The sequence below is a fragment of the Varroa jacobsoni genome, unplaced genomic scaffold (assembly GCF_002532875.2).
Source record: "Varroa jacobsoni isolate VJ856 unplaced genomic scaffold, vjacob_1.0 scaffold_357, whole genome shotgun sequence".
NCBI classification, from domain to species: domain Eukaryota; kingdom Metazoa; phylum Arthropoda; class Arachnida; order Mesostigmata; family Varroidae; genus Varroa; species Varroa jacobsoni.
Genome location: NW_019213259.1, coordinates 59860 through 166124, shown reverse-complemented (window position 1 = coordinate 166124; position 106265 = coordinate 59860). Strand labels below are relative to the sequence as shown.

Genomic DNA, 106265 nt, shown 5'->3' with positions numbered 1-106265 from the left:
CTATATGTATACTATAGCCTGAGATTTAGTCAGTTCTAAGTCGTTCGGAATCCGGGAGATTTTTAAAAAGCAGAGCATGGACGAAATTAAGTAATCGTGCTTTCCAACTGTTTGTTTTCTCTTGTACGGTCCTACGGTCACTAAAGTAGAACAGGACAGCATTTCCCCGGAATCTAAAATGCTGAAGGAAATGCATTGGAGTGACAGGGACAATAGTCGTGCCTTGACACTGATTTCGATATCAAAATTTCAACCAGTGAATCTTTGAACTGGTTTGAACCCTGATCGATATAAATGCAATTAAATAGGAGAAAAATTATTTGGTCTATTGAATTCAATAATTCTACTAGGTACTATCCCTATAAAAATAGCTTGCGCGTGTTTAGGGAAGACTGTAAGCCGATTTAAAATACAAATTAAGTATTATGATTCTTGTGTAACATTCTAGTCTCTTTTGTGGCTTTATACCACACTAGACGCTTTGTCAAATTTAAAGCGGTAACGAAGCCATTTACATGGACTCAAAATATTCCTTGTTATCAAGCCTTCATTAGTTCTACGTCCTGTGTGTGTGTTTCATCTTCGAAACATCCTCCAGTAGACGGTTTTTAGCAATACTGCATAGTTGTACTCGAAATGTATATATAAGTGGCAATGGCTATGTAGAACCGCTCCACTCATGGCGGCTTTCGACTTACCAGCAACTAACTCCGTATTGGCTTGTAGTAAGTTCTCTTCCACAAAATCGTTTTCTTCAAAGGGTTTTTCAAATTGGTAGTTTAGCCCCCGGGTCAAAGTTAGTGTGATATTATGCCCATTCTGCCAAATATTCATATATTTGAGCCTCTTGCTTCGAAAAGTACCTATCGAGAAATTCTGATGCAACGGAATGGCTGATACTCATAAAACCTGCCTGGTGGCTAAAGCCCTTTGGAGCATCTTTCTAATAGTTTTTGTCATTGTGATCATTATGTTTTAATACGTAACCTGGATGCCACAAAGACCAGTGCGTTTTAAAAATCTCAAGTCTGCTATATGGTTACAACGGTCCTACGTGAAGCTATTTGAGCTCATTTGCCTATAGTTCAGCCTATATGGGCTTCAGTCCAAGCATTAATTTTTGAAATAAATATAGTGAATATTTCGTCAACCGTGTTTGCCTATGGATGTCATGATTTTGTCAGACCTTTTGATCAAATCTGTATTTTTTGACGAATGAATAGAGTGTCATCTCTACTTATCTACTAAACAATAGATTATTCAATTTCTTTGATCTTCAGGAAATATATACAATCCATGGTATATTGCACAGATGTAAGTGAGGCTCTGCATAACGGTTTTCAAATGGTTTTATAAAGGTAAATTCTCTATTTTTATGTAACCCTAAATAATAACACTCTCATCGGTCCATCACTTTGAGACACACCATCCTAGACTCTTAATCAAAAAATTGACTAGAGGTCTTACTGTTCTTCATGAATTGCCTTGTTTCGATAAACATTAGAGTGGTAATGACTGCAAAACTCCGGATCAATTTGCAGCTACCTCAGCTCTACCATTACTGAATTCATACTTGTGCCATTCAACCGCGTGCTCCTACTCAGCTAGTCGATTAACAACAAGCATAAGTTTTGCTAAGTCAAGTTAACAAAGCAGAAAACAGTCAACAAAAAGGGCCCTGTGCAAGGAGAACGTGAAGATCACGTCAGAACAGTTAGCTATTAGCGAATCGCTTTGCCTGAAAGAGTTCTCGTCGCAATTCCAGCACAGCTACTGCTAAGTCTGTTGAATTAACTCTAACAGCATTAAAGTAAGAAGAATAGAAGAATTATTTTCAAAGTTAATTTTTGTAACCCCGTAGCGTCCTGCTTCTTCGCCAGCCACTATAAATTCTGACCTTCCGAAAAAGGAACGCAAGCACTTTTTTAGGACTGTTCTTAAATAATTTTGCCTTTTCATTGTGTAACATAATGCAATACGCTGTGCATACAGGGAAACACAATATAAGTCACGTTCTGATTGTGAATCAATTTTTTCTTACTTTTGAGTTGTAGTCAACAACATCTATGATCTACGCCACAGCAACTGATTTATTGACTATTTACAAACCTTGGTAATATCTGCTTTTATATATACGCCATAGAAGCAAGTTTTGTTCTACCAATGTTTGCCGTCTCGATCACTGACAACGACATAGAGATGCAGAGGACCACTTATAGCTAGCTACAAAGCTACAAATTGCTAGATGCGTCGAACAGCAGACATAAAGGTAAAGCTTAGGGTTAATATTAATGTCATATTTAAATTGATACGCTGGCTTGAAGCGAAACAGACATGCCGAACATTTGAATAGTGTTAAAATTACAATTGTGTATTTCTATTCGCGTGCCATTCGTACACATTGGGTATGAATTTGGCTTTTTCGTCTGCTAGTCAGAAAACTGCCGTGAACCGAAGCTTTCGCGTGATAACCGAAATGTCGCCGTACTCATACAGATAGCCATACTAATAATAACAATATTAAAAAAATTCACAAAGAGAGCTACGGGCAAAAATTGGGAACTACAAACCAATTAAAAAAGAGTGTTTAGTTCATTGCGCATTGTCTTAAATGTTGTTTGAAACTGTATTTATTGTCCTCTACTAAACTGAACCGCCTGGCTTTAAATTTTCCTCCTCACTATAGAAGTACAGTTATTTGAGTAAGCAGAGCAACTTTACGAGAAGTTTAGTTTATTCAGCCAAAAAGCTTCAAATAAACTTTATTTAAACATACAAGTTCAAATGATGCAGCAATTTGGAGAGACTGAGGTGCCAAGCATCATATGATAGTTTCATGTGACATTTCTAACGTAGGAACAACAACAAAACTGCACCAACTCACCTACTGAACACAGTAGTTAAATATGGACAAAATATTTCGCAATGGATTAAGAGTGGTAAGGAGTTCAAGGTCCCGCCAACGAACATACTATACAAACGGAAGGAGGTTGTCATTGATTGAACGCTTGTCAATTATCGTACTTGCCGCTAATCATACAACCAAAATTACGGAACCAATTAAATTCCTAGCAGTTTTTATCAAAACTAAAAAAAAATGTGTCCCTAATGGCGTCAAATGTGTAGACATTTGACTAGAAAAACTAACGTACCCAAATAAGACTATTGATTTTCAATATGGATAGTAATAATCTCATTGTTACTGACAAATGCCTTATTGAAGTAAGAATATAAGGAAATAAATCTAAACATTTTTTTTATATAACAAGCAAAAATAGGTTAATAAATAAAAAAAATTAAAGACTTATCTATTTTGGAAAAATAAATAATATTTTTAATAATATTGATAATTTCTTTATTAATTTCTCTATTAATATTCCTAATCAATACAAAATTCGAGATTTTATTTTTCAAAATAAAAAAAAATAAATGAATTAATTAATCTCATAGATTGCCAATTTCGAGTTGATGCAGAAGTCGTTCTTAAGTCGAAATTTGAAAATTAGATATCATTAATTATACCATTATAATAATATTGGTATAATTAATGATAATATACCATTATAAAATGACAATGACTAGCTAGATACCCTTACTGTTTAATATATTTATGAAGTACTGAGAAATTGAAAAAATGGAGACACAACCCATTATCGAAACGTTTAGAAAATGTTCATGTGCATCAGAGCTACATTTCGCGTAAGCCTATCTATTGACAGTGTTAATAAAACAACAATGTGTGTGCAGGCTATTTCTACAGGACTCAATACGGGAAAGAATATAAAAATTTTAAGCATAAATATAAATAGTTCAGGATAAAGCTTTGTGGAAACACCGTGTTACTTAGTAATCATTCTAGACGAAACTAGCAATGCATACAATAAAAACGCAGTTGGTCAAATAAATGTTCAACCAATCGCAAAGGAAGGAGAAAAATTGCAGTAGGAAGTTATTCTCAAAAAGACATTGTGCGAGCTAGTGTCAAACACTTTTGTGGAATTGGATAAGGGAAATAAAGACGTTTACCTGGCAGATACATACATGGGTTAAATTATTTAAATTGAATGGGTTTAAGAAAACATTGTGGAGCCCCGTGCGTTATTAAATGGTCCTTCGAAATCTAGTTATTGCTACGTATAACTAGGAAGCTATGGTGGTAGAATAGGATTTAAAGCAGTTGTAAACAACAGGAACAGAGTACCAAGGGGAAATAGATGTGTAAAGTAATTTTGCGACATCACTTAGGGCTACTAAATAGGCGTTCTTCATCGCATGAAGAGCTAAAATGACTATATTATACATCCGACAGTGAGTGTTCGAGAATACGATATGCGAGTTAGGGAAAAGTTTTTGTTTAAAAGGCGGGTCTCAGGCTGACGTTTGACACATTCGACTGGGTTGTGCACAGAAACGAGTAATAGCTATAGATCGACAGTTTGTTGAGCTTTACCTCTAAATGAAAAGATAACTTAAGAAACGTCAGAAAACACTGAAAAGGTTAATTAAATAATTATTAGAAGATGGGAAATTATGCAATGTCTGCTGGAAAACTTCAATTGAAAAGCGGTAAGTGAACCAGTAGAATTGGCATGGTAGGCTAGACAACTAGTTCTTGATTTTGCTCGATGATAAAATGCTCAATGTGGTGTACAGCATCAGATCTTTCCTCTGCGAATAAGTCCACTTGCTGCTAAGCTTTTCACAACCCCAACCGCGATGCACCTCTCGCCAAAATATCACGATAATTTTATATCAACCCACGTAACTAAAGCTAATAGACGCGACAATTTTCAACACAATTTTCGCGAGAGATATATGCAAGTCGGTGATGCGAATCACAGTACTCTAATTTTCTTTTTGGAAACAAAACATAAGTTATGCTGATAATCCCATGTCATTCAGAAAATAGAGCCGTTAGGCACTCATGATGCTGGTATTTCAAATTCTCTGAGCTAAAAATCTACGTCATTTGGTTAGGTTATTGAAAAATTCAAAACAATTTGCTTTCTCTTTTGTTTATTGATAATCAACTGCTATATGGGTTCGGACCTCAGAAATGGGCGTGCCCGCAAGGCATAGCATTTCCATGGTTAGAAAGCTTACTAGAAAGGCATTTGTCGCAACCTTTCCCAGACGAGGATCCCGAAAAAGAGAATGATCCTCAAAACAACTGTTCAAAATTTAGCTATTTTTTGTAGCAAGTATGACAAAAAGTTGCCTAAAACAATAGCAATTTTGCTTCGCTCGCGCACTAACCTTGGTAATCTCTTAGAGGTTCTTACACCTGAATTATTGTAGATAGTTATATCAAATGGCCTGGAATTAGTTTCGATGAGTAAATTCTTGAACAAAACAGAATTAAACATTACAGCTAAAAGTGCGTAGAAATTAGAATGATTGACGACAGTGGTGTGATTAATGTGTAACAATTTTTTGCTGTTCCATCAATATCGTTATGTTTTCTGACTGATGTTTTCTGATGACTGATTCCAGGAATGATCAAAGCTTTCAGAGCGTTTTTAAGCCAAAGCGCGCAAGCTGGTCGACCGCTAAGGGGCGTACTTACGACTACAAATATGACACAATTTCGACACAAACTGCTTCTCAGTGAATATGATTGTGCTCAGTGCTCAGCTCTGCTTTTAAATAGGATAAACATTATCACCACGGAAGACAAAGCTGTGAGTGCACCTCACATACGATGCGTTTGCGGATTCCGAGGGGAAATCAATAGAAAATACCAAGCTGTTTAACCCATCTGGCGGCTGACCAACCTGCTTATGAAGTCATACGCCGTTGTGAGGTTCAGTGAAAACATTTATTCTCACTCAGCTGTATGATCAGAGTCCATCTATTGCCGTATTCCATGCACTGTACGATTACCACGAGCCGTATGGCAGAGTACATTCAAGCTGGTGGCACGTACAACCGCACTGCAGCACATAGTCTTGTAGGTGTTATATGTTATATGTGCATAAATAGATTACGTTCAGTATACTACTTAAAGGGCTCACAGAGAACAATCCATTCATTCAGACTTTAGGACAATGTCGGCACGCTCTTTCTGCATACCCCGCTAAGACACAGTAGGATCTTTCTCTATAAAGATGTTTTCTCCTTGTAAAAACAACTATTTTTAAATTTAATTTAGAATTAATTAGAAATGAAAGAAATTTTTTTAATTCATGTCCTCGCCACTACAAGCCAGTTTAATCCAAAGGTAAAGCGAAAAATTGTTTATATAGGCTAATAGAAAAAACCGACTTAGAAGATAAGAAATATGTTTAATACGAATGCCAAATGTGATAGGGTTTTTCAGCAATATTGGCAGTGGCTATGTCTTTTTAAACATGTACTCCATAAACTAGAATGAAAACATTTTTTTCTTATTTCACTACGTAGCCCAATGTGACAATTTGTTATTATTACAATTATTATTCATAATTCCATGAATTCATGCCGATTGTTCGCATTTCTTTAACCAAGGAGAACTTTTCACACATGAGCATTTATCTAATGATGTGTAATTTACTATTTTCTGTCATTTTTACCTATTACACCGCCATTTGCGCGTACTACCGCTTCTACAAAGATAACATCCTTCTCTTTATATATAAGCTCTAGACGTTTTTATGCGACCGATACAATTGAATATTTTTTTGATATTGAGTAGCTCGAACTAGGAATAACACAAACTGCATGACGGGACGATTTTTGTTCGTGTGATTATGCAGTGCAAACTTGTGTGCCTAGTAGAGTTGAATCCACGCGTACACAAGCTCTATTCCGTGTTAGAAGGGGACACACATGTGAAACAATGACTAGGTACCGGGCGTTAACGCCGAAAGATTTGTTTTGAGGCTATATGGTTGAATGGACAGAACAGCTCTGTCTGATTTCAAACATTTTTTGTCGGTAAATATATTCGGAACCGGTAGAACTGATAATTCGGATTTTCTATTGCCGATATTAGAAAATTTATAGTTTACGTAACAAACAACTCTTTTTCTAAGCTAAGTTTGTGTTAACAGTACGCTTCGTGTACACGATCACAACCGTACGCCTTTTAGAAGTTCATCATTCCAAGTGGCGATTGTTGGGTTTATCAGACACCCAAACTCTGATATTTCTACGTATCCCTTCAGCAGATGAGTTTTTTTTTGACTAAAAGATATAATCAGTTTGACCCAGCAAGACACGTTGTTTCCTTATGTAAGCGTAGTTATCAACGTATAAAGGGCCGTAACGGATCGTCTGACCCATACGTGATTTTGGGTCCCCCTTGAAGGACGTGCGCAACCTTTGGAGCACGCGTTTAATAATTGCGGAGGACTCATTCATTTGTTTGTCTTTCCTGATGTAAAAAACGTTACACAAAAATCGACAATGTTCGCTCTTGTTCTTTATCTCATTTCGAAAAAGCGCAACGGATAGTCGCGATTTACTCGTAGATGCTCATAAACGAATAGCTTCTACGTGATGCATAACTTTTCTTTTAGAGGTTTGCCAAATAATACAAATCGTACAGGCTTACAAATTTATTCAATACTACTCATAGCTATTTAGCTCATAAATAAGAAAACTAAATTAAAGGATAAATGAAATACTCTTAAAAAGCTGAATTGAGTTATTTTGAACTTTATTTAAATTATATTGAAAGAAACTTTCAAACCAACATTTATGAACCAACGATAAGTGCTCAACTTGGAATATTTACGTTGAAAACGTACAAGAATAAGCCAGGGCCAGTATAGTACATTTCATATGCTATCAAATATTGTTTTCGCTGAAGTGTTCTACAGTAGTCTCCGTACTCGGTTAAATTCAAACGATCCGCCTGGCCTGCGGCCCCAGGTTCGTTTTTTGTCGCAAAAGAAGTACCATAGAATAAGTAAGTTTTGGACTATAAGATGTTAATAATTTTGTGCCAATATTTACTGCTTCGGCAGGTTGTTCATTACGACCGATTCGATCAAATCTTCAAAGACACTCCATTGCGATAATCTGATTAGGCGATGGATTATGAAGAGACGTCATTGTTTCGGCACACCCTAGTGATGTTCTTCTGCTCGCGCTCGTCCATAGATGAAAATGTGATTTACATGGATCTTAATTTCACCGTAAGTTCGACCTACTTCCACAACAAGGAAAAATAAAGTCTCAGGAAATATTCGTAATTCCTGAAAAAAAAATTGGTGCGACTTGATGTTTCGTTTCCTAAAGCCGCCCACGCATATTATTTCAGACTTTACGGTCCCTTGACAAAATGTTCGGGCTGCAAGATTTATTGCTAAATGAAGGTGGGTAGCATTTATTAAATAGCTTGCTTTGTTTTCAGAAGCCGCACGCCCTAACAGCTGAAGTTATGAATAATTTCACTGCGGATTATTATGATAGGCCGTCCTCTATATTTCGAGTTCTACGTCCGGTACGACCCTTAACTATCTCATCAAACGGCTAACCCCCAGCACGAAAGGAACTGTGTGTACACGCCTGGGCCCGAACCAAGATCACAACATGTACCTAAAATTAGCACGCAACTACATTGTCCACTAAGCTATCACAAGGACGGTAGGCCGTCCTAAAAATACATCAGCCGAGCATCGTCTGACCGAATCTTTAGGGACGAGCTACTTTATATGCAATATGTAGCGCTACGGATTAGTTTACTGTAGTGAAAATGCATGATACCGTAATTTAAATGTTACATTTTATATGTGAACTATAATCAAAACTGTAGAAATAGGACGTATGCGGACATTATATTTACGACGATCAGAAGACTCTAAAATAGTCTAATATAAATGCTCCATTGTTTTTAAAAGTTTTGTGATCAGCACAAACTATACTTTTTCAGAAGAGTGGTTGATTTTTATCTAAAACACTATCGGGATACGACGCGCGGATCTGCTTATACACGTGCAGACCGATGCAACACCTTTAATCTTGCGGTTTATGTTAGCCAGCACACACACTCTCAAACACACATGCACACATAAATAGCAAGTTCTTCTAGCTTGTAGTAATGCGCATATTTTGATTCACATAGCTCATATTTTTCTAGCTCATTTTTTTAAAATTAAAGTATGTCTAAAAGATGGCGTTGGGGTGAGTGAAGACGCCCATGACTAAGCAAATATCATAGTTGCTCGCCCAAGTGTTTTTATGCACCAGAATCATAATCATACTCACACTACGGTTTTTACATTATTTACCATAATTACATTATTCTGTGTTACAAGTGCATCGAACACCAAAAAATACCCGACGTAGCCATCATTTTCTCAGAAACTAGACTTATTCCGGTATTTTCGGCATTACGATCTACGGCTAGGTAACACTGAGCTGACACTTAAGATCTGGCCCCAGCAGTAGTGCTCCCAGTATCTGGGTGAAACTTATCTTTTTCTTACTTTTTCTAGTTGGTTGATATTTTTGCAGAATAACAAGCCTAATAACTAATGCGTTAAGGAGATGACGAGATCTGTCCTTCCGTGGTGCCCATAGAATTTATGAAATTCTATGGGCATCACGGAATATAGTTACTAGTCATCAAGGAGAAATATAGCAACGAGTCGATCTCTTTTTTGTATTTGTTTTTTTTTTTTGTAATTTAGTTACACACTGGATCGAAATATAATCTATCTCATTTCACTCGAACGTTGGGATGAGCTGAGAGACTTTTGAAAAATTTAACATAGTAATTATTTATGTGTATATATTCAAACCATGTGACCTTACATAGTAGCCAAATAACAGAGCTGTCGTACCATACTAAGTTTCAATCAACATGTTTCGTACACTAAATTATATAAGCTTTCAAGTAAAAAATGTCATCTTAGCCTATGTTTCTTTAAGCATATATAAAAAGGCATTGGACCAAAAATTAGCGGCACCCTCTCTCAAATCTTGATATTGAGAAAATAGATCCGAAAGTTTTCGGAGCAGACAAAAATAAAAGCTCTACCTGATTATGATTTATGATTTGCTACGATTTGTGTGTATCAAAGTATCCGGTAAGCACATCCACCATTGGCTACCATTTAAGGATGAATGTTCGCCGGAATATGAAAACATGCAACTGGCTTAGTTACATGGAGAAGGAATTCGACCGTACATTGATTGACTGAAGTCATTGTAGTTCCAGAAGTAGTTATAGGTAACATGATGCGCGTAAAAAGCGAGACATGGTGGTATGACCCATTTGTAGAAATAAATTTTTGAGCTTTTAGCGCCTCATGACTTATACAATATCTAAGTTCAAACTAATTTTTTGATTTTCAAAAAAATCGCTTCTGCATTTTTTAAAGCTTTTTCAAGCTTGGATGGTAACGTGGCCGCTTATTACTGTTAACAGCGTTTAATTGTTAACAGGCCCTCGAAGGTCGGCCAGGAGCGTCGTCTTGCAGTTTCCAGCTTCGGCCACTGCTACGAGGGGTAATCGATCTCGTGGTTTCGCATTTCTATCATCTAAATCAAGCCTCTAATTGCCTGCTGTCTTAGGCCGTGTCCGCGTTTTCCGTTCGTGAATAATTTCACGTCTTTGATTAAACTTCGAGCCTGCTTTCGTATTTTCGGCCCTTTCCTCATTTAAGGAATCCGCAGGTCAACCAATTTGTTACTTGCATGCGACTTTTTACTTTGAATTTTTTCATGATGAATACCTTTGCAAAACGTGTTTCGTGCATGTTTAGACCCGGAGGCACAACTTATGTCAAACTGGTTTACGATACGAGCCTAGCGGCCGGCTCAATTATCACCGGAATAATCGCCTTAAACTTCACTGCTTATTGTTCGGGCTAATTTGAATTTTCTATTATCTGGTATAAATAAAAGCAGAAAATGTGTCGCATTCGATTTCTCACACTCAGGCAGTAACTTAAAGATAAGTTCGGTAGATGTCAAGGAATAGTTTTCCTTGGGTAACCTGAGTTGCGGATATTAAAAAAAGCACTGACATATGCATGCAAGTGCATTTTCGTTGCTTTGAAATAGCGCACTCATCTACGAATCATAAAAAATAAAATACCTATATATATATGTATATATATCTAGCCTCCAGTAAATAATTTTTCATTGTCTCCGAAATATGGCTTCTTCTCTTCCAGAACCATGCGACAAAACATTTCTTTACTCTAACTTTACGCTAACTTAATGCATCGCGTAACACTTGGCTCATATAATAATACTATTGAGAGACGGATCTGTGAATCGAATGTTAACCACATTGCAAGCAGGCAGCAGTGGGACGAAGAAAGTCGTTTTTACAGGGCACGAGACTTTCTACAGATACTACGCAAGTGGTACGCGTGTGCGTATATTTAAGCAAATCAATTTTTAAGTACTGCACTTCTTATTTCATATCGTTAGTTACTTAAATGTTGCTCTGGATAGCCGTAGTTATTTTGTGGCACCAGGGGCAGTTGGAGCAACAGACAACCACTATAGAATCATAATAGTGCTATACTAATTCTCTTTAAATTGTTATGTTATGTGTTTATTGTGACATGATAATCTTCAGGCACCGCGTGAAACCCGTGCCTTCATGTAGACAAATCTACCAAAGTTACGATGAACAACAAACTCAAAATGGAGTTCAACTTATTCAAGTTTACTTCGCATTTTGCTGGCACATATCGTGATGGTATTAGCATTCCATTTGGTGCTAAATCTGTTTCAGTAAAATTACGGCACATTAAAATTGGTTCTACTGCAGTGGCGGGGGCGACTACAGATTTATTTGTCGCATTCGGCTAGTTTCTAGATCATGATCTAGCAAATTCTGCGATTTCATTATTGCGCTTACCAATCCACTCAGTGGTTGCTGCGTTACTCCGTTTGTTCCTCAATATTCAATGGCTCTAAATGTAGCGGAACGAACACCCGTTTTATCAGCGTTACAATGTAACCTGTATCAACTTTATCAGAGAGGCTCGTTGCCCATGCAGTTCAACTTGGGCACGCCAACAAACAAGCACTGCCTAAATTGACCTACGGAAATGACGGACCTGAGGTAAATTCTCTAACTTACGGCGTCTTCCGACTTTTTAGAGAAAAAGTCGGAAAATGCCGTATCAATTTAACGTTGATGGTGATGGCATTTTGCTGCCAACAAAAGTATTAACTACTTTGCATATACTTTGTTTGTTAACCCAACATAACAAACTCAACCCTAAGTAGATGAATAACCGAATATTTGAGGAAGCTAGAAGGATAAATATAGCGCAGTTTCAGGTAGTTGTCACAAGGGAGTTTCTATTATTGCTATTGAGTGGTACTCTTCTCGATTAGAAACTGCTATCTTTTAATCATCTGGTGATTCCTTGGAAGCAGGTACGTTTAACTTTATAGCTAGCTTCTGATTGCATACAATGATACTCGAATGACTTGCAGCTGGTTTGATGTTGAAGTTCTTTGATGTCGACTATTTGTTTCGAAAAGGTTCTGACAACTGCACACGTGTTATAGTATCGTTGATCTCCTCTAGGGATAAGCCAGCAAGATTCCTAGCATCTGATATCGTTGCCCATCATCACGACACTGACGGGGATTTCGATTTAGACCTAGTAGTAATCAATGTACAACGAGCCCGTGACCACGGTCTACGACCTTATGTAAACTACCTCGCACATTTGCAAAATCGAACAACTGAAAAATTTTGTGATCTACATCAAATAATGACCAAGCACTCCTTCGAAATAACGCGGCAACTATATCGAAAGGTTAGCGATGTCGATCTTTATGTACGTGGCTATCTTGAGAAACAGTGCCATGGGGTACTCAGTGAAACGATTGCTGATATTGCCGCAAAGCAATGCGGACTCTTTATCAAGGCGGATCGGTTCTCTGTGAATGGAGGCCACTTTGCTAGCGTACAACTGGCCGATATACTATGCTCAGCTATTGATCTAACGAATGTATCAAAATTTCTACTTAAGGAACCTTTTGACTCGTACATTTGGTACCGCGAGCAGATGTTAGTGCACTAAATTCAAAATACTAGTTGGACGAATCTTAGCATGTATTGAAACAGATATACTATTTATCATTTGATTTAAAATCTTTTTTTTTTTTTTTTTTTTTTATAGTTATTCTTAACCTTCACGAAGATATCGCGTTCGGCATTATTTAGTGCAAAATAATCTTATGCTTTTTACAACCGATACAGATTGCGAATATGGGCTTTGTGAGGGCTAAGGTAAGCCAATTTCGGCCACAGATGCCGGACATTCCCGTTTGTAGATTAAAAATCTTCATGTCATATCGCTTCAAAAGCTATGTCATAGTTAAGGTCTAAATTAATTTGAGTTAAAATTTGAGTGTTTATACTATTAGAGCTAAAAAAGAATTGCAATGCGTTACTACTCTCTCTGACTGTTAACATTTTTCTTTCATCTATTATAATAAAACTTTATTTCTTCTACAGGCTTTACGCACGTATCACTTTGTTCTAAAGAAAAATTCGCCAAGACAGCATAGAATATTTCGTAATATAGTCGATCTATTATGGCTTGAACAAAGCCATAGTGCAGATGATAAATACTTAAACTGTTACCATCTAGAACTTCCAGTCAAATCAGTAAATCTAGCAGTAGCCACCAAAATTAATTTTATTCCTATTGGATATATTATGTGCTGTTTTTGGCAGTACAGTCATAGTCGAACCCGTTTTTTTCAGAGGGCAGTATGATACTGATGTTTGGGAATGAAGAGAGCCGATTTAAGTGTTCCTAGTACTTGTCCTTCATGATATAAAGTTTAGCGTTTTATATACATATATACATGTTTCCCTGACGGAGTTCAGTACTATATACACCAGTCGCTTATCTACATTAACAAGCGGATATTACAAGAAGTTGAAGGTAACAGTATTTTACCTATAAGCGTCTTTTTCTGATTATAACATATAAAACTTCAAGGCTTCAAACTATATGTGCTTAATAATATGTTCAAGAACTGCAAACTAAGTACAATGGAGTTGTCACACAGAACAAAACAAGCTTCCTGTGTGTACAACATAATTATTTATTACATGCGTATATATGTAGCTTGCATCGATAAAGGCAACTTCTTTGCACCTAATTTTGATGAAACAATATAAAAGACACCCTATGTTATAAATATTACTCAAAGCCCATTATCATATGTATAAGACTCTTGTATATACAGCTTTGCTTACTTATGCCACATGGAGTATCTCCACAGACATTTGATTTGTAAATCCGTTGCTGGATATGTACACGAGCTATCGAATACCCCCAGATTTATTAGCACAAAAGGAAACTCATATTATTTTATCCATCTTTTTAGCTATCTTCTTCCCAAATATGAAACGAATTAACTTAGAGATCCGAATCATAGGTCAGTATCGTTAGGTTCTACAGGGTCATATTCTTGATGAGATTCTTTGATATTCGCTAGCGGTTTACCAATATGGCGGCCAAGCATTAGCAGTCCAATAGCGGTCGCGGTCATTATGATCGCAAGCGCAATATTCGAGAACATCAGAGCAATGGGATGGCTCTCGATGAAAGGCGCAAGTATAATTGGTGGCATCATGGCACCAATGCACACGAACATCATAATTGCGGCCATATAATTGTGACCGAGAAATACATACTGAAGTGCCCAAGCGCAAACGTTGCCGAAGAAGGGAGATAACCCAAAAGCGTAAAGTGCAGTCATTGACCAAAGGATCCACTCAGTTCGAGGAAGGACGGTGAGGGTGACTGCTGCGAACATTACTATAATATGGCTGCCACACAACATTGTCATCGGGTTTACTTTGATCGATAACCCCGTGGCAACGATTCGGCTGAATGTGAATGCTGCCCAGAATACCGATACCAAAAACGCGCCTGAGCTTTTCGAGAAGTCTAAACTTCCAATCACGTAAACTGAGATCATCGAGGCGTAGTTCTGTTCGCTAGCAACTCCCAAGAGAACGTAAATGCACAGTCCAAAAATAATGATAAATTCCATGCGTCGTGAGACCTTACGATCCGACAACTTTGTTTGTTTTCTTTCATTTTGACGAATGTCAGCGCTGTCGACCAAATACGAGAGAAACATTAAGACTGCACAAATTGCATAAAAAGCTCCGAATGCTGCAAATGGAATGAAGATACGGGAATCCGATGCGGCGTCCTCAACAAGACTAAAATCTGCCAAATCTAAACGAAAGTCGATAGGCGCAGTGGTTCGGTTGAACGTCGAATCTGTTGCGTTTTCGGTAGACCTGTAGATATCATTTCGAAAAATATGCTGCTTAAAATGTCGTCTAATAGAAACACGCATTAGGGGACAATATATACTACAGTCGTTATGATATTATTGACTATAATGCTACAAAAGAAAAAACTGATAGAAATTCCATACAGTCCATCTGGAATACAATATTAGAGTAGTTATCTTTCGTGTCGTCAAATAGGAGCCGATAGCTCTATAGGTCGATTGCTACATTTTGGTAAAGTTGATTTCTCGGTAACTTTAAAAATTATTAGGTATCTAAACTTACGAAGAAGCAATCGGGGATAATGGGCGTTTCTTGCTGAGAAAAGGCTCGGCGCCGAACGGAGAAAGCATAGCTCCAACGCCAAACATGAAATGATAGAACTGCAACATTGCGGCAGATTTTTCTTTCCAAACGGTGATTAGCCACACATTGCAACCTGTGAAATAAACCTATAGTTAAATATATCGTTTCCTGCAATCGACGACAACAGCAGACCGAATATCGAACTCAGTTCTAGATATTGTCACCGTAATAATCGTTCCCCTTGCATAGCCATTCGCTGTAAATCAGTGCGTGGAATTAGGTAGGTATGGCATTTTCATAGTCTACTTACTTTTCATCTTTATACTAAAACGATTGCGCCGGCAGTTGGACATACCATTAAATTAGTTCGATAGTTAATCACGCTAGAAAACCTACTTTCCCATAGCTGACAGCTTTGGGATATCGTAGTTCAGCAGCACATTGCTTCATGGAGCCCGTATCAGGGTAAAGTAGGGAGGGACTTAGTTTGAGCAGGAAAACGGATTATAACTATATTTATAGTTTCCGGAGTCGCTCATTATAAGTAAAATAAGTAAAACGTTACGACTGCACAATGACGGGCACGTGCCAGAGAACCTGCCCGAGAAGCCTAGATAGAAGCTACCTACCAATAAAAAGGCTGGAAAACCAATTGCAATTGATTTTATATGTAGCGTCTACCATACCAATAGCCTCTGAAAAGCCGAAACTCCAATTCAATAGTTTTAGCTGACGAGTGCTCATAAAAAGAGTTATGTCAATTGGAGGGACCAAATATTCAGGTATACAATATACTGGTGCACGGTTTTTGGTCTCGTCTTCGCATCTATCCGCACCGTGTCCACCTTCATTGTGGGCCCAGTAAATCTCAGCTCAGCAACCTTATACTTCCTGGTGCTTTGAAAATAAGCGAAGTCTAGCGATCACGAAGCCTCGTTGGTTCATTCAACTCTAGGCCAGTTGTTCTTTGAAAACGCACGTCCAGTTACATCTTAGTGGATTCCCGTGTGTCAGTAATATGCAATACGCAAATATCTCATGTAGCTCAACTTAGCTCTTACTGCACCCATTTTTCTTTATTTCAATACTAGCTTCGTTTGCTACATACCATAGTACAATAAAAAGGTGCTTGACAAAATAGCGGCATACAAAAATAACGAGTGTCCTAGTCAATAGTAGCGGACAACTTTCCAATACTTACAGACCTTTCAAGGTCATTTATGCATCGACTGAATAGTGAGTATTAGGATGCTATTACTGTAGCATATGTATATTCTAAATCTCTGTTAACGTTTACTATTTCCGTTACTGCTCGAGTTGTAAACCTGAACATTTCTGAATTGCCGTTATTCTGTAATATATATTTCTGACGCTCAAAACATTCGAGTTCGTTTCTACTCTGATGTCGGATGGATAAATCTTCACCGCAACATGGATTATATTTCTTTTGCAAGTCTCTGTTATATTCTTCAAAGTTAATTTGGTAAGGGTTAACTTCGACTGGTGGGACCTAGTTCTCTCAAATCTCAAAATCTAATTACGAACGATATTGCTAAATAGTTGAGTAGATATAAACCTGCTTCTTTGTCTAATTACAAAGACATTGGTACCAAATATGGACTTAGATCTACTTCAAACCAATACAAGTAACTTGACCATGTCCGATTTACATGAGAATCCTATCTATCTGCCTTCTTCTTACACCTAGGTTTCTAGATGAAAAATGATTTTCGCATCCCTCAATTGAAACTAAGTTAACATTATTCGAAATTTCTGTGGAGACCGAAACAGGTAATCGTCTGATAGTGCAGGAACCAGGGTACAGGGCGGACGCAGGAAAACATGAACGTTTCTGTAAAGTTTCGCGAATCGAAAGACGCTCGGCTGTCGTATCCAAACATCGACCTTCTATTTATAGCCAGATTTCAAGGGACTATTTAGATTCTTGGCGACGCAATGGCTGCTTACATCTTACTTAACTTGTAGACTAATTTCTCGTTACCTTTACATTGACAAGTATCTTTAGATTGACATTTCCAGAACGAAAACAATGGAACCATCTTCGGACCGTTTTCTTCGATACTGCACGCATTTGTGCCTTTATCATATAAAATGCAATAGTGCAACCATTTTTTTTCCCGACATTTCATTCATCATCAAGGCGCTCCATATTAAATCTAAATAAAGGCGAATTCTAGCACATGTACTATTATCGAACCTCAGCTTTTGAGTGACACCAATGTCAGCCCATGTTGCCTATCTTAATTTGATAAACCCAATCCTCAATACATTTAGCTAATCCTTTTATAATTCATTTATAATACCATTATGTAGATGTCTTATTCGAAAAAGCTATTCATCATACTTGCCTTAGCATTTGTGTACGATGCTTGATAACGCACACAGATAAGGAACACTAGTAACAAGCTTCAATACGTTGACATGTACCCCCAGAACGTCTAGGCCCCTTTTTAGGTTTCAACGCTGCCTTTTTGTTAAGAACTGGCTACTATTGTGTGATGCCTATTAGTTCAATTAGTACGTTTCCAATTTGGCTAGTTTTTCTTCTTTAAAACAACATTTTTTCGGTTTGGTCGTGTTTATTTACTTTCTGAATATATATGGTATTGTGTATCATTTAAAGCAGTACGAGGGGTATAGTTGTAGACATATAGGTCGACGTTTGGATTTTGAAAGTCGTCGAAAGATCACAAATATAACACATATCCGTTGCGCGATTAGATCGGATGCTTTTAGTGTAGTTTCGAACTTAAATATTTTAATGCACAAAAAATAGTGCTAGTAATATATTTTTGAAATGTACCGTACCAATCATATAACAGAAGTTATTCGATGAATTTGCAGATCTTTAGTCGTTATGATTTAGAACCCAGACGTAAAAAAATAATGGTGCTCACCAACTTCAAGAAGTCCGATGGTAAAGCCGAGAACGAAGCAGGTGATGTGACAAAGAGCCAGCGATGGGCAGACTGGAACAGCTATTAGGCAGAGCCCACCAATGAAAGTATTGAGCATCACCACGAGTTGAATATTATAGTACCGGAATACGGTGCCAGCTAAAAGCATAGAAGGAAGATAATTTCTATTATACAGTGGCCCCTTGTTGGAAAACTCAATGGTTTCATTAAGATTAAGGGCATATCAGAACATGGACGCAATTGCTCACGATACAATCTTTATGCAGGCCCATATGTATTCAATTGCAAATCAAATAGTGTATACGAGACGCATATGCAAAGCAACTGTTAAATTTACTGTGGTTGCACCATATGATGAATACTGCTGCACAGCAATGAACAAATGGTTGCATGCTCTATATCGTATTATACGTAAGGGGCTTACTTTCAAAATTTAGAGCTGAGCAATGGGGAGAATTTTTAAGGTAGTGGGTAAACAGCTTGCGCACACCAAGAGATTTTTTTGAGTTACTGATACATTGGGTTGCCGAAAAAGTTGTGACCGTCTTTAAAAGTCGAAATTTGACAGTAGTAGATGTGATTCAATTGTTAGAATGCTTTGATTCAGATTTAAGATCTAGTGTTTTAAAGAAGAGAACTTCTTCAAAAGTCTCTCTATTTTCGAACTGGATTATATTAAAGACAAAGGAACCGTCTGTATATGCCTGTTTATAGTCAAGGTGTGTTATCAAAGAAAACAGCCAAATACGGTTGTGCCACTTTCGTTCTAAAAATCCCTTTGTGCAAGATCCTCTTTGGTACACCAATTACGAGAAAAGCCGATGAAAGTATTGCAAAAATGAGAAAACACCAACACGTGGGTAGCCACGGCACCGCCAAGGAACTAAATAAACATCACAGAATAGTTGTAAGCCATTTGAAGAAAACTGGCTACGACTTGAAAAAGCTCGATAGTGAATTGACTCAGTCGTATTTCCATCTGAAAAACTTTACAGAGCTACACTGAAACTGCGGAGTCGTTTGTCACGGGTACTGAAAAACAGACCATGCACAACAATACTACGTAAGTAAAAAAAATTTGCAAAATATACCTCATATTCTGTGGCAAAGCTTAAACTGATGCCAGGGTGCAATGCTATGTGTTTGGTGGGATCTAAAAAGGAACCATGCGTTCGTTATAGGTTGCTGCCGCCTGGCATTACGATTGATTCGGACCCCTACTGCTAACGACTACCAAAAAGAATACAGCAAGCCATTTAAAGAAATCGACCGGAACTAGTGGACAGCAAAGGCGTTGTTTTCGTACATGAAACAATGCCGGACCACGTACGTTTTCAGCTAACTGGAAAAAGTGGAGCTGAACGAACACTATCAATGGGTCAGGATTATGCTTCATAGTATATATCTTATATAACGCATGAGAAGCATATACAGTACTGTCACCGTGAGGACCGATTTGATTGTCAATTGAGATAGTTTTTGTATAAAAGCACATGGTCACACTTATTAAAGGATTGTCTTCCAATGAGCGACTCTATTGAAGCTTGTGCGAAAGCAAGCCTTTGAATTGAATATACTTAGAGATGATTAAGCTAATACTTCTTCAAAGAGGATAACTGAATGGTTTATGGTTCAAGTGCGGCGTCTCGTTGCCTCCTATCCCATTTCCTGATTGAGGAGTGTTTACGTTAAATGGCGCCGTTGTCAATATGCAGCTGTTCTGTTCTTTCGCATTATGATAAAATGTATATTCGGTAAAATTCAGCTAATGATTGACAGACGTTATATTTCTCGCATTAGGCGCAACTATCTAATGGGTTCAGAATTTTAATGATACGCTGTTGTACGTAGCTGAGATATCTCCATGAGTAGTTGAGCATGAGCTAAAAAAATCGAAGTAACCTATATAACCGGAAAAAACCTATGCCAGTGTATGAGTAATGCCTGTCCTGTATTTATTTTGGCTAGTATAAGTTGGTTCTATAAAAAAAATAATAATTTCATTCAAATAACTATTATTTACTCTCGATGATAGTTTACAAAGTGAAACACGCCTTAAGCACTAATTCAACTACGTTGGCTAAAAAAGATTCGATCAATTTATGTGAGGTCTAATGTCTATGACAAGCAATTTCTCTCAGATAAGCTGCTTCGTATAGCTCAACGTAGCGTTAAATGGTAAGTCAGCGTAATACCGATGAAGCAGGATACAATAGATCCAGCCGAGCGAGACGAAAGAATATAAACGATGATGTCCACACGCGTGTCATACATCTCAGCTAGATCAAGTAAGCTTGTTCCGTACAGTCCAATGCAGAGCCCCTACATAACGAAACAAGAACGACACTTTCCAATTATTTTTCATGTCCGAAACGCGTATTCCCGAAACGTGTGAATGATTTTCGTAGTGGTTAGGGTATGCCAAATTGCCCGATCCAGCAAAATAACTACCTCTATTTTTTAAAGCTTTTATAAAACGCCAATACTATACCCTCCATAGACGATTCAATGCAATAAATGAACGTATATATTTTTCAGTTTTAAACGCTTCTTTTTACGAACGGTTCTTGCGAGATAGATATTAACATATGGAAACATTCTTAGTCAAACTAACACTTACTACTGCGAAAACCGACATCGTTAGGTTTACGGTCTGCCATATTCGAATCGTCTTTGGCGTGAAAATCATTTTGATGCCGTGAGTGTTTCACCTGTAAAGAGTGTTAGTTGGGAAAAAGGTACCTACTACTTCTGTTTGTAAGCGGTCCATTAGATATTGTTGGACATGTTAGCACTTGTGTGATGTGTATAGAACATTTATGAATAACGTTCAGATTCATGGGTCTACCCTTCGAAGATGGCTGCGTTCACGAAGCGAAGTCGATCTTAATGAATGACTCTGTACCTTCCAAACAAGACTATTGCCCTACGAGGGCTATCCCAAGTTAATTGTTCGCACACAATACTTCCAACCGATGTTGCTAGATGAACCGATTTCTCTTTAACAAGTATACAATGAAACGCAAATATCAGCTCAGTACTGCCATGGCCTTACCTGAGTTGTGCTGCATTCGACTGTATCGAGCTTCACCCGAAGCCGAATAACTGATTGCAGAGCGCAAAAGTGTCTCGGGCCTCCTCCAAATGTCGCGCCACGATCACTCATTTTGCTTAGAGTTAGTCAAGGATAATAGGAAATGTGCAGGAAAGGTTTCTAAAGATATGCACCTTTCATTTATAGCCTGAAAGTCTATATAATCTATAGACCTTACTATCATCCACTAATATTCGAGTCGCATTTACAGCACTCGCTTAGTGTTTTTCCATAAACGTCCAGCTAAGTAATTATACGTTTCTGAGCAGTCACGATTACGTCATATATACTTGTTGTAGGTATAATTGTACGAGCAGTCCGATATGATTGGCTTTGAACCTGCCCTAGATTTAATGTATTGCTTTATTGCTTTTTCCTAATAGATAATGTAACTCTCATCATTTCTAGCATTTTGGCATACTGTTACGCCATCCAAGTATAGCCTTGGCTTATAGGAGAAATTTACGCGTCTATTTCCGTCAACTGGGCTTCATTAGAATGCCTTCTCATTTTACATTTAGCCAATTGATGTGCTTTCTCGTATCCTGTACGATGCGCGGCGTTTGTATCACCTTAGCATATAGTATATAGCTGACGCTTGTTCTTAACGAACCCAAAACAAAGAAAACGCTGATCCTGAACGTTGAGTTATCTACTATTTCAAAAAACGGCCTGTGAAAATATCGCATAGTTGCATAAATCTCTGGTTACGTCGGTAACGAATACTACTGTAGCACTAGTAAACGTTGCAGATAGATGCATGCGGTGTTTCAAGAGTAGCTGAACCTCTTTGGCTAAAAAACTCAGGTCCTTGGCTCAAGGCCCACCAATGATGTGTACCACATGACAGGTATTTATGAACGAAAAAAAAACATTTCCACATATATTTGTGGTGTTAATGAATTTTAGTTTAGCTATAATAGTTTAGCAAAATATAGTTAATACTATCCATCTTTCAGACTAGGCTAATCGGGATATTTTGCGCTGATAGTTCTTAATATGTGTTATTTACATTCCATTAGAACTATTACAACCCAGTTCAAAATAAATATATTAATAATAAAATCTGGAAATAGGGTACTTGCGAAATGTTTTATCAGGAATCACGTACTGTTATTATCACTACTGTATAGGTTTTTAGACCATCGTCAATAGGATAACTAAAAACATTCTGAAAGGTATAACTTGCAGAAATTCAGGCTTTATTATTTCGATGATTGCTGTTGATTCAATCATTGTCCTATAAGTAAAACATGAATGTAATAAATGTAAAAAAGGTTTATCTACTTCAACCTGAAAGAGAAAAATTTCTTTTGTAAAGCAGCTTCGCATTAGGTTACATCATATTCTCTAACACATCTTGGTCTGTAGAAGGTTCGATTTACATTTTAAGCGTTCCTTGGCAAACCCCCTTCAAATACTCCGAATTCGAACTCCAGCCCATACTCTGCCTTCCGGGAAAAAGCAGAGTATCCGTCGGTGGATGGTTTTAGTCAAGCCCGACTGTCCTTTGCGCCGAGCTAGCACCGCTGATTCGACCGACCGTGAGAGGCCAGGTCGGAATATCTAGCGCCTAGAAAGTGTGGCTCCACACATACGAACTTAGCCACCTTTCCATTGTTCTACGCCAGAGCAAGCCTGCCACCTCACTGAAGCGTGATTACCATTAGAACTCAGCGCGAACTTGCCAGTTGGTGCGTGGTAATTGACGTGAAGTTTGCGCCGCGATTTATAGCCTTATTCCCGGCTGTTGCGATGCGCAAGCACGGTAGCGCATCGACGTTGCCGTTCATCGTGCCACTCCAGTATCGGACTTCGAAATTACTACAACCAGCCCCAAGGCCCACCAAGCCAATGTTGGATAGAAGTCGTTCCCTTGCGCCTTCAGATACGGATAGAACTTTTTTGTCGCCAAGACGATAGTCAAACATTCGACCTGTGATGAACGTCATTTCGCCTTTTGGGACGATACTCGACCACTATGTTCTCCAGCGTGCGGTCATTTCCGCTGTACTTGACAAAAAGCACGCCCTGGTTTGGACACACCGACTGCGGCCTGGCGCCGATTGCAGTCGGTGTGCACCTCAATAGGTAAACCCTTTTGGAAGTGCAACAAAACTCGCCTGCTTATGAAGCCAGAAAGGAATCTTGGTGCGGAACAACTGAATGCTTGGCGGTTTAAGCCTCGCACTAATCGACGGTTGTATGATGTGAATCGTAGGTCGTTTGCATCAACTCAAGCGGATAAACGAGGCCGACTGTCAGTCGGCATAAATGACTTGGCCATCACAAGATTGTATCGTGTCTTCTCGCCTCATCAGTGCTCATCGACCGCCTTGATGGAATGTTCTTATCTGTACACTGTACTCAGGGGGTTTTACAGCTCGAAGCAGGAACCGATAATAGGCGAACGCGAAAGGCTGGGCCAGGAGTTTTCCGTTCTAGAGATGACCCTGGCGCTCCAGATCTTACGCTCAACGAAGACAGTGGGACCGGCAGGATTTGGAATGAGCACCAAAGCCACCACGAAACTGACATGGTACTGGATTATCTTTTCAACGAATGGCTTCTTTCCAGACTGTGTCTGCCGCACTGGCGGGATGCAGCGCTTCTTGTTATCCCGAAATGTAAAGGTTATCCAAGCCAAGTGAGGTCATGACGCGGAATCGCAAGGAAAGCCGTCCGTTATAAATTTCTCTTGTATCTTCTGGCAAGGAGACTTAACATGTTCTTCAAAAGTGTGAGTGTGAAGCCCAGAGAGCAACACTGACTAAGGAAGGATCATTATACCGAAACGACATGCGAAGTACTACTTGCCCATCTCAAACGAAGTTTTTTAAGTAGCCCTCGACAATATACCCCTGTAATATTCATTGCAAAGATATCTGGTACAGAGCTTTTTGCAGGACCAACAAACATTCGTACGATTCTGGGGTTAACTATGCAGTAATGGTGTTTCGAAGGGCTGACTTCTGGCCTAAAGTGGGCTCGTCCAGGTGTGCATTGAAATCTCCTTGCACGATGATGAGAGCGCTGCAAGCAAGATTCACCACGACCTGCAAGCGGCCGATAAACTTCTCCACAAGAGTCAAGACGCACTCCTTATAACTTGCTAGCACATATGCCGCCGTAAGCTGTGTTTTGAGATCCCACAAGGCTATAAGATTGTCTTCCACACGGCGGAGGGTGAGGTCCCGAACTCCATGATTGTTTAAAGACTAAGATGCCACCACTGCGGCACTCGCGACCTCCTGCACATGGCAGTGGACGGAGTGAAATTCCGGTAAGTCAAACAGGTCTTTGTGAACACAAGGATATCAACTGCAGTCCAGGCTGCCGGTGCAAGTAGCCCTAATGTGAAGGTCGCCCGAAGTTCCATTAGTTGATCTTTAACGTTTCCTAGGACTTTGTCTCCGACCTTTGCTTAGAAAGCATGCTTGCGACTAATTACGAAATTTGGAATTATTTTTCGTAGTCTGTGTTTTCAGCGCAATCAGGACGTAGTTCAAAAAGTCTTCGATCGTCGGTGATGGTGGGAACTACGGCGATTCCATGCTGGGTGTCGACACGCCCTTCTATTTATTTGAGGAGTCCTTTTCGTACGTATGGGACGCTGACAGCTTTTTAGTGACCTCCATGCAAAACTTGGATGCTCGAAGCTTTTAATCCAGACCGGCAAGCTGTACCATCGAGGAGGGCCACTGGCGCTATGGATGCACACCGCTCCTTGGAATCCTTTCGATTCTCGCCTCTTAAACATTCGCTTCGCTTTGAGATATTATATACAATACTTTTAACTACGTCTCCCTTATAGTTGTATCGGCCACTCTCAACGAGTTGCCGCTGTGTGATTAAAAGAGGCGCAACAGCAAAAGGCGCGCTCTCCTAAGCAGCCCTTCTGGAAATATTTCATTAGCGGCCTTGCAGTCCAACTCGAAAAGACGAACAAATAGGAAATGCATATCGGACTTTGGGTGTAGACCTTTCAAATTCGTAGCAACCGATTAAACTGCTATTGGCTATGAATTCGTCCGCCTCAAACTCTACGGACTTACGAGCGCCTGTCTATAAGAAGACACCTACCGGGGTACTTATTTCGAGTTGCTTACTCGCTTCGGCTTAACTTGATTTCGTGGCTCCACGTGCCGCAATGTGAGTCTAAACAGACTACCTTGGCACTATACACATCCCATCATACAGCGTGGTGAATACGGATGCGCGAGGACTGTGTTCGGCGCCGTTCGTGAACTTGGAAGATCACCTCATCCAGGTAACCGCCTTCTGTAAATATAACGAGCCTGAAGAGATTCCTGGGTACGGCAACAACGAATAGGATCTTTCCTCAGGCTAGGCGCGGGGCTGACAGCAAAGCAATGCAGCTGTTTTATGAGGCTCTCGTGGATCAATACGGTCATGCAGACCAGACAGACTTATGCATCCCTGTGCGGCACACGATTCGGCCTAGCGATTTACTCCGATCCACTTTCAGTCACGTCTAGTGACGTCCGCGAAGAGGCAGGTCATAGAGAATGAAGTTCCAGCTGTGCTACGCAACAGCTTCATCCAGCCCGTGGTCCTTTTTAGTAGTTTTAGTGAAGACAAAACGCGAAACTCTATGTTTCTGCGTGGAGGACCGCAAGCTGAGTTCCGTCACGATGGGAGACGTGTACCCGCTGCATCGGCAACGTTGTCGTCGCTTACCGGCGCTCTGTTTTAGTGCTTAGACATGATTTCATGTATACTAACGGATTGGCATGCACTTGGACTACAAAAAGAAAACGGCACTCCGCACGCCAGGGACATACCACTTTTATATATTAAGCGCATGCCATCCGGTCTCGCCAACGCGTTCTTAACGTTTCAGAAACTGATAGACAAAATCGTTTGGATCTTGACGTGCCAAATAGCTCTCGCTTACGTCAACGATGTAATAGTCTACTCAGCTGATTTCGACGCCTGCGTAATTCACCTTCGAAAGGTACTCACGGCCATCGACTGGTCCGGCCTGCGGCTGAAAGCAAAGAAATGCACCTGCGAAACTTAGGCAATGGTGTACCTAAGCCACAAGACCACGGTCGCCAAAATTTTCTCTTAATGAAAATTATGCTCAGTTTCAGTATTTAAATAGAATGAGACGGCAAAATCGAAATGTTGGCACCATAGGTTAAATCCTGGTCAGTAGATCCGATCGCAAAAACGATCCTAACAGTACTAGTTAGCTTCAAAGTTTTCCATCGCGATCAAACGTATGCTATGATTGAAGGGTGGTTTTTTGAGCACTTGTCGCCATATCGCCGATGAAATGGATTGCTCGAAATCTGGCAAGATCCTCAATTGTATCGAAATAAAGATATGTTATTAACTTTCACAAGTGAAGATTGTTTCGACATTGTGTCAGCCCCATTGACGTTTTGGTTGTACCAAATGGAAAACTCAGAGTCTGAGTAAAGCCAGACAAATATTTTTAGCTCTTCAACTATAATGGTAAACTATTAAGCGATTTTATAATAATGTGTTACCAATTTTTTTTTTTTTTCATAAACCTCAACTTCTAAGTAAAATAAAACTCAGCGTCGAGAAATTCTTCACACTAATCCAGTATGATACAGGATTATTCAATTACCTGATACGTAGAGCGACAAGATCGATGCAATTGCACGGTTAACGAAACAGTTCTTAAACAGTTGTCTTTATATTCAAACACAACGAATCATTCAAACAAATCATAAAGCTTCAAAAATATAATTATCGAACTGTCTAGAGCAAATACGGTCATATCAACAGTTAAAATGAGCTGGTCGAGGTAGTAGACTTTGCCTAGAGAACACAAGGCATCGCTTTTTATAATGTAAATAGCTTCCCGGCATCTTCCACGCACGAGACATTGGTCACAGCATATGTATATATTCGAGCGAGCTGATAGAGCTGGTAGAACGGACTGCGCAAAAATGAATCGGTCGTACAAATTTATAAGCCATGTAACCCATAGAAAGTCTACAGTTGGACTAACTGCCTACTAATTACGATACACATTCTCAGACAGGTTTTTAAAGATGGATTCAGTCGGTGTTCAAGTCAATATTGACAAGTCCTGCACACATCATCTTGCTTGCCAACGTCGACTTCTAAATTAATGCACAAAAGTAGCCTTTACTAGTAAATGTTTAAAGTAAAATAAAAAAAACTAGTAAAATTGAACATGATTCCATCGAATAATAAAATGCAACACCAAAAAACGCGAACAATACCTTAGGCTGATGCCCCACCCAAGAGAACCTTCAAAACTTCCGTAATATTAATTTGCATACGTACAGGTACGCCAGTAGACAAAGAAAGCCAGTAAAGTAGACCTCTATTGAAAAAAAAAAACATTCGTATTATTATCTTTTCATCACTTTATTTTTGCGGAAAAAAATATTAGCCAAAATCAAACCATACGTTGAACCGAGTCGGGTTCCTTTATTCTGTCTGTATGTACCATTGTATTGCTGGACCTTCGTGTGCAATCCTTTCGAGTCACTGATTTATTAGATCAATCACTATACTTCAATTTGCTTCTCATTAATTTGGCGGTAGGAAAGGGCACCGCCTTCTTGCACCGTTCTTCTCGCTTTTATTGGGCAAACTAATAAAGCATTCGGTACAGATTTCCAAGTAAAGTTTAAAAGAACTTGCTGCTTTTGTATTATAGTGACCCCGTGACTTACACCCGAAACCTTTGACACTCCTTAGCCTCAATATCGTTTAAGAAATTAGCTTTTTTATTGTGTTTATTCACCGAACCACTAATCTGCATGCCCTATAGGTTTGGCATTTATGGTGAGGCTAATTTCGTAGGCGATTCATGAGAGCCTAAAATAAATAAGAAGTCGAATAAATAAAACAAACAGGCAAAAACTCAAAGGTAAGGCACTTCATTTACTCCCAGATCCATTGACCTCCCCAGTCTCTGCTTTATGTGGACGGCCGATCATAACTTACTGTTATAAAACTCTCAGTCAATGCACTATTATTATTATTTACGAGCAAGAGAGGATTCTTGTGATCGAAAAAAGGTATGCCTCTATCTAAAAAGTTTTACCTCACTACTATTGGTTACACTTTGCTTAGCATTAAGAACTGAGCAAATGATAGTTTGGATGGGGTGTTAGTACTTGAAGGGGCAATAACAAAAAATAACGATGCCGTCAACTTGTTGCGTGATAACAGAAATTAGTTTCATTATTGAGCAGTGACTGAGCGCTAAAGGTGATTTAGACAATTGAGGTGCAGGAGGGAGTCAACAGGCTAAAGGACAATTGTACATACAGCCAGAGACCAACCAAATGAAGAAAATATATACAGTGTCTATTAGACATAGAATGTCTTTTTGGTAATAAAATACAGTGAAACATGCATGCTTTCAAACATATAGGCTATATGTTCATGTCTGTATTAATTCTTGTTGCACGATATTTGGATCTGAAGCTTTGAGGTAAGATTCGGTGCCTAAACTTGCTAATTTCTAAAATGATTTAATTAAATCAATGTGACTTATGCGTGCCTGTTTTAGATGCTGAATGATACATCATACGATCCTGATTGACAACATTAAAAACATTGTTTTAAATCATATAACCGTATAAAACGGTTGATTCGAGCTCGAATGGAAAGCCAAACGAGAGACGATTACATGAATTTAGCATGAATAAATACTGAGCTAAAACTAAGGAAGAAATGACGTTGTATTTTATTGTCGAATGTCTAGGTAACAGCGCTTACTAATGCAAACCTCACTAAAATAACGACACTGAAGTTTACTGTTTGTAAGCTGGTTACTTGCCACTACATTATGTAACAGCAACGATGGGCTCAATTTATAGTCGAAAAATATCCAAAGCACTGGAAAATTTGGCAGAATGCTATGTGATTTCCTAATCTAATCTAGTTTCAAAGATTTGTCTTACGCGATCTCTTTACGATATCTAAATTAGATGCTATCAATTTTGATTGTTGATTACCAAAAACGCCGACCTATGCCTACACAGTTTAGGGAATAAAAGTCAAGCCAAGTCAATTATATAGGCGAAGTTTGAATAATCTTTGTTTCTTATGATGTGAACGACTATATACATACTTAATACGCATTTCGTTCATGAGTGTGATTGAAATAAACGGCTAAAAATTCAATGATTGAAATCTCTTATTAACACTTTTGTTGTTAATCTAACATTAAAGTCTATATATATATATATATATATATAATCTTCGTGATGAACTTCTCCTTTTCATATATATTTATGTGCTGGGTATACGTGTTGTATTCAAATTACGTATTGCTATACGATTAATGTGGGGCCCATTTTAATAAAGTTTACCTTTGTGTGTAAAAATTGTTTTCTTTTTAACGGAAGTCCGACTGTTTGCGCGGCGGGTTTTTATGGTTAGGGGGGCATTATTTTGTCTAGTAATAATCACGCAATAAAAAAAACACCTTTAATCTTTAACGATACACAAAAGGCAAGAGGTTTTGGGGCTTAGCATACATCTCTGGAAAGAGCCGACCAGAATGCGACATTCATTGAAGTCTTTTCATTTTTGTTATAAATAAAAGCTGAGTTACCTCCAGTCTCTCTCACGCGCAACGTGTTTTCTCTCGTAGCAATGACCATTAGTTACGTAGCCTGAAGAAACAGCTACTAGTCAATTAGTGCGCGACCACACCAAAAAACGTTTACGATATACGGGCTGGCCCGCTCTAATGACAAATTTATCCCTTTTAGAAGATTTTTCTTAAACTTCATAAGTTTTTTGGCAGACTACGTACCAACCGCCCTAATTTGGTGGTATTAGTGGTGAAAAGTACCGGCTTAAGGAACACGTCTCGGTCTGGTGCTTATTAGAATTTTCGATAGCAGTCTGCAGCCTTAGTATGAATTCAATACCCAAATATGGAAAGTGGGTAGCTATCCGTATAGAAATCTGAGAGCAGGAGGAGGGAGTAAAGGAGAGAATCGTTTGTGTGTAAAAAATTTAGCTTGACAGGGTCAACTGACGAATATACGCTAGGCATATACACGTGTTTTGCTGTTCATATATTTTTAGATGGCAATAGCTGCATGGCAAACGCGGGAAGAGTGTGTTCACTCGCTTTAGAAAAGACTGGTTTCCTTCTAGTACCAAAATAGAGGATGAACGCATGCCCCCAACCTTTAAAGTTTTTCCAAATTTGAATACTCCACTGTTTACATGACGGAAGTTTAATGGTAACTTATCCCAATTTCATTGGCGCACTTTATACGAATAAATATCTATCTAACTAGCAACCAAGACTAACTTGAGACAACTGTTTTCTCATCAGTTCATAGCTAAAATCGTGTTTCTTTTCACCTCTTTCACATGACGTTTTTGCGATATGAGGTCTTTTGAAATAACTAATAATAATATAATATAATAATAATATAAGATTCCTAATATGAATAAGTCCCTAAGTGCACTTACATTCTGAAAAAGTTATTGTTAAAATCACCTCAATTATGGTAATGACGATTGTCGTATTACATAGCCAAGCGTTCATTCCATTAATCTTGTTTCAAAAGGAATCACGCCTATAATAATAATAATAATAATAATAATAATAGAAGAGAGCAAGTTGGAGTTCCATTTGCAGATTGATGCGTCAAAAAGGAAAATAATATGCGTCTGCACTGGGATTACGTTCACCGGCTTAGCTGACGTAAGATTTCCTTAATAGAGTACCATCGTAAAAAGAGTGAGTTAGTGATGCTACTCATAAGTTTACTCTAAACTCTAAGTATAAACTAACTATGCGAAAAAATAAGCCAGTCTACCCTATATCACTATTGGAACATTTAAAATTACCAGAAGTTAGAGAATCGCAAGTAAATACACTAAACGTATGCCTTTTATTTGGACTATATGATCGACAGATCGAGAGAAAAACGAGGAGTCGTCTATTACTAATACATCACTAAGGTATGAAGTACACTTTTCATTTTTATTTTATTCTACATTTGTGCACAAATGAAGCGCGTAAAGTTCACATAATTTATACACCTTCGCTTGAAAATAAAATTAATATAAACATTCATTAAAATCGTAACTAAGAAACAGGCTAGAAATATAATGCATATCACATAGATTCTATTGATTATAAGTTACTTTAATTTGCAAGATAGTTCGCTAAAGTTGATACATTAGTAGTTCATTGATTACATTATCTAGGATGAAACACCATCCTTGTATTCCCTAACTGAATATCATTCCATCCAGAATATACAAATCACAATTGTGTTTACGTATTGAATTGGCATGTCTCGTTCACGCGGGTTCATCTGCCATACAAAGCAGCTTGGGATTGGACCTGATCTAAAGACGCCTCCCCGAATTTATCTTGATTTTCCTCCATTAATTTACAGATGGCTTCCAATTGTTGTCGTTGTACCTGTCAATTCGGAACGTAAATACATCGTTCGTAAGAGCCACAAATCAAGGTTCTTTTCTGGTTGTTTACTTGAACCTCTTGAACAACTGTTACATTTATCCTATTTATCGTAAACGTAGTGTAAGTAATGGCGCACTATCATGTCCTCATCTTTATCGAAATCGTTAAATATCCTCAACTGAGTGAAATAGATTCTGAGGGAATTTATGCTTGTCAGCAGAATCAATATAGTAGTTGTAGTGAAAGAAATTGATTAAATTTAGAATAATTTTAGAAAACAATTTGCTGGAACGTAAGAGCAAAGGTGTTATAATTTTTTTTTACCGACGCCTGTTAAAAGCTATGTAAAGATAACTTTACAGTGGCTAAAATAAATAGAAATATCACAAACACTTCAAATATCAAATTTCACTGAGTCAAATTCAAAATACGCCCGCTGACCGTTGGTTACATAAAGGAATGCTTGATTTGTCCAATTAAGGGATCGTAGCCGAGGGAAAGTTAAGTCGTTTCCCTTGTATCAGGTTGTGTAATGATGAGTTTAGGCGATGATCAGATTTTTCACCTTAGCATGTTTATACTTAGTTGTTCATAGTAAGGGAACGTCATTTACACATTACTGATGATAAATCAGTCATTATACAGCTACAGTGGCTACTAAAGTTTGTATGGGGTATCGTACTAACGAAATCATGGAAACGATAAGAAGTACTTAGTCAGTCATACTGTAAAGTTATGCTTAAGTCGAATATGCTTAAGTCGCAAATACCAGTAAAGCATCCAGCAGTAGTATAAATGACTTGTTGAAAGAATCCTCAATAACAATAGCTTTCGTAAGATTGTCGTCAACAGTAATGTTCTTCAAAGTATCTGACTGTTCATACGATTAGGGTAATCTTGTAAATATTTCTTAATTGTTCATCTTATTATAGCTTTATCGCTATTTTATACTTACTTCTGCTTCAGTTGATCTTTGTCCTCCAGTTAAGCTACGCGCGATCAATTTTTCAGCTCGAATTAGCTCTGCTTTTTTTTCTGCCATAGTGTCTAAGGCAGAGTCTGGCACACTTTCAGAGAAAATAATTGGTCGTGATATAGGCTGCTTGTTGATAACTGATCCACTAGTACCACCTAAGTACGATACAGATATAATTTTAAATAGTCTAATCTTTATATTTAAAGTGAAAGAAATTTATTAAATACAGAATATTTTTCAAAATCGAAAAATAGAACACGAAAATGTTAGCGCTATCTCATGATATTATTATTTTTATTACCGACGCCTGTTAAAAACTACGTAGAGATAACTTCTCAGTGGTTAAAATAAATGGAAGTATCACGAACACTTACGGGAGTCAAATATCTCAAACCTATTCTTGCAATTTTTGTGAGCATCTTCTTGCGCCCGAATTCTTTGGCGAAGGATGAACATGCCCGAGAGGACCAAACAAATTAACGTGCTGAATGTCAATACGATAACCCCATGGTGGCGCTGAACTAGATCACCGAATAGCTAGTAGAAAGGAATTAAAGGAAAAACATGTACGAGCAAAGGTCAAATTTATTCAGTCAACACGATGCTATATATAACAATTACCATTGAAAAATGCAGACACCGAATGAGATCTCTAAAATTAAATATGTGGTGCATTTAATGTGAAACGGTTTATGACACCATCTGGTACGTTGAAGACAAAAAACAATGAGGATAATGAACACAAAGGTTGATCACAAGGAAGAACAAAATTATAAGACGATATGAAATACATTACAGTACTCGACCTGTAAAAAAATGTAAAATTATTAAGGAATATAGTAAAGGTTTGAGGCAGTACATTATAAAACCATTCATAGCACATACACGCTATACAAATATTAAATACAATAACTACATTGACTGTACTATTAGAGGAGATCTGCAACAGACGTTATTTGACCGTAAATTTCAGCGGTTTGATGCAAATAAGAATCAGCCGAATTTAGATCGCACATTGAGACTAGTTAAAATATTACAAGCGTTCGTAGAGAATATATCTAGTTAGAAACAATAAAGAAGCATTGTAGAGCTGCGCTATTGGAATCTCCATTTTACCTAGGTAGCCATTGCGAGCATCGGTGCTAAAAAAAAAGAAAACACTTGAGTATGAGTGTTTTTTTTTTAAAGAAAAAGCACGCGGAAGTTGTGATATTATTTTAAATAGATTTATCTCTGTAATACTCCTATTATTATGAAAGTTGACCAAATTTTCACCTTCAGTAAATTATAGCAAGATTACCTTCTTCGTTGTCTCACAGTTACGGAGAGCACTAAGAGATAACTGAATTGCAGGATTTTAAAAAAAAATTAACTAGTAAAAAGAAATTTGGACTGATATATCATTTTACATAATAGACACGAAAACCTTGTGAGTTGACAATATAAATGTTTCGAGTTTTACATCTGGCACCGCCGTTAGGCATTTTATTTTACGGCTGGCTCCCAGTGCAAAACAACGCCCGGATTCGAACTGAGACCACCACATGTCCCTAAGATGAACAGACACACACAGAGGGAGGAACCGACATTTCACCTGTGTGTACGTTATAATACTGCATGTCTCGACCAATAGCTAATTACCGCCACTCAGCCTTGCCGATACTGGCATATCTGAGCGAATGTCCACAACCGTCCATAAAATTGCCCCCTGGGACGTACTAAAAACGAATTTTTCTGTCTTATCAGAATTAGCCCCTAAACAAATAAAGAACCAACACATTGATAACAGGTCACAGATACTAAATGACACTGAAACCTATTATAGTTTTGAATGCCGCCCCCTGGAAACAGATTATTATATGCATTATACTCGGTTAGCAGAAAACACCTCGTCGGACTCGTGTCATTGTTCGACTGTATTTGCTATTATGACAATGTCTTATAGAGATAACTGTTTAAGTCGACGATATGCCAGGGTGCGGCAAGACCGGAGCCCACTTAAATTATCACCGATATTAATGTGACCACACAACTATGCCAAAGATCTCTGTCTCTAAATAAGTCGCCATAATGCCAACGCTTTAAATGGTCAAATAGAGCCTGAAAAATGTCGACTTGCATATATATGCGTTCTTGTTTATTATTGACAATATTCGAAGGGTCGATCACAGCACGATCAAGGAGAAGATCGGAATAGCAATACTAGCGCTAGTTACTATTAGAAATACTCAGAATACCTCGATGGGCAATCTACGATAATTTTATTCGACGATAGCATAAAGTGCCACTTATATTATCCAAATCACCTGAAACAGTTAAGCGTCTGAGATTTAACGATAATAGACAGAGTTGAACGCGCATTTTTAAAATTAGCACATAGTTTTTGTACGGCAATCCGAGACCATCTAGTGCATCTGCAAACCGCTACCTAATTGTTAATTGAACATATCCGTAAAATTTTCGTTTTCCGCTAAACAGTACCGTACCATATCCCTATGAATAGGATAGAGGGGTAAATTAAAGAACACGGAACCGAAGTTTTTTGTCAACAAGGTCTTATAATGGCTGAAGAATTAGTAACAGGAACAGTCGTTTCCAAAAGTAATTAGGTTTGCAATTCAGATTTTATCACCTGGTTCGCAAGACGTAGCAATACCATAAGCCGGACTTCTAAAGTTTGTATAACTAGGTGCTGCCGAAGCCATTCCACATTAAGCAGCCAACCAGATAATTACCCAATCCCTTAAACTGAGCAATAGCCGCAAGGTTTGTGTAACTGAAATAAGGTCTGAGCTTTTCAAAAACTATACCAATTGCATGGCACATAGCTATAGATAATAAACTGGGTATCTATAGCTATGTATACTTTTTATACATTACTCTTAGAAGTGTAACATAACAATAAGCACATGATTTCTGCGTCCACGCCTGTACTCAATTTTTTTAAATACATGATGATATGATTTAATTCCACTCAGTATATAGAACGCAATTCCTTACTTAGCAAATATTAGTTGAAATAAAAAAAAAAGCGTAATTTAGCTAGCACACTTAAGATGTACAAGCAAAAACCGTTAAAATAAACTCACTTCAAGAATTTCCGGTATCTGTGATTCTGAGTATTGTTTTTCCTCTCCCCTGGCCATTGTTGGTTCCACTGACATTACGTTGAAAACCACTGCAACTGTCTTCACGATACAATCTGCTCTCAGTGTTAGTTATTGCGGCCGAGATATACTTCAATTCGAATATTAAATCGCAAAGCTAGGTCCTGTATTATCACAGGGTGAGCTAGTTATATCTGGTATTATCGGTCACGCACAGGTCTCTTTCGTCACTATTCGGCATTAATCTAAAATCAGACTGTGTATATATCGATTAACGCTGGGCCTGCATTTGCAACAACATTACCGGATAATCAGCTGGTGTTCTCTGAAGTCATGTAACAGAATACAAATGGTGTTTTCATTAGCGCAGTGTTACGTTCAGCAGGACATCTGAGAGAAAGAAAGGGTCTGCCAAAAAAGGGAAAGGGCACTCCTGATTGCGCGAAGGCTCACACCCGCCGTATTCAGACCTGGTGGCAGTGACGATAAGATGGCTTTTTTTTTTATCGCATTTCGTGTTCGAGAAAAATTCTTCACCGCACAGAATGGAGACTTCTGTGATCAATTACGTCTCCTTTTGCACTCTCATTATGAAAGGCAGCTTAGTGAAGTTAATGAGATTTAACATAAAACCTCTATATAAATAATGTCTTTTATTTCCGAGATAATTTAAGGACTCGTATTACTACTTAATGACATTAAAGACGTACGATTTATAAATTTGCTACAACTAGTATAAATTAGAAGAAGACAAAGCTAGGTAGGGAGTTCTTCTAGAAACAATTCGCTTCACACCCTATATATCTTTAGAGTCGTCTGCTTATTTATAAATAGAGAGGCTGCACACGTGTTAATTAAGTGCTCCAGTAGGTAGCGCCGATCGACAAAATATTATGGAAAGATTGGGCCCGCAAATGCGCATTGTCCTCTCTGTAGATTTCAACATTGGGTTTGCATAGAAACTCACGTGTTACATTGTTGGCTGCTGAATAGCACAACTGTTTGCGGCTGTGTCAGGTTAGTTGTAAGCATTATTTCCAGCTCTCCATTGAACAATTAGCTTGATATATTCTAGTGTAATAGGAACGGCATAGTTAAATAGTACTAACATGCTTAAAAGTAGATGTTCTATTTGTCGCTTAAGCTTCGTATGTGACTAAACATCTTATTTGTTAATATCATTATTGTTTATGCCGAATTATTCAAATTTCGGAAGCTTTCAAGTAACCTTTTTGAAAAGAATTGGAAATTTTCAAGCTTATGCGCGGTCCGGCTTACAGTGCGTTTTTATTGAATATTATGCATAAATAGACTCAAATTTCAGTATATATTTATATTGCACTGGTAGAGCTTGATAAATGGAAAACAGAACAATTAGTGTCAAATAATGCAACTTAAGCTCTAATATTTAAAAAACCTTTTTTCAAACATATATATAAAAGATGGAATCATAGTATGTACTAGGGTGAGTACCAGTTCTTCATTCACATATAACTTCAGTTCAAACATACACATATAACCAAATACAATTTGAACCTGTTTGATTCGCTATTAATGTGGAGATGACATATATTGCTTAAAAATTGCGGAAATATTTAAATTGAATGCTAATTCACACAAATTCTATATTCTATTAGGTAAGATGTTAAGTTTACGACATAATTGACATAAACAAGACGTTTGCTAGTACAATACATACACTTTTATTGCTGCTTTTATGCTATTCTGTTTTGTCAATTAGTTGTTGGTTGTTGGTAACAAGTTGTTGGTTGTTTTGGGTAAACAAAATATGATTTTCATTTGTGTGCTCATAACTTGCAGGAAGTGGAGTGAGATGTCCGCGTGGATTCAAACAACTAATGATTTCATCTTATTGGGCGTTGAGAACAAACTATGGCTTGTAAAGAATATATCTACATGCATGTCTTCCAAACTTTTAACTGCGGGAGAACACGATATCGATCAAAACGATGGGTTTGTTCTTTGGAAACAGTTGAAAAAAATGTTGACTTATTAGTAATTTATTATAGACATTGATTTAATGTAAAAGATCTGAAGCGAAATTAAACAGTAATTGTGCTATACACGATTTTTAGGTCCTCATGTATCACGGAGCTTGCATTGCCTTTTTCAAAGTCCAGCCCGGCGTCTCAACATATAAGAAACGAGAATAGAACAGAAAATTCAAAAACTGATAATACCGTAGGACAGGGGGAAACGCGTGAAGTGGCCTATCCTCAGACGCCGACGGAAACAATGGGTATCGACGACGGATTAGGCCAGGCGGTAGAGGAGGTACATTTATATTGAATAAGAACGAACTTCATTGTATAGCACAGTCAGAAACACTTGCCATTAGTCCCGGAAGAGTATTGAAAAGTGTCTCTTTTATTGTTTAAGACCAAGCGTTCTCCAAGTGTGCTTATTAGTATAGCAGTTTCGAAAGATCATTTACTAGCGTAAAAGGCTCCTTAAGCCTTTCTCCTAGGTTCGTTTACATTTGTCCTTTAAATGAACGGCCTGCTTCTCCACATCAAATGTTGCGAATGTGAATTACGCCGACACCGTCATCCTCATAAAACAGATTTGCAGCACGTTTCCTACCGCAGATATTTGTGACTTGTAAAATGAAATGGTTGTTGTTAAACATAGCTGTGATTAAAATACTAAGAAACTGAATCAATTTTCGTGGAATATATATATATATATTGCTTAATGATAGGTAGCTTCTTCTGTGTTATTAGACTGTTGTAAACGAATCCGGCGGACTTACAAATTTTTGAACTAGTTGGGCTTGAATGATAATTTATTTTAAGGCTCTTTTCCTTATTATTGATACGTGCCTCAGCACTCTGGCAATTTTTAGACAGCCATATACTTGTCATTCGCGATCCCATATCTAAGTTCTCTATCTATGGCTTCTTGGAGTAAATCGATAGAGGGCTATGTTTGCCCTATTTAGGGAATAAAAAGCTTCATGATCATACGGAATGAGCGAACTAAAGCTAACGCATCCAGGAAGTAAATAAGGCATGACAATAAAGTCTGGGATTTTCGTCAAGTGATCAGACTGTGTGCCTAGGCAACAGTCCTAAGTTTCTTGAAAAACTCGAAATAGCGGGCGGCATTCATTGTTTTATTTTCGGCGAGTGTCTCACGGTAGCAGATTCCGTGATATCCACTGCAAACACTATTATCACCTTACGTCCGAACCTACTCGGCACTACCATTATACTTGCATATTTACCTTACGGGGGATTCCATCCTCTTTTTTGGTCCCTCTCTGGCTGGAAGTCGACATATTGAATCTCTTACCTACGGCGATGGTATACCTCAGACGGATTTTTTGTTGAATTAAGTTCCGTAAATGACACGTAGAATACGCTCCGTATATTTTTAACTGACCTGGAGTGAATTTACGAGGGACTCATTTCTTTTTCAGCGTCCGCATTTATAGCATTTGGAACGAAAACTCTGTCATACGTTACATGTGAAATGCCAGTTTTGGTCGACAAAACCTTAGACTCCAAGGCTTTTTTTTTGAAAAGCCTGTTCGATTGCGGCAGTGCGTTCTTATTTTTCGGGTCCCAACGTCTGACTACCTTTTCGCTAATCTTCAACACTCCAGTCTCCGTTCTACTCACATACTGTATTTTCGCCTAAGGCTTCCTTGGTTAACGTTTCCACCGATTTTCGCTGTGGCTTTCAAGAAACAAAAACATGATTACTGGATGTTAATTTTTTGGGAATAAGAGCTTTTTTTGGAACGAATTTCTTCTGCTCAACCGGTGTTTACCCACTAGTTTCTGGAAGGTTACAGTATTTATCAGCCGAACTTCATCTGCTAGCGGCGCGTTGTTCAATAGTTGTACAATCTTAAAGTCGATCGGATTCGTTTGAAATTATTTAATAGTTAATGAGTTACATAACTAGCTATATGAAAACCTAAAACCTAGTTTGCTTGAAGAGAATTCTCAGCTACGTAAACTACTATTGCTATTTACTTGGTGCATCGATTTCAGAGTGGAAAACAAACTAAGCCAGCCCATTTAACAAGTGTGCACATGCCAGTCTGTCAAAGCTATGTGTTGGCATGTACATCTGATAAGAGACTCCTCGTTTGGGCTCAGAAAGACCGATGTGGCAGTTTCCCGACGAGTATGTTGATTGCAACGTTTCTTTCGAATCGTTTTTTCCTTATCATACGATAATAACTAAATAAAATAAAAAATGCTAAATAAAATGCATATCAACAACATGTTACTGTAGGTTAACAGGGAAAAGCTATTGCTTATATTACTCTTTTATTCCCGCAGGCAATCAGTGGGAACTTCACTCAGAACGAAAAACTCCTCGGAAATGTGTGCAGGTTCGACTAACGGGACAAGTACCACCTATGATTCTCGTTGCCGACAGGTAAGTTTTCTCGTCGCTATACGCAAATAGAAAAATCTTTCTCATATATTTCTCATAGCTATCTTAAATAACGCCACCAAGTACTGTTATCGTAATGTTCATATTGGCTCCTATAGGAAGTCCGTTCCTTCGGACCATATTACGTATAAAAGTCTCTAGCTTCTACAGTATTTGTAGGTTTTCGAAAAGATATTTGGAGCTTAGCCAAACTCTCGGATAAAACACAAAAAAAGAATGTGTCGCTTTTTGAAAGAGGCAAAGCGACAGAGTATCGATATTATAAAAATATTCCTACGTTGAACGTTTGATGTTAGATGAAGTTTCTTGTAGGCGCCCCATGCACAGCCTTGTAACTTGACCTGCACATTACATGTCAACACTGAGCTCAATTATTTCCTTAAGAAGCAGGACACATGCAGTGCGGTGACAGATCAGTGACAACGGCACGATAGAACATTTGGCTCAGAGGAAATAAAGCGTTCTGGAATATTTTAATAAAATAGCGGTATAACTATTACAAATTAAAACATAGCTGTAGGGTATATTAGATGTGACCAATCGTTTAAATAGGGCAACAGAATTACTGTACCAATGTTACGGAATCACTAAAGAAAGGTAATAAATCGACTAAATAGAGAGAAGTACGGAATGGCGGAGTTAGTGCTGTGTTATCTCAGGAAAATCGTAATTAAAATCGTCAAACATTTAGGTCTACAATCGAATTGTGAGTTGTTCAGGTAGCTAAAAATCGAATTATATCAGTAATATGGCTTCTTAAGACGCTGTAATACGTTTATTAGTGGATGATAGCTTAACCATGCGAAACAAGCTTGTCCGCTGCTTCATGGTTTGATCAAAAGAAAGGATTAGTCTACTTGTGAATAAATGCTCAGCATTCGAACCCAAGATGCAATATAGTAAAGCTTCTATGAAAAATTTTACTTTTCATGCAAATCGAACAACCCTTTTGCAGGATACTATCCGGAGTAGCTTTGATTGTTATAATTATCTTAGTGTTGAGTTTGTTGAGGGTTTTAAGTCTACGAAGTTCTACAACAATCAACTGACTACAAACTAAACTTATAATAAATCCTTAATGAGTTTTTAACGTATCAATCAATGTGTTATAGCATATGAGGCGACGGTAACGAGATATAGTACCGACTTGGTATCCACCATTAAAATACCTTGGTACTAAATCCGCCGCATTGTGCCTTATCTGTGTGTCGTAATCCTTGTAATTGACTACATGTTCATACTGTATCATAAAGCATGTATTTTTTTGTTCTGTCTGAACGTATCAACATTTGCTGCACCCTCTCAAAAGCTGCTACCACAGCGCCCGAGGGTGAGAGTTGATCAGATGACAGAGAACCACTTATGCTACCGCTGACTATAAGTCGTGCGACTCGCCATCGGTTATCTACGTGTTACGGCTTTTTGTTTCAAAAATGTCACGCAGCTTAATTATACTGCTAATTTTAGACTAGTGTAAATTTTAATTAATTAGCTTTTTTTTCACTTACAAGTGCACATATTAACGGCACTGGAGGAAATGTAAGGACTGAATTGAACCTTTGCACCGATGGCTGCTAACGCGATGGAAGTTGATTTTGCGTTGAGATTAAATTGGTATTAAGCGGAATATCTTCGAATACTTAAACAGCTGTTCTGGAAGTGTTTAGATTAGTACTGTAATTTCTCTGATAGATACTGTAATGTGAAGGAGACTTGTGCATGATAAACACTTTGAGTATCTAAGAGCAAAGAAAGATCAGAAGAACCTGCGCCTCTCAGAAGAATGCTTGAGCTCTCAGGGATACTGTGGTTGGCTGCCGTGGCAATTCTCTGGGGCTTCTCCACTCCGTTACTTCGCCACGGCTCCAAAGGCCTTGAGGAGATCAGTGGGCGGACAGTCTTTCACAAATGGTTCAACGAAGTGCGTTTTCTAGCTCAAAAGCCAAGATTTGTTATACCTTTCCTTATGAACCAGTCGGGTTCAGCTATTTACGCCTTGTCACTTGGCTCGAACGATCTCAGCCTCGCAGTCCCATTAGCAAATTCGATGACGTTTGTTTGCACTACACTGGCAGGAGCATTGTGTGGAGAGAAGGTGCACGACGGTTTAACTTACGTCGGCATAGCGATGGTCACGCTCGGCGTAATGATTTGTATTACTGATAAAGCTTGGACGTGACTTTATTTTTGCCTAGCTGACCGAGCTTGAGCATGCCAGAGAGTCTGTGCAACAAATCTAAAACGCGCCGAAATATTCGTGGATAATCGCGTATTGGGATCAACGGTTTAGAAAGAATCAACTTATATGGAAAGTTCACCATTTACTATGAGTGCATTACCCTGCAAATACAGGAACTGTCAATGCGGAATAATGTTTTTATGATGATAACTAGCAGTGTAAAAATAAAGGAGCAGTTTGTGGAAGATAAACGCAGTATTTTCCATTTTACTTGACTTGATACTTACACATTTTAAGTTTAAGTAGGCTAACTTATTTCAAAACTTTGTTCATATTTGCGGTACACCATGCCTGCGCCAATCGCATCAAATAAATGTATGTAATACATATCAGTATTATTCTTAAAAACTTTTGTTTAGATAAACAGATTAAGACAAATGTCTCAGACTAGAAATAAATATAACGCGATAATAAACAGAGGAAAATCCAGGAGGAGCATGAAAAAAAATGAAAAAAGTATCTTTTAAATCAATGGAAAACTAAACGAAGGGCAATACTTAAAACGCGGAGAATATGCATCAAACGTCATAACTGAAGGATTTACTCGAATTTAATAAGATATTGAATTAATAAATTCAATCTTATTCAAAAGTATTAACTAAATAAAATGAAAAATTCGGTAACAAAAAGCAAACTTTTTGTAACTTATAGAAATAATCTCAAGCAAATAGCAAAGCTCAAGCAGTTAATTTCAAAATAACCACTTAAAATTCATAATTTAACACGGGAAATACTAAGCGAATCAGTCTAAACTTCATATAGGATATTTGCCTTGCAAATACTACGCGAAACTGGATAAACGAAACGGGTGCGCGGCACCGTACTTAATCGGAACAGAGTTTATCAGGCAGAATCACAATCTAAAACTCTCTTTTAGCGTACCAAAATACAACTTTGCGGACAAGCTTATCTACGATTTTCAATATTTTCTTTGGCAAATATCGAACAACTGGGTTCTATTGCATCTATACTAAATTTTCGAGTTATCTCGATCGGTCCTTAAAAAAAATTCTAAAAACTTCTACTTGTATAACAATGATTATTTAGACATCCCCTGCGACCCTATTAAGACGTTTCCTGCGAAACGACGTATTACAGTACATATATAATACCAGAAATTGACTACCTGAAACAGAGGTACGCAAGCTTCGCTAAGAGTTTACCTGTCCGATCTTAATAATTACCATTACCTAAACACAGTGTACACTTTAGGTGTTTCGTCTTTACTCGATATAATTTTGGCCTAAACTCTGAAACGATAGTAGTGTCTAGTCATTTTGGATAATATTATTTTCGCGCCATAGCTCCTCTGGTTTGCTGATCGCAAAAAGGATAAATATTTTTTTTTGACGCTTTGAGAAGCTTTGCAGAACTTTTTAGTTTTACCTACATAGTTAACTTGAATGATCCAAAAATTTTCACAATCCACATTCACAGGAATATCTGATAATATGAACATGGCTGATGAGAGGCTTGTACATCATTTGTGTCAAGTACGGCTCCCGATTAACGATTGTAGCCGCCTCATACAAAGTCATCATAAAACGTAGGAGCTTAAGTTTCTAACTATTAACAGATTTTCTGAGATAGCCCGGTCGGACAAGCCCACAGCCGTTTATACTTTCCACTACAATTTATATTAAAAGTATTTTTTTCTTTAGTAAAAGTGTTGTGGTTTTTTTTCATTAAGAGCCTTCTATAATGCACTTAGACATCAATATTTCTTTTTGAAATTTCAAGCGTTATCTGAGGCTACGCGTTTAGGAGTACTATATCGCTATGCAGAGTCGATTCATTGTTACGGCAAACAAATCCTCTGTGACCTCTAGATAAACAGTCGTGCAAGTAAAGATTGTTTTTCTTTCCAGAATGCTTTTCTTGAATATTTATCGCAGACCACAAACGGTCCGATATAATTAAGTCCCGTCGTTTTAGCTTTGAATTGTAAGCTGGTAAAGGCGCTCGGGCCACGTTAGTTAATTGTACACTGTCGTTGGCATTTATTGCAAGGCTGTGAATAGCGTACTTCATCACTTGACGCATTTACAGGATACTCCCAGGTCGCTTGTCCCTGTCTCTGTTTACATGTAGAAAACTCTTCGTCGATCAGCAATCGCTTTACCTATTAGCAAAATAATGTGGCGAATATTAAATAATTCGTCTGCGATTCGAATGTGGCCTCCCTTTCCAATTAGACTGTCGTTGTTGGCGAATGATTTGAAGACGTCAATTACTGTACTTATGATAGGGCTACCGCTCATATGCCTATCCCAAAAGGTGAATTTGTGTCTGCTTCAAAAGATGTTGTTACTATGCACTACTTTATTGTTCCTCAAATTTTAGTATTAGTAGGTAGGCCAGCATGCGACAACGCTCTTGCGAGCGTATAAAATGATAAAAAGCATTCTAAATTTATCATCGGGTCATTTTTCGTTGCTAGCATTATTCGTGCTTCCGGTGTAAAATTTGTTCAGATGTTGAGTTGATTTACCATGGTACAATTTGGGGCATAGTAACTGTAGTAATTAAGGGAGTGAAAAAATATAGTAACAAAGCTTAAATGAGGATCCTTAATGACTTAGTATTTGAATGTTCGTCAATGAGTATGCGATTGCGAACGCTCTCAAGAACTAAATGAAGTCCTACAGATGCTGTAAAAATGTCTAGCCAGTAGTTTGGTACCTCCAAAGTATGAGCAAAAACGAGATGTGGTAACCCATAGTACTGCATAACTGATACGTGTGAGAAGAAACTAACGGAGTAAATTTGGAAGCGGCCTGTTGATTTAGCACACAGCATTCATTCGAGCACTTTATGTTGTGTTTTCTTTTTCACATCAAAGTTCATCTCAGTAACTTGCCAAGCCTTGATGATGAGAACTAACTTCCATGACCGTAACGTGAAATCTACGATGATTAATAGGCCTCCGCTCTCATAGCTATTTAGAGAGTTGTGGTTAAAGGCCGATCAAGATCTGTTATATTATTTAAAAATAGATCAGTAATTTTTCTAGAATCTACCAGCAGCGGTAGGTGTTCGGAGTACCAAACCGGCAATGAAAAAACTAGCTACCGTTTTTCAAGCTTTATAAAGCGTTATAAAGCCTATAATTTCGCTTAAGCTATTGTAAGTAAACGTACTGGTGATTTAGTCGTACCAGCTTGATGCCGTCACTTCGGGTTCTTCTAATTTATAAGAAATTCTGTGTATATGTATTACAGAAATTTTACAGCACATATTAACTAGTACCGTCGTCAGAATTCGGACCTTTTGGCTAAGTAGTGCAGAATTAGTTTTCGGCTATGCAGGGAGCGATGCTGAGTACGACTATAGAAGCTTAATGTTATGTTGATATATCTAGGTCACATTATCGAAACATTTAAGTTATCTTCAGCTTTATATGATTTCTAAGGCTGTACTTCTTGGATAAATAGCTATAGAATCAAGTGAAATGATTTGCAGTATGTACACGATGGTCTGCTGAGTATAGTAAATGCGAAGCCGTAATTGTGGCGTTTATACTTAATGAACAATGTAGATTCTATGCTATCCGGAAAGACATTTTCGCTTCAAAAGAACGCGGACATAGGCACACTTCGTTACGTGCTGAAAGCTAGCCGTCTGGTAGAATGCCTATATGGAGACACCGGATGTAGATCCCGAAGCTCATTCTCAATGATGAGGTCTCTTAAAGGTTGATTGGCTGCCCTGATGTCTAATTGTATTATAAACTCCGGTAAGATTTTAGCAGCTATTAGTGTAAGTAACTCGAAAATTGCCACCATAGATACATGGACCTGTAACTAATAACATTCTAGTGGTATCTATTTTAAAGGAAAACATGTTTCGAGCATTTCTGTTGAGACTAGATTAAACGTCGGCAGAAATGCATTTGACACATATATACCCGTTCGCTTTTGATCTTGCCCCTCGGATTACGCGTTTCATCTCAAAAACAGTTGACTGCACAGGTATTTGCGCGGATGGGAATCGTTAAAAAATATATAGAGTACATTTTTATGCAGTACGTCACATCCGGACAGTCTCTTTCTTTCGCGCTAGAAGTGTTTTTGTAGACAATTAGGTTCAGTGTTCCCACATTCAGCGTCTAAGCTACATTTCTCTCGATGTATAAAAGCCACTATTGTGGTACTCATCAGAAGGATCTTTGGCTATATAAAAAAATAGGTCTCTAGAATAATCATAATTGATCATATATATGTCTATTGATTTATGGACAATGTCTGAGCAATCGTCGAAAAGACGCAAATAAGGAAAAAAAAATGTTCCGGGAACATGAACCAAAACTTCTGGTGATTTTAGGCCTTTTCCGCGCTGACGTCTACATAAGTTACTACCGATACTGTTTTTGCCTGAAAATTTCGTCGAATCGTGATGTCTGCCTAAAATAGCTAACCTTGTTGCTAACATCACTTTTTTTTTATTATTGCATGTAAAGAGCTGGAGACGTATATGAGTTTTCCCTCGACGACTCTAAGGCGCCTCCGAATCTGCTCATGGGACGAATGTCAATGTTGCTTGACATGGCTCTCAGTCCATCGGACGATTTCCTTGTCGTGTGCGACCGTGACGAAAAAATTGTGGTTTCCCATTATCCGGAGGCGTATAATATCATAGCATTTTGCCTTGGACATCGTCGGTTTGTAACTTCCATCGAACTGCTACCAAATCATCCGAACCGGCTGGTAAATATGCAATATGCTCTACTAAAGCATGACACTTCTTAATTGATTTTAGTGCTTTTGTGAAAATACATCCCTATAAAAATACTAAGACAATTAAAAAATCTCGGATTTACCCACTTCTAAAGATATTTTGACGCTTTCTGGTTTCAGCCATTAGAACAGGTTATTTCTACTAACATAGGTACAGCCGTTTGATAGGATGTCTGACGGTGGTGTTGGATGTAAAACTCGAAACATTTTATACCATAAATGCAACCGAAACTTATTTTCTATATTATCCTAGAACTACGATTGTTGATGCTACGAAATTTTGCAGATTCCGGAAAAGATCTTTGCCTACAGTGTCAGATTAGCAGTAACGTACTATGTATTATGTCTACAGGTATCAGTTAGTGGGGATGGCCTCCTTATTTTATGGAATCTTGAAGCTGGTGGAGTTCAGTTGGCATCCGCCAATTGTTGGGCTGAGGCTCAGACTGTTGATCAATTGCTACCCTTCGAACAGTTTCACTCACGTAAAGATGACCAAGACGTCCGACCTCCGCTAAAGAAGGCAAGCTTATAAGATAAATGAACATTCCAAATATATTATGCCAACGAGAAACAGTACTTCAATTTTAATTCTGCGCTTGCAGGTTTGCCAATGGACTAGATTACTATTTTATTATCTGCTAATTTCTCGTGATGTACGGCTGCATCATTCCGCATTTATTATACTGTTGTAGTCTATTCACTTGTAATGTTATATTAATAAAACAAGTTATTTCAATGAAATGACAAATAAAACAAAAGTGTTTCTATACTTATTTTTCCTCTCTTAAAAATGGGTGCGTAATATCTTTACTTACGCCTTGGCTTCCTGCGCACTGATATGATGGATATTAGTGTATAATCGGTTTTTATCGCTTGAACAAAACTCACATGGATATGATTATACAATACCACAAAATCGTCAACAATAGTTCCATCGAAATCAACCACCTTCAAACTATAAATTTGCTTTATGAACGTTGCGGATAAAAATTTCTTTCCTTTCTGTTTGTGCACAAAGGTATTGTGCCAGAAAAACCTGGTGGCTGTTTTATACTACCGTGTTCCGTACGTGCACATATTCCGGTGTGACGGTTCATCGCTGGTCAGCTGCGGAGGCGTTGTCACTGAAGCAGCTGTATGGAGTGCTGCCATTGATAATTGCTTGAGGCTTTGGGTACGACAGCATAGACACGAGATTTACACACTACGTGCGTGTATGCAATCCGTATATAATAGAGTGGTAGCGAGTTTAGTGCAAAACCAAAGCTTTATATAGGTATATTTCTTTATTAAATAGAAACATAAATAAGAAGATGCACAAAAAATATTCATAATTGCAAGTTTTTATGTTAATAATTTTAGCTTACACGATAATTTTTTTTCGGTGATAATTTTCCCTATGGAAATGTTTACGAAAAACGCAGCTTCTAGAACTCCTCAAATATTTCTTTTAACCAGTGCCTTTAGGTACCATGTTCGAGTTCTCTTATATGTGCAATAAATAGAAGTGTTTGAAGCTCTCAACTTTTCAGAAATTTTAACTTTTCATCTCGCCGTTGACTCAATTAAGTTACTAACTTTTTTTTTACAGAACTTGCAATGTCAAGGTGTACTTTTAAGGATTCACAAACTATTATCTTCACTATTAACTTCTATTAACTATTAATTTCTCAAATCTATCTAAGCATGCTGACGTTTTTAGCGATGTGTCTAATATAACTAGAAATCTATTTCGTCCATTTCTGACTAGGATTTTTCAGCTTAGGTTAATGATAAAGTTAGATAACGACAGGCGCAAAAATCATAGCGCAAAGTACTCATTAAACATAATAGCTATTCACATTGTAATCTAACTGCAACTGGCCAATATAATTCTCCTCATAATGTACTTTGTAAATTTCCTTGTTCTTTATTGAACAATCCCAGTTATTGAGCCTTGAGCGTTAAACTAATTTTCGGACTTTCTATTTTTTTTAATACTATAGGGTGTTTCATGTTAACATGTCAGTTACCTGTGTAGTTCTCAAAAACTTTTCCACGAGTAAAACCGTTTGGATGGTAATGAAGTGAACAGTTAACAATAGGGTCCAATTTTCTACCGAAAGGTTGGAGAAGAGGTATTATTTACACGTTTGGCTTATAGGTCGTGCAAAAGTTAGTTTAATTATTAACGCGCGATTTTGTTCTTACTATGTGTCGCTGTTGTGTTTATTACGTTCCAGGTGCTGACACCATCACTGTCTGTATTTCAGTTGGATCAATCTGGCAAACACTACTCAGTTAATCTCCCATCAGGGCTTACTTTAAGTATGCGTAAGGCGCTCAGTCCTCTTGAAGGTACGCGGCGCTTACCTTTTTCAAAAGTATTTTATGATAAGATTGGGTTTACAATGGTTCGCCAACTTACACTATGATCTGAAATATATGTTTAGTAAGTTTTGTTTTTTTGGTGGACACCGACAAGAAACTAACGTTTATCTAGTATCAACCAATTAGACGTACAGCTGATTTTAAAACTAAAGACGTACACCGATTCTACCGCGAGGAAATCACAATGAAATTTCCGGTTTTTCAACTAAGTTGTATTGTTCAAATGTCTGATTTTAACAAGGCATTTGCAGAATGCCGTAATGTAAAGTTTATCCAGATTAGACATTTTTTTTTCTTGAAGAAGCTTTTCTACTCATTTCTTTTCGTGTGCTGTATAAATTTTTTGTCCCTTTGCTAATGTAAATGCGTAAGGTGCGTTGGCTTATACCGTCTTTTCCGGCTCGTTGTTAATCTTTGATATGACTTGGGTCGATAGGAAGAGAACATTTTAGCAACGTCATAATTTCTTTCTTCTTTTTTTTTATATTGAGTCTACCTAAATTGGGAAAATCGCTGCAAAAGAGGGGCTTTCTTTTCGCGAGTACCAAGCATAGGTTTATACCTAATTAATAAAGAAGGCTAGCAGTTTTTTTTAATAAATTCTGCACAAATTTGGATTCATTCATTTGCTCATCGAACGGATGTCCACAAGCAGTGTTGCCACTAGCTCTTTTTTCTTAATTGTAGAATATTCTTGAATGCGAACGCGAATTTTGTTGACTAGCATCCCTAAAGTTGGAATTGCATAGTACGGGTAAGATATGTAAGTCCTAAATGCATCGTAGTTAGTTAGTTAGTTATCATGTATTAAAAGAGCCGCAAAAAACAAACAATTGGCCTTTATTATCTCCGGCTGCCATGTCGCGCTCAGCCCGAAAGACAGGAATTATTGTGACCAGTTTGAATAAAGGTAGTAGTAGTAAAAACCTTCATTGGAAATGTTAGGGAATATATATATACTCTATGAAGTTGATGCGCGTTTGAACACCAAGGATCTGGAGGAGCCCATCACTCATACTAGCTTACAGTTTTTCGTAATGCTTTCAGTCCATCTGTCAATCCAAACTGTTCAACTGTAGCTTCCTTAATCAAATTGTCTATGTATATTGTATAGTTAAGTTGTCAGTATTTTTTTTTATTTTTTCAGTAATTTATAATTGCTGCCGTAGTCATAAATTTTCACATTTGTTGCTATTTCTGCCTACTCAATAGTAGTTACTATAAGCTATTGAAGCGGTTATCCTTGTAGGTTTACTCTTCTTTCCCGTCGATTCATTGATGCGTCGTTATTTTGCATGAATATTGGACTTTCTTTTGATCAGTCTATATCGACGCATTTTGGCGCGTTTCGTCTTGTATACATATAGTTTATTTATTTTGAATGAAAAATTTTTAGATTGATACGTCCGGTCAGAGAGACTGCCTAACGATGTTACTGCAAAGTATGACAGCACATGCAATATTGCGTCACATCTTATACAGATATACATAGCCCCTGGCGAATAAAAATCCATTGTCCTACGTATGATGTGATGAAACCCATATGCTGCGAAACGTCGAACTATGTGCCGGTTTGTTCTTTCCGGCGCTTTTTTTCAGGCTGCATTAGTAATAGTTTCCGTATTACGAAAGTCAAAACAGGTTTTTTCATTCCCCTCCACGGAAAAGTTTTGAACGGACAGAGTGTGAATTTGCATTTTAAATCTTCTACAAGTAGCACTAGGTTGCCTAGACGACACACATAATCATTCAACGATGAAAAATGTGTTCTTATGGTATGCTATAAGAACGAAGATTTGATTTGGAAGTTTGTCGAACTGCTTTGATAAGAGACATATGTAGGCACTTTGGATTCTGCAAAAGGCTATCATAAGCACCATTACTTAGAAGAAAACTAGGAAATGATTTGACATTATTATATTAGAAATCCTCGCTCATTGTACTCCGTCCATAATGTGCTGTGCGAAGGTTTGACCGTTCTCTGGCATGATCCCTCTTAGATACTCGACGGTATTCACATATTAGAGGTGATTCTGCCTACGGGCCATGCTGGAAGCAACACAGCGACCTTCACCAGATAGAACTTCACGGCTCTGTTTTGCCCATGTTGATCAGCAGTCCAACGTCATCCACGTAACAGCGAGAGTTTGCTGGCAGTGGATACGTTTTTCTCTGGCATGTTCTTAATTTTAGAGGGAAGCTAGAGGTATATATTTAGAAAAATATAATCTATGCATGCTAGAAAATACAGAAAGTTTAGTAGTAGTAATAGTTCTTTAGAGAGATATCGTTCAAATACGTTAGCCTTTCTCGGGCATCGACAAACTTCGTTTCGTGCTAGAAGCTAGCCATCTGGTCAGATGCTTAACGCCGATACCGTAGGGAGGAGAAGACGTAGAACTCGAAACATAAAGGCCTTCCGGGTCTTCGGAATCGCTTTCAGTATAGTTAAAGCAGTGAATATGGACGGCGGTCGAGTACGATTATATTTATTGAACCGCTGAGTTGGCTGAGCTTCTGTAGATAGCTTCGCATCGTAACATTTTAGACAACTGAACCATCTATAAGCCATGCCCAGTCACACTTGTACTCAGCCACTTGTCAATAGCTTAAATGCATAGGATCTGACATATAGACGAACGTCCGCATATAAGTGTGTTATTCTGCGCCTATGTATGTGAAGTCACGCATTACTCATGCTAATATGTGTTATGATGTTTGAGGGGATCTTGAGAGTGAAAGTTCAATACCTATTTGAGTCTACTGACAAGGTCTCAGTCGCTATCAGCATGTGCCGCTTTTATTACTGCTTTTTTACATTATTGCATGCATCGAATGCAACATATTGAATGCGCATGCTATTATGCGTATGATGTGTGACATCACTTCAGTCCCACATTCATAAAGTTCTTTAACTTGAATGTACGGTAACATCTTAATGTATCTCTCGATGTTTACTGTTTGTACTGTAGCAACCGTTGGAGATTTTTATGAAATAAGGGATTAAAATATACAATGCACTTAGCAATAACAATGATAATGCATGTGGAATTAAGGTTTCGTACTTTTTTTCATTTTAAGTTTCTTCTTTAAGATAGACTTCTATAGATGACATTATTTCAATTGAGTCATCGAAAAGCCTGATGTAAGTCAAAACGGTGAATGCTACTGTCAAGTGAGCCTAGTTAACGCCGAAGAATACGTGGTTTTAATGCCAAACAAGAGATGAAATGAAATTAACTGTATGGTACTGAAGTTATGAGTTAGTTTTAGTATAACTGTTATTGCAACCAGGGGCAGACTCGACATTTTTAGTTAATCCAGCATATAATTTATTTATTGCATTTATTGATGCACAAATAAATTTTTTATATATTTAGCCTCCTCCGAAGAAAGATTATTAAAGATTCTACTGGAAACATCTTTTTTATTCTTATTAAAGGTTTTTATTTCGTGCTATGTACTACAACGTTGCCCTATTTAAACCTTACGAAGTGATGCCGCTACAACTTTTCTGTTTTGTAACAGGTGTTACTGAAGTCGACCCCGATCTGGATGTTCTTTTCAAACAATGGTTTGATAACGTTGAGGAGTACTTCAAACGTAAAAGACGGCGTGAAGAAATTCAAAGAAGAAACAACATAAAAAGTACTACGGAAAAGATCTAGCAACGATATTGAACTTAATAAACCTGTGAATGACAAAGAATCGCAGAAATGATTTAATGAATAACTGCTAAGCGAACGAAGCATACCAAACTTGCTAATTCCAGAAAACCAACTATTTTATTTACAACCAAACTATGTGTTTGCTCTGACATTGTGAATGTTTTTGGCACTAGAATTGAAAGTACACGATAAGAAGAGGCGTTGGAAATGTCGTCCCGTTTATCTTCTTCATAGCATACTTTTCTTATTAAAGCGTATTTTCGATGGTGCTTGAGCAGAGCCCTCTCAGTCTAAAAAGTAGGTATTATTTGTAAATACGGTCGTACCATAAAAATCTGTAATCCATATGAAGGACTGTCATAAATGTGAATCCATAATAAAATAGCATGTTACTGTTGAAGAATGTATAACGGATACTTTCATTTTAAAGAAGCTGTAGTATACTCAGAAGTATTTAGGTACTTTAATTTGCTAATTAGAATGATTTCGTGTAATTAACAACAATTACACGAAATCATTCTATAATTATAGTATTACAATATCCTATCCAATAATATCGAATTATATCGACAGACTAGCGGCAACAGTTGATTTAACAGCCTTCTTGCCGTCGTGTTTGTTCTTTGTGTTCCACCTGTCTGTACTCTGCTACCACTCGGAATTTTTTTTCATTCGTAGCAGGCCAACTATATAGAAGCACAAAAAAGCTCCATATTTGTTGCTCAGCCTTACTTCAAACTGGCCTGTTGATCGCCCTATCCATGCAACGCTCTCTCTAATCTAGTGAGCTCTATGTAAGTTTAACTGACTCCACTTTCGCATGAGTTCTATAATTATCCCACGTGATTCGTGCAGTTACGGAGTTTAAGACAAGCGTAGGTGCACATCGTAGTCATGCCTGCGTGTTCAGTTTTCATACCTGCAATAGAAACGTTGCGATATACGCAAAGCCGAGTCCATATGCGCAATAATGCTTTGAGTTTTATGTCTGATCTTTGAGTCGTTAGGCAGTGCTTTAGATAGCCTGTCTAGAAAACATCTAACCTGCAATGTATGGATCTTACCTCAAGGCCACTATGTTGCAGTTCTACCAACAGGTCTTCATCTTCACCCTAGCATTCGCGGTCAGTCCATGTGTTAAAAATATTAAAAATGCTATGGTTAATAACATTTATTGGCTCGCCACGTTTCCCTTTCTTAATATATAGCTTATAGTACAGTAATTCATGTTCTGAATAAGATCGGACAAACGTTACTGCACGCAGAACCGCCAAAACTCTTATTTTAGGCGAGATGTTGCTAGAGTACTTTTCAACAGCTTTAAAATGCTTTTGGTAGTAAGCTGCTAGAGTAAACTAGAAAACAAGTAAAAAAAAAAAATAGAATGCCCGTGTGTTTAGAAAGAAAATTTGGTTTTAAGTTGTACAGTGTCGTGATATGTTTGGACATTTGTCTTCATTAATACCCTTTATGATCTACTAGTTCAGTCTTGATCTGTTCTCCCATTTTCGTATTCCTTTCCTTTTGTTGATCAATGAGCTGAATTCTTGCTGGTTTTTACTAGAACTTCCGGTAGAACATCCTCCTAGAAGTAAACGCTTGCCTATTTACGCAAAGCTTATGCTTGCTGCTCCTGACTTTTGTCGATTCAGTTATGAGCTTTCGCAACTCATTTGACATCCAAGCGTGGACCACACAACGTTTTAAAATTTTGCGGGTTAATGGAGAGGGCACTTGGGGCTCCCGTTGGGCTCACTGACGACCAGCTTGAGCAAAGCGCAACAATAAACAATACGTCTACCATGTAGTTGGATCGAACGGCGTTAATGATGAAATGTTTTACAATGTTTTTATGCTATTCTTGTCGAATCTATCCAACAATGTTATGTCGCTGTTACTAATGTTAATTCCCTAATTACGTATATTTCAGTATTGGTAAGTAAAAGCGGTAATTCTGAATTTGAGTTGAATCCGTCCCAATTCGTCTCATCGATTTATTAATGTTAGTTTTATGAGCATCCTAGGTCGTTCAGTATAAAATGCCGAGATAATAATCTTGAAATTTCTTCAGAGCTTTTTCATAAGCTTATTTCTTTCACTTTCAATTGAGCTATGAAAAGTCGATTATCTACGCGGGTAATGTCCGCTGAATATGGCAAATAACAGAACTCGTTCAACCGTAGCTATCGGATTTTCACCATCTTGATCTTCAAAGTGTAAGGTCGAGCGTTATCGTGCGATATAAATGGTTTAGCTCTGCTAATTAGCTTTAGTTATTTATTATCTCCCTTGTTAATCATTCCGTCCAGTTGTTGAGGTTACACTTGAGCCGTAGTGTACGAATCAACACTCATGAAGTTCTAGTAAAGAACACCTCTATTAAACCACTAAATAGATACAGTGAACAGGTGTACATTTGCTCTTGGGTGATTTCCCACCAGCTTAGTTGCGTGCCTTTGTCCGTGTGACCATCTGCGGTTATCGTGAAAAATCCATCACGAGTCACAATTTAATAACGTGAGTGCAAAGAGTAACAAGCGTTTCTACGTTTTTGTTTTTGATCCTCGCTTAAATCATTTTACAATTTTTTGTCACACTAGTTTCAACAAGGTGATAAACTGAGTACTGTATTTTTAAGTACGCTAAACCTGAGTGCTAACACTAGAAACTTGAAGATGGGGTGGTTTCCAACAGATCTTTCAACACTTATTACTCGCATTCACATAGCTTTTTCCAGAAGATCTAATTGCGAACTCAAGGTTTCCTAAACCAACCGCTCACTGTGCTTTCAGTAGTAAATCCTTCATGGAATGCAGAGAGGTTGATACGGCGATCCGTTTCTGCCCCTGTAGTTCCAAGACAAAACCCATATGGGTAAACGTAAGTTTTATAATTTCTCATGAGTTTCTACAACAAGTCTGCTAAGAGCTTGACTAATTACCTCCTAGTGAATGGTTTCAGATTCCAGCATGTGTACGTGCATCTCAAAAACGAAAATAAAGGTTGCGCCGTTATAAGCAGAGTTATCTTGAAATACAAGAATGGCGTTTCTTTTTTATACAACTGTAGTTTATTATTTAGGTAGAGAATTGGATTGGTTTCGAAAACAAATTGAATTATTGTCGGCATCCTGAATAGTTGGTAAAAAATAAGGCTCTTAGGTATAATGCACTTATAAAATACTTGATTAGTCCAACGTTTAACATTCTTAGAAACAATATTAACAGACATTTTCAAATATATAGGAATGACATGTGAGTGGAAAGCTGCGGTTTGGTATCTTATTGGTAGTAGAACGAAAAATAAAAAACGATCGACTTTTAAAATTGCTTAATATGATCATAGCTAACACCAACAGGTAGTGGAACTTTACTCCGAAAGTATTCACTATGTTCTTCCCAACCTATAAAAAGGCAGGTTCCTGTGGAGCAGTTAGCCCTGGCTCCTTTTTAAATTCAATTACGTATTTTTCTTTTTAATTAAACCGCTCATAATTAGATTTTGTAATAAAAATCCTTATTTTCTCACAGCTTTCAAGATTGTTTCTTTTTTGGGATTTCTTTTCGAACTGCCTTTAAAAGTTGTTTAAAAGGTGTCTTAATTTAAATATTTTTCTGATCCTTTAATATTTATTTTAATAAAAGCATTATTCTGCTGAAACCTTATTATGACTTTATCATACATTGCAACTCATTATCTTCTTGGAATAACGTCGTTTGACTTTTTGTGAACTTACTGAACCCTCTTTTCCCCATGCTATTCATAGCGTACTTCATTGGCTATTGCAATTATAAAAAGCATTAGGACCAGTACGGACGTAGTGCATTTTACTAAATTAAGCTTATCACATATCAAGTGCTTTCAATACCACGATCCACGGTTCTGAATCAGCGAGAGCATTGGCGCATTTCTTTATGCCCAAACCCTGTAAAAGCTCACGTTTGAAATATATGCTATACACTTATATTTTAATTTCTTTCTAAACTTCAAAACGGCACAGAGAGCATAAAACGAAAGATTGTATGATGTTCCTAAACTGTATAGTAACTTAAAGCTTTCATCTCACGTAAAATTTTTTGACGAACTGTGGGTTCCAAGTACGAGAATGCTGGCGTGAAGTCTACAAAAGCATCAGGCCGTGAATTTCTCAACAAAAAAAAAAAGCATTATTTTGAATAGAAACGTTTTTGCCATGAGTAGCCATCTTATAAAGTTAAGTGAACTTATGAGAAATTCATCTTTACAGATGGAGTGCGCATATTCTGTATCGGAACGGTTTCGGCGAGATTTCTCGCTAACGCCGTATAGTTTATCTGTAGGAGTGGCTGTGTTGGGCCAATGTCATCAACGTTTGCTGCAGATAAAGCCGTTCGATTCAGCGCAGCTTCCATTGAAATTAACTAGAGCGCAGCAGCGTAACGCAATGTTTCTGTTTCTGCGACTTATCAATCAGGCAGACATGGGATACCAGGTACAGTACTCAGGGCCTGTAGCCCTATGATGTTAATATAGGACCCCTGAATAACCATGACGTATTGATCACTTCTGCGTCTATAACTTGTTATATGATGAATGTTCTTCTACGAACTGCTGCAAACCATACGAAATTCCCACATTTAACTATGAAATACTTTTTTTTTGTCACTTCCGTTAAATCATGTCCACGAGAAACATGCTCCTTACCCATTTGTTTAAACCTAGTGGCTCTACACCACATACTAAAGAAATGTTTCCCAATTTTATTTTTCAGGAATTGCTTAACGTGTGCTCGAAGGCATTACATCCTGCAATTTACGCAGGATTAATTCGTGATATGAGTTTACTACGTGCTGAGGGCATGGACGCGATTCTTCTTAAAATCAGAGAGATCGAAAGATTGTTTGCGGATACCAACATAAATTCGGAACTCTGTGTGGTTCATCGAAATTCGGCTGTTGGAAAGTTTCTTCGAAAACTTGCTTTAGCAGTCGGATCATTGGACTTTACTTCACATGTTCAGTTCGCACATCGGGTAGCACGATACGTTGATGAGGAAACAAGTGGACGCTGTCTTGCGGAGGTAGACCAACCTTTAGGTCAAGTTACGCTTGATGATGTCTCAATGGCTATTGATACGGCAGCAGATGACGGCGATGAGGGACCAAGTGTACTTGACGAGTCCGTAATGGCTCTATATGGCAAGGAAAAAGCACGAGCATTTCTTAGACGGCAAGGGCAAAAACTTCGAGACAACCCTGCTGCTGGACTTCCGCCGAAAGAACTGCACCGCGAAATTGTTCAAATACTACGTAGCAGTCCAGACATGGCCGAAGTGTACTATCTGTCATTTATGAACCATCTAACGTTTGGAGAATACGTATCCGCCATAGAGGACTGTCATAAGCATTTTCTATTGAAAAGAAATATTGCGGGGAAAAAGTTCCGCTATGCACTGCTAAACTTAGCTATGGTCCATAGACGGTTTGGACACATGAAACAGGCTGAGCTTGCTTTAAAGGAATGCATTGATCTTTCGCAACAATCTAGTGACAAGGAATGCCTTCAACATGCATTGGCATGGCTTTGTCGTACCAATCAGGATGTAATGAGCTGCTATATCAGGACTTCGATCGTGCAGAGCTGTCAACAACAGCTGTGGTCATTGTATAGTCTCGGATTGCAAACCCTTTCACGCTTGGGTGCTATGAGTGGTTGTCCGCCTAGCACTTGTATTGAAAGCTTAACAGGCAAATGCCCTAAACAACTGGAAGCTCCAGAGGTGCAGGTTAACCTTGCAATAAGCTCTGCCATTCTTTGGGTGGGTTACGGTTTTCATCAGAATGCCAAGCTGCATTGCGAGGCCATCTTGCACTTGAGTCAAACGCGGGTAACACCCTCTCACCGGGATTGGGTAGTAGTTAACGAAAGTACCATCATGGCCTTAGTATTCGTAGCACGTTACGCCGTACTGGACTATGATTATGAGACAGCACAAAAGCTTATAGACGTAGCACGCTCAATGGTTCCAGAGTACGCGGAATTGAAGCACCTTGTCGAGTTGGCAGCTTTATGCAATACATGTGAACGTGCACTTCACAGAGATCAAATAGAGGAGTGTGAGTCTGCTGTTGCCTCTTTAGCTTTACTGTCCACTTCGGATGCCCAGCTTTACCGGGTTAGATTATTGCAACAGATGGGCAATTATGAGCAGGCTGTAAAGCTGGTCAACTCATTGCAAAGTGAGCAGGATTCCTCAGGCGCATACTGTAATCTTGTGTCAAGACTTTTGCAGGCCAGGATTTTGATTGACGCTGGGGGAGACAACGCCATACAGTTGATTTTACGTGGTCTTGCCGTTTGCGACCGATTCCACCTGCGATATCTAGAGGCAATGTTCAAGCTCGAGCTAATTCGCGCTCAGGCAAGAGCTGGGTTTTCTCAAGATCTCTTACGGGGTACCTTAAAATCGGTAACTCCAATGATCTTATCGCACGGATCCAAGGAGGACAAACTGCTTCTTAGAAGCATCGAAGCAGAAGTGGCAGATGGAGAACAATCAATTGAAGAGATGATGGTATGCTTTGAAGAGTGGCAGGCTTTGGGAGACTTCTACAAAGCTAAACGAGCTCTGCAGTTTCTTGCAAAACGTTGCCATGACAGTGAAGATTTTAAGCGTCGAAACGAATTTGCTAAGATGTTTCGTCAGATGGTAACTCGAATATGATGTCAAAGCCCATGGCGCGTTTAATGAAGCATAATGGGACAGGCTTGATTAAATGAGAACTATGTATATTGACGTAAATATAATTTTTATAATGCTGCTTTGTCGTAATTTCGTGTGTTATCTAAGCACTGCTGTTTTTTTTGGAAGCAATGAAACAGTGGTAATGCTGAATAGCCCGGTTATAGGTTAGGCATTATGTAACATTGATAGGTAATTATGGTCAATAGCTTCACTCAACCTTGATACCCAGAAATCATTATTTTAAAAAATGTTCTATTCCTGATAATTATATTTAACTAATAAACATAACTCCAAGCTCTATCTAAGTATAAAAATGGCATCGAGTAATGCTATACTTACTATAAGATTTAAGGCGGCCGATTTGAGCTAGAAACTCGAGCTTTTAAAAGTAAACGTAAAAAGTATGGTTTCTTTAACTTACAGGACGGCTCGAACCCTTCGCCCCTTAATTGAGCTGAAAAACCGGGAAGATTGTCGAAAGTAGGGTCTAAATGTAGGTTACTAAAGAACCAGTTCTTTTGCCGTACAACACCATCGGTCCATTTTCTTCTGCCATTCATGGAAAAAACAAGCAAATCTCTAGAGAAAATAAATATGTCCGTTACGTCATCAAAGCGTCTAACAAAGGAGGTACTAGAGAAAAAAGCGACCTGATGCGGGGCAAATGAGGGATAAAGAAGTAGCAGTACCAACGGAGGCTACAAACCGGGACGAGAGTAAAGGGTAGACGCCGGCAGAAGGTACACTGAATATCTATGAGGACGACTGTACCCGACTTCAGCCACTTCTGTACCACACAAACGTTCTGGAACTAGGTAGTGGTGAGGAAAACGATTCTAACAGTTTCTAAAAAGTATAGAGGGGGTAACTGATCTCGGGGAAGATTTGTGCACTTTTATAAGAAAAATAGGCACCTGAACGTCAAAATCATCGTTGCCTATTGGTTAGTGGTAACGACTACACCTCCGGCGGAAGACCTTAAAGTAAAAGAAAAACGAAGTTTATTCCAGAAAACGATGGCGAGAGAAAAAAAGCAGTAAGACCAGAAAGTTTTATGCACCTTTTGAGCCAGACCAGTGTGGAATTTTTCAAAAGGGGACGGCGACTTAGACGCGAAAAAAGAGATCGTTACGCTGACTGGGAGCTGCGACTCTAAAAACGAGTTTGAAACGCTTATGTACATGGCCTGACCCGAAAGAATGTATAAAAACGCAACTCGATTAGAAGGCAGGATTCCAAAAGAGAGCTCTTCCATAATTGTCGTCGTTAAAGAACATGATCTCTAAAAAGCATGTGAACGTAATATCGCAACGTAACAAGGAAAGCTGCAAACAGAGTAGGCAGATAACCCTTAAGACAATACAGAGTACACGAGAATATGAACAGCTAATCACCGGAATCTTGAACTAATGTTGCAGCTGAAGCGACTCACACCACGACAAGATCGACGCCTCTATAAGGAAAGGATGACAACGGCAAAAAAAGCAGGTAATGGGTCAGATAGCTGTCGGCAGTAGTTCCGAAAAGATAGGCAGCTCTAATAGAAGAGAGCTCGTTGAGAAACTTAGGGCCTAAGATGAAAAGGACAAAGAAAACGTGCCGAGAAATACGCGACAGCTCTTCAGAAAGGCCTATTTCTTGGTAGAAATTTTCAAAGATCTTCACATCCACTCCAACCGCAACATTTTAATTCATGTTCTGATAGACAAGACAGCGTCTCAAAAAAAAAAATTAGATATATATCTGTTACGAGAGACAAGCGTTTTGACATCTCAGATAAACGAGAACTGGATGAAGGCAAACTAGCTAGCTGTTCTGTGTGTTCTAGACCATGACATTAAAAATAGAAGAAGCGGGTCAGGAAAAGAATTTTCCTGGATAACGCTTGAAGATATAAGCAGGTTGTTTTCGTGCTACTGTAGTCCAAAAACGTATAACTGGGAAACTAGGTACGCTGTTTGATGAGCTGATAGCCAACCTTGAATGTCGGAACTTGTTCAACAGGAATCAATAAGAAATCTCAATACTTTGACAATAAGCTTCTCGGGAGATTTTAGCGCACATTGTTAGGCATGGGAATCACGAGGGACCAATAGAAGAAAGCGAGCCCTAATGGAATGGTTAGTCACCCACGACTTAACAAAGTGGAAGTGCCGCTTTTCCTGTCGCGAGGAGACCTAGGCAAATTTCATGACATACAGAACAGATGACTGAATGAAAGGTGCTTGAAGAAGAGAACGCAAGTGACCATATCTGTATTGAGTGTTGCGCCACTGGCAGTAAAACTAAAAGCGTCCTAAATGAACCGCATTTGAAACTTCAAAATAGAAGGGAAACAAAAATAATCATTGGTAGCATCCTTAAAGAAGAAAAATTACCGACAAATGCCTCAGATCTACAGGGGGCCTTGCTAAAGAATTAGGATACACTCCAAACGGTAACTGCTAGTTATACCGAAACATTGGGGGAACCAAAGCATTGTCGATGTAAGAGAAGAGTGCTTGAGACTACAATAGTGCCTTAAAAAACAATAACTCCACAGAAACTGGGGAGATCAAGGTACTCGTTAGTAAATACAGTCGGCGCAGGGCTACACTGAAAAGAGATTCTCAGCAGCAAATAAAATTCCGGACAAGATTTTTTTTCAACGAAATGAATAACAACCCTTGGGGAAGATTTTCAACAGTTTATATGAACGATCAAACGTAAAACTAGAACTGCAATCTCACCTGAGGCAAAAAAAGGAGAGGTTCAAAAACTATTCCCTACACACCTGAAATTTCACAAGACTGAATATAAGTAACAACATGATAACGAAAACAAAGTCCTAAAGATTGAAGTCATTGTTGGGGATGAACTTATAAAGCCAGGAAAAGCTTCCGGAATAAACCATATACCGTCCACTGTAATTCAAGTTCTTCTGAAGATATACTCAAACTCTTAATGATAGGGCAGGTAGGAAAAGGGGCATTCTTCGGGACAAAGTGGTTCCTTTTAGACGATCCACCTTCTCGAAACTTTGGCCAAAGTACTCGAGGTGACCCTTGAGAAACGACTAGGGACTTCGCCGAAAACTATTGACTCCTATCGAATGCGCAGTACGGCTTCAGAAAAAATGGTCCGTCTTGGCAGCGATTCACAGAGTCTTGTCAACGACAAAAATGACTATATCAACAATATCGGAAGCTCGGGAACTGTTCTTGATGATTTTGCGAGACGCGGAAGGTGACTTCGACAGCCTGTCTGGGAATGGGGTCTTAGATAAGCCGAGCTTAGATTAGCAACACTGGTCTCGCCGTGGTAACAGAATGATATCCAGCCCCTATAGCTAGGGGAAGCGATAAGAGTCGTTAAAACATTTCGTTAAAACACTTGACCGTATACCTGAACCATGCCATGCGCGAAACTCCCGCATATAGGCAAGCAACAGAAGCAACTAACATAGCCAAATTTATGCACAACATAACCGATTCTAAAAAGGAAAAAGAATGATTTCTGAACTCCGTAGAAAAGTTCAAACTGTCAGTACGGACATCCCTTGTCCTGTCAATAAGTACCAAGCGTACTTTCTTGCGCAGAACACAACTCATCCTACCGTTTAGAGATTTGTGAGTTGTTTTTTGGTTTTGTTTGTCTCTGTTGCCTATTGGGTTCATTGAAAATCGTCAAAAGGATCTTTAAGTACCCTTTGAAGAATGTTGAGTTTGGTTTTGGAATTGCAAGGTGAATTGAGTGGCAGTATCGAACGGTCCTGATGTATCCAAGGAAGAAACGATCCCGAAATAGTTGCAGAAAATTCGGGTTTTATTATTTTGATATTGGCTCGCTATATATATTTCCTACTTTGAACTAGAACATCAAATTGAACTAAAGGGATTAAGAAATTGATTTCCTTAATTGATTCAGTGAACTTAATGATACTGAAGGAACAGCTTTATATAAAAGTATAGTTGCAGAAAATGCTTCGGTCGCACAGTACTATACTAATTATTCATTGCATGAAAAGTAATAAAGATCATGTTTTTGACGCGCTTATTTAGTTTGGGGCATCCAAGGCGGTGAGGATCATGACAGCAGGCTCAAGCATATAAATTAGGGTGTTCAAAGGTTCATACAGCACTTTTATGGTTACGACGGAATTAGCAAATGGTAGCCATCCCGGCCAGACCACTCCTTGCAGAAAGAAACGGACTGACAAGACTAACGCTTCGCAGTATAATCCAATATGTCAACATGAACCTCTTGCAAGAGATGAGCGATCGCTGTGCGGAAATACCCGCGTCGAGCTTGGCAGGAAGTCCGAAGGGTTACTCCGGCCAATTGACCCGAAAGAGACATGCCATTCGTTCCTACCAATCTATATTACCGCTAAACGAAGGGCAGGGTCGGTTCGGTGTATGCTAGTGAGTGGTAATCTCGGCGGAAATAAATCCAACCGTTAAAAAAACTGAACTTCACACTAGGCCCACGTGTAATAGGTTTGTTTTTCAAACAACCATGCTGGGAAGTTTCAGTTCGATACGATTAGCTGACCTGACGCTAACGCCATCTATCGGCTCCAGCGGAAGATTTTTTCTCAACCTGACATTTATGATATACAAGGCGGTAGGTTAATATGCTCTGTTCGGGTTTTCGATTTCAGGGGAAAATGCAAACAAGTGCTATTAAACAAAACAAACTCTAACTGTGCCTTCAAATAAAAACACGTTATTTGACTGGGTGGGAAGAATTAAGTCACGGCAATATAACTTAGGGAATTGAATCAAACTGTTTCAAACAATCTTTATGTTGAGAGTTTCTTAAGGCCATGTGATTAATAATAGCATAACTTATTGTTTGGTAGTTGTATAAGGCATGCGAATTTATTATTTTCAATAAGTGACTGCAAATCATGACACGTTTGTCGATATTTTAACGTTATATAATTACTATGCAAAACAAGGTGTTACGTCAGTAATAACATCGGATGGATATTTGATAGAAACATTTTATTTTTTCTTCTGTTGTTCTTGCAGCCATTGTTGTTATATTTATTATCGTCATTATGTTTTTCTTCTAGTCTATACATCATTCACCTGCCATGGTGAGGACAAAATACACTGAAAGACCCTAACAAACGCAAACTGGCTTGCTCCAGTGCTAACATCTCTCTGTATATCAGGTTGGCCTATAAAGGAACATAATTTTTTAATTAGAAACCACGTGGTCGCAAATAACTTCACCACAATTTTGTCTAGCATGTGCACGTATGTTGACGCTGAAATGTCGGCACAAAATAGAGATATTATTACAGAATGGGATAAATATTGTTAGCACTAAAGAAACAACCATAATTCAAGAAGGTTGAATAATATCATTATAATAAGTACCATAAAATAAAACACGAAAATGAGAAATAATATAATGTTGTATATAGCAATAATATTATTTAAACATAAGCTAATGGGAGGAGGTGCATGTTGTTTCTGAGTTTGAGTATAGCCGATTTCCCAGGCCGGAATCGAAGTCACTCTGATAATTATAGAGCCTTGCGGCCCACAAACATACTGCTCAAGTTCTGCCTCCCACAGGGGTGCCTCAGGCCGATTTTAAGGCGACCTCGAGGCTATATATCTTATAATAATAATTATTATTATATTATTATTAATATTATTTTTTATATCAGTATGTACAATGGGCAATGAGTATTGAGTGTCGTAGTGCGTTTAACGAGATACCACCGCCGTCCTGGAGGGCAAAGGGGACATAGTCAGGAAAAGGGAACAAACCGTCAAATAAATAAATCTGAGGGATTTCGTTTGCCTTCAAAGGGAAAGACAAACTCACAAGTGCTGGAGTTCCGCTCAGATAGACTTTGAGAGGGCCTACTGTGTGACTTACATTGCATCACTTATTACATATTGTTCTAGTTTCCTCTACTAACACCATTCACTTGAATGATACACCAAAGAATCTTTAGTAGCAATATTAACTATACATTCTAGCATATCTGCCAATGCTATTTACGTTCACCTGATCTCCTGCTCGGCAGATGCTGACGGAATAAGATGTGATCAATGCAAAGCATTCATAAAACGCCGACATGTGATGACGCTTTTCATAATCAGGCTTTCTTGACTGAACGATAATACAGGCTTCATTTCATAATGATAATCAAACTTCGTTCCGGCTGGCTTTGGCTCTCGCATACTGTATTCCTATACAGTCGACCACTAATCAATCACTATAGACATAGTGAGACGTTTGCATCTTCCGGATCATACGATAATGCTAGTAACTATTATGGCGAGGTCCTGCCTCGTCTAAACACCTAACGGGAGAGAGGTCAAAAGTCTTGCTTTATTGGTTCACATTGGACAACTCGGTACAACTTCGTTAGTGAGTACGCTGATGTCGAAGCTCACACAAATCAAGGTCATCGCGTTTTCCCTGTAGTTATGGTTTTGGTGGAGAGTTTTTAACATTCTGTATATAAAATCCAGAAAAATTCTCTGATCACATTGTCCATTTCTTCGAGCAAATTCAGCTACTGGCCACTTCTGTCGAGGTGAATATGTCCCTCTGGATACTGTTACGGTGAGTTCGAGGGGCAGAAAAATTGAGTTTTGTTGCTGCTGCTGCTGCTATCGGTTTTACATTGCTCTGGTCTGTTGTGTTGTATACAATGAGTTCCGGCTAGTCGTGCGATTTCGCCTCGCTCTGCCGGTATTCACTATAGTACATTATATGTTCCGCCTTCTTGCAGTATTAGTTGCTATAATATACCCTAATATTACAACTAGTATTTATATTACTCGCGTCGTCTGTATGTTTCTCCGTCGCCATGTTTATCTCAGCGCTCGAATATATTAATGTCTTTTCTCTGTATTTACTTCTCACACGAATCATATTCTCACTCTCTTTCACATCCAATATGTATATGTATATAGATTTATTTATATATAGCAACACAATTGTTACACATATTTATACAACTAGATAGTTTGAAAGGGCTCTATGTTAGGGGCCGTGGTTGTGATCCATAGTGTTGTGTCTATCTGCTTCGTGCCTTCGTTACCACAGCCTGTGTGTGTGTGTGTTCCTAACAGCCATTTTTGCATTTTGTTTAGGTTGACACAGTTACACTGCTCGTGTTTTCATAATGCAATTGTGTAGAGTTGTTGGCTCAAGGTCAGTTGCGATCCGTCAGATCTGTCAGTCGACAAATCGCACTGCCCTACATTAACTTTATCAAGTCGTCGTCGCCTAGGAAAAAGGTCTGACATAAAGTGGCTCCGATTAGATTGATTGCCGCGTTTTGGAATGCACCGACTCACTTGAATACGCGAGCGTGCATTTTAAACTGGATCAAATAGATGAGCAAAACAGACAAGTGTTTTAGGTGGATGGTACTCAAAGGGTTCGAATGTAGGGATATTAAAATACAGCGTTTACTGGCTTGCACGAAATAACCGATCCCTCATAGGTAAAAACAACTCTTAATGGTTAATGCGTAAATATCATAGATTCATTCCATTAGCTTTCGTCACAGCTCATATATTGCAATTAGCTTGATTTAACATCGGAGAAAGGAGCTGATAGTTCAGCAAAACCTTCACAAAATGGCGATCTTTACTTCAATTCACTAGATAATGAGTAAGGCTTTTCAAAATAGGATGACATATGACAGTTAAAAGTAGGGGTAGAGCAGTCGTTGTGATTTTTCGTCGTTCACTTCTTGTCATCCTCCTTCTTGGGATCGACTTGAGGGGGAACGTTTAGCAGCGGATTAGGTACTCCCGATACCCCGTTAGGAACACCGGTCGGGACCCCTGTCACACCGGTGACACCAGGTGGAACAGATGATACGGGGGTGTAACTTCCACTGAGATGTTTGTCGAGGTACTTGAGCGACTCGTTAATGCAGTTTTGCATGGCGGTACAGGCAGCCACTACGGCCGGCGACCCGAAGCCATGCGTGATGAGCGCAAAATGCGTAAGGTGCCGTTGAATATTTGGCTCAAGAACCACCTGCGGCCGAGTGTTGCACAGAGGTGTCCTGTAATCACAAATAATAACAGCTGAGACAAAACCGTTAACTTCACAGCCCCAGTCAATTAGATAAAAGCACTCATAGTTGTAAGGCGTGAAGTTTAATCAAAATATATGTTATCTATTCTTTTATTCTTCTCTACCACTGATCTGTTTATCGTCTTCGTTAATAACTACTAAAAAGCTTAAGGCGACCTTAAATGTAAATCTAGATATCTAGCTTGGTTCTATTGGTAGCCACGCTGGTTCAATGGATCGAAAGAAAAATATTAACTTTTGTTCAAAAATGAATGAATCATTTATTACAGATTGGTATGTATTTATTGTAGTAAATATCGCCCTAATTCAAGTCATCCTCCTCAAGTCCTCCTGGGTAAATAATCATCGTCCAAATGGAACGCACTTACGTCACCGATTTTCTCGGTACTGAAAACCCTTTATATTTTCGGTCGTTGGGACAGCCGTCATCGATTTGTCTTTTTTTATTATCGAAACGTTCCCCTTTTAGACTTCGTCTTTGTTTTCGGAATAGGAAAAAGTTACAATACGGGATTTCAGGCAACACGCACATCTGAGTTCCTTTGTAAACCACTGCTGTACCAGTTGTGAACGATAAATCTGTGTATTGTCTTAATAGACAATCCTCGTTGTGTCACCGTTTTGGCATCTTACGTATGACAAAGTCGTGTAGCCTTCTTAAAACTTCTTGATGATACTCTTTGACGACCGTGGAGCAGGATAGCATAAACTCAGGATGAACCTTTCCCTGACGATCGAAGAAGACCGTGAGGAGCACCTCAATTTTAAACTTAACTGCGTAACTTTTTTTTGTTGAAATTCATTTTTGAACCGATATTCGGAAGATTGCGTCTTGGTCTCTTCGTCGTGGCCGTCGTTACCCGTAACGATGCATTTAAGCACGTTTGCGTCAAGTGCCAAAAAGTTTTCCCAACACAGTTCTTCACACGCGTTTATTTGCTGGGAGTTCAGTTGCTTCGACCTAAACTTTCTCGTAAGCCTTTTAACGTTTAAACCGTCTGCTAAATTGGCTTGACATCAGCTCATTGACGTCTCGATCTTTTCTCTGGGTTTCTTATAGTAATTCGCCTTTTGCTTAGTACGAATTGTGTACCCTTTGCATGTTTTCGCGCGTGACTATAGCTATAAAATAAAGATCGCCCTCAATGGGCTCCTGTCTGTCTTTGGAACGCTTTAGACAGCTGATTCTTTTGAGCTTTACGTACTGCCTAATTCCCTCAAACATTCTGCAACTCTGTGTCTATGCGGTAGATTCTATTTTCGACAAAAACTCCACTTGAGAAAATTTGCAGAACGCTATAAAACGGACTGCATCAGATTGTTATGAAGTTTCACCTGTGTGTAACAGACGCCCTTCCCTTTGCCAAAACAAACAGATCTCATAAGCGACTACCCAGTGGCGCGAAAATTCTAACGACTAAAATAAATTTTTTGAACGAAGGGTTATAAACAGAAGGTTGCTTACCGATCTTGATTAAGAAGATCCATAAATTCTTGGATCATGCTTTTCGTAGCAAGCAACAACTCTTTGCGTCGATACACGTCCTGTGGGTCGCCGGCTTGTATTGCGTTCCGGCTAAGATATTCGGCAACCTGTCGAGACGGAAATTCGGTCTCGCAGACATAGCCGAAATCCCTGGCTAGGTGAATTGCCTCGCCTGTAATAATAATATATGAAATAATCTAGGATGAGAAGTGTGTACAAGCATTGTCACATTCGTTTTTGTGGGAGAGTTTCTAGGGAACATGGAAGACAAAACATAGCGATATATATTGCTTGCTACCGGCACTTATCATTTTTGTTCAATTAAGAACATTTTTTCCACGCAGAAGCCGCTCCGCACGTGCTTGTCATTTCATCATTTCTACTTTCGTAGTGACACATTGAAAATTATGCGCGTAACTCATCGACTGCGGTACGCACGTTTTCTACAAACGCGACGGAACAGTGGTGTCCAAAGGGAACTGTATGTAAAAAAGAATGACGATGACGATAGAAAATTCAATTTAGCATGAGAATGACTTACTTCAATACGCACAACAATCAAGTACAGTCGCCTCAAATAACTACCCTTTTTGCAATAGTAAAATATGTGAAAGAGTGCGGCGCTGCAAAAATACTGAACTTTTCCATATTCTTACCTTCTACGAGCGACGTGAGTAGTGTGACATTAGCGGCCTTCCTCCTTCCGGCGGGCAGATTGAGGCCGATTTTTTCCAGCTTCTCACGGAGGGACCGTCCTCCATTTTTTGACTTGGCTCTGCCGTGACAGAAAAAAAAACAATACGATAAAATGCAATCAATTTAGTGATGAATGCTTTGCTTAACGTGCTTAAGTGGCACATACAATTCTAAATAAACCAGATCGTTAGCTGTACCTTTACTTTAAATGCACAGTTTATAGTTCAGAGCCTTACAGAGCGAACAAGCTAGCTCAAAACCAGTCAGTGCGCTAAAAATGGGAGCCGCCATATAGTTGCTATACCTATAAATACACGTGTTCTATAGTTGCTTCAATTCGTGATGACTGATATTACTGCTAGGGGCCTACCGTTCTTTGTAACGTACGATCTCTCGTGTACGTCTGCTAGAAATTAAGCATTCATATGTAACTTGGTGGTGGATTGTCACCTTAATAATGGATTTGTAAAACATTACAGCATTTGCTACGGCATCAAAATCATAAATCGGATACCAACTTGCAAAACGATCTAACAGGTAAGGCATAATGCCATACCAAATTTTATATCTTTGACTACAGACAGACATTACCTGAACAACTTCCGTAATAAGTTGTTATGTGTAAAAAAAAATGTTAAAAGAAACTGCAAGGCTGATAAGAACACACAAGTTCAGAGTTCGCTTTGAAGAAAGGGTGATCGTTAAGAACGTCACGTAATAATGTGACAAATACAACAATGCATTGAATACAAAGGTCAGCATGCTATTATCATTACGCCTCTCAGCCACGTCATAAATTAGACTGCATGCACAAAATTTCTCTTTATACAAGTTTATTAATGGAGATTTTATGCTTCTTATTATTTCCGCAGCCATATTTTTGAGGTTTTTACAAAATATTTAGAAAAATGGTAAATCAATTAGATGTAGAGGCAGTTAAGTGTTAAAAACGACATAATCATTTAAACACTTTCAAGTCGGGTACTGCGATCAAGCATTGCTCCAAATGGCTGGCCATTGCTAGCACGAAACGAAGAGTGTGTACGCTTCGTTTCGAACCTACCTTTACGTTACCTTACGGGTCTTTACTTTACGGGCTTAGTAAAGAAATGTCTCACTACTGCGCCTTTGTGGGGACATTTTGGCCTCATTAAAGACCCTGGTGTTATTTAGAGCAATCACATATACAAATATGCCGGTATCTATATAGGTAAAGCATACAACGATGTTATCGCCATAGTTCAATAGAGGTCAGTTGCGATGAATAGACTGAATCAATGACGATGGTCCTAGTGACCTGAAATTAGAGAACCGTTCAACCACCGAATCATGGCATCGTTGCGTAACAGCTCATAGTCGCCATACAATTGTCATTAATTTTGTCTCCAAGCCTTAACTACAAACAGGGACACTCCGTTTCACAAGATCCGCTGATATCACTGGTGGAGCCTTTTTTGCGGCTAGCTTTTGTGAGGTAATCTTTGTGATAATAGTTATAATACCAGCTGTGTATGTCCATAAAGGCGCAAAACGAATATGATATGCTAATTTAGTTCATAGGATAGACAAATTTAAGCTTATTTTTTTTTAGTCAAGCGACATGATCGCTCAGCAAATGCTTTATATGTGCGTGTAATTTCAAACATCCTTTATATGGAAGTAATTATACTTCCATATTAAGGATCACACGTGGGACATCAGTGAAACAGCAGTGTTGTAGCAATGTGTTTACCCGCTTACTTAAGGGCGCAAGATGGTCTAGACTGGAAAGCAGGTCCAATAGATCCGAATTATCAAATATATATATATTTGAGGAACTCCTAATCAAATCACTAGTTAGTGATAGCTTGGTGAATAACGTATGGGCTTGCTAATCTTAAAGATACGTTGTGGTGTAGGTTCAAACCCGGGAATAGACACACGGGCTCTCTTATTCTGGAAGCCTGGCGTCTGATGAAATGCCTAACGGCGATACCGGATGGGTAGAAAATGGAGATAGGGCACCCTTGCAACAATTACACCGGTTCTGGCATTAACTAGCGATGCACGTTGCAGCCCGCCAGAATCAAGGGACAGAAAGGGCTTGGCCACGGGTGCAGAAGAGAGGCGAAGGATCAGACGGATGTCCTACAGACAACAAAAGAAATCTGAGCGAAGTTAATAGATCCAGACCGTAATCACATCAGGCTGTTGAGGAACCAAAATATAATGGTAGTGATAATGCATCAAAATAATCTTCGCTACGTTCATTTTCAAAAAAAATATTGAAATTAGTGATCTTTTGTCATAAAGCTGTCATGAAGGTATTGCAAAGCAAGCACAATGATCATGTTTATAACCAGTAGTTCTTCTTCTGCTCTCAACTTTCGATGGAGTACAGCCAACTTAAGGGATTCTCGATCTCAATATAAGCTAGAAGCTGTTGTTATAATAACTTGGAAGTAATCTACAAACAGTGTGAAAAACCTTCGATAGTAATCAACCTGTTCTTCGCTTGATGGCTTTGGTAAAAGTTCAAGTTCTTATTATACTTCTATCTCATGTGTTCTCTGCACTTTTTCCTTTTTCATATTCGTCTTCCCTTTTGTTGTCTATTCTTGGCTATATTTCCACTCTTTTCTCTTTCATTTTATTCATTTCACGGTTTTTCGTTACAGCGAGGCCGCCGCCGCCGCCGCTTACAACACAGACGCTCACTATTGGTATCTTGTTCTAGCAAAACAGCACGACACCTGGTCGACGAGCGGGTCGACGTGCAGTATGTATATATAACGTTGTAAAAAATAGCTCGTTTTTCAACACGTTTGCGTGAGAAGAAACCTTTGCATGACTCAAACTGTCGTTATCATGCTCATCCGATTCACTGGCAACCTACACCCTGTTAAGGGACGCGCTTCCGCTATGTTCCAACAGGAACGAAACGAGTGACGATAATCCTATGGCGAAACGGCGATTTCGTTGTTGATCACTTAACACTGTGATTGTTGACATTTGTGGTCATTACAGCCAAGCGTTTGGAACGACCTACTGCTTTTCTGTATTACCCTCATAACGTGTCATCCGTAGTGAATGACAGAATTTAGAACAGTAACTATACTGAACACCTCGAGTTACAAACACAAACTGCACAGTCTTACCTATTGTGTTAATAATAACAATAGTAATAATCATAATAATGATACTTTGTTTCTACATGGATGATGAACATTACACATTGCTGGTAAATGGGCATGGCAAAAAAACGCAGTATAACACTTCTTGAAGAAAAGAAGTTATGGCTCGAAATATAGAAAGAAAAATATTCCCGACCCCCTTCGAATGTCAACTAAAATTTAACAGCAAAGGTTGTTGTCTATTTTTTTGGTATCTTTATTAAGATGCAGTGGTCAACCCCAGTTCACACTTTACCGATATTTAAGTGTGCTCTAGGTTCTTTGAAAGGCCTGTGCACATGCTTTCTGTGGGCTGTTTAGCGCGTCATAGTGCGTTCATAAACTCGCTCTTCATTCGCGTACTTGCCTACTAAACTTAGGAACGTAACTTAAAACGGGGCATGGACACACCTCGTTTCATGCTGGGAGCCATCCATATCAGCAATACTCAACAGCGATGCCGAGCCTAAAACCGAAACCGTTATTTTAGACGAGACTTCGTGGACAGCTGGCATATTGCCTTAGCTAAACTTTTATAAATACATATTATTTAAGTACAAAATCGCTAATATACTTTCTTTTTATTATAAATCGATACGACGATCAAATAGCCAGGCTTGGCCAAGTCGCTTGTTTTTATGGGACATTACAATCGCAAGATCAGGGGAGAGATACTCTCTTCAGGAACCGGCTCTGTACGTTAGGTTTCATTAAGGCGAAGGGAAAATACCTGTGGAATGTTTGAAATATTATTGCATTTCAATTGCCACAATACGTTTGTAAGATAATTTTTCCACTCGAAACTAAAATGACTTCGCTTTGCTGCCCAGAAACACGGTCGAATTTTTGAAATTGTTCGGCGTACATTCATAAAGTTCAACATTACGGCAAGACTAAGGAGTTATTTCATTAAGAGATAATTCTCGTCATGACATTGTTGAGCGAACTTGTGGGCTTATGCCTTTAGGTAACACGTAAATGCATACGGCGTGCGTAATGTCAACGTGGTATGGATCCCGCCGTACGGCATTGAGCGGCCTGCGTTAGCAGCCCTTAGTGAAGTTTGATTCCCCAAAAAGTGGAGAAAGACGAAATGACAGGCAGAGAGCCTTAGAGCGCATGTCCTTTTATTCTTCCATGCCTCTATAGCAGTAGGAGATGCAGACTAGTACAATAATATGTGTTAATGGTCTGCGACTAACTACTAGTCGTTTGCTTTGGCCGATCTTATTGCTGTTTCTGCTGGCGGGCGTTTTCGGTGGTGCTGGTTGACGTAATAGTGAATTCCTTTTGTTTGGTGCGATCAGCCGTACCACCCAACTGGTAATTGCTTGAGCATTCGCCGCAAGTCAGAGTTATTTGATGCGCGAAGCTCTAAGCTAACCAATATATCTTCGTCCATGATACCACAAATTCAGGCAATGAGTTCATAACATTGCAAAAAATCGAGCGATGGCTGACACGCGGAGTCTAAAACTTCTTACAGTGTCCCTCCGGACTAAATTTAAAAGCGGCTTCATCACTTCGTGGGCCGCAACCATCGATGCAGCTGGCTAAATGGGACCACAAAAAGAAAGAGTGTAACATGTCATGAGGTCGGCGGCTAGTAGAGTAAGATGGTCCGTACCAAAGATGGAATTATCTTCTTGTGGAATGATGTTGCACCCATCTTCCTACACTGTTCTGAACTTCTTTTTTCTCTCTTTTAAGTATGATACGCTATACATGAAGGGATGTAAAAATATCTTCATACAATTTTATAATACTTGCAGTATTTCGATGACAAAATTCTGTAATGTGTTTCCGATTATAATTAAGCATAACATGCTTATCAAAAAGACTAACCTGTGTTATACGCGCAAAGAGAAGTTGCTTTTCCTCAAGCATTTTCTAGCTTTGTAGAGTAAAAACAGCACGCGTATCCTACAATTTCGGTGGACACTTTTATTCGTAATCAACAAGTAGACCTTATAAACAGGGAACCCAAATCAGCAATTGCAAAGGGTTTTGCTCGCATGTGTATAGTTTTGTTATACAGCTCTGTTATTAATGCTTTCGTATAGAACAATGCACGCGCAGTAGAGCAGTTTTCACAGATTTAGCGTATAAATATGTGGATAAAAATAAGTTTTTGAGAAACAATATCAAAGTTACTGCGGGACTATTTTTTCCGAGGCACTTGTCATCTTCAATTGCGTGAGCTACAACCGCTCTAGCGTCGAAGCTCTTCGCTAAGCGAGCATTCGAACTCGAGCTAATAGATGTTTCCGTTCAGCCATTTTGTGGGCTGTCTTGATTTTATGTTTAAATTCGCAGCTATCTGGTAGAGGTTTATTCACGTCTACTATCTCCCAGTGAGCCTTTCAATCGGGCATTGTCATGTTAAGGATCTGAATTTCATCTTGATTGAACTGACAATACTTTATGCTTCGTTAATCGAGTAGATTCACCTACAAATGGACCGGTTCTTTTCTGGTGCGTTTCTCATACGTCGCACATTCCCGCCATTTTTGAACTATTAAAAATTTTGTTTTGCGTTTCCGAATATGGCTTGAATCAATGGTCCCTTCGGAAGGTATCAACTGTTCACTGTGACAGCATGAACACTTGATACTATATACGTAAGCATTTCTTCAAAATCGATCTTAAACTTGAGTTTAGTACAGTCTGTTTATAAATCTATAAATATACCCACCGTTCTGCTTAGGTAGCTTGCACCGCAGTGTGTACATCTCAAACTTTTTACAGAATTACTGATAAATTTTCTTAAACGATCCTTACTTCTTGGTACGTCACCATTTTATTTCGATCAATCTGTATGTTTTATTTATGTTACGTATCAGAAGAATGATCAATTTACGACTCCGTTTGTCATCGAGGCTATGTAAAATTTGTTTCGCTGCTCAGTTACAGTTCTCGTATATGTGCGTAATCGTTTCGCAAAACGATCACTCGGGCTGACCGATAACACGAGTCTTCTTCCTACTTGAATAGCATTTCGGAACAATTTCGCCTTCTACTAATCAGGAAACTTAGCAGCTAGGTTACGAACGAGCTAAACGAAACATGTGACAACTTATGTCACAGACAAACTATTACTACTGAACCACTGCAGTTTCCATGATAATTCTTATGAGAATGTCGTGGACTCGTAAAATCGAAATAAGAAGAAAGGCCGCCAACACGTTCTTCACAGACTCAGTGTTGACATTAAGCTAGAAATGATGAAGGTTCGAGTAAGACGAGGTATCGATTTGTAAATCGGATGAATGTCGAGAAGACTAAGGACTGAAGCCAAACGCCAGCTACAATTTAGGGAAGCGCTGGATAAATGGCGTAATTGAGATAGATGTGACACATATTAGTTTCCCCAGAGGTTATTTCGAGCCGAGCAATTACCAGATTCAAAGTAGCTGCCTTAATTCTCACTATAATTCTTCATGTAGTGTGAACATTTTCTAAGTAACCTCAGTAGGGTAATGAACGCCAATGCCCCTTACGAGGCATCCCAGTCAGGGTCGTCGTTTGAGCTTAGCCTCTACAATGGTATAATATACATTTTCGGTATTACGAAGAAGCCAATAGGAAAAGTTTGTGATCCTATTTGTTGTTTTGGTATCCGCTCGGACCATTTAAATTTCGCTTGGATGTCGCTGTAATAAGCATGACAACCTGTCGCACCAGCAAAATTATTAAGTTGCTTCCATCTTGTTTATGTACGCAGCTCGCTCCCTTTGGTGTGAACTGTCTTTATCAGATCGAAAATGGAGCGCAGCTATTCAAGTGGAGCATTGACACGTTTGTCATGTTGTCTATTGGGACGTTTTACGTCGAAACGCCATGGAGGATGAACTTTCAAAAGGCAGTAACGCGTACTGATGGACAGGCGAATCCTCAACACGAAAGCGAACGGTCAACCGATAGACCGGCCACACCTCTCGTTCTTTACTGTAAGCTTTGCCCGATGAATTAGAGAAGAGAGGAAATACATTTGTATATCAAAGGAAAAACAGATACCAAGAAAAAGAAGAAGTCGAGTCAGGGGAACCAACGGGTTGGATGGATGCACATGTTACATCAGAGTAACGCCACTGCCGCCATCGCTGCTGCTGCTGCTGCAGCCGAACGGCGAGTGGCTGAGCAGCTAAATGCCTTCACTCGATTTTTCGACGTTGGACAACTCCTTCAACAGGTTCAGATGGATAATTTAGCAGAAATCCGTGCCGCGAAATTGGTGAAGACCAAAAGCACTCACTTGTACGAATCGTCGACGCGCGTTGGAACAGCGCGAATATGGCAAACAATGATATTGGCGTGTAGTAACAGCTGCAGTAGCAACATGGCGGGCGACAATTTTTGTGAAAAGCAATTAAACTATGGCTTCTGTCTGCAAAACAGCGCCTACTGTAGCATCGTTGCTGTCACAATGCGACGGCGCGCTAATGTAACCAGCTAGTATGTTTGCAAAACCAGATCAAAGAAAGGACTAGAGGCAAAATGGGTGCAGGGGGGAGAACTGGGTGATATGGGGTGAAGGGCGGGCGAACGCAAGCAAGCTGTAGACCCACCGGTTCAGCTAGCGGCCAAGCGACCGAATAAACGAACGAAGGAAGCAACAACTAAATGCATATTACTCCTGCTGTTGCCGCCCGCTTTGTTGTTGCAGTCTACCCGCTTGTTGCCTGTTAATGTCTGCTCCCTTGCCCGGCCGTCTAACTGACCGGGTTGGTTCGTTGGCATCGCCGCCACTTGTTTCGTTCATGGCTGGTTCGTCCACGCTACTCTATGTGGCCGATCGCGCAAGTGCACGTATGTAAGCAGACGTATAGTACTTATTTAAACGTGTCTATGTTTCTTCTATGTGTATCTGTGCTGGTACATTTGTGCGCGCGTATAATATGTATATCACGGCTCTTGCTGGTAGATGCGTAGTGCGAAAAGGAAATGTAACAGATCTGGACGACGATGAGTCGGGAAGCTGCTGCCAAGTGCAGCAATAATATGTACGAGTATAATGTTTGCAACTCTTCGTGTCACCGTTTCCTTTGGTGAAAGTGATACAACGCCCATTAAGCCTTTCAGTAAAGAAATAATAGTAAGCAAAAGGGCTCTTTTACAATTCAGGAAAGCAAGCATACGACAAACAGGCTCTGCTACCACACTGGTACACCGTCGTGTACCAAACAAATCAGTATCTATTGAGCCAGCTGCAGGCACTGAGCAGACCACCAACAACAACAATGGCTCTGTATTCCGCGTCCACGTTGTTCCATTGTGCAAGCAAAAATGAAAAAATCGAACCGACGATTTACAGATTGGGCAATGTAACCAATATAGGCATCTTAGGTTTGCATGTATTATCAATTGCAGGTAGATACGAAGTGTACACACAAGTCCGCCTAGCTAATGACAACAATAGTTTGCCGAAACCGTGCTTTCTTCTACTCTTCCGATGACGATTTCGCACTGGTCGTGAAATCAGTATTACGAGTCGAACCCTAATGAACCCGCTGCAAGCCAAGCAAAAGGCTTGTCACTCTTAAACGCTTTCGAAGACTATTTTTCTCACAAGCAGCATAACCGATGCAAATTACTGGGCGTAAAATGCTCCCAGGAGACACACTAGGCATGTTATGTTCTGTCAACATAGTACACGGAGAGTACGCACGATGGATTGGAGAGAAGAGTATTATACATACCGCCTGAGGACTCCACCGAGCAGGGACGCGTTGAGACATTCGGGGGGCGAGAGTCTTCTCTGTACTTCCCCGATGGTCACCTTGTACTTGGACGTGGAGCTCAGGAGCGACAGTCGACCCGGCACTGAACAGAAAACGTCCGTCGACGTTACCTGACCGGGAAGCATGCCAGCTCCACCACTCGTCATCATGCCATCTTTTCCTCCATGAAGGCCTGTAACTCATGAATGTGTACAATTACGGTGAAGGCTGCAGCAATCGCTAGGGCCACAAAAGCGCTACCTAATAATCTATGCATTTAGTAATAGCTTAACTGACGTTGTAAGCTTCCTCAGTAGTATAAGTGACTCCTGAAGTTCTTAAAGTTCAAAAGCATTTTGTCTATGTTGGGTAAAAAGGTAATGAAATGAATAGCCATATACGGCTTAGAAAACGGTTACACCCGATGGGGGGGGGGGGGGGGGGGTAGATTTACGTATCAATAAAACAATAAAAGTTATCACTAATTAAGCGAACATCAGTTAGATAGATCCTGCAGCCGGGTAGAATATGAAGCTCAGCTAAGGAAGTTTATCAAACTACTCTAAAGCACTTCTCTCTATCTTGGGTTAGTTATAGCGAGCAGTACTTTTTGAAGTTGTCGCTGCCCTACGCGTGTTGGGGACTAACCATACATTAAACCGTTATGTTTCCTTCAAGATGTACTTGCTGCATCCTCGTGTGATAAGAACTTGAAATAATCGCATCTTTAATAGTGTCAATCGACAAAGAAGCAAACGTTCAATACGTTATTAAGTGAACACGAAGTAAGTATATGAGCAGATCCAGCTGACGCCCCGTCCCAACATTTTCAGGTAAGTATTCAAGGTAGTGCGCTGTCGTCACGTTCTTAGATGCAAGTATTCAGCCATGACGGCGGCGGCGGCGGCGGCCTTATCGTTACCCAGCGAAAACTGAGTGCAAACAGAAAGTGATATATATCCTTTTAAGAAAAGCTTAGCATACCTTGCATGCTGGTCTGTCTGCGGACTGTTAAATAGTTGTACTAAATAATCGTATTGAAACGGCCGTTTTACTAGTTTTATCGTTTGACAAAACCCTAGTTCCGTTAAGAACGAAGCTACTTTTAAACCAGCAAAAATGGCTGTCACAGTAAGATTTTGCAATTTTCATGTACTAGATCTTTCTATTTCTATCATTTGCCCCGTTGCTAAAATCTAATACGGGCTTCGTACTAAGCGACTAGTTGTGCATTTCGAATGTTATACCCGTGGGAAGGTAAATTGCTTAAGATCAACGCGTACGGTACAATCATGACAGTGAGGCGACGCGCCGATGTCAACGTTCATGACGCCTGTGTCACGTTATGGAGGTAAGTACTACAACTATTATTGTCAAAATTTTTATGATTGTCCGACCATTGCTTTATGCTTATAATTTAGGAACTTTTACTCGCCTGTATTTTTACAACGTTTGCAAAATCCATTTATATTTCGGAGCACAAAGAGGCGTAGACAATAATCGGGAGCTCCATATGTATAAGTTACAGATCGAAGATATTCTTATCAGCTCTTTGTAGAATGATTAAACGCAGAAAATCGTAGACACAATACTGCATTACATTGACTCTGCTCAGGTCTAGGGCCTTCAGTCTCGATTGCATCTTGGGTTTCTGTCTCCAAGATGAAGTGCACAACTTTTCGCGGAGAATAAGGCTCGTAGAGGCTTGCTCCATACTCATATAGCTATCTTCTATAGACAAGACAAGGTTGTATAGACACCATAATACATCGGATTACCCAGCACTCATCCGCTGGACCCTAGACTATAAACAATACGCTCTTTAAAACTATATCTTTGCTTCCACAGGGTCCCATGGGGAGGTTTGAGCTTACTCAGCCTTTGAGCATTTCGTGGGTCAGTCTTCACGCATCTTATTACCCGGTATTTTCACTCTACTGATAGAAATGTTTTCTACAAAAACATCTAGACATGCATAATATTTTTGTAAAAAAAGATTCGCATGATACTTGCCGAACCATACCTAACCTATCCTATTTAGAGTGAACTCTAATTAGGAGCATTTACATCATATTGATTGATGTGTGTCAAATCGATGACAGTCTCAACTAAATTATGGCTAACTATCGGAAAAATGTCTATTCTCTCTCATACAACGAGTAGTGCTTGGGTAAGTTGTTTGCTGCCGAGAAGAAAAGAACCCATTTTTATTTAATAATTTTTTTTATTCCAGAATATGCTAACGACCAGACAGGATGAATGAAAAAACTGACTATTAGGGAATTTTTCATAGTTTGACCAACCAAACTGGCGAGATGCTGTCATACGGAACAATACTTTCCTCAATGGTCATAAGAATGACGGTCAAATTAATCAAAAACACTAACAGTACTCATTAATTTACTGCTCACGTATAAAAAACTGTATAAGATAAAGTAAAAATTCCCAGCTATACTTGAAAGCGTGTGATCTGGCTATAGAACAGGGCTGGTAGAGATAGTATTTGCTGGTCTTTATGCATTCAAACCACAACCGCTATTACTAGCACTTATGCACCGAACACACCTGATGTATATCAAGTGGCGGGAGCACAGAGCAAGCAACTTCCACACAGTTACTATTACTTATTCTGTGCTTTTTAGCACATCGGTGGATTTATTTATTTTTTTTACTTAAATGATTGCGTTGCAGCGATCTTAACATGTATGGCACAATTTATCATTTGATTAATTAAATGACGATATTAGTAATAGTAAAATATATATGCTTGTCAATTAATAGAAGTTTCGCTCGCAGTATCAATCTGGATAAATTTCATTCTCTTTGCTATAGATCCAGCGGCGAAAGATTTCTAAGTTCATATTTGCTGCGAGAGCTATTACGTTAATTTTTTTTTTAACTTATATGCTTAATTTTAGGTTCATAAATAAATTTTCCTTGGTTTTACTAATTTTAGGAAGCTCGGTTACAAGAAGTAACCAGCGTCTTGAGGGTTTTATTATCTTCGATTATGCGTACGATCTTTTCTTTGTTGTGACCTAGTTAGGCTTCTTGAAGGTTCACAAACGTGAGAAGGCCAAATGAACACAGCGTATGAGCTAACGTAGGAACGGTGCAAAATAGCTAATTAATCAATTTTGTTCGTAATTAAAATAAAATAATGTCTTCAACGGCTTACATAGACATGTTTCATTGTTGGCCTTCGGCAAAGTGCTAAGATAATAGTAATGATCTTCTAACTTGAAATTCATAGTATGTTTGATAAAAGAAAATGGATGACATGAATATGATAACTGTAACACTGAGATGGTATGTCAAGCAATGCTTCACTTGATAAAGCTCTATTTGAATATTAAATATGCAAAACCAGCCATTGTGTGATTTTTGCCAATCTACATAGATTATTTTTACGTTGAAATCATTCAAAGAGCGGCGAGTAGATTGTTTACCTTTTCGTATTACGCCATGATCACCGAAGATGCCGTCATCCACGCTAGCACCCTGAAATGGACGATACGTAAAAAAACTTAGAAAAGTTTTGTATTGTTAAAAAAATCTTAGCTAAACAAAGTCGGCTCTGCTTATTGGATTCTATAGCGGCTACGGGAGCGAAACATTTTGCATGTCCAGGTAAGTTTTGGAACAATTGGGATTTGTTAGGTAGATGTATAGCTATTATCTTTTCACAAAGAAACATTTCGAAAAATACCTTTTTGAAAAAATTCAGCTGTAGCTAAATATTCGTGTGAGCGACTAGTGTTTGATGGAACACTTGGAGCATTAAACTACTACGAAACACCGGCTCAACCTAGGTGTTACTTCTATACATCGGCCATTTGCTCGTGTTCAGTACGCAATCGTGGAACAGCGAATTCGCACGAAAAAGTAAATCCATAAAGTTTCAAATCGGATCTAACTACACGCTGTAGGATGCAGTCATGTTGAAGACCCATAGGTAGCGTTGTTTACTTCTTACACGTTCGACTGATGCATGCAATGATCTTGTTGAGGTGACGAATATTAGTTGGCCCGCGACTTTTTTTATGAAACAGTTGTAAGAAGTGAATAGCATTGAACGCATAGGCCCTACTAAACTTCCGTGATCACGGCTAGTTCTTCGTTTTGAAATTTTCAGGGTGAAAACATTTTCTGTATAGCCTTCAGTTTCTCAATTTCCGTTGGTGAAATTATTGCACCATTAACGATGCATGGCTTTGGAAGGCCAAAGCAAAACCCTGCCTGTCAATCGGTGAAAATGGATTTTCGATAGATTCCATTAACGTTTGATAACATTGTGATAACGTGAGCTGTTCAGTGCAGTAAATAATCACGCAGTGATAATTTACTACACCAAACAATATATTGCCTATGTACTTGCTTAATCAAATTATCCCCAAATATTGGATGAAAACACTGACCGAATTCGTCTGCTGCAGGCGCGTAATCTAGAAGTTTTGAATTTGCTAAATAGCTCCGGACAAGCTGATAGGTTTGTGCCTGATAAATTGGAAGCGGTCTGTTTTATTGAAACTAACAGCTCTAGTGCAAGTATTAGTTAGCTATTTAAAATTGCCCTGCTTGACCTACTTGCCACACCAAAGACCATCGATAGGATAGGTTAAGTATCACGCGCGCTAGGTTACAATACGGATTGGTCGGTAGGTTTCAAAAATTCATAGTAATAATAGTTCTGTGAGGAAAAAAAGACAGATCAGCTCTCTGCAGGCAGGAAGACCCCTGAAAGCTCCCAGAGGCAGAGAAAGAGATGCATATGCAGTGGTTCGTTTCTAGCCTTTCCCTGTATGTGCGCCATGGGAACGCATGTGGGACTTTGTATGGTTTCGCTGGGAAGAAAGAATTTAACACTACATTTGAGAGCGAACAATTTAACACTACATTTATGTAGCGTTATCTAACTAATTCATAAATTAAGTATAGTATTGAACGGCAATCAGACAGTGTCGCAGATAACTGAATGACAGGTATTCACATTTACAGAAAAAATGCATGCTAATAGGAGACCTAGATCATTTTACGGATCGAAAAGACCACTTCTGGCGTTCAGGATGTCGTAGGGCCTGTACAATGATGGCTAACTTCGTTACTGGACGCCGGTGTGACTTCGAATAGCTCCATCTTCCCGTTAAACGTTAGCTAAAACGCCAGTCAAAGCGCTGTAACAGACTAGCTTTGCTAACAGAATAATGATAACAGATTAAGATACTAGAGTTTTCAATGTATTCTTGCAGTGCTGTCTGTAGACTGCCCGGCTTTCCATCACGTTGAGTTCGATCGAATGACTTTCAGTATTATCAAAAACTAATAAAAAAATCCGCGTTTCTTCTCGCCAAAGACAGTGCTCCGTTATTTAGAAGGGGGTACGTTTGAACGGATGTATACTTGATTGGTGAACTGTAAAGCAACACACAGGAAGTCGTTCTCGGACAGTCCTCCCTTTAAATAATATAATGAACATTTTAAAATCGAAATCGTGTTGTGCTTTACAATGAGCCGGGCAAGACTTGAGACGAAAAAAACGTATTTATCAATTTGAATTTTCCTGTTAAATTAATTTTGCTGTCAGTATGAACAGGAATCGAGCGCGTTCCAATGAATCCTGTCACCCTACTATCAATTCGCCGTGTTGAAGTTAAAATTAGTTGGAAAAGAACGCGTCTGCGGGCATATATGTGAGGACCAAAGTCGTGACTCAATCGTTGAAGAATGGTACAAATTTAAAACGGGGTAGCACACACGGAAGACAGAAGATAACAACAAAAACGTCTAAGACGAAAACAGAAAAAGACTAGTCAGATTGCCTGTTCACATTTGAAGTTAAATGCTCGTTCGTTATTTACTTATCCTGTGAGGATAAAGAATATATGACGATATTTATTTGCATTGTACTAATGACCATGGATATTAACTGATCAGTTACGTAAGTTATATATATATGTAGTAACCTATCAATTATTATTACGATACTGCTTATGTTTTTCTACTTGCTTACAGTGCCCAGTTTGCGTGAACAAAGGAAGATCACAGATCGGTGTATTGTCTAAAGTGTTTCTGTTGCCGAACTTCTTCGTCGGTTCAAACCAGATGATCGATGCCGGTGTGGTCCGCTTAAAAGGCTCTCCGAATCTAGAAATTGATGTCTTTTCATTAAAATAAATTGAATATATTCAGTTCCCTTTAATGAAACCGTTTTCATGTGTGCGGTATGTTAAAGATAAAATAACCGTTAACAGTGAGAATTTAAATTGTGTGTATATATTAAAATCCCTGTAGCCAACTTGTCTACATATTACAAACATGCCTAAAATTGTTTTAGCCGTTGCATGCTTGAGGACAGCCAGCTGCCATTGATATTGCTTTTCCAATTTCATTGATCGATCTGTGGCCTAAATTAACTTCCATTCAAGCAGGTAGTAACTCGCTTTTGGTAGTAGAAATTCTCTTATTACGTTCTGGCTCATGAAATGGCGAAATCTTATGCAGTGCTCCTTCTATTTTCAGCTTATCGTGTTAACAGGATCGGCAAGCTAGTTAAAAGACCGTTGATCTCTAACCTTCAGTATGGGCAACTAGCAGTTTAAAGGAATTGGGTCACCATTTTATAATTTGCTATTTAACGTAAGGTGTGCATTGTAGATTTTGTCAGGTCAAAGTCTGCTCGATAATAAAAATGGACGTATGATTTATTTCTGTAAAGCACGAGGTTGCCGTCATTGGAGCACTGCATGTACGGTCGGTGTTGTCCGCGTATGCTGTTACAATTATAATGATTATGCGTAGAGCAGAAGCAACAGCTGACGGCTAGTGGTGAGCTTAAATCTTCGTTTATTCGAAATCTTTTCGCTTCAGTGATCGCGCGACCAGTTCGTTGTTGTAATGCCGTTCCTTCGGATTCCACGACTGAAAAGTCATTGGAAAGCCGAAAGGGTGCGGAAAGGAGCGGTCGGCCGGTCCGCCAGTTTAATAAATTTCGTCGGTGTGCGTGTTCTGCCTTCGTTCGTCCATCCGCTGTCCGCTCGCCTTCGTTCACCTTTACAGTTTCGAATCGCACAGAGAATCGAAGCGGTGGGGGTGGGGTTGGGGCGGGGGAAAGAGGTGGTAGAAGTAGGGATATAAGAGAATATCTTTTCCTCGTGATTCTGCGGCTGAACGGTCGAAGCCGTTACCGCCGCCACCGCCGTTTCCGCGGTTGTTCTATACCAAAGAAATGCTGCAGACCAACGAGGCTTAGAGTGCAGACCCACCGTTTGATCTTTGTCCTATCCTCTCAACTAATCGTCTTACAGCAATAAAGGCGCGCAAACGTATAGCTTAGTTCATTCACACATATTTTTAATGGATAGCACGATTGCAGATTTGCCGGTAGATACCATTTCGATGTATTAATATGTCACCGTAACCGAATTATAAGTGGCGGTAGTTGAAACGGCCTGTGAACGAAGCTCTGTTCATGCTGTTGATTCTATCACCTAAGTACAAAGTAGCACAGGGTTTCCTTAACTTAGATAGTAGCAGCTAGTCAGTTGGTGTGTGTGCCGCTATAGAATCTCTAGTTTCGCAAAAACTATTAACGAGCTTTGCACTTATGTAGATAATGGCTACTGTAAGGACGAAGTCACTGATTGCAATGGCCTTCGTGGCGTCCTGACCGTCGCCAATTGGACATCCTCGAATATCATCATTGGGCCCAAGGTGCGTTTCAGCCCGCCGGCCAGCGCGTCCTGTATGTCAATCTAATACGACAACAGAACGCACATTGACTCCACAAACCAATAAGTATACACTTAGCCCTTTGTCGCGTTATTCATTGCTTTCCAGACAGTGAACTTCTACCCGACGTGGACTTTCCGTGCTATTGCCGTTTATTGTCAACCCTAAATAGGATTTAGAAATGCTTTATGGCATTTCTACCTTGGCAATGACTAAATTCGGATACTTTATCTAGTCAGATATAATACTGTATCTAGCTGAAACGAATCGATACTACGATCGCGACTTAATGTGACATAAGGTGTCACGTGTACGATTTCTCTATTACTGGTCTAAGTTCGAAGCATAAATGACCAAGCCTCTACGCGCGAAACTCGCCGCACGTCGTATTGTAGAATACATTTAGGCCTTTTTATTACTCTGATGTATTTTTGTGCAGTACACACTATCTGACAATGCTTTATAAAGGAACTAGGGAAGAGCTTGAACGTGTAATGTCTATCTTCTAATTTGTACTGTTTCAATGATGGTTTTCTGACTGGCCGATACATCTGATTGGAGCCGAAGCGTCGCACTTCGTACGACGCGAACTGTGCTCGCGTAAGCATCATCATCATGGTGACTAACGACTTTGTCGCTTAAATAATATTGCTTGTTTTCGATATGGAAGAGGGCCTGTTGACACGAGACTCGATGCATCGTCGTTATGCATTAGCTGTAACTGACATAACCGCAACGCGGCTAATTTTAAAATCGTTCGACGCCATCGCAGCGAGCCAGCGGCGCGTCTGAGACAAGTCATAATCGCAATAAGTAGCTAATCCACTGTAGCACGTTTGGATGGCTCTATGTCCCTTTATCCCATGGCCTGTTGCCGACACGCGCAGCGACAGTAGCGCCACGCCTCCAACGAACGGCAAGAATGAAATTTATGAATGAAGGCAAGTAACGCTGCCGTTGCTGTCGGTTACCATTCGGCGACGATGTTTTTGCCGAGAAGCAGTTCGATTATGTGGTGATGACGGTTCGCGTATGGCCATCCGTACGCCTCTACGCTAATTAGCGGCACAATACTTCCTCACACTGCTGCTACCACTGCTGTCGCCAGGAGAATTATCGCATGTTATTGTTGACGCGCGCCTTTTATTGGCGGATGCCCCATTTCCAGCCGCAGATCGTCGCCTCCGACGGCCGGACTTGGGGCTGAAGCAGGAGCCGAAACCCCCCGTGTGTCTTGCACCAATAGCCCAGATTCCCATGTAGTGTTCGCTGAGCTATCTCGCTGCTGCTGGCAGGCTAATAATAATAGCGACAGCTAAAGCCAGCCGCAAGGCTATGATAACCATGATTGAGTATTGCACTGTATACAAATATCTTGTATTTGACGATTGTGCTAGAACAACCGCCGCGACTAATGCCGGCGGACACGCTGCCAAAACCGATGATGATATCTACGATTCCGGAACTACTGCAACTTTGTCGTCTTCCAAATAATTCTTTCGAAGCCTGCGCTTAAACGTTATTCGACCAAAACAAGGTTCGCTGGTTGGCCGCTTTATTGACATTTAGCAGTTCCACAACAGTCTACACAAAAATGACTCAGCCCTTATACTTTTATCCCAAAAGAAATAGGAAGCTAACGATCCCGTTCTTATTTAGTTGTCGTGTTGAACGCTTCAATGGCATTAGTTACCAGTTACTTTGAGTTCATATTTAGAATCTGGCCTAGAGGTTACGATACGAGTAGCAGTACCCTTACGAAGGGGGTAGGCACAGAGAGAAGGAGGACCATTCCCAATGGAAAGACAATCAGCATGGTAAAAAGCTGTCGATGCAACGACTATTGTCATACTTAGAAGGCTATCCTGCTATCTTGGGAAGCGCTCTGTCTAAGATAAGCAACTTTGCGTCCTTTGCTGCCGCTGTTTCTGTGGTTAAACAGAACCATCGAATCGATTGACGTACTACTTGGAGCAAATCATCTTTTAAGAAATCATTTGTGCCAGTGCTTGTTTCTAGTCATTTCTACACTGTTTTTGCAAGCATAACCAGCATAGTAATGATGATCAGTAATTTAACAGTATTTAGGGTATTTGTGGTTCCTCAAGGTTCGGGATTGGATACTCAGGTGCTCGTAAGCAAGTTGCCCAAAAAGAACATACATAGACTTTTTTTTTCTTGTTGATTATCATTATTGTTTTACTTTATGTGTCGTCACAGTTTAATTTTGATAAAACAGGCCGCATTAATTACGACCAAAGTAGATCGAATCTGTAGCTGCTGTTGTGTTTACTTTTTGCCATCTGTGCTTCGTCGTTAGTCGCTAATTGTTTTTTGACAATTCAGTAACCGGTGCATCGTTACTACCGTTGCCTATATAGCGACTTCAACCTACTTATCAGCAATTTCTTCGGAGGACCTCGCAGACAACTTAATTACGTTTTCGTTTGGTCGAAAGATATGCAATGAAAGGGCCATCAATATAGATGACCTGGAAGGACAACGGCCGAAACATCTGAACGCGCAGTACATATATATACATGATCACTCATTGTTGCTACCATTAGAGCGCAACTGTTTCCTCTGTAAGTTAATCTGTGATTTGGCTTTTGCTGCGTTTAATATTTCTAAATTTTTCTGTACAAATAGAATCACATTCATGCTTGACAGCGCTTGCGTTTATCTGAACTTGCCCGAACTCCTATTAGGTGTAATAACATTGCCCCAGTTGTACGTGACAGATATCATCGCTTATCAGAGCGTGTACATATATGGTTTACAGGATGCTACAACACTCGATCGACAATTTAAAGGTTTTTATCATATAAATATTCAAAATGTTGGTTGAAAGAGGTCGGCGGTCGCTTTCTAATGTCCCGCCAACAACACATACAATCGAACCTGCGTTTTCGTTCTGAAACTTTCCTTATTTGCATTGAAGTGAGCTTGACCAGACAGGGTCGATACCTACCCGACAGTAGATAAATAGCTGAAATTTTCTATCCTTGTAACTTAAAACTGTTAGTATAGGATAACGGTTAATTTTAAATCCAATAGGGAATAACGGTTTTAGAAATATCGAGCGAGCATGATTCCAAGTAATCTAAGTAAAGCAAGATCTTCATAGTCGGGACTGACCGTGACAGGCGGGTACGATTCTTGAATTAAATTCTAAGCTTCTTTCAATGATTTCGACGACAGTTTACATCAATGAGCAGGTTTAAGTTTTGGATATCAATTTAGCACTCGCAGATGTTTCATTAGTAAAGGCATAAAATTCCTTATTGAAACTTTCCCAATTTAGACCGCGTGGATCCTTCGATATTTCAGTATCGGAAGCCTCCGCAGTAACTATGGAACAATTGTGGAGAATAGAAGCGAGAATTTGGGTGTCATTCTAGCCAGAGCGGTGGCAAGTTACTCTACTGAATCTTTGATAATAAAACACGTTTTTACGAAGCCAGTTAAAGCTCACCGTTCTACTACAGCGACGGCAGCATGAAGATGAAAAAAAATCCTAGCATTTGTCCAATTCTACCTTGACATTATGTTGTTGACAGGCTCTAGTTGAGAATCAGATCCCATTTTCCATTTGGTAATTCTATAAGATTAGAAGAGTTATCGCCTATAATTCCTTGCTTTCACTAATCAAGTTCCGTGCAATTCTATGAGCTCAGTCGGTATGTTAGTGAGTATGCATAGTTTACGTGTAATATAAACGTGCGACTCAGGACGTGGCGAAGATAATGTCGCAGAAGCGGCAGTCGCTGCCGCTTGCGACAGTGGGTTTCGTATTGTCAGCCGTCGTTGTTCGCCAAACGTTTTTCGGAATACTGTTTAGTTGCTTTATACCAACAGTAGAAGCGGTAGCTGCAGTTGTAGTAATAGTATCAAAAACTCAATTTGCGTATCTAGGCCTTTAGATGCCGCTGCTGTGGATGTGGAAGTGCTGTTCATTTACTGCTGCTGCTGCCATGAGATGGCCGCGGCACCGGCGCCGATATCTGGCTTCGTCCCCAGACAGCGTTGCTCTCATTGCCGGTCGCGCCGCTGGGTCTGAATCATGCTATTTTCGTTGTTGTCTTTCATACTCTCAATAACGGCCGAGCCAAGTGCAACGAAACAGCAGCGATATTCCTGGTCATCAACTTATCACGCTATGTTGTAATACAGATACTATACAAACATATAGACTTTGACGCACGCATACACGGAGGCGTATGGATACAGGGACAGCCAAACGGCTGTGTCAAGCATAAACAAAGAGAAAGGGCGAGTCGGGGAAAGGGGAGGCAGTTGTTAGGTGCGGATGCTTACCATATTAGCACACGGTCACATTCCAAAACAAGCGCACCACAAATCCGTATAAGTGTGCATTTGAAAATATATGTCTAATAACATCAGGACGAGCGCAATTTATGATTAATTGCGCCCATTTATTAATGTCTCAATAGCCCTCTCTCTCTCCCTCTCTCTCCTGCCTGCTCGAACTCGGCCAGCGTCTGGAGATGATGGCGCGGCTGATATTGCTGCCTCCACCGCCATTTATATGTACGTATACACAGAGGTATTAGCGATACGAGCTTGATTCCGTTGTTTAATACAATAGACGTACTAGGGACGTTGTTTTGCCGGCTTGTATAATATAATACTTGCGCTTAACGACGGCATAATACCGACAGACGGTCCCGGCGTTACTAAATTTTAGACAACGCCACATATCAAATCGAGACAACTAAATACGTTCGTCTTTTTACGCTCGAACTTTAAGTTATATAGATACACGTTCTGATAAGCATAGATATTTCAACAACGAACCTAAAATAATGGGTCAAAGACAGGCATTTAGTTGAACCGTTACCGCATATGCGTCCGACAATATATAATAGAGTCGACAATCGGAACCGTCTAGAAGGTTTCCGTAAAAGTTCTGCATCCGCTGTCAGATCACTCGCACTATTTTTCATAGAATTATTTCTTAGCTATAACTGCTGATTTTGTATCACTAAGGTGAAGGCATCGTTGATTCCGATAGTCATAGAAGCGTTAGAGCTTTCGTTCATTTCAAATTTAAATGTTAGTGCTTTTGTTGAAGATCTACTATCTCTTCGAAATACGTTGAAGCAATATTACGGCCTCTTCATAGAACCCATTCCGTTTATCTGTTTATAGCCAGCTTGAACATTGATAGTCGGTTATGTGACAAACACCCTGTACGACAATGCTACAATTTTGCTTTATACTGCGAAGGAGTTTTTCATTCATACTAATTTTAACATAATAGGACCATTCTTCCAAAAAACTTACAGCCATCTGATTGAGAGCTTACGTCTGGAAACATACACGCTGGAGCATCACACGAAACGAAGCTTAAACCACTTCTTCTGATATAAAAATAATAGCGCAACTATCGAGAGACTTCAGCGGTGGTGAAAGATGGAGGTGATCGCTGTTGTTGTGGCCGTCTTCAGATTGTCTTCATTTGCCGGTTCATCAGCAATGGCAAATGCGGCCACTCAATGAAGGAAAGCTGTGAAAACCAGTGGAAGAGTTCTGTATGGGGTAGAGACCGGGTCGTTTAATAAGCACGAAAGGCGCACCTGAATTGCCGCCTTCTCGTTTATTGCCATACCTGAACAGATCATTATTACCTCTCTTTGCACGTATGAGTTATGTGTTATTTTATAGTAGATCTATCTACAAAATTGGGGTTGACGAAAAGCGTAGATTATTTGCTTTGTAGTTGATTGAACGCTGAACATAAAAGGGGTTCACACAAGATGATTTCTCTGATCATGTTTTCCAGAAATAAACGTGCCACTCGTGTGAGCTGTTTCCATTTATAAAATAAGTAAAATAGAATTGAGCTAATTCACGTTCACGGTTTAAAGTGTTAATTAATTATTACGATACAATTCATAATATGTAGGAATAAATTTAGATTTGAATGATTTATAAACTCACATACGAGATCTTACCGTATAGCGTTTCCTTATACGAAACATTAACTGTATCATGTGCTCAAAGAACTGTTCCATATATCAAGCAGTATCTACACTGACGCTAAATATGCCACCGATATGTCTATCGGTGTGGAAATGCATTGGGACCCCGCAGACGGCAAAATAGTATCTCGCTACGAAGGGTACACGGATGTCAACTGGGCTTCGATCGTCCTATGATGTGTGTTAAAACACCAAACTTTCACTACTACAATCCAGAGGAAGCGTGGGAATAGGCAGTCAATTTTGTAAGAAATTTGTCTTGCCCCTCGCAAAGCGTCCACTAATAGGGACATTGTTTTTTTTTTTTTTAGTTATCACGTCGTTTGTCTTACCAACTCCACGGGCAAATTGGCCAAACCGTTCATCCCACCATTCATATATTTTATACAATTCTGTGTATTTTTTGCCTGTGGCAAAGCCTCAGTTTCAAGGACAAAAATGCTTAAAAGTGTGAAAAGTATTTTTTTGCAAACCTTTAAATGATGTCACTCCTTTGATACCATTATTACGCATTTGTCTCCTCTTACCTCACTTTTAAAAGATCAGAGTAGTTGCATTTTGAAATCAACCTCAAAGAATCATTTTTACCAAACGTCTCTAGCGTTCACACTAAATAATATGACAAACAGGTAAGCCATTATGGACACCGATTCTGCAGCGCATAAACCGGTGGATTCAAGAGTATGGTCCTCCCCTGTATATCCGGTATTATATGAAGGTGCGATTGTTTGCCCTTGCACGTATCACGAACCTTCTTAACTGTCTTCACTAAGATCGTTCTTTGTGCTAATAGAAGTGATTTTCGATTAAATTCAATTGAAAGCTGGTTTGCTCCTTGATTTTTCCAAAATACGCTTTGACCCTTAGGTCACATTATATATATATATATATAATTTAAGATCTGTGTTTTTATTACCAAATTTTACAAAGCTCTTACAAAAAAAGGTAGTTACGCAGAGACTCATTAAGCCGAAATAATTAACTGCAAGTTGTCGATTGAAGTCTATACTTTAGTATGGGATATGTTGTTTGACGCAATTTGTATGTTTCTTCGTGGGAATGGTAATGGCAGCAAATCTATCAAAAGGTAGGGTAAGTGAAGCCACCAGCATGGTGCTACACTCTCTGTTTACCCAGGCTTTTCCTTTTGTTTCGGTGATGACGCGGATTGGTCCGATTTGAATGATGAAGTCGCCTGTTTAGACTATCGAACAACTGACCATGAGTTCGCCTGGTTGGTCAGTCGCGTGATGAGGTCCATCACGAGTTACCATCAGCAACAACAACAACAATATTAGCGTCATTATCACCACATTCAAGAACTACATATAGATAGACAAGTGGAGCTCCTTTATCATTCATTGCTGGTCACCGGGCAGGGAGTGCAAAAATCGTATATATTTTTGTGCTCTTCATGACGGTGACGAAGAAGCTTGACAGTTCGATGCGCAAGTGCAAACCTGACAAATGAATGCGAGCATAGAAAGAACCAAAATACATCACCAAGGTTCGGAAGGACCGTCCTAGAGGCGCTGAACGCACGGTGTAATGCGTCTGCTTGTATGTAAGTGTGTGCGTGTGAGTGCTTATAACTACAGCTGATGCTTAATATGGCGATGTAGGGTGTTCGCTCATCATTGATTGACTTCAACTATCTGTGCTCATGGTAAGACAGACTTAGTCGATAATGGCATTTGTTTGGTCCATCTTCTGCGCTAAAGAAGTTCTTGTTGGGTCCTCAACAGCGATCTGCTGCACGGAAGTGTGCTAACACTATTCAATGCAATCACCATTCATCCATAGGTCATCATTCAGTCATTCGTCCATTGTACAATTCATGTGACAGATACGTATACACACTTGTGTATACATAAGAGTCATACACATCCGTATCACGCGTAGTATGCCGGGAAAACTCACAATGTGCAGAGGTCACCAAAAAATAATATGAATTGACCCATTAATCGAGTGTTCAGTGCACGATAAAGCTTGCTTTGATGCGATTCTAGATCTACAGGAATACTTTGAAAGATTAACGCTAAGATCTTATTTAATTAAGTTCATTTTTTCATCTTGTAAATCCTATGCCTATGCATGCAACATTAAATATTTAGAACTAGCTTCGTCCGCTCCTTCCTTTTGAGGCTCTTTGTCTTCATTCCAAATCATGGACCTTTTTTGTCGCGATTGTTTGTTCACCCTTTCCCAGCTATAGGCCTCGCGCACTCCTCGCTAAGATTTTTTGCTAATCATTCTGTTTCTTTCGTTTATAATGACATACGACGACAATAAATTATTTGAGCGGGACACCGTTCTCCTATATTGGATCGGACAGTCAAATAATTTATCCAGGCCTAACCCTTTATCTTGTAATGGTCAATTAAAAGATACCAATAATTACGAATCGCTCCGGCATCCATTTGCAAAAACAGCGTTCAGAGACGCTAAGCCGATAAGAAAAATTTCTAGTTAAAGGGCGATTTTTGAGATGGTTTTTGTTCTAGGCGCATGCTTCTATGCTTTACTTTTAAATTTTTTATAAGCATGTGCATTGATTTGAGCTTCTGTGAAAGACTGTGCCTTTTTCTCTGTTTTTGTTCATTTGTTTACTTCGCTACCTGTATAAATAATTGTAATTACAACTGTTATTGCTACATAAAAGCACAGTCACGGACAGGGAAAAATTCATTCCACGGACGAACGAACTTGTTAAAATCCATCCAACAACTAATTGCGATTGACAGAAACAGATTTACCTGTACTGTTCATTGCCCGTTTCGTAGGCTATGATAAAAAAGATCGTTGTACTTTGCGATAGAATGAGGGTTACGTTCTATGAAACAGACGATTATTTAATCTGTAGGTCGTGGGACGGTAAACAGCTGCTTGGACAAGCCGTACCATACCGTTGTGTGTTAACCTATTCAGCTGACACTTAGTAATTTTTCCGACGAACCTGTCGTATAAAGGGGAAGTTTTGCCTGTTCACGTGTACAGGTATTGCATGCAATGAAACGGAATATCTAGCGGAACATTTGTATTTGCGGTCAGCGGCCCGAAGTAATTCTTTAGTCGGGATCGCTGAATTTCGCCTAATTTAAATTGTATTCAACTCGAGAACTCTAGTATTTAACTTTCTATCTAATTCAAAAAGCTGTAGAAGTAACAAAATGCGTTTGAGCTTCTTCCTACGAGGACTCTAGAGTTAAACGATACAAGCCTTTTTTTCAAAAATGGCTGCCTCTGTTACTAACGAGCATTCACATATAAGTGGTCAGCGGTGATCTTAATAAACAGTTCATTTTTATGCATGCATATATAATTTTATTTACATAGAAACAAATTAAATCAACTTTATAAAAGTAAAAGGTAAAGCAATAATTGCGGTAGTAGCCGAAAACGATAATGGATCTCCAGCAGCATTGGTATCATTATCATCGCTGTCGTGGTAATCAGGACTGTATTTTATGATGCCGAAATTTCGATGAGACAAACTGAAGTAACTGAAGACAAAAGTGATTGCCGCTAGAGGCAAAAGAGGTCACAAGCTTTACAACCGTCGCTGCTACCGCTATCGCCACGCTGCTGATTCTGTTGGTATGGCCGAGCCACGCCGCCACCATCATCTGCCTCTTGAGTCTTAGAATCTCTCTGAGGACTTCACATATAAAAAAAAAAGTCTATATATACAGGGAGAGAGAGAGGAGTATGTTTAAGAGAATCAAAGAAGCAGTTTCAACAGAAATGATGTCCCTAGCAGCAGGCGGGTATACTAATGTGGGGAATCTATCTCCAATATGAAGCGCACGTAGAAAACGACTAAAATGAGAACAGACGGAGGAATAAGTCTTCTGCCACTAACGGTGATAAGTAAAATATGTGTATTTTATATTCATGATGCACAGCTGTGATAGTATCCAATTGATATTTAGAGGATAGTAAAATATACATATATATTTTCGAGTTAAACTCATTATGTATTCATACGTACAATACACGTATGTATAATTAGATTATTATTATTATTTTTTAGTATCCATCAATACTAAACGAATAATTAACTAATTTTTTCCGTCCTTTTAAAGAGGCTTACATATTTCTTGCAGTCTACTAACTGTACAGTTAGAAAGCGTAGCGAGAATGGTCCAACCGTTGTTGCTATGAGCAGAGTCTCTATCAGCACTCCGTTCGATGAGACGAAGGAAACTGTAATGTAACCTTTAATCTACTGCATGTCTCTTTACATATGTAGCCCTTTATGGACCATAATCAGCAACGAGCTACGGTAACAAAGATTTCAAAAGTGCAGTATATTCACTGTTGAAGATATTTTTTTTTATACTCTTTCGGCTTTCGGATAGTTCTATATAAATAGTGCCCTAGAACTTTTAGTGAACCTACTAGTAACGGAAGCGAAAGCATGCTCATTGAGCTGGTGTTGATTTTATTTTTATATCGGCTGGCTAGCTTTTATGGAATACGATCTTAATTAAATAGCCTCCTAGCCCCATGGGGCAAAACTTAGTTCGTAGCACGATAACAAGCTCCCATAGGACATAGGTAATGTGTGAAATCTAATATGGACGGTTGTCACTTCCTCGAAATGCGGCGAGATCTATTATCTCAGTCAGACTTAATAAGCCTAAGCTGTGGCAACTCCATTTGTTTACATGGCTGAAAAAGGCTTTGTAAGATAGTCGTTCATCATATGAAAGCCTAAACACGGAACCAGTTTATATCGTATGGTTGTTTGAAAGCGATTCATTCGTTAATTGTGAAGTGCCTCCTGGTAGACGATAACTAGGGCTTTTGTAGGTTCCATAGCTTGGAGAAAAGCTTTTTATGCTTGCCATAGAAGGCTTACTCGTAAATTCATTGAGAGGTTTCGCAGATTCACACTTCAAATATTTAGGACGTTTTTGCGCTCCGTTACAGTTAGCTGTCACAGTGTGGTCCGATATATTCAATTCAAGTTCGTAGGTTTGTTAAAAAAGTTAATTGCTCTTTGATAACAATTATTAGTGGATAAGTTATTCGTAGATTAGTTTTAGATCAAATATCGTCTGCTATGCCCGTATATAATTGACGACCTCAAATTTCAAGATTCGGGCCAACGCACAATATCAGAATCTAAACCACTAGTTAGAAATATGTACTATTCTACTAGACAAACGTAAAAACGACACCCGGAATATAATCTCCCTTTGAATAAAATCGTATTTGACGTAAATTGCAGTTATGAACGGCAGCGTTAACAAACCCAAATAAAACTTACTTTTATTGATCGGTATATGCTACATGTGTAATAACATGATGAAATTGACACTCTATCCTGATTCAAATGGACCTTCCTAATGTCGAATACGAGTATGTTGGCCTACTGCTAGGTGGCCTGATTCCCTATATTATAATTGATCTGTCTTCCAAAATGGACCGTAGAAAAGGGGCAATTGAGGCAGTCGAAGTGCAACCAATATGTTGGACAACTTCGTATGAGGGCTATTACGCTAGATTGTACATATCGTACCATTACAAGCTCTGGGGTGAGGAACAAGCACCAGTTTTATGTATGTCCAGGATGATCCATCTCAACACTATGTTTATGAAGTTAAATTTTAATTAAGTTTTAATCATAAACGGCTTTATACTCAGCACACGTACCTAAGTACCGCGTACGATGCTATTTTACTCATAAGAGAAATTGGCAGGGCTTCTAGATGAAAGGACTGGAACGATCAATGCTACGGCAAAGTAGCGATTTTTAGCCCGCTTTCGGATCGAGTTATTGGCCGTATTCTTCATTTTATCCTGATTCGTCTCCCCGATGTACTATTTCAGGTGTAAGTAAAGCTAACCCTCTTTCACAACAAATAAATGTATGTGAGAACCAAGTTATCTACAGCCCCATATTTTTGGCTTAGCGAGACTTGCTAATATGCTGCTCTAAGGGGCTTTTTCATACTTTTCAGTCTAACATGAATAAAAAATATATATATTATTGTTCATATATTGTACTACTTGTAAGATGAATGCTGGATTCAGCGTAGTGTATTATAACAAGAGGCTGACACCTAGGTTAAAGTCATTTGCAGTGTATATATATATATATATATGTGTGTGTATGACCCAAAGTGGTAGGAAAAAGAAGGGAGGAAGAAGCTAGCTTGTTGTCGATAGTCAGAAATCAGAGATGAGATCAGATCGGCCACGGAGAACGAAACGAAGTCACCAGCAACGACGACTCCAGAGGAAAAGAATTCGTTTCCGAGCCGACATCGATGTCTCGTGTCTAATTCTGGGCGATTCACATTAATTTACGAAGCTGTCCTACGAAGGAAGAGCCTTTTCGGTCTTGGGCACCAATAGGGATGATGCGAGTCGTGCCGCCAACAGTCGAAGCAGTGCGATAGCCTCGTGCCAGCTGAGCGGCGCAACCGGCACAAACACAGCGGGCAGCAGCAGTAACATATACCAACGGGCTGCACAGGTAGCACAGCGACTGAGAGCGACTGCGATCATGACGACGACACACCAAGCGGCGTCATAAACAAAATGGCGTTGAGACAGAACGACCCTTCCATGGACCCTTCGCTGGCCCGTTATCACTACATGTACACACACGCGTACGCAGACGCACGGAAAGCCACCACTACCGGCCGACCTGCTCTTCGCCACCAGCAGTGTCGGGCTGGCGTTGACTTGCCGCCATTGTCGAAGGCGCTGCAAGCGGCCAGCGGAAGAACCGGGTCGATTTGGTCCAGACTGACCGACCGACCGACCGACTTGTCTGTCTGGTAGCTCATGTCTACTTAGTACGTTTCGCCACGTGATGGAGCCACTGATGAGCACCTATCACCATTATCTTGCCACTCACTGTTACCGCCGTAACTCTAGTTCGTAATACCGTCTGGAGCTATGACAAATTTGATTCATTATCAAACTAATTTTTAAAGAAAAATGCAATGTCAGGGATCCCCAAAAAGCACAGATAACTACTTTACATTATAAATCAACGTGCTTTCTTGCTATTAATACACATATGTACTTATATAGCAGGTGCGTTTGCACCGAGGTTAACTCTTTGATGTTTTTTGGCGTAACGAACACGGATGTACAACTAGATAGAAAGTATGTGCAGCTTTGTTCACCGAATATTTCCCAACGTCTTTCCAGGCAGTGCGTTCTGGACTTTAAGGTATTTCTAGCTAGGGTTGCTGTATAACAGTTTAGCAATATTTCCTTATTTACTAGCCTGAATTTACACAATATGACTGACTGTGTACTCAATAGGATAAAATACTGCGCTGTTTTTGATCGACAAGGTAGGAATTGACATATTTCGTCGTGTGCTTCTTCTTCTTATTATTATTATTATTATTATTATGTCATTTCAATAGATTCCTTGCATAAATTTTACATATGGCAAGTAGAGGATTACGAAAGTAACCGAAGAGAAACGTGAAGCTCTTACAGAAGCAAAACGAAGACCAATGAAAATATGATAATGATAAATAGTAGGATGATAAAGTAATTTGATTTTGAAAGAAACTCTGTTCTACTTAAAGATAAACTTTTACAGTTCCTGCTGCTCATCGCATGCACGAGCACAACGGGGTAAGACTCCAAAGGCCCGCTCCTTATAAACCCTTTAAATATAAATGCCGTACAAGACTCGTCGTCGTCGTCGTCGTCGTCGTCGTCATCGTCGTCATCGTCGTCGTCGTCGTCGTCGTCGTCGTCGTCGTCGTCACTGGCAACAGGCAGCTTGTAACAACATTGACTGAACGGTGTTTGGAGACGAAATTGGGCAGACGAACAGAGACACCTGTCTCTCGTTTGATTTCTTTTATCACTGCCATTGCCGCTATCGCGCGCATTATTGCTGCGGACGACAAATAGCGATAACGTGTGATATTTTTAGTGTTTATTTTTTGCTTGCGTATGTAAACAGAAATTGAGAGCTTACGCACAGAGGGAACAATGGCTGATAGCGAGAAGGTGGCGAAGCTAGACTGAAGTGTAAGCAAAAGTAGTAGCTTGGTAACGACGATAAGATTGCAGCTTTCAACGGTCGCGGTATATCACGTAACATTGACCCCAGTTAGTTCAGCCTAGTTGAATGAATGGTGCAGGCGCTACCCTTCCCTTAGCGGCTGTTGGGATTTACAGCAGTCATTCGGCATAAACGAACTGAGCGAAAGAAGAACAAATCGGTGGTATCAGCATGTACGAACCGCGTGCACGCGAACCATCGCCCCCATCATCAAGGGCTGCAGCAGCAATAACAATAAGAGTATCGTTCACTGCCAACCTACCAGTTTACCCATTTATCCCACTATTACGGTCGTCATCTTATCATTATAGAATGAAATCAGTAAATAGAAAGAAAGGAAGAGAGGCGCTAAAAAACAGATGATTCTGTGTCTTGAAAACGATAAAGCATTGATTCTTTCCAAAGCAATAATAAGGAAACCTGTCGTCCCATCGCATCAAATAGAGCTTCGAAATGAAGCTTTGAGCTTTTATATTCAAATGTCAATGATTTTTTTTTAAATTGATGCTCATCTTTGTTCAATATGGTTCTTCTACTCAAGGTACTCAAGTGACGCGATTTAAATCTTCTCTTATACAGGTTGACATCCGTTAGCATCAGGCACAGGCCCAACAATGTGGCAGAGTAGAGGGTCAATGGTACACTGTGTGGAGTTGTTTTCGTATTTATTCATTGTTAGTTTTTGTTACAAAAAAGACCCTCGGTTTCTAGTGGACGGTCCTAAACACATATGCATCGATTGTGCAAATGGTTACGGGAATCGAAATCACTCACCTCCATGAAGTCATTGCCGTTTCCATTGTCATTATCAGAGGAGCACGTGGACGCTTGGCCGTCGTCCATTTGTTGGTGAATTCCTGCTAGTAGGTCATGCTGGTCCATCCGGTGGTAACTGGAGTCGGCTCTTCTGCCATCGTATGCAAGGCCTCCCGCGGGACCGCCCATGCTGCCTACGCCCAACAACACGGCGTCGTCTTCTGGTCTCCGTCCTGGCGGTAAAAAATATATTGTTGTTGTTGCTGTTGTTATTGTCTGGTGAATAAATAAAAGACATTCGCTGCTTAGGCGTCATTCATAGGGTTTAGGCGCAAAAACACAAATTTCCTTGCCAACTTCTGTTGTGACTGCTGCTGCTATTATAAACGTCCTCGCTCTACGTAGTCAGCTAGACCGCAAGACAATTCAATGTGGTGTAGCATGATCCTTAGGTCAACTGCATTGACCGTCCAAATATCGCTCAGATAACTGACATTCACAGCTACGTAATGTGAAATACCCATAAAACTAAAGAGTTTATTTGATTAGTAATAATAGCATTAGCACCGAGTTTCGCACCTGGCGTGGCAGTGAGCACCGTAGCAGCATTGTGTGTCCGTTGGGCTGCCGGGTGCAATTGATGGTATTGTTGTGCAACAGCTGAACTCTGATGTAAAGAGTTCAGGTGGGACGCGTAGGGATCCTGAGTTCCATGAAAGTCTAGTTGCTGCTGAGGCGGCAACGGATTATACGGGGGTGGAAAATAAGGCGGTTGGAAATCCGACGTGGGGGTAAGACGCGGGGCTCCAAAGCCTCCAGGAGCAGCAGCGCCCAAGCCGCCACCACCCGCACCCGTCGATACAAGGTCTCGTCGTTCCTGCAAAGAAAAATATAAACAACAACGAGAATAAATGTGAAACATAAATTACCAATGCATCTAAAACTACAGTTCTCTCAATTAGCCATCTCTCTAGATACGGTATTGGTACGAAAATGCCATAGACTAGCCGGGGGCCCGATACAAGGATTTGTTTAACATTTAGGTTTTTAAGGTGACTAAACTTAGACCTTAGACAATACCCTATTGACACGCAGGCTAACTAGTTATATATATTCGGTACCAATTTATCGAACCAGTTACTGTGAATGGAAAATTTCAGCGTCGTTAATTGCCAAACCGACCATAAGATATTAATTTAATTTAAGGTACGATTTCTCTAATTTTATTTAACAATATTTTTTAAATGCCGTATTGGTGAGCTCAGCAGGGCATCGGAGTTAGAATCAAGACGTTTAGACTTCTATCACCTGCTCAGTCTAAATAAATTTTATATAGGATCTGCGTTTCTGTTATCTCCTGACCAGAAAGCTAGGTTAGACAAGCCCGGCTGTAACATTATGCCCGTTGCAGGAACCTTCAGTTTATTAACCTTCAGTGTATCGCAGTTTAATAATATTGTAACAACCGAATGTGAAAAAAACATTATTCTGTGTTGCAGAGGTGCACACACACTAATGTTTCCTTGATGGACTATAAATTAATAATAATAGCAATATATAATCAGGAAACCAAATTTTTTAGAACTAAACAACAAAATTGTACATCAAGCGCTTCAACTATGCTGTGCAGTCACACGCGACAAAAATAAACCAGAGAATGGTGAACATTGAAGGGTTATAGATAAATTCAAAGCACATTAAAGGTTTTTTAAGAAAAGAGTAATTGCTATGTCTACTCTGCCAGGGACTACTTTAAGTTCAACAATTCGGCGGAATCAAGGTTATACGTTTAGTTCAAAAAGATGGCTATCGTTTCATCAAACACTCATCACGGCGTTTCTGTGCTTGTTTGCGTCTATTGTTACTTATCTTTATTGCCTACATCCTTAACGTCAGTTTTCAACGTTGCGCAACAATGCGTGATAGGCGGTCATAACCTACACATGTAGATATAATTTATATGTAATGATTACACATTACACGAGCTTGAGAGATGAGGCGCTGTACTCCTGTTATGTGTTGTTATGTAAAACCAGTGATATCTTTTGAACAGCCGCCTGTCCTACCAAACCCAATTGGCTCCAAAAGACGGCGGCGTAACTACAACAACGATAACACTTCCAAATGCGGACAAGCGTATGTAGCTTTTTGGCAGTTTTTTTTTTTCTGCAAATCAAACAAATGTATTGAGTTGAGACCACTAATGAGCGCTAATCATTAGCGTTAACGACCGCGTTAACATTACGACGTCGTCAATGGATCGGTTGTGTCCTGTAGAGCCAGTTATTTGTGTTGACTCTCCTAAGCTTTCGTTCGACCAACTCCGGCGACATATTACATTTGAACGCGGCCCAACGCGTCGCCGTGACCTCAGCCTCTGTCGAACGCGCGTTTAATAGACAATTCAGAACACTTTTCAATTACTCCCTTAGTGATAAGTTCGTCTTTGACGGAGGAAATGGACATAAGCGGGTTAAAACACCTTCAACAGAAGAACATTAAGGCTGCTAAGGAAAACACTCTATTGCACCGGGTAAGACGATACAAAACACATTAAAGAAACATGAAAGGTTGTTAGTTACTCATCATGAGGCATGGGGGTACATGGGCTAAATAAAATAGCACAACGTTTTCTCTGCTTTTCAGATCGTTCTGATACGGGCCGCCCTCCTACAAACACACACGTCTTTTTGAAAAATAGAACATCTTGAGACCGCGAATCGGCTTGACGCTTGTGTAAGCAATTTAGGTAGCATCATCGCGAAAATATAATAAACATTAGACCACTGACGTCATCCGCTTCATATGTTCAAATCCAACTGACAACCGTTCTCAAGTACCAGATGGACTGTTTGACACCGACGTTCTGTGATTGTTGCTCTGGGAAAATATATGGAAGTGATTCTTGCGTAACAGGCAGTCGTTCAATAGTACGGTTTCTATTCCGTAGAAAATGCTGTGCACCGCCACAAAAATTAACCTACCGCAAACAGAATATACCGAACTCTATTTATATAGCATGAAGAAATATGTCGGGTCAACTTTAATCAAAAAAGCGCACAGCGTCTGTACTCAAAGAATGCCTGCCGTTTTGTTATCTAGTGTTCGGTCTGTCTGAAAGTTACCGGCTGCACCTGAGGCCTGCGCCTGCCAAAGCACGATAACGTCTGCAGTGCCGCGAACATGAGCATGGCTCCAACTGTATCTTGAGATTTAAGACAAATTTAATATTATTTAGTAGTTTTCCGATCTATTTTCTCTAATGTATCGTCATCAATGTGCAACACTTAACCCATTCACGTGGGACAAATGATAACCGACTTGCCGTAACTAATAGGCAATTTGTCTATACGTTACCGTTAAAGTGGCCAATGTTCAAAGCTAGACGATTTAACCGGTAATTTTTAGTCAGCAGCCATGTCCGGTTATTAGTGTCGGTTTCTCAAGCTTGTTAAGTAAAAGAAAAATCTCAAGAATATGACAAGCCAAGTCAGTGTAGATAACCCCACAAGGCTTTTGGCTCACAGTCCTGCCACAATTAAAAAGTGTCCATCTAGAGTCAGTAAAAATGAATGAGACCGAAAGAAAAAAAGTATACGATAATCTAATAGGCAAAGAAAAGATGAACGCTGAATTGTACCAAAGAGACAGAAATCATGTATGAGACCGAATAGGAACAGCGACTTTATCTGATCAAGATATGTATCGCAAGAGCGAACAAGCAAGTACGAACTGCGTACAGAGGCGTGCAGACGTACTTCGCACGCATCATCCTTCTGTATGTCATTTTTCCAATCGACCGATGCTTCGACTTTTCCCTCTACTACTAAATCATACAAGATGGCTATCCGCATCACACACGAAGCCAATCGTATACGTTTTCGTATACATTTCACATATGTCTTAAAGGCTAAAATGAGCTTTTACATTGCACGGGCCACGGTCTGCAACAAGATGAGTAAAAAATTTCGGACGTTAAGTGTGGTTCCGATGGTCTGGAGCTGTGATCGAATGTTTCCGCCAGGCATTGTGTACGTCGGGGGCCGTTGTAGATCGTTGCTGTTGAGTAACCGAAGTTTAAAGCGTTTAATATGGCTTGTATTTGTGATCTGTGTATCTTACGTGATAAACAATTGTTCACTGTTATTGTTTTGTATTAATGATTATTGTTGCTATACTAGTGAATGATCATCGCCGTTTGTGTTGTCTGCATGTTTTGCCGCCGGCCTCTGCCAGCATTCGATATAATGGCTGAACGGCAAGCGGATGCGAACTTTCTAAGGGCCCTTCATTGTTGTTTCTGGTAAAATCCGATTCATCTATTATT

At 39.3% G+C, this 106265-nt stretch overlaps 6 protein-coding genes and 4 long non-coding RNA genes across 24 annotated transcripts; 6 read left to right on the top strand and 4 right to left on the bottom strand.

Annotated features, from left to right (window-relative positions):
• Window positions 1-6088: 6088 nt before the first annotated feature.
• LOC111259674 (uncharacterized) lies at window positions 6089-10258 on the top strand. Its single transcript, XR_002679768.2, has 3 exons — window positions 6089-6220; window positions 7950-8120; window positions 8339-10258. It is a non-coding gene; the product is annotated as an uncharacterized LOC111259674 (long non-coding RNA).
• LOC147753597 (uncharacterized) lies at window positions 7619-12317 on the bottom strand. Its single transcript, XR_015310711.1, has 2 exons — window positions 11807-12317; window positions 7619-8131 (listed from the first exon to the last, which is right to left on the bottom strand). It is a non-coding gene; the product is annotated as an uncharacterized LOC147753597 (long non-coding RNA).
• Window positions 12318-13968: 1651 nt separating this feature from the next.
• LOC111259673 (sodium-dependent glucose transporter 1C) lies at window positions 13969-21669 on the bottom strand. Its single transcript, XM_022831847.2, has 6 exons — window positions 21533-21669; window positions 21098-21188; window positions 20673-20799; window positions 18457-18615; window positions 15518-15671; window positions 13969-15238 (listed from the first exon to the last, which is right to left on the bottom strand). Exons 2-6 carry the CDS (start codon window positions 21164-21166, stop codon window positions 14356-14358), a joined length of 1392 nt encoding a protein of 463 aa, XP_022687582.1. The 5' UTR covers window positions 21167-21188; window positions 21533-21669; the 3' UTR covers window positions 13969-14355.
• Window positions 21670-31527: 9858 nt separating this feature from the next.
• On the bottom strand, window positions 31528-36499 carry LOC111259672 (uncharacterized). Of its 2 annotated transcripts, XM_022831846.2 has the most exons (5): window positions 36403-36498; window positions 36081-36179; window positions 33366-33528; window positions 32971-33146; window positions 31528-32015 (listed from the first exon to the last, which is right to left on the bottom strand). In XM_022831846.2, the coding sequence occupies exons 2-5, from the start codon at window positions 36153-36155 to the stop codon at window positions 31902-31904; spliced, it is 528 nt and encodes a 175-aa protein (XP_022687581.1). In that variant the 5' UTR covers window positions 36156-36179; window positions 36403-36498; the 3' UTR covers window positions 31528-31901. The 2 variants fall into 2 exon arrangements, with proteins under 2 accessions (XP_022687581.1, XP_022687579.1); XM_022831844.2 differs by having other exon boundaries at window positions 36081-36499.
• A 450-nt stretch (window positions 36500-36949) lies between these two features.
• Window positions 36950-53958, top strand: wuho (tRNA (guanine-N(7)-)-methyltransferase non-catalytic subunit wuho). Its single transcript, XM_022831842.2, has 10 exons — window positions 36950-37115; window positions 37920-38072; window positions 38195-38393; window positions 40121-40256; window positions 40415-40514; window positions 47231-47477; window positions 47860-48030; window positions 48529-48684; window positions 49733-49847; window positions 53409-53958. The coding sequence occupies exons 2-10, from the start codon at window positions 37933-37935 to the stop codon at window positions 53546-53548; spliced, it is 1404 nt and encodes a 467-aa protein (XP_022687577.1). The 5' UTR covers window positions 36950-37115; window positions 37920-37932; the 3' UTR covers window positions 53549-53958.
• Window positions 41754-42962, top strand: LOC147753596 (transmembrane protein 234 homolog). Its single transcript, XM_086967989.1, has one exon. It carries the CDS (start codon window positions 42316-42318, stop codon window positions 42709-42711), a length of 396 nt encoding a protein of 131 aa, XP_086824115.1. The 5' UTR covers window positions 41754-42315; the 3' UTR covers window positions 42712-42962.
• A 1377-nt stretch (window positions 53959-55335) lies between the features above and the next one.
• Window positions 55336-60359, top strand: ida (anaphase promoting complex subunit 5 ida). Its single transcript, XM_022831857.2, has 3 exons — window positions 55336-55483; window positions 57795-58019; window positions 58299-60359. Exons 2-3 carry the CDS (start codon window positions 57795-57797, stop codon window positions 60249-60251), a joined length of 2178 nt encoding a protein of 725 aa, XP_022687592.1. The 5' UTR covers window positions 55336-55483; the 3' UTR covers window positions 60252-60359.
• A 4884-nt stretch (window positions 60360-65243) lies between these two features.
• On the bottom strand, window positions 65244-103018 carry TfAP-2 (transcription factor AP-2). The gene is made up of 7 exons (XM_022831836.2): window positions 102518-103018; window positions 101957-102171; window positions 82846-82897; window positions 79376-79589; window positions 70485-70603; window positions 69808-70000; window positions 65244-68310 (listed from the first exon to the last, which is right to left on the bottom strand). The coding sequence occupies exons 1-7, from the start codon at window positions 102858-102860 to the stop codon at window positions 67983-67985; spliced, it is 1464 nt and encodes a 487-aa protein (XP_022687571.2). The 5' UTR covers window positions 102861-103018; the 3' UTR covers window positions 65244-67982.
• LOC147753595 (uncharacterized) lies at window positions 71641-85600 on the top strand. Of its 14 annotated transcripts, none has more exons than XR_015310706.1 (5): window positions 71641-71998; window positions 72580-72735; window positions 80654-80747; window positions 81245-81319; window positions 85409-85600. It is a non-coding gene; the product is annotated as an uncharacterized LOC147753595 (long non-coding RNA). The 14 variants fall into 14 exon arrangements; XR_015310703.1 differs by lacking the exons at window positions 71641-71998; window positions 72580-72735 and adding exons at window positions 78292-78485; window positions 80075-80229; XR_015310702.1 differs by lacking the exons at window positions 71641-71998; window positions 72580-72735 and adding exons at window positions 78292-78489; window positions 80075-80229.
• On the top strand, window positions 87865-93108 carry LOC147753594 (uncharacterized). The gene is made up of 3 exons (XR_015310710.1): window positions 87865-89252; window positions 89506-89709; window positions 92434-93108. It is a non-coding gene; the product is annotated as an uncharacterized LOC147753594 (long non-coding RNA).
• Window positions 103019-106265: the final 3247 nt, after the last annotated feature.

Bases quoted from the DNA above. Each gene is read 5' to 3' on its own strand.
- LOC111259673 (XM_022831847.2), bottom strand. From the start codon at position 21,166: ATGATTTTCACGCCAAAGACGATTCGAATATGGCAGACCGTAAACCTA. The intron at 20,800-21,097 runs GTAAGTGTTAGT...TTCGTTATGTAG, and splicing joins CGATGTCGGTTTTCGCAGTA to GGGCTCTGCATTGGACTGTA. The intron at 15,239-15,517 runs GTAAGTTTAGAT...TGATATCTACAG, and splicing joins TTATCCCCGATTGCTTCTTC to GTCTACCGAAAACGCAACAG.
- ida (XM_022831857.2), top strand. From the start codon at position 57,795: ATGGAGTGCGCATATTCTGTATCGGAACGGTTTCGGCGAGATTTCTCG. The intron at 58,020-58,298 runs GTACAGTACTCA...TTTATTTTTCAG, and splicing joins AGGCAGACATGGGATACCAG to GAATTGCTTAACGTGTGCTC.
- wuho (XM_022831842.2), top strand. From the start codon at position 37,933: ATGTCCGCGTGGATTCAAACAACTAATGATTTCATCTTATTGGGCGTT. The intron at 48,685-49,732 runs GTACGACAGCAT...ATTACGTTCCAG, and splicing joins ATAATTGCTTGAGGCTTTGG to GTGCTGACACCATCACTGTC. The intron at 49,848-53,408 runs GTACGCGGCGCT...GTTTTGTAACAG, and splicing joins GGCGCTCAGTCCTCTTGAAG to GTGTTACTGAAGTCGACCCC.
- LOC147753596 (XM_086967989.1), top strand. From the start codon at position 42,316: ATGCTTGAGCTCTCAGGGATACTGTGGTTGGCTGCCGTGGCAATTCTC.
- LOC111259672 (XM_022831844.2), bottom strand. From the start codon at position 36,155: ATGTCAGTGGAACCAACAATGGCCAGGGGAGAGGAAAAACAATACTCA. The intron at 33,529-36,080 runs GTGAGTTTATTT...CCTTTCTACTAG, and splicing joins AGATACCGGAAATTCTTGAA to CTATTCGGTGATCTAGTTCA. The intron at 32,016-32,970 runs GTAAGTATAAAA...CCGAATTGACAG, and splicing joins AAAGATCAACTGAAGCAGAA to GTACAACGACAACAATTGGA.
- TfAP-2 (XM_022831836.2), bottom strand. From the start codon at position 102,860: ATGTTTCACATTTATTCTCGTTGTTGTTTATATTTTTCTTTGCAGGAA. The intron at 70,604-79,375 runs GTATGTATAATA...CTGTCACGGCAG, and splicing joins CTCGGTGGAGTCCTCAGGCG to AGCCAAGTCAAAAAATGGAG. The intron at 70,001-70,484 runs GTAAGAATATGG...TTATTATTACAG, and splicing joins ACTCACGTCGCTCGTAGAAG to GCGAGGCAATTCACCTAGCC.